This window comes from Amblyomma maculatum, chromosome 1, assembly GCF_055883805.1.
Source record: "Amblyomma maculatum isolate TAMU_Amacu chromosome 1, ASM5588380v1, whole genome shotgun sequence".
NCBI classification, from domain to species: domain Eukaryota; kingdom Metazoa; phylum Arthropoda; class Arachnida; order Ixodida; family Ixodidae; genus Amblyomma; species Amblyomma maculatum.
Window position 1 is genome coordinate 127,109,251 of NC_139344.1, and position 144,179 is coordinate 127,253,429.

The 144,179-nt window shown below is 46.2% G+C and overlaps 1 protein-coding gene and 1 long non-coding RNA gene across 7 annotated transcripts; one reads left to right on the top strand and one right to left on the bottom strand.

The window, feature by feature from the left end:
- The first annotated feature begins 6,561 nt into the window (after positions 1 to 6,561).
- LOC146203886 (uncharacterized) lies at positions 6,562 to 91,788 on the top strand. 5 transcript variants are annotated; one of them, XM_084588959.1, is made up of 9 exons: positions 6,562 to 6,990; positions 18,204 to 18,355; positions 74,918 to 74,945; positions 76,127 to 76,251; positions 81,125 to 81,207; positions 82,879 to 82,924; positions 86,000 to 87,086; positions 88,488 to 88,545; positions 89,950 to 91,788. In XM_084588959.1, exons 1-9 carry the CDS (start codon positions 6,877 to 6,879, stop codon positions 90,297 to 90,299), a joined length of 2,043 nt encoding a protein of 680 aa, XP_084445085.1. In that variant the 5' UTR covers positions 6,562 to 6,876; the 3' UTR covers positions 90,300 to 91,788. The 5 variants fall into 5 exon arrangements, with proteins under 5 accessions (XP_084445085.1, XP_084445086.1, XP_084445087.1 ...); XM_084588960.1 differs by having other exon boundaries at positions 76,196 to 76,251; XM_084588962.1 differs by lacking the exons at positions 6,562 to 6,990; positions 18,204 to 18,355 and adding exons at positions 70,674 to 70,785; positions 70,895 to 70,970.
- Positions 91,789 to 134,803: 43,015 nt separating this feature from the next.
- Positions 134,804 to 142,567, bottom strand: LOC146203887 (uncharacterized). Of its 2 annotated transcripts, none has more exons than XR_014702517.1 (3): positions 142,112 to 142,567; positions 140,119 to 140,265; positions 134,804 to 135,270 (listed from the first exon to the last, which is right to left on the bottom strand). It is a non-coding gene; the product is annotated as an uncharacterized LOC146203887 (long non-coding RNA). The 2 variants fall into 2 exon arrangements; XR_014702514.1 differs by lacking the exon at positions 142,112 to 142,567 and adding an exon at positions 141,881 to 141,996.
- Positions 142,568 to 144,179: the final 1,612 nt, after the last annotated feature.

Genomic DNA, 144,179 nt, shown 5'->3' on the forward strand with positions numbered 1-144,179 from the left:
GGCTCTTTAATGCACACTGACATAGCAGCCGTGGAACAGCACACGGGTGCATTGCGCTTCGCCTCCATCGAAGCGCGACCTCCGCGGCCGGTATTCGATCCCGCGTTTTTGGACTTAGTAGTCACGCGCTCTAACAACTAATCCGCCGCTTTTTTTTTTTTTTTTTTTTACTGCGATCAAAATATAGAATATTTACACAAGAAGCATCAGCCGTACCTGACTGAGGGAACGTGACTAAAATCATTTTTATGTCATTAATGTTTCAATGTGCTGGAGCCAGTCATGTGCTGGATCCCCAAGTTTGATCATTTGACAACATCTTGCCATGGCTCCCTTGAAGTATTCTCTTACTGGCCGTGCTTCAAGAACTGCGGGACGCACCGCCATCCTACCTCTCCATACACAATGTAGGCTGAACGCCATTACAAGATCATAGAGAATACCGTCCTAGTTTTCAATAGGCATATATCCCACACCAGGATGGGTAAGCACAAAATCTTTCTTCGAGGACGTCCAAGAAAAAAACCGCACCCAGCAGTCTAAGGAAATATGCTCAATTTTGTTACTGTATCTGTTTTGTTGATTTTTCTATTAGATATAATGCGTTTATCACAATCTCAGTATCTGTTAACTTGAACACACCTTCACATCCACATGCGTAGCGACAGTCTGCTAACCTGAGCGTTATAGCCCCGGTAAGGCCGAACAATTTCAATACATGGGTGCTGTTGCAAGTTCCCAAGTACAGGCACATCAAGGAATTTCTCTTCCTCCATTCTAATAAGGTGGTAGTTTTGGCTTGTTGGCAACACATGTCAACAAAAATAGCGCAGGGACAGAACAAGGACAAGCAACGACACACACAAGCGCTCGTGTGTGTCGTTGCTTGTCCTTGTTCTGTTCCTGAGCTTTTTTTGTTGCCACAGTTCTAATAATAGGCTTTTGATGACTGCACTGTTCAGATTTGATTTAGTCAGGGCTCATGGCTGCACTCATTCCCATAATATAGCCTTTGCTGAGTAGCAGAGCATCCTGGCATCCTGGACCACGTCCTGGCATGCAGCCACCACGACTGGGCTTGCCGCAAGCCTCGCGATTTCCTCTGTGAAGGCGGGCATGCTGGTGTTGCACGAAGCTCACTGCACACTTGGAGTTGCCTCTGAGCTGTTGTGCGATACCGAGCAGCAGAAGCGAGCATGCCAGTGCGAGATCATCGATTCCTATTAAACGACCTTAGCCGCCACCCGGAAGGCTGCTTCGGCTTTGTCCCGAAGAAATCGTGAAAATTCCGAGATGTCTTAGGTGGACATACTTTGTGAATCTAGCTCACACGTGCATCAGAGGCCGTTGCGGTGGTGCGGTTCCAGAAGTTCGAAAATTCCGTAAATCATGGCTGAGGGATGCAGTGCCAGACCCGTGGTCATTATGTAGAAAAACGCATACGACTTCCTGGCGGCTTTCATTACTACACATATGTTAAACCATCTATATAACATGGATTGGAGTCATCACTGGCGCGGACCTAAATTGGTGAAGCTAAATCAGCATCGAGGATTCCCTCTTGAAGCTCGAGCTTCTGGCTGAGAGGTTGACAGCTATGTCCTGCCTTTAATCTGAGATTAGTGCACAGAGTGGAAGACTATAATTTGTGTTCAACATCGCGGACTCAGTTTACTTATAAGATGCACTAACTAAACACGACTTTTGTATATTTCTTTATTTATTTGTGGTATGATCATGGCATGCTGCGGACATAAGTAAACGGAGCGGGCTATTCCGATGTAACTGAATTCTCGTTTTCCCTATCGAAAATAATGAAACTATGCATTTGAGAAAATGCACTACCATTGTCTGCCAGCCTCCACATACCACAGCTGCCAGTTTAAATTCGGCAAGGCGTGAAAAATGTCTGAGGGCAATGGCGTGCTCTGTTTACTTTTGTCCGCACTTGTACATACATTTTGTCTGTGTCGGAAAAAAACGCTTCTTAATGTCAGTGGGTTTGTCTGCGAAGTTTTAATTCGTTTTTCTGGTCGCTTTTGTGTCGGGTCGAATTGTCCAGCTTTTGATGGAGGCGAAATAAAAGAAATGCTCCTGGGCTCTGCCATGTCAGTGCGCGCTATGGAACTCCAGGAGGCCTAAATTAATCTCGACTCCTCTCCTACGGCGTGTCCCATTGTTCATGTGTCCGCTTCGAGATGTTACACTCCACAATTTACAGTTTTCTGCTGCAAATGGTTCAGTTGTGCAATACTAAGTCGCACAACTGAACCATTTGGTGTTTCTGCCAAGAAACACCTGATCATATCTTAAGATTATATCCTCGGTTAAACATGTCGGCGCCTTCAATTACAGTCATGGACAGCATTGTTCGGGATACGAATTCACTAGAATTCAGTAAGCCGGTATTCTTCCAGAAGATGTAGTATACGCTTCACTCACCGTATCAATGCATTTTCCTTGCGTGCTTTGCTCGACCGCACATAAAATTTGCTTTCCCTTTAAGCAGTACATTGCAAGCTTGTTCCTATCACTAGAGTGGCGATTACTGACATCGCCGTCAACACTCTTGCGCGCTCTTTTCGGCGTTGTCGAGGTACTGAACCGTGAGATCTCTCAAGAGACCTTCGCCAGTATCAAGCAAGCACACGTATTACACGCGACAGGTGATGCGGTACTGAAAAAGACGAGGCAGGGTTTCTCGGTTACGTGGTGCATGCGGCTGACAAGCATACTCATGCGACAGGTAACGATGATCGCTAGTTGGACACGGAGGAAATGGTTCAAAACAAGCTGGGTAAGTTGGCGCAATCCTGTCCACCCAGTTCCACTCGTCAAACCTCCATAGTGCGAGATTCTGTTTTTTGAGTACTACACAAGAACGCAGAAACTGATTCTAGAAGATTTTCGAGGCATTGTATAGTTAAAAGGAAAAAAAATATACGTCGGGAGGCACTATGATCAGGTACCGATGGCAAAATCCTGCTCCTGATTGCTGGGCTCATGGTTCCTGGGAAAGCACCGAATAGTTCGCGCGACGGTGAAGCTGTGGTTACAACTGCGCATCTCCGCGGATATGCGAAAAAAAAAAGAAAGAAAATGCGAAGACTACATGTGCACTAGAAGTCATCGACAATACAGCAGGAAAGAAGTGTGGTGTATTACAGTGCTGTTTGCATTGGCGGCGTCGGCTTTGACCAGACTTATCGATACTGCAGTTACGCCTTAGCGCCTTTATTAGGCGGGAGGCTTTCCCTGTGCTTCTCATCCTCCGCTCCTTTCATGCACGCCGATCGCCTGCACCGCGTTTTCACAAGCTTAGTCCGGAACCGTTCCCGATATGCCACAGTTATCGTTGCTCAAAAAACCTCAAACCGCCACCCTGTTTCCAATGTGCGTTATTGCATTACAGTACTGCCATTGGTAAGCGAAACGTGCTTATTTTAAATGCCATACCACTTACCTCGCAGAAACCAGGGAATATTCTACCTGCGCTAGAGATCACGCAAGTGGTTACTATCAGCTTGGCATAGCTTGCTTTTGTCATTGCGCCATATTTATCATCTCCATAGCCCTACAAACTTCTTATTACTGCCTTCTAATTTGGATCGGTGCAAGTTGACTTGGGAGCATATCCTAGCAGATGCGAACGGAAAGCAGCTATCATGTTGTGCATTATGTTGGAACGCAACATAAGGAATATGAGAGCACCACCATTAGACACTACAGCAGCTCAGTACATGTTTCGCTCGCCCTTCCCCAGGCAGGGGGCCTTTATTCTATACTCGCAATCGATGCATCTTCTCCGGGCGTTACTGGCGAAATGACAGTGGAATGAACTCTTTATGGCAGCGTTCATTTTGCTATGGTTTCTCCTTGGTAACAATTGTTCCCGAGTCAAATTCAGATGCGTGTTTCTAAATTTGTGGCACCTGCATGCCAGGCTTGAAAACTTAGCTTATCCTCTCTTCCCTAGCTCTCACGGGGCGGATGTGCCAACCAGAGGCCGACTAGAACCACAGGCGATCTCGCGCAACCGATTGCAGCATTTTATTTGGCACCGTCGCTCTTTCTGAGGCAGGCAGTGTAGATCAGATGTGGATATCGCACTGCATGCTGCGATCTCTGCAGCTAACGTTTGGCTTCCTTGTTTCGAAACTCAATAACTCAATTGTTGTGTGAAGCCGGGGAAAGGGGAGGAGGGGGGAGGGGGTGCTGCTCAGCGGATGGACCTAGCAAGTAAAGTCGAGGCTATATGGAGATGCCTGGCCAGATTCAGGAAACGCAACATATGGTTGATGTAGTATACAAGAGTGCACTGTGTAGGAAGCGCGACAACTGAAGGCGAAAGGCCAGCACAGCGATGCGTCGCAAAACTACGAAGGCTTCCGCGAGAATTATTCCGGCAGAAGTATTCAACCGGAAGAACACAAGTGTAATATCATGCGGAATTATATCTTGACGCAGATGACCGTATAGCAAGAACGATACGTTTGAAGCTCCACTTCATATCTACCAGGATACAACACATTTTGACCGACCAGACTTTTCTCGCGGATGTCCGTACGGCTGCTTGCGTACAGCTACTTGCCTCCTGATTTTCTTGCGGAACACTTCACTGCACAGGTCGTCAACTCGCCCGCGATGCCCACGGCTATTTCGGGACCGGCACCCCGCTCGAGACGCGATTAAAGAAAAGCGGCCCATCTCAAATTCGGCCTGGGCCACTGGTGAATCATTCGTGAAGCAATCTCTGTCCAAGTCTGGAGAGGGCGGAGGTGGGAGGAAGGGTGAATAGAAGCTTTGACGCAAAATATATTGGCTGCTCAGGCGATGACACATTGATTACTGTGTGTGCGTGAGTGTGAATTCGTTACACATAAATTCGTTAAGCTTAGTTAAGCCCACGCTAGATGCTTCTATAGATTTGGGCATTACATTAGTGCGGAAAAAAGCAGAAGTTGAGCGCTAGCAGTTTGATAATTTACCAATGAGCGCGAAAACAACGAATTTTATTATATATGATAGTATGACAGGCCCTTCAGTAAGAGTAGTTAAGTGCCGCAGATAAAGAGGTGCATATTTTAAAGAACGGACTAGGAGGTCAGCACTTCTAAACCGGAGTTAGTGGTTCTGATTTCACGCCTTTCTGTAGGAACATGTGCCTCTGATCCTCTGTATTGATGGTAACATCACTTTCTGCTTTGTAATCTCCAAAATAAGCAGAAAAAAAAACAAAGAATGGAAGGAACACAGCGCGAAAGTTGCGGAGCTTGATGCCAAAATATTTCTTTCTTCATCTCAGCTACGGCTACTTCCGTGCTCTGCCTCCCGTCTGTCTCCTCGTTGCATTGGCACATGACCCGTTCTTTTTTAGTGTAAACAGGATGCTGCTGAAAGGCATGACACACACCTTGGAGCTATTCTAAATTTTTACAGCCATGAGTTAAAGGTTTAAAACTATAGTGGAAGAAGTCGCAGTTCATATATGCAGTATTTAGAGTTGCAAAAAAAGAAAAAAAAGAAGAAGAAAGAAAACAGAACAATTGAGAAAGAAAAGATATTGAGGAACATAACAGTGATATGGCGAGCTAGGATTTCACAATTTACGTTATTAACAATACGCGCCAGAAAGGTTGCTTTCTAGCACAAGTCCAGAAGAACTGCATTGCACTGGTTGTCTTCATGGCCTGGTATTTGCAGTTTTCAACTTTCAATCAAAACCTCTGTTGCGCATTTTTATAGTTTATTGCCACCCTTTTTGCAAGGAGTCCGCTGCATCCCGAGAGGGCTTACTAGGGGAAGACTGCAGCAGAAGAGGGAACAGATGTTGTATTTTAACAAAACGCAAAGCCCTAGTAAAATGGTGTAACTCCCTGATTTTTTTTTTTCGTATTCGTGGAAGAATAAATATGTTTTAAGGAAAAAGAAGCACCTGTTGCAAACAGGCAGAAAGTGACGGACGGCGTGACGCCCACACCGCACGGGTCACGCTGGAGCTTCAACTGGGGCTCCTTGCTCGTTCCGCGCGCTGGTTGGCCAGCTGGCTTCCAGAGATGGCCAATTGGAAAGCCAGAATCTGAATAATACTGCGGTGAACGGCAAAAGCAGGACGAAAACACAGTCTAGTGGGGAGGCGTGTTGCGATATGAAGCAGCAATGTTTCTCCAGGGAACGCTGCAAGTGCCTTGAACACACACACGCCACAGCCCTAAGCCCCACGCGGCGGCTTGCGTTTTGTTTATAGGGCGTGCGTTCCAAGCTTGCCCTCCACAAATAAGACATCCGCGTGGCCGGCACCCAAGGCAACAACTCGGCGCCCGCACGCGTGCGCAGGGCCGCACGCGCTTGCGCACCGCCACCGAGGTGATCAGCGAGCCAAGGCTGTACAGGGAAGCTGGGGGAAGAAAAAAAAGAGAACAAGTAAAGCGGCGCGCACAAAACACCCGCCAACACCTTTTTGGCAGGCTCCCGACGTGGCCACAGGAGGGTGGGGGGAGGTAAAGAGGGGGAGGAAAAGCCAGCGCCGGGGCGTCATCCCTCTAAAAACGGACAGACGAACCCGAGGCCCAAGTCGAAAAACTCCAGCGCGCGCTGTGGCGAGCGCGCACGAACCCTTTCCGAACAGCCGTCGACCGACGAAGCAAAACGCACGCACCCCAAACTCCGACGATCACGTACGGCGGACGTTTCGGCACGACACGGTGGTCACTCCCCTGCGGCGAGCCCCGCAAGTGTCATCTTTCAGCTCAAGGACTCCCCGAGCTCTGAGAGAAGCCGCGACTCCCCCAACCCGAGAGTTTGCCGCGTCAGCAGCGAAGACGAGAAAAGAGCAGGCAGCGGAGACTTGCATCGCGTCCACTGCCGAGCGAGAACATGGCGTTCCAGCGGCCTTTCCTCATCATCCTGAAGCGCGAGGAGCCCGGCCAGCCCTGGGGATTCAGGGTCTCCGGCGGCGCCGACCTGGCTACGCCCCCCAGGGTGGACAAGGTAGGGCGGCGGCGACAGGCGGCTGCTCGCACGTAGGCTCTCTGATCCGGCACAGCGCGACTCCGTGTCCGGAACTCGCGCGCGCTGAGAAGGGCGTTAGGGGAAAAGCTTGCGCGGCTGACACTTCCGGCTCCGGCGGAGAGCAATGCGTGCTCCCTGTCGTCTGTTCACTGCACTGAGCAAACGAGCGAAATAATACTTCTTCCCAAGACCTCTTCGGGTTGTTTTCCGAAGTTTAGGAAATTTACGGAGTGTAGAAAATAGACACAAATTTAGTCATAAATTAGTGTCAAGAATCATCTTGAGACCCCGAGGCAACACCAGAAATAATTACTTTCCATGCGTCGAGCTTCTTCGCTTGTGGGGTGCCGCAGGCTCGTGAGATTGACAGCTTGGTACGCTTGCCGTCGAAACGCTGCGTGTTGCCGACCGGCAGTTTTCTTGCGCGCACAGAGCTGCGGCGCAAAAAAGTTGCCAAGCAACTACGCTGATCAGAGCTTCGGTGCCAGGAAATTTGCATGCATTCTGGCGCACACCCTTGGGACTGTGGCGGTGATATCGTGTCGGTTACTTTTTAGGACCGCGGCGGTATTGAATTCACATTTGGCGCAACTTCATCGCCGGAACCTCGGAATGAGGACAGTTCAAGCTAGGCGTGCGCCGCTCGAATATTTTCACTAGGTCAAGTTCAAATGTGCGGAATTCTCGAGTCGTATTCATGTGAACACATCCCACTATTTGTATGTGTTGTCCGTAGTTGTATTGAGGATTCCACTTGAACGGTTTTAGTCGCCTTGCTGGTGGCGCCCGAACTGACTCTTTTTTTTTTTTTTTTTTATCCTTTCGAACTCCTTTTCAACACTCAGACAGCGCGAGATTCGGGTTTTCGCCAGCTCGAATCCGCAGCATAGCGGTAAGCGACGCTCCTAAACACAAGGGCTAACACTGGCGGTCATCCTCATTTAAGCGTGCATTATTCGTGCTTAACGACCTCATTCGACCAAGTTTAGAGGGAAGCCGACCTTTATTTTATTTTCGCTGGAACCAACGACTTTGCTCCAAGCAGTTAACGGTTCTGAATTTACATCGCGTGTGCCGAAAGCCTTTGTTATTCTACTTGCCCAATTGTTTGCTCAGCAAGACGCGTTGAACTCGTTTACAGCCATTTCTCTCTGACGCGCATTTTATCCCTACCTGAAATGACGAGAACGTTACACTTTGTTTATGAAGGCAATATATACGTTCGAAAACTTTCGTGCTTCAAGATTATGCGCACGCTTGGGTGACTTACATTTCTATTTAGAACTGTTTTCGTTTGGTTTGTTGAAGGGGGGGGGGGGGGGGGGGGGGGGGTGGTTAACGTCCCAAAGCGACTATGGCTATCAGAAATGCCGTGGTGGAGGCTCCAGAAATTTCGACCACCTGGGATTCTTTAACATGCACTTGTATCGCACAGAACACAGGCGCCTATAGCTTTTCGCCTCCATCGAAAAGCGGTCGCCGAGGCCGGGATTCTATCCCGCATCCTTGGGCATAGTAGTCGAGCGCCCGACCACTGCACCATTCCGGCGGTATTTCGAAATGTGGCTCGTCCGGTTTTACAAGGCGACCTCAAAGCTTAAGCTAAATGAATGAAGGCTCAATGCTACGGCCGGACTGAAAGTGACTGCGCTTTTGCGGTGCGTGAAAAAAATAAAGAGAACGCAAAGAAAGAAAGAAAAGGAAGCGAACGACTATCACTTCAAACTTGAACGATGTCGTCATGGCGGCACTATAGTATTTTGATCATGAGCAGTGATGACCAACCTAAGATGAATTCGGTATTATCGGTCGCTAAAGATCCGGGTCCAAGGATAATGTGTCCTCACAGCGCCTGTGGACGCTGGCCGTGGAGGAATCGCTTTTAGAGCCTAGTTTTGATGTAAACAAATTTCAGGAGGAATTTCGCTACCACTCATGAGCTAGGGAGAACAAACTAACGAGAAAGTTTTCTCAACATCCGCTTTCTGACAAGGCTCTGCCCACTGGGCACTGGCCTGGAAACTTTCTTCAGCAGGTGACGCGCAACTGGTACAATGCACTAAAATACTTCTTTACAACAGCAAATATTTAGCCTCTTGTTTTATTGTTCTTTCTAAACACATTTTCGTCACTAAATTTTGTGACAAAGTGCGTATGTGAACAGCAGATGTCTTCTAGAAACGAGAGTGATGCTGACAACTATATACCTCCCCTGCCTAATCTCCCACCAAAAAAAAAAAAAAAAAAAAAATGTTTTTTGTTCTAATTTTTTTATACGGTTTAAAACAATACCACCGAACTGACGCATTTGAAGCCGTGTAAATTCGACTCGCTACGCAAAAGGATTATTTAATCACGACGTTTTATTTCGCACTTCCGCTCCCTGTTCATAAGTACAAATTAGGTATTAGGTAGGTTAGTCATTGAAGTTAAAGCAGCAGGCAGGGATGCCTGGGTCTTCAAATCTCCATACCTCGCCCCAAGGCTGGAAGAAAACTGCCGCGAATTCCTGCATCAGAAAAGCAACACGAAGAGAAAGCTGCCGCGGTTAAGTATTAGGTCTCCATGTACTGAGATGGGCCCTCATGCCCCAGTAAAGAGGAGCCTTAGAGAGAGCGTACAGCGCATAGGGCATCGAGGGGCCGTGTGTGTATATCTCCCAGCGTTGCACAAACCAGTGAAGGCTAGGCGTAAAGTAAGCCGCTGCTTTACTGACCGGCAGTGTTGTTATTTGTCATCGCAAAGATTCTGGCGCCGCTGTCTTCCAACAAAGCCAAAGCGGAAAGAGAGAGAGAGAGAGAGAGAGAGAGAGAGAGATAGATAGAGAGAGAGAGAGAGAGAGAGAGAGAGAGAGAGAGAGAGAGAGAGAAAGAAAGATAGCGAAGAAAGAATTGTTCTTTTTGTAGGGGCGGCGAGACACGAGCTGCGCCTTGTAGGCGACCCAAAAAAAGAAACCCCGGGTGTCGCTGCAGCGCGGGAATGACAGCGTACTGCATGGCTTCCTGTCGCTGCCCGCCTCCGCTGTCAGGTATCCCCACAGATGTCCACGTCAGTCGTGGGCCGCATTTCAACGCTTTGGCTGATTGCGACAGACGAGCAGGGGACACGAATAATGGAGATACCGCATGCGTCGGGTCGAGTCGGCTCGCTGCCCGCTTTTCTGCTTTAGTAGCCATATCCGGATGTTAATAAGGGCACAACTCGGCACATCTCTAAATCAGCGCACGCAGTTGCGAGCATCGCAGCTAATCTTATTCTTTAATAGAGGTTAGTAGGCTGCCTACTCGTGAGACGAAATAAATAAACGAAGAAACAGACGAAAATAGAACCTATCCTACGTTTTTTTCCCGTTAACTTTATAGGCTTCCGAAAAAAAAAAAAATGCCGACAATTACGCTACTTCCTAATGCGAAATTTGAGCGCAGCTCATCAGCTGTTTGAGCTTTTCGATAGGTATAGGTATGCGTTTCGGCTCGGGCGGTGCACATCTCGAGATCCGCCGCCACCGATCCGGCGCTTTGATTGCCGCCGCACAGGGGTGGCATTGGAGGAGGAGCGAAGAGAGCAATCAAGCTATCGGCTGGTCGCAGGATGCAGCGCATGGGCCCATAGGAACGTTGCTCGGTGAAGAGATAGCAGCGACTGACTGATGCCGCTGACGTCGCTAGCGAGTCAAGCCAACGTGGCTCTGCGTTTCGGGTCGGGGTGCACGCACCATGATCCGCTGATGCCGACCCGGCGCTTCGGCAACCTGAAAACACTGTCGCCGTCACGCAGGAAAAGGGAGGAGGGAGGGTACACGCAGCGGCAAACGGTGGTAGCAGGAACGCGCGCAGCAACTGGAAAACACGAGGGAGGGGGGGGGGGGGGGGGGGTGCACGCAGCGGCGACTGGTGACGGCAGGAGCGCGCGCTGCCCCGGCTGCGGAGCTGGTTATACGATTGACAACGGCGACGACGACGAGAAATACAGGAACGGACGCCAAAGAGCTACGCTCTAAAACCTTTTTGGTGCAATACAAAACCTGCCCCCCCCCCCTCCCCCTGTCCTGCCCTCTGCCTCTACTACATGCTGTTCCGACAACTGCGATGGGAAACCAGAAGTTTCACTGAGCAGTACAACATCGCAACTTGTTGCCTATCTTTGCTGGCTTACAGGTAGCAATGTTTCCAGAATAACTATACAAGATGACTTCCGAATAACTGAGAAGTAATCTGTTCCTTGACACAGCGAGCTGAGTCGTTACCAATAGGTACTGTAGCGACGTATCGTACCGACAGATGACCTGGCGCTGTTTGTGTAACCTTGAACTGTTCGAAGAGCAATGCCAAGAAAAGCGACAGGCCCCGCTCACACGGTTAAAAAAAAGCCTACAAAGGGCAAAGTACAAATTAGCCTGGAAAGTACAGTCTTTATAAGAAGTTTAAAGCCCAGAGGGTCTGCTTCTAGGCCATGCAGTTGCATTTCTTTAGCATTCTTAGAAGTATGCTCAGTTGGAGACGGTAGGACAAAAAAACCTTCTTACCTTCTAGATATTTTGAATACTGAGAATGCATTATGTACGGGTCACATGGTGTGGTTCCAAAGCAAGCCTCCTGGCCTCTAAACTTTTGACGAAGGCTGTACTTTAGATCGACTGAAGGGGAGAACAAAAAAAAAAAAAACGCGTTTTGGGTAATATGTACGCAACGGGCAGTAGGTGGAGAAAACGGCTAAAGCGTTAAGTACCCAGGTGTGGCTTGAGAGGCGGGAGAAAGTCGACAGATGGATGTAGGAATAAGATGAAATTCCATGGCAGAGCCCAGCATACCCCCTCTGTGGAACAGAAGAAACTGGTGATTACTATGGGCCCTGCTATGGGCCTAATATGACTTTAATGACGATGGTGAGGATGGCGACATTTTTTTTTCCCCAGGTGAATTCACACTGAAAAGAAGGGGAGGGGAATTAGGCAGTGGTGCATGTTGGCTAAGCACGGATATACACGGCGAAGCATTCTTCAGCGCACGTTTAGCTAAGCTTTGCCTTGTTTAGCTTTGGTTTGCCATGTCTTGCCAAGGTTAGCTTAGGCTTTTGTTACGAGGAATGCGGTGTAACTAAGGTGTATAGTGCAACTTTGTTAGAGTGAAGACAATAAAGGCGTCTCTCATAGCTTGAGTCGTTTTGGAACGTTAAACCCCATAAACCAAACGAAACCTGAAGACAATAAAAAGACGGCATTCGAAGGCACACGGAGAAGCCGGCTACCGAATAGCAAAGCTGATTTAGTTGCCTTGGCTTGGGTGTGAAGACCACTTGCGGCGAGCTCCCCCCCCCCCCCCCCCCCTTTTTTTTTTTTTTTTTTTTTTTCAAGCGGTTGTGTGCACAGGCTTCACATCCGTTCCGGACAATTCAAACTATGCGGGTATAGTAATGCTTCAGCAGTAAAATGTGGACGCGATGCATTACGTTTCGTATTATCTAATAAGCATTCAGATAGAAAAGAGCATATAAATTATGTTACGCCCTTCTCTTTGCCGCGCATAATACAAAATGTGGCGCCATGCACTAGGATCTCAACTTATGAGACCGTCCTAATATCAGCTAAATGAAGAATCCAAGACAGAACAACTCCTGGGTGCAGTGACTTTTTGAAGTGCATTAAACGACCGGCGAACTTTTCCGTGAGAGGGAATGACGTCAAGTGATAGACAGTTCATCGCTCACCTCGCGTTGACGTCCCGGCAGGCATGCATCCCTCCTTTATGAAGACCCTAGCTTTCTCGGTGGGTCGGTAGAGCAAGCACATCTGAAACCTTACCCAATTAAGTTGTCAGAGGATGCGCGAAGATATCCAAATTTCATCACATACACATAATCAATCTGCCAAATCATAAATTGTTTGCATGATCCTATCATTCGCGTTAACTATACACTGGCAATCTCAAAGTAAATTTGAAAGAATTGAAATACATGAATGATTGAAAGGTGTGATTGCGTTTTTTGGAAGGCACACAGAAGTAGACAGAGGATTCATCTCATTTCTAAGTGTTCATAACACGCACTCTACGTTCGAAATTCTGCATTTCGAGGTGTTTTTCCTATTCTCCCGAGCCATTATATATTGCCTTACATATCCGCCGCAGTGACTAGGCAACAATGACTTTCGGCTGCTGAGTTAAGGGTCGTGGGTGCACTTTCGGCTATGGCTGCTCATTTTGATACACACAAAGTACTGTCGTTAGCTCCACCACTGCAGCTAACGGCGCAAGCAAGTGGGATCACATGACACCTCTTGCTGCTAGCAAGATTTCGGGCCCTAATTATTCGGTGAGTATAGGCCACATGACTGACGTGTGCGCTTTCGTTCTTGCGATTGTCATTTGTGAAGCTAACGAAACCTGATGCAGAAAGGATTACATGATGGCTTCTTCACGGAGCAATACCTTTCAAGAGCAGGAGAGGTTCGTTCGAAAGCTGGAAGGTTTAAATTTCTTTCTCAATAAAGGCATCGAGTCTCGACAATCGGTTTCACTGAAACTAAGTAACAGATTCTGCCGCCACGCGTAGCAGTACAGAAGCAGTAGTTTTAAATAGCTGAAAACCAAATAAACATGAACAAGAACAACGCAGTTCGTGATCTGCTGAGGTAAGGGTCAACCAAACAACAATGCGAAAAGAAAACAACCATCTTCCCGAAGCCCGAGTGCCATCACTGCTCAAGAATTCTCGGCGTAGAACGCACCTCTGTGCAGTTGCGCCAAAAATTCCTCTGCGTCGTCCCTCTGTACAACTTGCACGTATACTCTACTATGTTAGAGAAGCAGTAAAACTGCCCCACTTCCGCAGCCACCGCCCGTAGGCGCTCCACATGTGTCATAAACCTGACAGTTCCATTCTTCTCGCAGATCTGTGACCGCTCACCTCTGGCTGGTTGTGTGGCAGATTCAGTTTTTTTTTTCTACAGAATCAACAATGCCGGCCAGTGCTCGTCAATGTCACGGTATAGTTACAACTTGCTGCGCTACGTTTCACCAAGTCAGCGAGCTGTCGATAGCTCTCTGCCTCGTTGTAGTACTTTCTTATTGAATGAGTGGGCGTAAATCTCAAATTAATTTCAAACAGGCCTAGCTAAAGTGGTTAGTAAATAAGTAAACGAATAAATTGAATATTAACCCGCACCTAAACCGCCCAGGAAAGCTTCGCATAGCAGCAGTTCAACGCGTGTTATCCCACTTAGCGCGTCACGCGTTTGCTGGCGAGATCGAGAGGTGCATGGCGTCGCAGTATGCCCTTTCACCCAATGCAACCAGTAAAAAAACCAGGATACTAAGGTTCAGCGTGCGGTCAAAGATGGGAAAAATAGATTTACAAACTCGCACTTGGGTGTGCTAAATCTTAAGGGCCGTCAATAGCTACTGTCTTGTCACATTTGCTTCGAAAAATAAAGAAAAAGAAAAAAAAAAGAACATCCGACGCGCTGTTTTGTGATTGTTTGCGAATTAGGAATTAGCCAGCCGTATTGTGTACGAAAACATTCACAAAGACTGAGGCTGCGCAAAACTTTCTTCGCTAAATTTCTTTATTTTCACCGCAACCGTCTCCGCTGGTTGAGCGGGAGCAGAAAGCCTGCCCTGCGAGCGTGTGGCGTCTGTCCGTATAGAATGCTCCCCAGTGATGTACCCGCTTGAAAAGCTCGGGATTGCGAGTTATGGGCTGGTGTTGTTGCCTTCGCTCAACCTGTGGACGTTGCTGCGCCTCTCAGCAGAGTGCGATGCTCGACAGTGGGCTCTAAGGCAGCGACCACGCCCCTGATCTCTCACCAACGGTCGAAGCCAAGCAGCACACAGTCTTGCATCTGGAGCACAAACAGACTTAAGAGTAGGAAAATAAATAAAGGGGAAAAAAGGTAAATTTTTGGTCCCGCCATCAGAATTTTCGGTGCGCATGCATTGTCTAAAGGGTCACCGAAGAAAACTTGAAGTTGACCGTCAGAAGCGGATCACAGTTATTCTAACGACAGAAACCCTAATTTCATCGAAGATGGAGCATTTATAAGCTAGAATAGCCCGAGTGATTAATGAAGGGGCTGCCATTACAGCGGCAGATTTCTCAACTCAGTTGCTGTGCATCGACGCGATTTTGCTGGCGGATGTTATAAGTTAAACCGCGCTCAATTCAATATTGTCTAGTCATGGAGATTTTGTTCGATGTACATGTTCAAAGCTTGAATCTGGTGGAAGAAAAAGAGATAAAGAGAGAGAGAGAGAGAGAGAGAAATTTAAAGAGCACTGCAGAATCTGCATTGGAGTAATGCGAAAGCCCGGATTCTGCTGTTGGTTGCTTCTGGTTGCTTCTGGTTGCTTCTGGTTGCTTCTAGTTGCTTAATTCGCTTCTTGTTTACCCATTTTAGTCTTTGGTACTTTCAAATTGTGCGCCAATCCCTTCCTATGCCCCTTTTTTGGCTCTACTTCCAGTTGCGTAACGTCACATCACTGAGGTCACCCTAACTGACGGACTTAATTAACTATTTTAGTCTCTGGTACTTTCAAATTGTGCGCCAACTCCTTCCTATGCCCTTTTCTGGCTCGACTTCAGGTTGCGTGACGTCATCCTTGATGTCGCCTTAATTGACTGAGTTAATTAACTATTTAGTATTTGATACATCTTGACGTTACACTAATTGACTGCCTTAATTAACTGTTTTAGTATTCGATACATTCAAATGTGGCGCCAAGCCATTCGCTAATGAGACCATTTTCGTCTTTTCCTTTACATTTTTTGCCTCTAATTAATTACCTAATTACGTTATTGTCCTAATTATCTTTTTGGACACAACATTACGTCACCCTCTATCGATTGACGCCACTTATTAACCTCTACCACTTCCCAATTACTTACAACTGCTGCGGACACGATTTTATTGGCGTGGTCCGAGGACAGAAATCTGTGAACACAGCGAAGTAATGCTTTCGCATTAGCAACTTTTGTTCCACCAGACAGACAATTCAACAGGGAGTCCTGCAACGCTAACTACCGATCATTCCCCCTAGCCGTCAGCTGGCATACATGGCAAAATTACTTTTGAAAAGGAATTAAATTACAGCACTGATTACTTTGCTGAAAATCGCCGCAGTGTAATTAAATTACAATACTCATTACTGCTTCCAAAAACTCATGAAATTTCATTACAATTACTTCTGCTGCGTACTTCAATTAGTTCTAAATTACTTTCTAGTTTCTAGTAAACAAAACAACGACTTGTTCTCCAGACGCGAGGCACACATATTCTTTCCTCTTCTCGCCCAATTCTGTCCGAAGAGTTATTCCTTCCCTCTTTTCTACAGCACTTGCCATTAAAAAAATAAGACAACAAAAGCAGAAACATGGTCGAACGGTTGTGAAAAAAGCGGCGAACCCAGCGTCTTGCTGGCCCGGAGCTGCTTCCGCCATTTGAAGGGCCCGGAAAAGCTAGGTATGCTTCCACAGTACCACAAATCGACGTCGGCACCTTTCAGTCAGTAATGTGCACGCCACGGTGGCTTACGTCATGAACCCTTCCGCCTGTATCCCCCACCGAAACCCTCCCTCTCCCTGTGGTGGCGAGTGTAACCACGCACTGTGTCCAAGCCGACGCAAGAGGAAGTGCCACTGCGCCGCGCTCCCTAGTTTTCAACTACGGCATTCTTGCACCACCTGTCCCTTCAGCATTCCTTGGCGCCTTGTATCATACTTGGAGAATGGTTGCCTTGGGATAGCCGCAATAAGGGACCCTGCTACACAGGAGATCTCAGACGCACTGTAGTGATTCATTCTGTCTCCTTTTGCCGATCCGTTTACGCTGACTTCGGCTTGCCGCAAGTCGTTCCTACTTTCGCGGCACTCTACTTTGTTGTCTATTGAGGAGTAGTGGCGCACTTTCAGTTCAGTTCAGTTCAGTCGTTCAGTCGTGTCCGACTCTTCGTGACCCTATGGACCATGTCACGCCACGCTTTACGGTCTGTCGCTATCTTCCTAACATCACATAACTTCATCTGCAGCGGCTCGAGGATGCCATCTAACCATCGCGTTCGCTGCCTACCCCTTTTCCGGTAACCCTCAACCTTTCCCAACATCAAAGCTTTCTCCAGCGACTCCTCTCTTCTCATCAGATGACCAGAGTAGCAAAGATTCAACATTAGAATTTGACCCTCCAATGAGCAGTCAGGGTTTATGGTCGACAGTATCGACTGATTTGATCTTCTGACAGTCCAGGGAACTCTCAAGAGTCTCCGCCAGCACCACAATTCAAACGCGTCAATTCTTCGGCGGTCAGCCTTTTTCACAGTCTAACTCTCGCATCCATACATCACAACTGGAAAGACCATAGCACGAGTTATACTGATCTTGGTTGGCAGTCTGATGTCTCTGCTCTTAACTAGGTGGTCAGTGCTAGCGATGGCTCTCTTTCCCAAAAGCGTCTCCTAATTTAGTAAAAGTAATTTCGAAAGAAATTAATTACTCTTGCTGCGGAATTACTGCCGAAAAGTAATTTATTACATTGCAAATTACCGGGAAAAGTAATTAAATTACTGTAATTTCATTATTGTAATTCAATTACTGCCATGTTTGTCAGCCGGGACCCTGGTGGGAGAAAATTTTTAAATGCATTTTTCTTCGCAAGAAATTCAATTCTTCTGCCAGACAAACGGAAGCATATCCAGAAGGTGTATGTAGTCTATTTTTACTGAGAACATAGACTGTATTGTAGTGTCGTCATTGTCCCGTTAAAGCTTCTAAAAGCGGCATGATGGTCACAAGGAATGCCGTAGTGGACGACTACATCCCACAACAATTTGCTTTTTGCTTCTATCGCAATTTAGCCACTGCGGTTGGGATTGGATTCCGAAAGTTTGGACTCTGCATGTTGAATGCCAGAGTCACAGAGCAACCCCGACTGGTCAAATACATTCTCAGAACTACGCGGCATCTCTGGCGATTAACTCCGAGGCTCCTGCCTCGCCCAGGAATGCACTGAAAAATAGCAAGCATCTAAGCTCACAGGTGTGAGCAGTAACAGCATGTAGATATTTGTCCTCTGAACAGGGTTGTACTCTCCAGCTTAAAACGAGTTCAAAAAGCAGATTTATTGCTTTTTAATACGGAAACGAACAAACAAACAAAGAACAAGTGCGCTCTCCTATAGAGCTCGGCGCTGCCGTGGTCTCGCGCAGGTGGTGGACAGAGGCCTGGCGGCGCTGCAGGGGATGCACGAGGGAGACCTCATCATACAGGTGGGCAAGCACAATGTCCAAGACCTGACCGAGGCCCGCATCAACGCTCTGCTCGCGCAGCCCGCTAAGAGACTCGAGATCTTCATCGTCAGGTGAGCGCACGCCTCACTCAGTAGGAGCACAGCTTAGCGACTTCGAAACAGCTATTTTTGGGTGTCAAGACGCATATTACGATAATCTCAAATGCGTCAGCGCGATTCTGAGAAAAATTTATAACTGCAAGGAAAACAGCGCAGAAGACAAGTTGGCAAGACAGAAAGACACTAACTTCCGTCAATGCTCTAGGTTTCCTTGGAATAATGAACGAACAAGCCCAAGCAGCTACTCTTTAGATATTATTGGCCCAAAAGAATGGAATAAGCCATGGCCTTCTGGCCCCCCACACCTATAAGGAAGAGGGAACTTGGGAAGGTAATGACGGGTGATGATGCCAGTAGAGAGGAGAGAGCGCAATGGGAGGACGAATATATACAACCCCAACGCGCAGTGCGCTTTCATTGAGCGATCGTGCCTTAGTTATGATCTTTTGCCAAAGGTGCGTGCCTTGTATGCATTAACGAATTGTTTTTTATCTATCCTCCGTGTGAATCAAATTTTCTGACTATTTTTTTGGGGGGGAGGAGTAAAATACTTGCAAAACGGCAAACTGTACACGAAAACTAGTGGAATGGACGGCCGCTCTTTCTGAAGAATATTCTTCATTCTTACAAGCGTACATAACTACATGGACGTCCAACGCTAACAAGCGGAAGCTTTTTTTTTTTCTATATTCGCGCCCTTATCAAAAGCCTGTTCACAGACCAGGAAAGCTCGGGTTTGGCGCATGGTAGCTTTAGTCTTATGTCTCATAAAACAGTACGTAACACTGACCAAGAGAGGCAGCACACCATTTTCTATAAATGTATGCACCTATTCTCTGAACACCCAAAAAGGAGTGGCCACCTTACGGGCCAGCCATTCGCAAGCATTGGCAGAATATATATATACGCTTGAAGGCGATTGCTAGTTTACTTTATTAATTTAATATTTATTTTCCGTGAACAAAAGGTTGCATCCTGGCGAGATTTAAAGGCTAAAAGCTGCTGCAAACAGCTTGCCAGGGAGCCAAGAACCTCTGAAACTGGCAGTAAGCGACAGAATGCATATGAATTATTAGCCTGCACCAAATTCATACTCCCTTAAAAATTGAGTAGGCCGCCGCTGTTTGGAATCGATATCAACTGTACCTTTCTGATAATATTGAAACTGTCCAAAAATTGCGCCGTTAGATTTGTCTGTTCCGATTCTTCATAGTTCACCAGTGTAACGTTACACTAGTGCAGGATGAAAAATCACGGCACGATTATTTAATTCAGTACCAAATTAAAGAACCGTTTAGCTTTTTTTCATCGATTATACTATTCACTCCCATCAAGCACCTACGTCAAGATACACTCCCCATTTTCAGTTCGTCACAGAAACACTCAACAGGTGTCGTATCTCTTGTCCAAAAACAGAAACATTTTCGCAGTTTTTCTTCATACGGAGAGCAATTGATTGGAACGGCCTTCCCAACATCGCTGTAACCATTGAAGGTTTTATTAAATTCAAAGACACGCTGAAGTCAATTTACATACCATAGCTCTCGGTATCTATCTGCTGAAACTTTCTTCTATTTTACTTTGTTTTTAGCTTCGAGTTTTCCCTTGTTTCCAATGCGTGACCCAGTTTTCCACCCACTGTTAGTCGCCTGTTCATCTTTTTTCTGTTACCGCTTTTAGAACTGTTGTAGCTGTTTGCCTATGTCAAATTTCTATTTAGTCCCTTTGTATAAGCATTGTTCAGAATATAGACCACTTTTTGTTGTTGTTTTAGTTGTAAATACCCCCCCCCCCCCCCTTTCATCTTGTAATGCCCCTTCCGGCGTCTTTGAGGTTACACCGGCGTCTTTGAGGTTACAAAAATAAATAAATAAATAAATGAACTGCATTAAACTTAAAGTACATAAAAGAGCAAAATAAAATTATCGACAGATATCAGGAGTACAATTACAGATCGAAAACAAGGGCGATACATCGAATTTCAAGAATAACAATTGAGAATAAGAAAACAAACAAACAAAGATTTAGGATTCTTATGTGGCTTTGACATTTATGCGGTGTTATTAATTTCTTTGGGCGTTATATGTGGAGTTTGGCGAATTATATGTGTCATGAACGAATCATGCACCTGTCTCAATTTCTTCTTTTATGAGAATTGCTTCAGTTTCTAGTTGCTATATTCTTCAAGTGTGGCCGTAATGGCACGTTACAGTGGAAGTGAATTAATCTGGATTGTCACGGCTGGGAACCTGTCGAGTGCACGGTGATGGGGTAACCAGAGCTCTTTAATAGTACCAATTGCGAAACTTTCCATAGGGCCCATGTATTAAAAGACGACGGTTTTGATTGGTCAAAATTCGGGTGTTTACGAAGAGTGGCGGCCCCCGCGGCCATTAAAGAAAACTATGCCTAAATTGTAAACTTTCAGATTGATGAAAAATGCACTATCACGGGGAAAATAAATATGTTCAAGAGTTGCAGTAGCAAAAATTCTTGGGCGTAACAGCTCTACTGGCAATTAAAGGGAAAAAATAAGAAAGAAAAAAGGATGATTTCCAGAAATTAATGACGGCAATAACAGAAAGCTTCTATTGACCGTTTCTAGAAGGCGCGAAAATTCATAGACACGATAAAAATTCGTTCTAAAATCGGTCACTTTTTGAAACGGAGTTTCCCAAATAGTATGATCCAAAAGCTCTGGTGGTAACGACTCCTCCCCTCACTTCGTCATCGTGACCTTTTTTGTCTAAGAGGTTTTACTCCAGAACCTTTTAGCGAAAGCACTCACAGCTTATCACCACCGACCAAGAATCTTGTCTGCTGGTTCTTCTGCTGTCGATGCGATTGGCTAAGTTGTTTCGTGAGGTCACAACTACGTGGCCTCGCGCCGGTAATTCAAACCCAGTCCGGTGTAGCGGAAATTTGGCGTCAGCCTATTTATGAACAAATTCGATGTTCACGCCAATTCGACTACGGCGAACACGATGGAGACCTTCAAATTTGACCATGGACATTTCTAAATTTGACGTACCCACCTCGAAATCAGACCTCGGCCAATCTGCACCAAAATTGGTGACCGGCCATAATTGATTGTGCCCGACATGATCGTCATCTCCAAGTGTGGCCATGGGTATTTCCGAAATTTGGCCCGGGGAATTGCTAAAAAGAAAAAAAAAAAAACCAGCGATTTCGCACTATAATATTTTTGACAAGGATAACCCATGCTGATTTTTCTTCTGTCTTTGCTAGTTTACATTCTCTCTGCACAGGAACATGCGACCATGCTCGGACACGTAATCCCCTTGTCCCTTCACTTTCAATTAGGCTGGCGAGTTACGCATGGCGTCGTGGAGCTACGATGATCGCACTCATTTTGTTACATTTTGCCCCCGCAGATTTTTATAAAGTGGGATCCCACTAAAAATCAGCCTTTAAAACCTATACTACACAATATGCGGCTTTACGCTGCCTTAGAACATTTCCTTTCTCTTACCTTACCAATGCTGCCAGCTTATGTGTATTATGAGTAAGTGAAAGAATAATTCCTAGATTTGCTACCACATTTCAACAAGCACACAGTAAAATCTGATTCAATTGAACGGCGCCACTACTACGACTGCTGTTATTTCAGTCTGAGTGCTTTATGCTTGGGTCTCCAGGTCGCCAGAAGTAAATTACGCGCGCCCACGTAGCACAAGCTTTAACTTTGGAGGAGAGAACACGTTGAGCAAAAAATAGAAGGGTTGACAGATGGCGGGCCGACGCATATTTCATGAGTAGAAACGGTTGCTCGAAGGCATAAACGCCCGCGAACTCTTGTGTAACGGATGACCAGGACCTTCTTGCCTGTTATTCGATTAATCGAACAAGACGCTTGTTTCAGTCATCTGAAATGAAACACCAACGAAGCAACTGTCAGGAAATTACTAAAACAGTTTTCGACACGGACTCTTTCTGCAATCCAGAGGGTTTAACTGTTCACTGATTTTTAGTTTGAAGCCTGTGATACACACGGCTGGGCGATTTGTCCAGATGGGTTGTACAGCATGGCGCACATTATATTCGTGGTAGATAATCGCACATAACACATTACAGTCAATTAACCAAATTTTAGTAATAAACTTTTTATTTCCTGATTTTTTATGTGAGGTGATATGTTATCGCGTAAACATCAGTGATGAGACAACTGTTTAAATTTTCTTAATCGGTAAAATAGTTCGAAATATCAAACAGCAATAACGCGCATATGAAAGCTCCTTGAGTATGCTTTACGCCATGCATAATACCAAATGGAGTCGTTCGCATTTATAGTACATCAAACACAGACGCTAATTGTGGAATTGAAATTGTGAAAGACGTTAACGTGAGTTTATCGTCATTATCATGCGCAGCGATGTCATTTCATAAACATGCACTATGGGAAAGCTAACTCAACGAAGAATGACTGTGGTGGCTCCGTGGTTGGGGCGCTCGACTGCTATGCCCAAGAATGCGGGATCGAGTATTGGCCACGGCGGCTTTTTTCGAAGGAGGCGAAAAGCAAGGCGCCCGTGTACTGCGCAATCTCAGTGCACGTAAAAATTGGGGATGGTCACAATTTCTGGAGTTCTTTACTACGACGCCCATCATAGACTGAGTCGCTTCGGGAAGTTACACACTACAACTGAACCAAGCAAAACAAACCAACTAAACAAGCTTGAAAATGCGCATCTTTAGTGCTCGCTACTTGAAGCCACATTCCCCACTAGACAAAATCAGAAACAGGCCTCCGCTTTGGTGTTGACAGCCTTCAGTTTTCTCAATGTTATACTGCCCCATAATATCAAAATAAGTTGTTAAGTTCATATTGGTTAATTAATAGTGTAATCAGTGTGCGCCTTACTGTATAATCCACTTTTTTTCACCACATCGTCACCCATCACTAGCCCCTTCCTTCTCCTCCCTTTCCCACTCGCAGAGTATAGCGGGCTAGGTATTGAACTTTCGAGCCGACCTCTCTGCCTTTCTATGAAATGAGCTCATCCACACAGGCTAAACCGACAGTGATATTTTAAATAAATATTTGTATGCGATTGAAAAACTTCGCATGATATATTGTAAGTATACATGGTACTATAGAAGTTAGTTTCGAAGTACTATAATCCCCCACCTCCCAAAGAGATTTCCTTCAGTAATTATATTGATTTATCGTTGTTTACCCGCGTGTCGATCCATCCTGCGGACCGACACGCGGTCCGCATGGTGGAAATGCGGTCCATCAATTTTCCCCTTGCAAGATCTTTAACATTAACCAATGCAGAGCAGCGGTATGCGAATAGCAGTTTTACAAAATCCATCTAATACGATTAGTCAATTCTTGCTGCCGAATCCAATATGAACAGTACAGGTAAACTCCGAACCAAATAAGAAATTCGGAGCTTTTGCGAATATTATCGTAAAATCATCGTTCCAAAATGCTGCGCTGCAACTTTTGGCGTTAGAGAAACAGCCCCCCACCCCCTACTCTCCGAACATGCAACATTTATTTACACTAGGCGCTATATAATACCTATATACACTACAAGAATTCAGTGTGTTAACTCTATGACTGCCATGTTGTACGTACAGGAACATCACCTTTTGCTACTGATGACGAAAAAATATAATCTGGCCTCACATCTCAGTCGTAGGCACGGAGCAAGAAACCTTTAGGCACGGCCGCTCAATGGAGGCGCCGTGCTTTAGAAGTGGAAACTACGCTGTTTGCGGCGACCAGAAAAGGTCACAAGCCCGCGGCGCCACTATCATGCTGGCGGCGCCTGTCGGCGTAGAAAAAAATTACAGCCGTTTTGGTTGCCAAGGCAACCAGTCCAGGTTTCTGTAAGACGCGCCGCATGCTGCCGCCGCTCCATACGGCCGCGTCATGCTCCGTGTCGTCGGCGCTACAATCCACCTTTTTCACAAGGCCCCTCTGCGCATGTGCGCCGATCCCCTAGTTGAAAAAAAAAAAAAAACAACCACCAAACCAAACTGCGCGTGCGCAGTTCTTTACCTCCGCGAATGGCGCAGCCGTAGCTTATCTTGGAGGCCATGTGTAGTTAATATTTGTGACAGGCGTATACGATAGATGGCAGTAGCTGTCAAGAACACATGTCGTCATTTCGCTGGCAGCTGCATCTCTCAGGGACGGTTTCAACCAGTAGCAGACGAATTTCCACTACTCCAAGAGGGCGCCACATTTTGTGAAAAAGGCGGATTGTGACCTTATCAGCTCGCCCGCGTTGACGGGAGTTTCACCTCCTAAATGGCTGCTTGCTCCGTGGTCGTAGGCGAGCACTACACCCGCGAGTCCGTTCTTGGACACCTTTTCATCGAGAGGCATGTGTGGGATATTTTAAGATACTGCAAATGGGCGGTTGATTATGATCAAAGTTTTCGATGGGTAGCCAACATTCGCTTTTCGAGGTTTCTGTGCGTTCATGATGCGTAATTGAGGCTTCCATAGAAAACAACTGGGCTGAGGTTTTTGACAATTGCGAGGCAACTGTGAAATGTTGTGAGATACTATTATAAATATTGATAGTAGTGGTCCAAGCTTCCGATGCGCAGCAAAATTGTGCTTGCGAAGTTTGTCCTGCACTCAAAACAAGTAATTAAGTTGAAGTTGAAATTAATTTGCTTACAAATGAGAGGGAGCATCGATCCCGTAATTAAGTATGTAATGGAAAACCAAAAGGATGAGTTTTCGAAAATAAATAGTAAGAAGCTACAATCCTGCCGAGCGAGGACCTGCGGAAATACTGGATATGCTGCAGCCTAACAATACGAAAAAGATACGTTCAAAAATGCTCTCCCAGATAACGCCCAAAATACCCGGTCATATAAGAACAATATGGCTGATGCATACCCAGAAATTTTCCAAGGCCACGTGGACCTTACGACCGCGCAAGGCAGGCTTTGCTGACGCTGAGATCTGCCCCATCCCCGAAATGTGGAGGTTGTTCACGAGCACTACGAACGCCACAACTACTCGAATAGGCAACAGGCTGAATCCTTCATCCTGCGGTAACTAATCGTAGCAAAGTACTGCGTGACATCGGAGTGGAGCCTGTTCTTGAAGCAGTCGTCGGAAGGAATAACGGCGGGCTTATGTTGTTAGAAAACTTTTGAAAATATTTGATTCGTTTCGATTACTTTGAACAAGCGATCTTTGACTCGTTGGGCGAATTGAATAGGAGGAGAAGAAAGTCAAGAAGGTTAAGCAGCAAAAAAAGAAAAACAACAAAAAAAGAAAACGTTTTTCTGCTCTGCACTAGGGAAAACAGGATGAAGGACTATAATGGTGGAGGAGAAAAGAGAATAAGAAGGCAAGATGTGGCAAGAGTGGGCGAAAAGTGTACTGGAAAGTCACAGCCTGTCATCTCAGGATTTTTTGTGGTAGATGACCTTTACCGTAGATGATCACCGCAGCCACTGTTCGAGGACCTTCATCTATGTCACAGCATGGAATCTGTCAATGCTCTCCAGTTCATGGCGTTTTTAGGCACTGTATTTGGGATGTTCACAAAAGTATATGAAATGGTTTCCTCACTGCCGCAGATGCCGCACGAGGGGCGATTAGCTATGCTAATAAAGAAAGGGGCACTGTTTTGTAACGGCAACACCCAGTCACAGGCGACGCAGCAATGTTCCTTCACGTATTGGCAGGCAGGATAAAGGTCGGAACTTTAGGTCAGTGTCCAGGGATTGTGAACATAGACGTTGGTTCAAAAACTGGCCGTAGTTCCATGCGGCAACCGTGATCTCCCGAACCAGTGTTCTAAGCCTACAAGCTGCGTCTGGTGTTTAAAAGGGGATGAACACACGAACGCCCTCTCGGTGGGAAGTCCCGTCCGCGCGGTAATTACTTCTGATGCCGCTGTGTCCAGTTAGCCATTGACAGATAATGTCCCGCCACTTATATCGGAATAATATATTTGATGAATTTCGCGATCACTTGCTTGTGGGAGGTGCAAAGAAGAGCATTTCGTAAGCCCTGGAGCGTACTTTTCACTCAGTGAAAATACACCATTGCTGGGGACTTTCATGATATCTGATTCGGTACCTATTCTAAAAACTTGAAAATTTGCGCATCCTTAGTATGCAGCGTCCCTCTTTTCATGCCCCTGTCTTCGTGTTCGTATTGACGGGGCATCGCTCTATAGGAAGCCAGTATTCGCAGGAACTACCTATCAGAGCGTATGCAAGAAAAGTATGCGGATTTAAGCTTTGTACGCTGCTAGGGTTATGCAGTCATTTCCATGCTGCCTGGAAGTTCCAGAGTATTCCGTTCCAGCTGACGTTCATCACAAGGCACATTACATCTGTTGAGCGCGCCTTCGAAGACTATTGCGGAATCTCTAACTATCGGAATTATGGAAATAAGCGAATTTGGATTACGCATCAGCGCCAGTGTTCACTGCCGACAGTTTTTTAAAGAAACAAGTCTGGAAAGTGCGTGACCCAACGGCAACTCCACTCTATCCCGAAAAAAAAAAAAAAAAAAAAAAAACGAAGAAGAAAGACGAAGACTCGCTTTTTCTTCTTTTTCTTTATCAGTGACATAGGTTTGTCGAGATGTGGCCGATGTTAAACTTTCGATTTCGTTCCCTGGGACGGAAAGCATCTGCCAGAGTGTGACGGCGGCAGTAAGTACCCGATCGAAAGAATCCGCTATTGGGCTAAGCCAGTTGCGAGTGAGCCATCTGGATGCAATCCAAAAGGCAACGCGACACACCAAGTTGAGGAACTAGGCCAGCTGGCGAAGAACTCATGATACGGTTTCGCACAGTGACGCAGGATATCAGCTGGCTCAGACTTCAATATCACTCCGCCTCAATTGTGTTGTTATATACTTCACCCCGCCCGTAATATTGTGGTTTAGAATTAAGTTTTTGGAGCTGTTTCAAAGTCGTTATAAAGCTGGTTTTTCGAAGCATCCGTTGCTTCCAAAAAGTAGGCGTGTGGGATATAGCCTTGAGGTAAAAAAACAAAAACAAAAACAGGATGGGCATTGTAATGCCGAAAACACCAATATATAGTAGGGAAACCATAGTTTACTCGTCCTGCATGCTTCGCTCGGGAACAGAAAGACTAGTGAGACGAAGTCACGCAACGCAGTGGAGCATTTCATTTGTCTTCCGCGTATCGACCTGACGTCTGTGTCGCCGCTGTCCCCGTTTTGGCGCTGTCTTTAGTCACGTTTCGACATGTAGTGATACTGTCCATACCCGAAAACCGCTATGCTAATAGATGCTACAACAGCCGGGCCACAATCCGTTTGAGACCTCCAATATCATTTTTAAGAATCAACATTCAAAGGTAGGCATGCATGAGTTTACAGGTGCCAGCAAACAAGACACCAAGAATAAAGTGGCTCGAATCCGCACACTGACTACATTTAGACTGTCGATGTGACAGGTCCCATCTTGAGCATGCACCACAGGCTCACTGAGCTTAAACGAATATAAAAGTGGTGTTACGTTTTCGTGATGCTGGTGCAAGGGAATGACACATGTGGCGTGGCCTTCTCTATGAAAGCAACTGGTGGCAGCGTACGTAAAAAGTATTACGCCGTTTTCGCCTGTATGTGGGGAGAATATGTGTACGTTGTAAACATTTACTGCAACACATGGCAATTTGTTTCGCTTAAGTAACAATTCGCGTTTCTAATTGAATAATCCGATTGCATATGTTTCACTCCGTTCTGTGTAACGCTAGCTCCATTGCGGTAATGCACCCTTGTTGAGTGCTCGTGTGGGTGTGTCGTTGGAGAACTGTGAGCGATGGTCTCACAACGACCTAAATGCGACGAAAGGTGGCATGCGGAAACCCCGCATCTCAATAAAAATCTTCTTTTCTCGACAATGAACACATCTATCATGTGAGCGTGTGATAAACAACTGACTGCATCAAAATGAATGCGACAAAATAATGGGCTTTAACGTTAATTCTCTCAAGACCTCGAGAGGTGTGTTTGTCTGGTAAAAATAGCTTCCAATGGAACATTGACGCACCGCGCATCCAGTCGGGCATCTACAGATGGCTTAATGATTCGGCGCGAAATATGACGCGTACGTTATCCATTCACTTTGCCCTTTTGCTAGCAAGTTGATTGGCCAAAGTGCGCCGCCGATTGGGCGAAACAGTTCACTTGGCCATCCTTTTCCAGGGGAATCAAATGCCATGACCGCTATTGACTTCCAACTAGAGCACTGCATGGGGCCGAGACATGAACTCTTTTACCGGGCCGGGTCCGGGCCTGGAGTTTGGGGGTCCGGGATGGGCTCGGGCTTAATTAAAGTAGCGGGCCCAAGTAGAGCTAGCGCCCGCACACTCGTGAGCAAAAGCGCGGTATACAACACGCGGCCAGTGGCGAAGCTCGAAAAAACTGCATTTCAACGCCATCTAGCTCGATACAATCGTGGTGGTGCTCTATTTATCGACATGCACGTGTTGCTGTCACTGTCCCTGTCGCGGTCTCTGGATGGAGTTTAGATGTAGTTTTCCCGAGCTCCGCCACCGGCAGCATACCATTTAGGCTCATAACTGTGCATCAGGGGTTTATGTCCGGCTTTTAATTCACTATTGCACGATGAAGCACCCTGGGGGCCTTATAGCAGCTAGACGGATCAAATAAAGGCAGGCTGTGCGCTATAAAAAAAAAGTTGAGGTTTGCTGCCTTATTTATTAAATTATTGCACTTGGTGGTTGAGTGGTTACAACGTTCGACTACTATAGGCCGCGGTACCCTGGTATGATCTTGGGCGCGTCGGTCCCATTGAGGAGGAGAGCCCCTGACACCCGTGTACTTTGCGGTGTCAGTGCACGTTAAAGCGATAACAGCACGAGGCGACAATCCCTGGCGATACATCACGCGACGACGGCGCCAACGCCTGCCGTTGCCTCTGGTGCACACCGCGCGAAACGACGCGACTCGGCGTCAGGGCGGTGCGTTTTCAGCTCCGTTCGTCTGTTACTTCCGTCTCGTCGTTCGGTCAAGGCGAGTACAGTTATGCTAGAGTTTCTAACACTAACCATCATTAAGTACGATACAACACTGATAAAAATTCTTGCAACGCATCTCGTTTCCAAGTGACACAGCGCAGTGGTGCCTATAGTACACTGCGATTCAGACTTGCATTGCAAGAAGTGACCTTCTCCCGCTCATTTCGAAAATTCAAAATATCTAACCCCACTAGCTTTTATTTTATTTTATTACCCTACCAAAGCTTTTACTGAACTGTCTCGATGCGCTAATATATATGCACCGATCAGACGAAGTGTGCGTTTGCAGGTTCTTCGCTCCAAACCGGATTATAGAAAAATTATCTTTGGTTTATAGCTTGTGGTTAAACCTGGACTTACACGAGAGCTATCCGCATGTCCACGCTTAGGTTCGGCTTGAGAGTAAAGACATGACGTTTGCACATAGTAGTTTTACTCTATGGCTTCAGCTTCATTTTTGTCATAAGGGGCACTTTTGACCGCTGAAGTGCGATGAGGCGAAAAACTCTATCGCGCTGTGGTCCGCAGCCTTCCATTACGGCACCTCTTTCAGTCTTCACTGCCACCTTCGCAATGATGCGATAGCGTGAGCTACCAGCCAATATATATAAAGCCCCACTTTAACCCAGCCGTATGAACGTACCTGCGTGGCCTAGGGATAACGTGAGTGAAAAGGCTGATCCTGATATCACCCTCCCATATGAAAGGAGAGGCACGAGTTGGCAGCTCCTGCCAAACGCAATGTCAGGAAGCCCTACGTCCAGTTACTGCTCGGCCATGTCAGTTGCCAGCTACCGCTTGCCACGACTTCTTTCTTCGCTCTTCGGACAGGCATGTCGAAATGGCAAGACTGTGGTCAATGTAGCCCTCGCTTCAAAAACAAACTTCACTCGCAAAAAAAGCCAGAACGGAAATTGAGTACCTTAAATCCTTCCGTGATTGGCTGCCTGGCGACAGCGAAATGCTCTAAAAACCCGGAACCTCAGCGATGAGATGAGCGGCAACGCTTTGGCAGCCCTCAGGTCCCTGCGCGACTGTGTCGCGCGGCACGCCGCCGCGAATTTGTCGCCTCGTGCTGTTAGCGCTAAAAGAAATCGAGGAGATCGAAATGTACCGCAGCCCTCCGCTGCGGCGTCCTTCATAATGAGTCGCCTTGGCATGTATGAAAGTTCTTTTCATTTTCGTCTGCACAGGAAGGCGACCAGTTCAGACATGAATTGAAATCGTGGAACAGCGTATATTAAAAAAATATGCTACTCAACTAGCTGCGAGGACTCTTTTACGTTTAGACAACGCAAGCCGTAAAATATGACAGACAAAATCTTGAGGTAATACGAATTAATTTATTACGCATGCATGGAATTCTTTTCGTTTGCTTCCTAGAACTTCGGAGTTCCTTTCTGTTATCTCTCTGCGTCTACATGATCACTGTTCAGAAAGCCAACCCAGCGATAGCGCCTCGTCACTTCCTTTTGAGTTAAAACACACACACACACACACACACACACACACACACACACACACACACACACACACACACACACACACACACACACACACACACACACACACACACACACACACACACACACACACACACACACACACACACACACACACACACACACACACACACACACACACACACACACACACACACACACACACACACACACACACACACACACACACACACACACACACACACACACACACACACACACACACACACGCACGCACGCACACACGCACGCACGCACGCACGCACGCACGCACACGCACACACACACACACACACACACACACACACACACACACACACACACACACACACACACACACACACACACAAACACACACACACACACACACACACACACACACACACACACACACACACACACACGCACACACACACACACACACACACACACACACACACACACACACACACACACACACACACACACACACGCATTGCGATTCGAGCTTCTTTGTCGGACAGTTCATTATTTGTGTAGCAGGAGGCTACTTGCCCACAGCGAGCAGTGTACCTCATGCGCTACTTGAGAATGGGCCGGGCCCGAGCTTTGCGGGCCGGCCCGTGCTCGTGCTTTCAATCTCGGGCCTCAAATTCAGGCCAGTGCAGTGATCTTCTCCCAGCATAGTCTATTCTGCGCATTACCATCATGCATCCCCGACTCGATGATCAACTTGACTATATCCCACACACGCTGTCAGTACAAGGACGCATATGACTATTTAGCCTAAGCGCAGGAGTGCGGGGAGGTGCACACTACGAAAGGCATCTGAACATGCCATAATACGTGCGCAGTGCGTGAGCGTGGCGCCATTAGCGTTACCAATTAAAAAATTTGCGTGCATGCCAGTCATGCGTAAATTCCAGCGCACCGAAACACTTTGCTTCCACAATATTTTGCCCCAGTACCTTGCTGTATACTGATCGCACTTTGCGTATGTTTTTTGTATCGAAAAAAAAATGATTATTTATTAGTTGAATGATTGATTAATTAATTGATCAATTTATTGATAGATTTCTACATGTTTCAATATACTCTAGGGCTTGTTGGATATGGCGTAGTGGAGGGCTTCGTATTAAGTTCAGCCACTTTTAAAGTAACGAAATCTTTGCATTCACCGAAAGCACCATTTTTGCTGCCGTGGTTGGTACCGAACTCGCAACCTTTTTGGTAAGCTATTGGACTCCTAGACAAGCTAGGCATCGAGGCAGGCAAAAGTAAAGGCGATATCGTTTTTTCTGCTCATTTCCTCGCCCCTCATTTCTTTCTGCTTCGGAGCCCGTCTCTTACAATATACCTCGTAAGCCACAGACATATCCTTATATTTTCGTAAGCGGTGCATGCACACCTTGCTAACCGACGCACAACGGCGCAAGGATAGCTAAAGGCGACGCGGACAATTACAAGGGTTATGTTTATTTTTATACCTAATAAGCGAGAAGAGGGCTGTGGGGTAATGGGCCTTTAGGCAGAACGACTGACAGGAAGAGTAGACAGGACCGCGCAGCACGTAGGCAAGTCGCGCGTTCCATTAGCAGTGCGCTGTAACTGGTGATGGAACGCGCCATGCTTTGCAGTGGTCGGAAGGCAAAACGCAGCAGGCGCAGAGAGTGTGCGGCCCTTTCCCCGCTTGATGCTTGCGTGCCGCCGTAGCCAGACGCGGATGCCCTGGCGGCAAACTCCAAAGAGCTGCATTGCGAACCAGAATAACATTGCTGGGCGACGCATCAATCTCGCGCGTCTGGGTCACCGACTCGGGTCGGAAAACGACCGCCGGCGCGATGGCTCACTTGGCCCTGCAGCCCGCACCTCGCACTGCTACACGGCGCTGAGGCATGCGGGGATGCATGCATTTTTTGTCTTCATTCGTTTTCGTATCTTTTCTTCGGAAAATTTTAACCAAATCGCGCAGCTTGATTGGTTTGAAACAGTAAGTACTGGTTAACCTCTGCATATTATTGTTTCCTAGTTATCGATAGTTTTCAAGATGGTATCGGTGATGCCACACAGCACATAATCAATGGCGACCGATAATTCGCAAGAAAAAAAAATAAAATAAAGCGCAGGAATCACGCGCATCTTGAGCCATTCGGAGGAAAGCTCACTTCCTCGTAAAAGAGCACGTAGCGGGCGTACAGCAGCGTAGTTCTTGCGCTTCTCGTTTTTCCGCTAGCAAATACTCTTTTGTTTATTTTCGTGAGATATCGGCCCTTGCTTTGTTCCACGATTTAATAGAAATCAACCTGACAGGCCTGCGTGAACACTCGTCTCGTTTCACTGCCAAATAATTAGGATAAAAGATGGGATATTAAAACACCTTATAAGTCCCGAAAAAGAAATGCAAGAGAGCACAAGTGGGCACGTTTCACCTTGCGATTAATTGTCACGCATGTTTTGCAAAATCACACTGTATTATGGGATGACTATTTTGCAATAAGATCAGCTGCTTGCGTTTTCTTTCCTTTTTTCCCTTTGGTCTCGGTATTCAGGCCAGCATTGGTCGGACTTTTCGATATAGAAATGAACATTGCAGATAGAGACGCGGAGCAATGGCTGCAACTCCTGCAAGAATACATTCTTACCGATGGCACATAGAGATCTGTGCATGCCATCTCCCTCACCCTCTCTCCGTCCCCTGTCCCGTGGACAATGTGGATAACCTATCTTTTCTGCTCAGACAGCCATATATGCTGTGAGGGCTTATAGCACGACCATGTACAGCAAATAGTGCACGTGTATGGAGATATTCGAGGTCTGTATTGTTAACCATCTTGCGCGTGGCCTGCTTCAAAGTATTATAATCCTAATCACGGCTGCGAAACCGTACAGCATTAGAGTCACCAATCTTGTTTATGGAAAGCAGCACACAGCTGAATCGGCCTTTGTTAGACCTCGGATGCATAACATGCACTGAGAGGTAAAGATGATGCGTTTCAAAATATTACCCTGTGTGCGAGGACCGAGGATAACTATGATGCTGCGCCACGACTCGCGGTATTCTCCTTCTTCCAAACCCTTCAAATCGAGGAGAAAATTCCACACATATATATACATTCTTGTGAAACCCTCGGTATGTTGCAATGAGCACTTAATCTCCAGCCTAAACCACAGCCTTTTGGCACGGCTGATTGGTAGTTACCCTTTCACGAGTCGTGCCGTACGATGGGCGCTCTGAGCGCTCTCCCAAGATGGCTGCTGTAGACAGCACGTACGAGCCAACATCGTTTTACCCACGATGACCTCTTTAAGTGGTTATCTCAAATTTTTATTTCAGCATCAATACTGTCGTATATGTATGTGAAGAGCGCGCGACATACGGCACAGAAAAAAAAAAAACCATATAAGCATCAATTATACCTACATCTCCGAATTCTGTGGTTAAGGGAATGCCGACTGCTGGAAATTCGTGTTTTGATTTATGCGCCGAAAACTTGTATACATCTGTCCAAGTCTGAAACTATACAGGAAATATAATGACGGTTATTTTGTTGGAATAGATGCTCATTCTTGCGCGCATGAAAATGTATCAGGAAGAGGTAACCGTACACCTCATTCAGGAGAAGAGGCCAAGAGAGCGCGTTTTACCCAACGTCATAGCTGAAGACTAAGTACTGATGCTTCTTTCTGCCTTCATTGCAGTGCATCGTTTGTTGGATTGTGCAGACTACAGCAATTACTCTTCTCTTCTTTAGGACGACCCGAACGCAATATCACTTGTTTCCCGTCTGAAAGCAGCCTTTTTTCCGGCGTCTTACACGGCTGCACTTAGTGTGAATTCTTCCGCATGTGGCGCAATAGCCACGTGCACTGCATGGTGTCAAACGGCTGCTTCGGGCCATGAAATCCAATTGTGACAACAGTAGTTTTATCTACTTCTGAATCGCTTTAGGGGCAGTTGATTATTCCCACTTTCAGAATCGGAACGAGTACATCGTATTTAATGCGCGTTCAGAAACCGTTCCAGATCCCCAAAATATAAAGGGTGAGGGTGCAATCATTTAACTTCATTGTCTTGCGCACTACCAGTGAAAACACCGCCAGTGACACGCAGGTATCAAAACAAGGAGTATCGATTATGTCACCAGCGCTTGTACAATGTACCGTGCCTCTCCGTTTGACGTCATAGTTATCTGCGGCAGGACCAAATATCCATCCGAAGAATAGGGACAGCGAATAACTAAAATGGAATAGGAAGAACTGGCTAAGTGCGCTTGAAAACACGACAGAGCGAGTGCGCCTGTAATCGAAGTTCTACAAGAATAACGGAATACCGACTTCGTAGCCACCCACACCGATAAACCAAGATGTGTCTGAAGGACATGGAGCGCTAATGTCGCAAAGCAATGAGTAGCCTTCGCAGTATTGGACGCCGGGACATTGGAACGCATTCATGGATGAAGTTTTAATTCAATATTCGAAGGCAGAACACAGCGGCGGCTTCCATTTGCCCGAAAGTTTGCAAGAATTGTCTCAGTGACCTTACATAAATGCGAGAAACAGTGGGAGCTCTACCAGTAAAATTGGCGCTGCTGATGGCGCTCGTTATAAATAGCAGTGATATAAAATACACCGGACTAGCGCTGTTGCAGCAGTAGCCCTGCTCCCAAGCGAGCCCGCCCACAGCGTGCGCTAAAGGTCGGCACTCATGGGGCAGCTGAACTCATTCGTCATCGATGCTCTCAATCAGCACTACCACAACTATCGGCTCGACGTGTGGCGACCTGCCAGTGCCGTCATCAGCCTGGTGCCTGTCCGTTTCTGGACGCCAGGCAGCGTCCATTGGAGCGGTGTACGCCGCGACACGTCACGCTTCCGTTCTCCTTCGCACAATTTCTCTTTTTCTCGTCGATGACCAAAACGACGCCGCATGACGAGTCCAGTCACAATTTTGGGGACCTAGGGAGAGCCAAGGGGGGCGTGGGGCGACTGAAAACTTGGCGGAATGCGCCCCAAGAGACGGCGCGGGGCATCCTGTGCCGGCCTCGCTGACTCACACGCGTGCGTCGCCTGCGAAGAGGAGGCAGAGACGGCGTAACCGGTGCGCGCAGCACGTGCCAAAATTAGCCGCGCTCGCGCGCACTGCTCAGTGGGGGGATCGCTGGCGTGTTCGGAGGAGAGGGGGGTGATCCACGAGCACCCGCCGCCAGGGGCCAGGTGTCGAGAGCGGAACACGGCGACGCGGGAACCCACTGGTACCGATCACCGCCTCTCGAGACCCACCAGCTCGCGCGCATGTGAGTACAACGCGGCGTGCCGCGACCACCCACTCCCATCCCCCTCTTCCTAACACTCTGCGACCGCGGGAGGAATCTTCGCCCTCGCGAGGCCTCCTCCGCCCGAACTTTGCGGCTCGAGGCAGTGCAGTGGACGCGCCGACGGGACCTGAACGTCCGCGCATGCAAGGCACGCGCCGCGTCTCCAGGTCCTGCGGCGGATCTGCTGTCAGTTGTCCACCCCCCTGGACAACTTTTGCACCGTCGTCGCTCGAGAGCGCGCGTGCGCATCGCAGGTTGATAGCGCTTGAATCTGGAATGCAGCCTGGCGACGGGTGTACTTTCGCGTCCGGATCTCGTGCCCTTTCACTGGGGCCCGAGCGCGGGATTTCGCTGGTAGCAGCGATAACTGATTTTTTTTTTTTTTTTGCCGCTCCGGCGATATATATCAGCACTAGAAAAAAAGTCGCTTGGTAAGTAACTATCGGCTGGCGCGACTCAACCTATTGTGCGCCCGGATTAGCGAGGTCACAGCTCCGTTTACAGAGTCTCTCTGGGTTGCAGTATGACGCAATTATTTTAGATGTTAACTTAGTGTGCGACCTGATTGCGTCGGTCATCCTTTAGCCGCCGCTAATATTCTGTTTTTATTGACTTGGCCAGGAGATCATGCGTGCGTAGTACTTAAAGTGGACACAGTTTTTCTTTCGCTAGGATGGTACCAGAATAAAATGCTTGAGCCATGTTCAGGGTCACCCAAGAAAAAAACGAAAAAGCTTCAGGTTACTGGGGCGTTAATTGCGGTTGCATTGTGTTTCGTGTAGTGCTCAATTTTCTGTGTGCTGTCAGCGACGACTCGCTCCTGCCTTCGTCATTTTTTCTTTGCTTAGTGAGGCGCTGTGTAGCGGTATCCTTGAAAGGTGTGCAAATATTAGAAAGCTTCCAACGGCGAATCGAATATGCTGCTGTTCGCATCGCTGAACGACTTAAATAGTGCAAGTTCAAAATCCTTCAAATATGACTTCAAATTTTTGAATAGGTCTTGAGTGAATGGCGGGACGTTCGTATAGCGCTCGATGCAATTTTCTTAACAGGCATGTGGTCGTGATCGGATTGCGCGTGAAGGATTGTTCAACGTCATGACGCCTTTCATTTGTATCTTTGGAGGCAGGCTTTCATAATGCTTGTAAAGGCTTTTATGGTTTGACGGTGCGTAAAGGATTAGACAAGCTGAGATTGATTGACTGAAAACTTTATTTAGTGCATGGGAGTTCTTGGAGTTGTGGGTGGTCCGCCTATTCCGGCAGCCCAGTGGCCTGCGCCGCAGCGTGGGCCCTGCGAACCAGTCCTCGTTGTTGGTCGGGGTCCTCGCTGTGAAGAATGGCCTCCCACTGCTCCAAATTGGGATAAGGAAGTGTATCGATAAAGGGATTTAATTGGCATGCCCACACCATGTGAAAAGCCGTAGCTATTTCTCCACAGTGTGGGCACTCTGGTGTGTAAAGTGAGGGGTACCATTGGTGAAGTTTAAATGGTGTAACGAGAGTGTCTGTCTGTAGCCGCCGGAGGGTGTGCTCTTCTGCTTTGTCTAGAGCTTTGTGGGGTGTGGGGTATGTCTGTCTGGCTTGTCTGTAGGCCTGTAGGAGTTCAGCAAAGGTGATTATAGGCTGTGTGATATGTTCCTCATCGGCTAAGGGGGGATCCCGGTGTAAGAGAGCTCGGGCGTGCCGGTGGGCGGCGTCATTCCCTCCTGTGTGTTCCGCGTGTCCCGGAAACCATATGATTGAGGCCGGATTAGGGGGGTGTTTTGCTAATGGTGTCAGACATGATTGATGGATGAGTCCACTGGTAATATTCCTGCACGAATTTTGGGAGTCGGCCTTCATGCCCGAGTTTGGAATACAGTGCTCATACGTAGCTCTTGTCCATCATCTGCCAAGATTTGAGGGCAGTTTGGCCATTGTCGTCACCAGGTGCAAAATGCTATTTCCTTTAACGTGGTAAAGGACGGTCATACAGTTGATGCACCTAGTAGAGATCAGTGTCGCGTACCGAATATGTCGGGTGCGAATATGCTCAAAATATTCTGTTCGGTTTCTGGCTAAATGCTTCTTCATCTATTACGTAGTAACGCTGCCACATTCGTATTCGATTAGGCTTCGCAACAGTACTATTTGCGTCTCTTTAGTATCTGTGGTACTCACCTACGGGGATGAAACGGGGAGACTAACGAAAAGGGTTCTACCTAAGTTGAGGACAACGCAGAGAGATATAGTAGGGGAAATAGTAGGCATAACGTAAAGAGATAGAAAGTGTGCGCAGTGGGCCAGAGAAAAAAGTCGAGTTAATGACATTCCAGTCGAAATCAAGAAGAAATGAGTATGGGCAGGACATATAAGGCGAAGAGAGGGCAACCAATGATCGCTAAGAGTAAGAAATTGAATCGCAAGGGAAGGAAAGTGTAGCAGGGGGCGGCAGAAAATTAGGTGGGCGAATGAATTCAATTAGTTTGCAGGAGCCAAGTGGCTGCAGCTAGCTCAGGACCAGGTTAATTGGAGGAATACGGGAGATGCTTTGTCCTGCAGATGTATAGTTCGGCAGATGATGAGTATCTGTGCATAAGCGGCGTCATTTTTATCAGGGCCTTACACTCCTTCCGCACTAGTGAAACATTTTTTTGTTATGAGCCGAAGTTTTTAGCATTGTTCGTTTACAGTCTAGTTGTCTCCATGATATAAAACGAAATATTTCATAGTGCAACTATACCATACATTACATTTACGCTTGTCCCACCTACCTTTCTACGATGCGTGCTGTGCGTTGCGATATAAAATATTCGTTTTAAAGGCAACATTTCGTGCGGCTGTCAAGTTATTCGTTATAAAGTTTTCACGACATTGATGTCAAAATGTGAAGGTCAACAACAGGACTGGTCCACATGAACGAAGAAAAAGAACTTGCATGTATTCCTCGGCTTTAAGGCTTCCCGCATGTAGCACAACACGTAGCACAACACGTAACACAACCTTCCACACTCCGCTGATACTTTTTGTATTTGTTTTTACGTCGAACACATTCCGTGGCAGTTTGGGGGCGCGAAGTTGTGGAATTTTAGCCTAAAAGAAAACGAAGAGTGATGGTTTGTAAATGACTTACCTTCGAAACTGCAACCGACACCTGCTTTCTGCCTAGTTATTTTTGTCGAAGCTTGCGAGTTCAGACAAACTATGTCATACAGTGTGTCGTGCGAGAAGGAATAGGCTCATTCTACATGATGTTTCTATGTCGAAATAATTATACTAATATTCTGTATAGAGGATAACACGCCTCTTGGTGCTTAGGATGCACGGATCAACAGCGGTATTTAGAAATGGGGGCACAGATACAAAGAAAGATTACTCTAGCGTAACAGTATTAGCAGTTTTTTTGCTTGGATTTGATTCTGCTGTAGGGTTTTATTTCGACGCTTGTAAATTTTAAAGCTCTACGAAGTTTCAGGTAAGCGTGATAGTCCATTTTTAAACAGCTAGTGAGCATATTGAATTTTAGACAAGCATTTCGGCAATAGCACAGAGGACGCCTTTTTGTGTAATATGACAGCATTAAAATGTTCGTGCTGCCCCCGCCTCTTCACCGGCGATAAGCATAGAAGTATTTTAACGGTAAATGTGACGAAAACACTATTTTACATTTCCTCGCAAAGCAATGTTCAATAAAAAGTATGTGACTTTGTAAGACAGGTACAGCGAAGAAAACCATAGAAATCCTTGACTTTGCATATATGTAGTCAAAACAAAACAGTCTTGAACCAGAGGCTATGCCGCTTTCACTGAAAGCCAACAGCTTCAAGCTAAAGTTATGATTTCCGGGCCAAAATGCAGTTTAGTACGTAGGTTCAGAGAAATTCCAAATACAGGCAATTTAACGTAAGCGTTGGTGATGTGCATAAAACATAGAAAAAGAACAAGTTTTAGGCTAGTTGGTGCTTTTGAGGAAATGGCTGCGGCATTGTAATCTGATTGGTTAAGAGAAAATGGACAAAGCAAGAAAGGGGGAACTGCCGTTCAGAACGTTAGACATGCACTATCTTTTTACCGCGCTTGTTACGATATCACATCCAAAAGTGTGCTGTTCTTTCTCCCAAAATGTATTGGAACCTTCAAAGGGGGAGAAGTCTATTTTATTTTTTAAAAACTAAGGCTCACTCATCCACCGCTTTCATTGTGGCATTCATAAGCTACTAATTCCTATTGCTTTTAAAATATTGACATGGACGGCACTGAAGGAAGAAATTCGCACTTAGAAGAATTCTAAGGGCTCCAAAATTACCGCACATGTCTAGTGACGTAAGCAGAAGAGTCAGATGTGAATAGAACTAAAAAAAAAAAAAGTAGGATGTGAAAAGAAAACCTCTGCTATCAGATCTGCTCCGGTGAGTAACCGCTCTTCATTATTCCTGAACCAATGAAGCTGAAATCAGATGCAAACATAAAAAACAAAAACAAACAAACATAACTTTCAGTATGTTGCAGACTGAGCATTGCTTGTCTCTATCAGTTGAATTTATGACATGATTGACATGATATATATATATAACGTAATGCAGTTCAGCATTTTCAGCTTGGAGCTATCACGCAATGCGCAAATAGATTCCAGTGCCACCGCCTGTAACGCTGTATAAAGGAGCTCTTTGTGTCCGCGCCTCCACAGATAAATTGCGTCACTGTCGAGATGGAGATGTACTTTTAAATCGTTACTTTATATTACCGCCCATGAGTTTTCTCGCCCTTTGAGCGTTGAGACGAATGTTGAAGGCCCATAGCACATGGTTCACGTGTAAAATAGTGCCTGTGCTGTGGTGTCATGCCTAGAAGAAGGCATGACACCACGGCCTGCGTGGACCCCGCTAGTGATCGAATACACATACGGCAACAACGTAATCACTAAAATGAGATTTCATGAAGCAAGCAGGATTCAGTGTGGCAGGCTTGCCGTCTAGAAAAGCCTGACTAGAACGACGAGAATGGCCACGTGAATAATCCTGACCTCTGGGGATCTCAGTAGTCAGTAAACATACTGACGACACAACCAGTAGGACTATGATTTGGCCCGTTCAGCTCTGACTCGCGTGGGCGTGTGACCTCTACGTCAACCAGACAACACCAATGAGCCAAAATATAGGACAATGGTTTCCAACATATACGACAATGGTTTCCAACGTGAAGGATCATTCGAGCTTCCCACCATTCCGTCTATAACGTTTGCGAATGAGTCAATAGACGAAAAAGTCCACCAAGACCGCGGCTGACGCATATCGACGAGGTTCGTCATACGCTCGAAGGACACCATCATGACATGCAGCCACGTGGCACGAATAAAAAAAATAAATTATAGTAGCATATCTAAGACCGCTACGCTATAATTTTCTCTTCAGATCAGGAGTGCAATTTAATTCCGAGGACGTGGGGACCATTTCCTTGCTGTAAAGCGCTAGCGTGCATGCCTTTCTTTATTTCGCCACGGTGAAAATGTAACCGCCACTGCCTTTGTGGTCGCAAATGGAACTTTCTCGATGAGGCGTCGTTACAGGTATCTTAATAGCTGCATATGGCGGCCTATTAACACTGTGTGTACAAACATTCAAGCTTTTCTGCCACATTCTTCCGCGAAGTATTGTGCACGGACTACGGCGATTATCTTCTTTTGATGCTCATAGCTATATATCTGAAAAAAAAAAAAAAGAGAAACCAACAAAGCGCGGAAAGAAAGTGTCGTGTCACCCGCAGGCCCCATTTTCCTGCCTTATCAGTTACGTTATTATTAAGCATCCATTTTCATTTAGCTACCTTTCATTGCACTCCAGAATATTTGTTTTGTTTTGTTTTGCTTCGTAACTTCAAGAAAGGAAGAAAATGTTTTGCCTGGAATGCAATCGCATATATGTTTGTGAGTATTTACGCACGTCAGCATAGGCGGTAAAAGGGGGGAAAAGGCCGAAAACGTACGGGTGGTTGTTCGTTAATTCGCAAGCCATAAATTCCCTTCTACATGCAAATGTTGCCCCACGCTAAGATGCACATATGAAACGTTCTGTCGATGGGGAGGCGGCGCTGAACTTGATACCAAGGCCATTCCTCATTTGTTTGCCCTTTTTATTTACACGTCAACAGATGCGACCGGCGCGGAAGCGTCCCTCTTCTTGGCGACGCTTGGCAGCACGCTTGAAAACATGCTCGCCGTCGTCTTTGTGCAGTGTTGATGATACTGGAGACAGGAGAACCTGGCCCAGAGCCGCCTAATGAACCCAAAATAGCAGGCGCCGGTGTGCTGCGCGGTTATTTTTGCTGGAATGTGGCCATCACTTTCGCGAAAAGCAGCGAATGCGCTGCCAAATGTGCTCGCGAAGTAAACTGTTGATCGTGAGTTTAAGATGCACAGCGTGATAATACGACGAGTTAAATAAAATTGGTTCCATAACGCTCCGCTTCAATACTGACGTTAACATCCCTTGTTTGCAAGGTTAAAAAGGGACCGGACTGGTGATGCGCAAATTTTTCAAATTAACCCCGGTGGGCGTAGCTATTCTTCCACTGCGCTGTGGTTGCAGTGTTTTAATTGGAATATTTCACAGAGGCAGCAGCACACCACTCTCCACAGCCCTGTGCACAGGTGCGCCCCAATACAGTAAGGTTGTAAACAGAGCTTAGGTGAACGTGTAGTCGTAGTATTCACGATAATTAATTCTCATAGAAGCAAAAACAAAATATCGTAACTTGAGTGAACATTGTATTGACGCTACTTGCCGTCATGCGTATTTGGCAGAGTGCCATTTCATCCGAGGTTTTTAAACCTGCGATTATAGCGAGGAACTAACGTCCTTCCAGTCGTACAGTCGTTCATTTCGTATCTTGGGGAAAGCCGAACACTGAAAATGCAGAAAAATTTCAGAAGGAGGCTAGATTTAGTCCCCGGCGGGAAGTGGGAGTTTACTGTTCGGATGAGCAGATGGCGTTACGGACACTCAGTTTTGCTTCCTTCAACGAAGTACTCGGCGTATGAATACACCTATTGTGCTCTCTAGCATTTCTATACGGGAAAGTTACAGCGAACGGTTGTGACTAACTACTTTAAAGTAATGCCAGCGGCAGCATCTATGTTCATTTAGTTTAGCAAATCTCTTTGGGCATTCTTGCCAGATTCAGAGTGCATATAAACGCCAAAACTGCGGTCTAAATTTTGCCATTTTTCTGGTCCCTTTTTAAGAATGCAGCGGATGCATCAAATGAAAATAAAAAAAAAATAGAAAGAAGAAAAGTATTTCAAGGTGTAGAACGCTGATAAGCAACGTAAAGTAGTTCTAGAGCAATCCCTCCCCTTAAGTTTGGGTGGCTGCGTTTCACTGAACTCCGGCTGCTTTGTTTATTTTGGAATGGGCAGCATAGCAACAGGCGGCCGTGCGGACGCGTGCGCGCGCTCGATAGAGAGAAATTGCACTTTTTCAACTTCGTGTTGCAAGCTTCACTCTAGAGATTGAGGTTAAACAACAAAATATGTTGCAAGTGGCTGCGCTTAGCCGTAGAACGGATAGATGTGTTTATTGAATGGAAAGACAGAGAAGGCGGCCGGAAAATTGAGCACATGGCCTGCTGCTCTGCACCAGGTAAGGGAAAAATGAGAAGAAAGAGGGGTCGTGATGGGTATAAGCATGAAACAAATACACATAGGCAAAGTAATTTGTCTCACAAGCGCAAGTCCAGTCCCGTGTCGCTCAAGAAACGGCAAAAAGCCCGCATTAACCGCAAAGCTTTCTACTTGTCCTGTCAAGCGCCTAGTGGTAAATCCTCCGTGAGTGGCCTACTGTCCAAACGCTTCAAGTAATCGGTTAGTACTAGCCTTTCGCGCGAATACGCTGGACACACCACGAATATCAAGCTCCACGGTCGCCGTAATGTCTCAAGATTCCGGGGAGTCCCTCTGTCCAATTAAATGCAAATATTTGTGCATGAAAACTAGGTTTAAACGCAATATTTGTATCAAACATGCATGATTGCGCGGAATTCCACGCAGAACAGGAAATGGCTGTATCCGATCTAGTCTTCTGAGATGGATGTTTCAGGCGTCTGGCTAGGCCCCGTAAGCTGCCGTCGCTCTCCTCATGCCGCTCGAAAGAAGACACGTGGTATCCACTCTTGAGAAAGGCACAACTGTTTAGAGGCCACTGCTGAGGGCGCTCTTTGCTTCAGTATCTGTCTGCTCATTTGTATTGAGCGCGTAGTGTGCAGGGATCCATGGAAACATTGTCCTGCGGCCTTGGGAATGGGCAGGTGTAAGGAGCTCCGTGATGTTTAGTGCAAGAGACTGGTAGGTGATGTCGCGCAGGATTCAATGCAAACGGTGACTAGCGCTAAAGACAAGGACAGAAGAGAGACGGACACCGCGAACGCTAGTGGTGCAGCATAGTAGCGTAGGAAACTCTCCGAAATTTTCAATGCCGGCTTTCAGTCTGTGAATACACACCACTTGTGAGGAGTTTCCCCACAAATGTGGCAAATCGGTTCCCGATGGGCTACAAGCTCAGCAGCGGTTGATGTAGAGTTACGGCATAAAAGGAACCGGAGCGTCGTCTTCTGCCTCGGTACCACCACGGGTGCAATTGATGCTTGTTTTGATACAGATCCGTCAGCATATACGCGAGTATAGTTTTGATATTCTGAATAGATGTATAGCAGAGTAAGTTGCTTCAGCCCACTAACAGGCACCACCGATTTCTTCGGTATACCGGGGACATGCAGACGCAGCGAAGGTTTATCTATCTCCCATGGTGGTTCGGCGGCATAAGGGGGAGCTTAACCTGGTGGCAGCTGTGATTGACGGCAGCGGAGTGCACTCGAAAAACTGCTGTCATGCCGCTCATTCAGAATATTCATCAGTGAGTGGGTGTCGTGTAAGTACTCGTAAATACACAAGAAGTAGTTCATGTGACAAATATATCGATATTGAGCGAACACGTGGCTTTTTCATCGTGCCATTGTTGGAGGTGCATCTTGGCAAGCCAAGGCATATTTTAAGCGCCTGCGCTTGTACGCTCTCTAAAGTTCGAAAGCAAGAATTGCTCATATTAAAAAGTATCGGGATGCTGTACTGTATGTATAGCTTACGAACATTCTCGTAAAGTCCGAGTAGAGAGTGCTCCGTTGGGACCCATTTGATGCCTGCTATAAGCGAAGAACATGTCAAACATTGGTAAGCTATTTCTTCAGCATGCTGATACGCTTCGTCCACGAAAGCCTGCGGTCAATAATAATTCCCAAGCTTAACTGTTACGTGTTACATGTACGTACAGGCGCGGACAAAAGTAAACGGAGCTTGTTTTTCCGCTCTACATGCACCTCGCCTTCTGTATCAAATGCAAGAAAACATTATTTCTCCAAATGAAGGCACATTGGCATCTATTAGCAGCCGGAACATGCATTACTAAGGCTGCCAGTTTCCAACAGGCAATACGCTAAACATGTTGGAAGGAAATAACGTGCTCCGTTTGCCTTTGTCCGCACGTGTACGTATACGTACGCGGACACGCACACATGCGTCTACTGCCAGATTTAAAAAAAAATTGCGCTGACAATAAGGTGTATTTATAGTCCAAGAAGGGAGTTCATAGTGTGCGTACCATGTTTAGGCGGTGCAGGCTGCGTAATATTATTTTCCTTTTCTTTTCTGCCTACACTAATTTATGTATGTACAACATCGCTTCACATTTTGGGGAAACATTGTGCAGTAATAGTTCACTACGTGAGGCACAATTCTCGGAGCCTGCGAACCTCCTAATAAGTTAAGCACTGCTCTAGAAGAGGAAAAAAAAAAAAAACAGTGTTGTCTGCTCTTCTATACGGCGACTATGTGTATCCTGTGAATAGCTGTCAGTTGTAGCGTACGCTTAAAGTTCGCAAAGCGGAAAGCTCTATATATAGCACTGGAGTCCTTGCTCTGGAAACTGGAGCACTACAAAATATCTGTGCCCTATCTATGACTGGCTGCTTCTTGCAAGAGTGAAAGGAAGCGGCAGAGTAATATGGATCAGGGATGCTGAACGTTGGGATGGAGAGTGCGCTTGTGCGCGCGCGTGGTTTATGAACGTGTGGCCGATCCGAAGCTGTTCGATGGTCATTGCTGTGTTAGAAGCCGAACGACGGCTCTTTTCTGCCCGAGTGCTAGACGGTTCTATGTCGTTTCTGTGCTGCAGATAAGGTCGAAAAGAGCCAGTACAAAATTCTCACAATATCCATCTTTAGCGTACACTCCAAGAACAGGGGCGAAATGGTGGCATCTTGAGAAGCCAGCCGGTTTCGTCTCAGCCATTTAACTCCAACCTGAGAAGCGAAGCTTCCATTAACTGCGGCTACTGGAACACGGAATGTATTATTTCCAGCCTCAAAGAAGCTCATAGCGGTTAGGCGGGACGGATTACCGCGGTCATAGAGTGCTTCGCGTTAGTTAGGAACGTGGGCGAGGAACCTATTAATGGTGCTCAGCCGAAAGCACATTGCAGGAGCCCGTGGGCATTCCGAGCTGCCTCACAAAACCTGATTCGACGCCTGCTACCAGCTAGGGTTTGAGCCCAGGACCTCAGGGACCACCGGAGCAAGGCCGCGCTGCCAGTGCTCCGCTACCGACGAACGCCTCGAAGCTATATCAGGCCTTCTGCGCTCTTTGCCCCTGCTTGCGAGCGAACGCGGAAAGCTTTGTTTTGATGCGAGGCAAGCACGCGAAGCCGCGTTAGTTCCACGGAAGATCAGCGACGTGCGTTTCAGCCGTCAGGGCGGGAAATGAAAGAGACATCTTGTTCATCCGCGACAAAAGGAGTGCCGGAAAAACTGGACCAGAGCCAGTCGCGAATAAGAAGACGAGCGCTCTGCACGCACCGACAGGGAGGTCCGCGGCAGCGGCCCGGGCGCTCATGGTCCCAGGGCGGCGTGCGGAGGATGAGGCTCCCTTGCGGGGAGCGCCGGGGATAGCGTGCCTCTGCGCGGCCGGCCGGAACTGATTCGCGCGGCCTTCATTAGTCGCCTCTGCTTGGGAGCGCAGGAGAGGCGCTAATTGTTCCTGCGACGGGCCGCCTCGTCTCCCTTACTCTTCTAATTCTCTTCTCTCTCGCCCTATAATTTGTGATTGAACAAGAGCGCCGGCTTACCTACTATCACTCGAGCGCTGCACGCACTACCAAACAGCGACCGTCTCGTCCGCGCGACTACTGCGTTTCACCTGGCTGGATAAATAAATGTCGTTGAACGCGTGTGCACCCCTCGAAGGGGTCCTGCTATTTTACACGCGTGGCTTCGAATGAAAGGTATACCCTGCTCTGTGTTTCCATTTCTTATAATGTTCTCACGTAGAAAAACAAAATGGACATACGCTCAAGCTTCGCCTTCAAGGGTACGACGTAACAATAGCGGCTCAAGACGGTTTGATAGCTTTTCTTCCGGACCCTCTTTCATTTATATGCAATTTGCTATTCTCTTAAACTGTAATCCCTTAACCAATGCCTCTATTATCTCATACATAATCGCTAGCACAGAGTCGCAAGCTACCATATTATAAAAAAAAATAAAAATAAACCTGAAGATAGGTACAAAGCCCTACTTTAAACAAGCCGTACGAACGTGTCTGCGTGGCCTATAAGGACAGAGTGTCTGACTCTGGATCCAAGCGAGGGCTACACTTCGATCTGACTCTCCCAACTCAAAGGCGAAGCCCCAGCTGGCAGCGCCTGCCAAACACATGATAGTTATTGTCTGCAAAATTGATTTAAAAATAAGGGCCTTTCCGCAGGCATATGTAGTACCGTCCGTTTTCAGTTAAGTCTGAATTGTCTCCGCAACGACAGTGCATACGTGACTATTCGAAGCAAATAGCTTCTGCGGCGTAGTGCGCCGTTAACTAAAACTTTCGCGCTCACGGTGATGCGGCTTCTTGTTCAGTGTTTCGGTTTGCGAACAAACTTTATGGACACCTATAGTTAAAGATGATTTCTGATTGGAGATATGTTTACCTGAAAATGCAGCTTTTCTGTAGAGAGCCGAATATTATCAGCAACTAGCATATCGTCTAGTTAGTCTTGGTATTTTGAAGGCGTAACTTTTATTGTGGCTGAGTTACAAAATTGTTGGTAGCAGCCAGGCTCTCGATACAGCTGCCAGCCTCCTGTCTTATACCTTTGTGAGACGAGCAAGTTTAATGACATTCGAATCTAATATCATTCGATGCATCGAATACCATCCGGTTTCTTACGGTGCTACATAGTAAAATTTAATGTCATTCGCAAAATGTGGCAATTACAATCAGCGATAAAGAAATACTGCACTTAAGGAACATCAGTGCGCATAAAAGGCGTTTAAAATCATTGTGTAGTATTTTAAAGCTGATTAAGACATTTCTGTACGATAATTTAAACGAACTTACATTCTTTCTGGCTGTGCTGTAACACTTTTCCCATCAAAATTCAAGTCAAGTATTGTGTCAGCCACAAATCCGATAAATGTAATCAAATAATATGGCTGACACAGCGAAGCGTGGATATACACTATGCGGAGACGCACGGAGACACGTAGATCATGCACTTTACGTCTGAACCGTTAGGCGCTCAATTACAACTTTAAATAGTTTCGAGATAAACGCACGGGGAGAAGCTTTCACCAAGGAACACAGGGCCCAAAATAATCGTGAGTCGCTGGCATGACCATCTGCTGCTACCGAGAGTAATGGCGTTCCACGATAGCCTGCAATGCGATTAATTTTACACCTAAATTAAAAGTTTTTTTAAACAAAGCTCCAGATATATCACTTTTATCTTTCACTGTGCGCAGAATATTTTATCGCGCTGCCTGTTTCTGCTGCGTATCTGGCGTCGAGTGTGCACATTCGGTTTGCGATGGAATGTGAATGAGTTCTCCAAACTCATTCGATGGTGAATGCCATTCGAACCTAATGACATTAAACTTTCTCGTATAGCAGGCGAATAATGTCATTACATGCTAATGTCAATCGCATCGAATGACATTAAATTTGCACGTATGACAGGAGTATTACTGACATCGTTTTATCAAGCGGTACCTCCCCCCCCCCCCCCCCCCCTTTCTTTGTAAACAAATTATTGCTCTGACACTGTTGTGGAACCGGACTGCCAGATGCGACGTCTGAACATTGTTTTCCGAGTGTTTGCGCTAGAATGGGCACGCCTATCATAAACGCGAAAATGACACGGCTGCTGAGGTTGGCTTATATGCGAAGACAAAATTAGAAGACAGCGAGCAGCAAAACGCGATTGTACAGAAATTTGCCTGTGGCAACTAACTACGCTTATTTTCTTTGGAAGGCTGAGAGTTTCGCTTTCCTATGCGAAATGAGCACTCATGGTTAACTAATTTGGAGACACTACAATTATCCCACACAGTCTGAATCATACAATGTTTTATCGAAAGAACTCAATTTGGTACACAGCTGTAACTGAAAAAAAAAAAAAAAAGCGAAGACTATTATGCGCCAACTGAAAGGGAATAAAATAAAAATAAAATCATAATAAAACACAAAACCAAAAAAAAATTATTCACCAACTGTCCAGCTTGCATTTATGGTAGCAGGTTTGTTTTTCCTTTTTAAGGGGTGCTAAAAGAAAAATGGGGGTAACGAAGGTGAGACTTTGAAGTAGGGAAACTTTGACGCTGAAATCGAGTGATATCTGCTCAGAAGTGGTCAACAGCTAACTGGTGAACAGAAGCGTCTATTTCATCCGAGAAACGAGAGAGTGAAATTTTCGTCTCGCGTTGTGCATAGCAACCGCGTATATCATCTGTAGAAAGGAATGGACATCCACGCGTTTCCTTTGCTCTGTGAGCGCTATAGTTTTCTTTTTTTTTTCCAAGATCGAAGGCGCGCATTGGTTCACAGGTGTCTAAGCGCGTGAGTATGCAGCCAAATTTTCGAACCTTCGCACGCGCGCGGAAAATTCCGCTAAAACTTACGAAGGGAGTCACGTAGCGAGCCGCGAGACCGACTTACTTTGGTAAGAACATATTCGCTTCTCCTTACAGCGTCAAGATAACGCTGATTTGGTTTGGGTTTAGTGAAACGTTCGTGGCATCAGCTTGCATACCTTACGCAAGTTCTGCTCCTGTTAGTCAGGATATACAGATATATCTTGTTTCGCGAGGCAGGAAAGTCTTGTTCGGATTTCACAGCAAAAAACAACAACAACAAACAAACAAACAAACAAACAATATATATATATATATATATATATATATATATATATATATATATATATATATATATATATATATATGGCTCGGGTCACATCATCAGGTGCTGTCTCCTGGTCGAAGTTTTACTTACGTATAAAATGCGTTATTAATGTCATATCTGCTTTATCGCGCTTAAATGAGTCGCACAAAAAATTTGAGCCATAATATAACTGATTGTCCCTTTATTATACGCATTTGTAAAAAAAAAAAAGATAACAAAATCAGTTACTGCAGGTAACGTATACCGGAAAAGGGTGCATGACAGGATGATAAAAAAAAAAAAAAAAAACGCCGAAAAATGCCGCCGCTATCAATGCGCGACTGAAGTTGTGCGCTTAACATTAAAACCTTACTTGATTATAATTATTTCCCTTTTGCCGCAAATAGCTGTTTTATGCACATAAAAAAAAAAAAAAATGTCTGACGGTTTTTCTGACGAATGTCTTATTAACCCGGAGCGCAAGGTTTACTTTCGTGCTTTTTTTCTCTTTCCTGGCGGTTGTCTTAAAAGGCGTCGCATAAAATGGGCGACAGTCCAGTTCACTATGCACTTGAGCTGATTGTTACACACATCGGATGCCTGGCTCGCGATTTGGTGACGTAATATTGCGATAAAATTGGTAGGACGATGTCATAAACGAGATGGAAAGTAGCTGAAATAATCGGGTGATCTGGTAGATAGGATATGGACGTGTCCAGAAACCAAAAATATAGGAAAAAAACAGAAATATAGATCAAGAGACAGCCCCGCCGGGGTGGTGCAGTGATAAGACGCCCGACTATACTGTCCGGAGTGCCCAGGTTCGAACCCGACCACGGCGGCTGCGTTTCGATGGAGGCGAAACGAAGTGGCGTCCGTGTGCTGTGCGATGTCAGCGCACGTTAAAGATCCCCAGGTAGTCGAAATTACTCCGTAGCCCTCCACTACGGCTCCCCTTTCTCTCTGTCCACTTTCACTCCCACCTTCTTCCCTACCCTTACGGCGCGGTTCAGGTGTCCACAGAAACAAGTGTGACAGATATTACGCCTTTCCCTTCCCGTGAACCAACCAACCAACCAACCAGATCAAGAACAGAAGAATAGGGAGGCTCTACTGTTAAGCTCACACCCTGAGACTCGGCTAAATGTAACCAGACTGGCCGAACATGCCCTCCGGGTCCAAGGACAGGCCACCGTCTAGGCGAATAGGCTGACGCCTACGCTGTTTTTTTTTTTTTTTTTCGATATTAAAGTTTTACCACCACTCCTAGTAGCCATAACTAAACGTTATTCGGGAACCAGGATACGGATGGGAATATAAACATTTTATTCGCAACTCGCTAAATTTACTATGCTAGAGGTCTGCGTAAATAAAAAACACTTTGCATCTGCTCATTAGATAATGACTAGGGATGCGATGGCACTATAAAATCGCCCGTTTACGTTGAGGTCGTTGATCTGTAAAGTATTCCCTCACTCAAGCTGCTATGAAGCGAGCTCGAACTGCTGCGCATCTGTTCTGTGTGCCTTTTGGAATAACCTTTTCGTAGGAAACGGGATGGGAATGCGACGGTGGCATGGTAGTTTCCGTTTGGGTGTCGCTGGGAAATACCACCTTCGAAACGCATTGGAAAGAGGAATTGCGAGTACTATCGTATAAGACCAAATGGATAAAATACGCAGCAAAGAACCGTGAGATGGGACAGCACCCATCTTTACCGCACCTTTCGCAGTTTTTCCGAGTAGAAGGATAGGTACCTGTCATTTCAAATAAACGCCGCTCAATCTCTTCCTCTGCAGAGAGGATTCGTTGCCAACTATCCCAAACTGTTGGTTTGTTGCCCAACGAAGCATGGCATCGCCTATCTCCAAAGGCGTTCGCGTGAAGCGCTGACGGCGTCCAAGTGCAGTGGAAGGGGGCGCCCAGCGAGTTACCAGTCACCAGCCAGGGCCGCTTTTCCGAGTTTTCTAAAATTTACTTTTCCACTGCATTGACTCCCGCTGGAATTCTTTCGAAAACACAAATTCAGCGACCGAACACATTGAGAGATAAAAGTCTTACCCTCATCCGTCTATCTCTTTTTTCCGAATGCATGCGCCTTCTTGTGAGAGCTTTTCGCAAAGACTCTCTGACAGCTTCGAAGAGCTGTCGACGAGACTGAGTGACGCGGCGCCTTAACAGAATATTCATCATCTTCGGAAACGTGCACTCGCCGCGCTAGGGAAGTTCACTTGTTTATCTCGCCGGCACTCGGAGACGGGCCATCTTCTCGGAAGGCGGCCGAATTACGCAAGCCACGCACGGCGGTGGCACTGCATGGGCTACGCGAACACGGACGTGTCTTTAGCGAGGTCCAGACAGCGCGGCCCGTAAATCCACCGACGCTGCGGCAACAAACAGGGCGACCCCCTTTCTGACCAGGGAAAAACCACTCGTGACGCGCTCTGGCAGTAGCACAAGAAAAGCACTCTTACCCGCAGCGCACCGTCGAGACGGACGGCGTAAACCCGAGGAAAGAGATGGGCTTATATGCGCTACAGCACCTGGTTACGCGATGCAAACCAGAGGGGTAAAAGAAAAGAAAAATAGATGAGAAGGGAAACATTCTCCGCGGCAAGAAAAGCGGACACGGAACTCTGCGACAAGCGATGAGAACGGTGAACGCGAGTCATATGTTCTGTGACAACATTTCCGCGGTTCGCAGAGCGCATCTTGAGAACTCCGGTGGAGTGCACTCCGCCGCCGTGTTTTCCCAGCCAATGTGTGGTCCGATGAAAAGAGGCTTTCAGCCATGAGATCGCGGAGAACCTGATTACCCACACCAGTGAGACTACCGCCGCCCCCCCTCCTTCTGTGCTGGTGCATTCTGCGGAGAGAGTTGAAATTGCTTCACGCCGCTGCTGCTACTTTTTCAGGGCGTGCCCGAGCTTAGACGGATGGGACGTTCTTCGGGGATGTAATAAATATCACTGCACGATTCATCAGCCTGTGGAGATCACGTTATAGCAGCAGGTCAATGTCAACGCTTCACCTCTAAAATCAGATGGCACATTATCCATTTGAGCCAGAAGTCGGCTATTGAGATTCGGCGTTTTTTCTCTTTCTGTCCCTATTCCTTCGATTTTTTTTTTTTTTTTTTGCGCGAAGGGCACCCGGCGGTTAGAACTCGGTCATATCGAGGCAGACCTTTGCGATGATCGCAGAACAACTCTGTCTTACAGGATCAGTTCGCAAGGCGAACGCACGTGGCTGAAGAGAGAGGAAAGGAGTACTGCGAGTTAGTTTGTAGCGGAGACGATGCTGTACGAGAAAGCCCACCATGGTAACACTGTTTGTAGAGCTCCTCAGAGGACGATGTGGACAGCAAACTTTCCCGTTCTCGCCACTGATCATTTCCGGGTCGATATCTGTAAATAAACAGAACGTCGGCAATTGTAGTGGTTTCGATGACAATAAGATGGAGGCGATTTCTCTTCCTCGTGCAGCGCGTCCCAGGGATGAATGAAACGCACAAGATAAATGGTGATATCGTTCGTTAGCTGTTACACTAACAGTGCGGTTAGGTACCGCAACTGAGGTGTGTCAACAAGAGATCCGAATCATAATTTCGCAACTTTACTGAGGTACGATAAAGGGCGTCAGCACGCAAACAAGATATTACATTTTTTTTTTTTACGCAAGCTTGCCATAAGGCATATTATAGAAACTCATGTAAATTATTTTCCATAAGGAACCGGAGCAGGCTCCCGCTCTTAGCGTTTTCGGTGAGCAATTTAGAAAAGTCCTCTTCCCTTGTTGTGGTCAGTCCCACTTCGCGCAGAATCTGTGTCCTTGATGCCCTTGTCCCTGCACAAGTCCACAACAGGTGGCGAACATCCGCTTCTTCAGCTGGTGTGGAACACTTCGGGCATGTCGTTGGTCCGATGTCTGCTTGAGATTCCCATCGGCATGTTACCGACGGGGCAAGGGCCGCCCCAACTCTTATCCTTCTAAGGGAAACCTCCTCCAATCTCGTTAAGGTATGAGGGAGGGGGAATGTACACGGGGGAATGAGGGCACGTGTACTTTTCCTTAAAGAGGATGCTAAGATGGGAACAGCGGAGCGGGCATCGAAAGGGAGCCTGGTGGGGGGCGCATTAGTGTATGGAACTTCGTGTGTGAGGTGGTCAACTTTTCTCTGCTCAGCGTTCACAGCATCGTCTTGTGTCCAATGTATCTGGATGCGTATCTTTGTTTTTCTATTGAATGCGTGGATTTCCTGGGTAACACATAGCGTCTTCGTCACTTTCTTCAGTTGCAAAGGCGCTTTTATTTAGAGTTAGCAGATTTGCAGTTGAGCTCTGGAAGAAGGACTTACTATATCTGTAGAATAAAAAGTTGTCCCTAGAAAATAAGAGGAAAAGTACCTCACTAAACAGGCTTCGCTCAGGCTTCGCTCAGGCTTGAAACACTCGCAATAATCGCTTGGAATGAGGATGTACTTACGTGGGAGCAAAAGAAGTAGATTTATACTTCATAAATATGCTTTTGCCCCGCCGTGGTGGTGCAGTGGTGGTGCAGTGGTTAAGGCGCCCAACAGCTGCGCTGAAGGATGAGGGATCGAATCCCTGCCGTGGTAGCCGCTTTTTGATGGATGTGAAAAGCAAGGCGCCCGTGTGCTATGCGATGTCAGTGCACGTTAACGATCCCCAGGTGGTGGAAATTTCTGGAGTCCTCCACTACGGCGTCTCTCATAGCCTGAGTCGCTTTGGGATTTAAACCCTATAAACCAAATCAAACTTTAAAAATGTTTTTGGGCATGACAAAATGAGCGTCACTTTGCTTTGCGAGAATATCATTTGTTTTGAAGTTACTGTTTGTTATTCACTGCGCTAAAACATTTAGTTTAAAGGCGCGCGATGAATAACAGCTTATTGTGATGCGTACGAAGAAGAAAGCGGCAAGGAATAAAATCAACTGCTAAAGGTAAAACCTTTTCTCTCATTTTATTATGTATACATATATGGGAACGATAAAGTAGCGCTTAGCACTACCGGCACTTGATCAGAAGAAAATATTCGCTTTCAAGGTTGTCGCCCACAGATGCATGATGTAGATATAGCCTTGCCAAGTTCGTGCGGAGAGCTATCCCCAACCTTCCAGCTCTACTCTTAATTGGCTGGGCGGTTGATCAGTCCTGTTCTCGTCGTAGTGACACCGTTAAATTACGATTAATTATACCAGCGAAGACGTCGCAAGGGAAATCCTTCACGCCTCGCTTGAGGGGCTGTGCCGCCGACGCAGTAGCCGCGCGTGGGCCGCCCGCATTACCGTGAAGGGTAGTCAATTCATGCTCAGAGCCCATAATGGGTACCGTGCGAAGGAGGACACAGCGTCTCGTGTCTGCGGGAATTAGCGTTGCTCGTGGGAGCCTCAAGGTGTAAGGTACTATAACTTGTGTTTTACAGCTTCTTGTCATTAGTGCATCCCGTTTCAGAGAGGGGGCCGTTCCAACATCGGCGCCTTATTTACACGAGGAAGCTCACGGATCTATACCCTGATGGTACTTAATGCTCTAAACTCGCCATCGCATGCATATGGCTTAGCGCTTGCTCCGCTTATATAACCACGCTCTTTATACTCGTTGACCGCTTATTAAAGCACGGCTCACGAGGCGGCCGAGAAGGCGAGAGATAGTAACCGCGTTGCGACAGAATGACTTAACAATGTGCACTCGCTTCTTATCTTTTTATCCAAGTTAGGGCGTTCGGCGTTGATTGAACGGCTTTGGAGCTTGGTCGGTGTCTAGAGCCGTAATTGACTCCGTACTCGCTCTTCGATTAAGAACGATTTCTAAAGCTTAAGTAGGACGCGCCTACGCCTTTTCCATCTTTTTTTTTTTCGTTCCTGTTTCTTTTATGTTAACAGTGTTCGTTTGACAGGCGTCTTCTCTTCGAGACATACGAATTTAGGACAAAATTTTAACAGAGTTTTTTAATGTAGTTTTTCGCGTATTATATAACCGCACCATTACCAGAGTTGTACGTAACGTGTTAAAGTAGTTAGTTACCCGTAACCAATTACATTTTGTCGTAATTTTGTGACTAATTGTATAGTAATTGAATCACCTGAAACTATAACGTTTAAGGATATTCAATTACTCTTTTCTGAAATCGATTACTAGTGATAAGTTAGTTTTGTTTTGCAAAAACAAATTACAACCATTGGTGCGGCTTTGAGAACGTAAATTTGATGGCAGACATGTACTGGTGCTGGGGCGGATGTTTCCTTGGCGGCAGAGGAAACAACGAAACAACTGCGGAGAACCACTGAGCGCGGCCATACACGCCTCGGACACGACCTGGTCCCCGCCATCCTCGCCTTGAGCAGTTCCCGTCCCGTGAAACGTCTGCATGCGCTCTGCCGAGACCATGGAGGAAGGAAAGAACTTAGGAGAGGCCCTGACGTCATTTTTTTGAAGCCGGCGCGGCCGTGCCGCGACCGGACGCTGCAATGTCTCTCCTCTTTCTTTACCCCCTGCATTTTCTTTCTCCGCGACGCTCACGTACCTAGGGCCCTTAGCAACGCTGTTGCTAGTGGCCCGAGTTTTCATAGCAACAGCGTCGCTGTTGCTATGAAAAGTCGACTTGGCTAACCCGACTTGGATAACCCTAAATTTTGACGTCACTTCCGCCACATTTTCTCCAATGCATTGGGAATGGCAAGGGCCTCTCCTAAGTTGTTTCCTTCCTCCATGGCCGAGACACTTCATCCTGTCAGATAGCGCCGCAGCTTAGCTCCCCTTACACCCAGCTTGACAGCTTCTACATAGAGCTTCTGCTTCTGCTTCTTCTTCTTCTTCTAGCGGTTGCTAGGCAACGGCTCAAGGTCACTTCGACCACTGCCAAGGTTCGACCACGACAAAAATGCGATCACGGCAAATAGGCTAAGCGGTTGGCGTAGTGTAGCTTTCGCTAAAAAAGGACAGCAAAGGCGAGTACAAAAGAAGCACACAAGACAAAGACATGATGATCTGCGCATGTCTCCTTTAATGGCTTATGCTCGCGGATCGTGTCCGTCCGTTCGTAACGCTTTCGTAACGTGGCAGGGGGTAGCTGGCAGCTGACATGGCCGAGCATCTGGCGATATGTTTGGCAGGAGCTGCCAATTCGGGACTCTCCTTTCATATGGGAGGGTGGTATGAGGATCAGCCTTTTCATTCACGTTATCCCTTGGCCACGCAAGCGCGTTCCTACGGCTCGGTTAAAGCGGGGCTTTATATGCTGGCTGGTAGCTCACGCTATCGCATCATCGCGAAGGTGGCAGTGAAAACTGAAAGAGGTGCCGTAATGGAAGGCTGCGGACCACAGCGCGATAGAGTTTTTCGCCTCATCGCAATTTAGTGGTCAAAAGTGCCCTCTAGAATTATTATTTTTTTTTTGCCGCATATGAAATTAACTGGATTGAAATTGCAACTCAACCTGTGCAGTGTTATATTGTAGAAGCACGTCATCCACCAAACAAGGATATGTCTACAGGCAATAAACACGCCCTGCAATATCAAGTTGCAAGGAATTTTTATTTGCTTCTGCGCTGCATCTACTTGACGTTGGCACCGCAGATATGCGGAACCAACATTAGTGATAGTAGTTCGATAATGGCTTTTAAATCTAATGAAAAATAGGATACACACGTTCGCACTTCCTTTCTACGCAGACAAGTAACGTTGTTCGATTTTTTTTTTTCATTGAGTGTGGGTAAGCGAAATGCCCCAGAAAAGCAAGCACCACGTCCGTGGAAATTTGTTACCTATTAAAAAGCAGGTGGGCGCCCGGCGACTCTGACGATCGAGCCCAGCACCCTTCGAATGGGGGGCTGAAACTCAGACCACTCCATGCTGCGGCACTCCAGTGATCTGAGTACTCACCGTTGTTTTTTTTTTTTTTTTTTTTTTTTTTTTTTTTTTTTTTTTTTTTGATTGGTACAGTCCCAGGATCGGCCTGGGGTCTAGGCTTCCCTGTGTGCTTGGCTTAGGAAGGAGCGGTGCCTCCAAGTCCCACCTACGCTGACCACCATTGAGCGATCCTCGTGACTCATGACCGACCCTGTCAGTGGTTCAGTCTGCTTTTCAAGATGTCCTGTTAAGCCGCCCGTTTTGCTCGCCGGTAAAATGAAACACGTCGAACAAAAAAGTTCGCATTACTCTGTAGGCGCTCATAGAAAAGTGTTAAAAGCAAAAAATCGCCTTCGATGTGACTATTTCAAGAATATTGCGATCTCCTTCAGGAGTTGAGAGTAATTAGAACACGTGGAGCACTAGCATCGAAACACTGAGCGCTGGTGCGCAATTCCATATGTTATAATACTGATGCTACTCCTTCTAGCGCGTATATTGAGGGAGGGTTCAGTGTAGCTTGTCATCTATTCGCGAAAGAACGTGGGAAAGTTAGCGACAGCATCGAAATCCTATAAGCTTGAAAGATAAGAATGCGTAAACAAATATTAAGCAAACCGCCGGAGTTCGTTACAGTCCGCAAAAACTTCTATTATCACAAAAAGTTCAAAAGGAACGGAAAGCAATAGTAATCGATTGCTTTTCGAGTCTTTCAGTTACTTTCCAGGGGACGCAATTTACTATTCTAATCAGTTACATTTCATTTTGAGCAATTGTAGTTGTAAGCGATTATTTATTTTCTGTAATGCGTAAAAAACTGTCCATAAGAACCAATATATCCGCAGTTATCTCTAGGGAGGTTAGCAGATTTTTTGTTATTCATTCTCAAAAAACACACCACAATATGGCCTTTTTTTTTTTTTTATGGCAGTCTTAATTATTCCTGAGTGCGGGAGAAGCTTTTTCAGTTAAATTTTGCCACGAATTGCAAACTTATGCCACTTCTATCAATATGTTCGTAAAAAGGCAACCTACAATACTTCATAGCTGTCCCACAATTCTTTCCAAGAACGCAGCCCATTCGTTTTCTATGGGAGTCTTAACTACTCAGTGCTAGCGTAGGAAAAGCTTTTAAAAACGGTTTTACTACGCTTCATAGCCTTAGAAACGTGCGTAACAGTGTCTTACGATAACGCGCAACCGCATTAAAATTCAGATGTGTCTCAGAATCCGATTTCCGAATTTGAGGGCTCTCACTGTCTGACTCGCTGGTACATTAAAGAGGAAGGAAAGGACACGGTTACTTTAGATTGAACCTCAGGTATATTCTCCTGAAAAAAAAAAAAACAAAAAAAAAACACAATGTTGGCGTCGGATGCAAGGCAAGGGAGCCGCCACACGTCTGCGTGAGCTGGAATTTGTTGTTAGAGACAGGTCCCCCCTCGTGCGGCTCTATTTACGGGCCGGCTCGCAGTCGCCATCTAGCTGACTCTCAAGCACTCAGTCGTTTCGGGCTGTTCTTGCTGCTTCTCGTCTTCTTCATTTTTTTTTTTCGGCTAGCGAAGGTATGCGATTGATTTCTGTACCCACGTCTATTTCCAAACTTTGCGTAAGACTCAACTTGACCAATTATGGTTGGTTGGATGATTTTGAACAGGAGTAAACAGGAATAAAGGCGAAATTAATTTCTCCTTATGTTATTCTGCGAGTGGCTATGGCACAGGTTGGGAACAACCGATCAAAAACGCGAGGGTCTTTCTGGAATGCTGGCACGAACGAGCGGTGTCTTATAAATATTACCCTCTCAGTAACACTTTAGTGTATAGCTTTCATTGCGTTTAGGCACTTCGATGAAAAAGCATATGTTTTAACCTTCAAATTTACACGTTTTTTTAATATTGCCGTTAAACTCGAATAACTATATCTGCGTTAATAGGACACTGCCGAGAGAAGCTTTAAATGGAAACTGCTGCTGACCCGTGGCGCCCCTAGTTTCGTTTTGACCATCTGTTCCAAGAGCGCCAAAGAGGTCTTCGGAAAGGGGTAATCCGTTTACGAGCGACGATTAGCTTCATCCGGCTTGATTGGCCGAGGAAAAATTAAATTTTAGTAGCTGCGATAGGTCGCAGGCTGTCCCCTAAAAAATCTCCTAAGTATGCGTAGCTCAAAAGTACTACTTCCATGACACTTTGAGGAAAGAACAAGAGTTCGAACCCAAAACCCGGAATTCATATCAGGAAGGGGAGTGCTAAAGTTCCACAACCATGATTTCAAGGAAGCCATTTTTATATCACACATCTTTTCGTTATTCTTATTTTCCTGAAGTATCAACCAATAAGGTCAGCAACATCTACTATTATCAGTTCTACATGAAACTTCCTTGTATACTTGTAAATCGACTCGCAGCGGAGTTGGAGCCTCCAAACACGGTTTTGAATCTTTATTCCATCTTGAATGCGCACCAAAAATCCTAAGACCCAGATGACTTTGCACTGTCGCTGGTCTTGCGGTAGAGAGAGAGAAAGAGGAGAACAATACAACGCAAAGGCGGGGAAGTTACTTGATAAATTATGTGAATGGCGGGAAGGTTCAGGCAATGCCCAGTTTCCTACCCTACACGTTGGTAGCATGGTAGTGGGAGCGAATTTTAAGATATAAGAGGAATGGAAGATCAGAGCACAACAGCGAACGTGTCCGCGGAGGTATCGCTATCTTAGTGAGAAAACAGGTTTATAGCCTGAAAATCAAGCCTGCGCCCTTGGGGTGTTTGAACAGTTCCTTGATGGCATTCTTCTGAGATATTTTGGCTTCCGACAGGGGCCAAAAAACCTAGCCATTGGAGCATTGCATCCAGTGGTACTCTGTCACGAAAAAAAAAAAAAGAAAAGCGGAATTCCCAAACTAGGTGCGGAATTGTCTGTTTTTATTCGCAATGCTCACATGCCTAATAATCTACCATTTCTCTGAGGTGGGAGTGAGAATATGTAAACGCAAATTCTTGTTAAGCGACACAACAGCGTTGCGTCACAACGGGCGAGGTCGGGTGATAGCTCCAGATGAAGAAATGGGTCGACGCTATGCAAACGGCGTCCCGGGCCGGTGGGCCAAAATCATTTTGCGCGCAAGCACTCGTAGATGCCATGTCGCGTCGGCATCTTCCCAGTAGGATTGAGGCAATGTGCACGAAACGCTGGGAGCTGCTCGAGCAGCACTGTCAGCTATGCCGTTGCCAACAATATCACTGTTTTGGTCGTCACTGCAAAAAGGTATCGTGATCGTCTTTGTATTAACGGGACAATGTTAAGGGAAAGCCAGCGTTGCAGTGGCCATAGGCATGCGGATAAAATTCAGATTGGCCGACAGGGTCATGACATCACATGGACCAAGCGATTAAAGCAGGTGATAGAGTGGGATTCAATTATCATAACATCACTGAAACGCCATAACGACATGTAAGAGTATAAAGTAAGATAAAATTCCGCTGGAAAGAAAACTAATCTGAGGAGGATCGTCCCCTGTACCCTTGGGTCGAGAGTCAGAAACGCTGCACTTAAGCATCTAAGCATGTTCGTACGATTTGCCTATTGAAAGGGGCGTTGTTTGTCATGTGGTAATAGAAAAATAAAAATGAAAATGTGTTGGAGTTTTGTGAAGTGGTATGCCAAGAGGACGTCTAACAAGCGCGCGAAGTTAAACAAGGATGGGGACAGAAACGGACACGGTCACGCTGTGTCCGTGTCCGTCACTGTTGCTGTTCTTGTTTCGATTCTTGCTCATCAATCAATCGATCGATCAATCAATCAATCAATCAATCAATCAATCAATCAATCAATCAATCAATCAATCAATCAATCAATCAATCAATCAATCAATCAATCAATCAATCATATAGTTTATTTTGGACGAGCAAAAAAGGAGCCGGGAGAAAGCTGCTTTGTTCGCAGCTTGACGAGGCTCCAGCCACTCGTGCAGCACACACTCAAACAAGGTAGACAGTTGCATGAAAGTAGGTAAACAGCCCTTAGGAAAATTTTCATTACACAATGCTATTTCTTTGGGAACACTTAAAGTAACAAGTTTTGTAACGCGGTTTTAAAACGCATGCACAGTCTTATTTACAAGAATATAGCTCTTGTATATCACTTACAGGATGCCTATTTATTTTACGTTAAGAGATTTGAGTGTATATGGTAGCATATATGCTTGATTCTTAGCTTTCCCCACATTGCATGGGAGAAGGGAACAAGGCATGTTGTCTGATATTTAAATAGTTATGTATGCGCAGTTTTACTCGGATCTGACAACTTCATAAACGTGTCTGATTTTCCGTCTACTGCACTCTTGTGTGCCCTTAAAAGGTTATAATTGTAGACGTTCTCTACTTTGAGTACATTATGTTTATTGGAAAGTGGCCCTGTGTATTCAAGAAATACATTTTCCGCAATGCGGATAGCCCTGTTTTAGATCATGGTATATTCTGTTTATGTTTGACTTGGTTGCATCCCCCCAGACCAGCGATCAGTACAGTATATGGGAGTTGAAAAGGACACCGTATAAAAGTTTTCTCATCATTACTGAGACCTTGTGCCGTTTAATATTCAGCAGACTTACAATCTCGCTTAATTTTCGTGACAAGAATTAACATGTTTATTCCACGACATGTGCTCGGAGAATAAAATGCGAAGGATGTTCCCGCATTTTTCTAGTTCAAATGTGTACGGCCCGAAATGACCTTAGATGATATTAAAGGCAAGATTCCAGGAACCCGAAAGATAATATATTTAGTTTTGGGTACAGTTAGTGTAAGTGTGTTTCTCCGACGCCATTCATGTAGTCTGAAACTTGCAACTGCTTTTACTTTTTTTCTTCGACATTTGCTCTTGCTTTAAAAAGACTGTACAGTGATGATATAAATAAAAAAAACTACAACCTTGGTAAATTTCTACAATGTCATTGAACTAGAAAAGAAAAAGAATGGGCCCTAAAATGCTCTCCTGTGGAACACCGGATTGAATTTTCTTTGACAATAATTTATTTTGGTGTATTTCAACATACTAACTCCGACCTCTTAGATAGGGCCGAATAAGTTGTGCGCAATTAATGCCGCGAAAATCGTAGTTCTCCAATTTTTCTAAAAATATTAAATGATTAACGTGGTCAAAATGCATTGCTGAAATCAATGCATGTTCTTAAAGTTATGTTTTTGCTCAAAGCTGTCTCACCCCGCCGTGGTAGCGCTGTGGTTAGGGTTGTCGACTACTGTGACCAAGGATGTGGGATCGAATCCCAGCCGCGGCGGCCGCTTTTGGGTGGAGGCGGAAAGCAATGCGTCCGAGTGCTATGCGAGCTCAGTGCATATTAAAGATCCCTAGGTAGTCGAAATTTCCGGAGCTTTCCACTACGGCGTCTCTTATAGCCTGAGTCGCTTTGGGACGTTAAACCACACAAACCAAACTAATGTAAGACCAACATTTTCTAATTTGTCTCTTTTTGTACTAAAAGCGCATTTTCTGTTCAGCGATATTTGCGGAAACCAAAGTGACAATCCGTTATCAGATTGTGCTTTCTTGAAAATCTTTCGATGCGGGTGTTCATAATCATTTTAAACCCTTTGGAAAAAAACGGAAAGGATGGCCACTGCTCGATAATTGCTTAAGTTGTCCTTTTGCCTTCCTTTGTGTATAACTGTGACCCAGGCAACTTGCATATTAGTAGGGAAAACGCCAGTTGATAGGGCCAAGTTAAATATATGCGCTGATACATGTGCAATAATATCGAGCGCGTATTTTATGGGCCTTATTCATGGCAACGACTTTTTTTTTTTTCTCCCTCTTTTTAATGCTTGAACAATGAGCATTGCCTCTGACACATTTGTGGGCATAAGAAATAGGTTGTCTGGTAGTGTTTGCTCAGAAGACGAGGCTTCTGGATTATTTAGTAGTTTTTTCGGTGACTGCAGAAAAATTGTTAAAATGGTCCGCAAGTTGTATTCTACTTGCATCTACTCGTCAATAATCAGATTCTGAATTACAGTTTCCTGCGTATTATTGTTTAGAGACTTATACAGATTTTTCCAAACCAAGTCAGGAATTTTTAGTCAATGGATATCAAATAAAGGCGCGTAATACTCATGCTGCGATTTTTTGATAGCTTTATTTAGTTTACTTCGAAATGCTTTGTATTCGCAGAGTCGGTGGCGTCACGGAGAATCCGCAAAGTGTTCATACAGCTTGTGCTTTTCTTTAACAAGTCTGTCTAGGTTGCGAGTGATCCATGGTTTTCGCGACCGCTTGGACCTACTATGTGTTTTTAGTGGGAAATATTGAAAATAATGTTGTTTGAATATTTCTAAAAACTTGTATTATGCATTGGGTTCTGAAATTGTTAAAGGTTCGCTCCAGTCAGTAGGAATAATTGTCTGTGGGAAGTGTTCTAAGGATTGCTGTGTTAGTTCACGGTACCTAACATGTTTCAGTGTCTTTTTAGTCATTGTGTCGTTTCATCATTAGAAAAATGGGCCCGTAGTCACTGATATTTCAACTTATGACATCTGATTTAAAAATGGCACCGCGTGAATTTGTAATGAGCAAGTCTAATGATGACGATGTTATAAGTGTTACACTTGTCGGGGGGTAGCAATGGCATTGTGAAAACCATTGCACTCTAAAAGAAGTAAAAAGTCTAGGGTAGGATGCGTGTTTTTCAAGACATCAACGTTGATATCACCACCTAAGCAAGTAGGTATCCTCTATAGATTGCATAGGAGAGGAAAGAGTCGAAGAAATTCAGGAACGCGGCAGTATTTACATCCGGGGGTCAGTAGATAACAGAAAAAAATTTTTATACCCTTCTTAATATCCAGGACTTCGAAGTCGGTGGTAATGGTGCTGAAATCATGTGCAATTTAAAAAGCAAGTACACTAGTTTGAATAGACACGTCGTCGCCTCTAGTTTTTTTTTATTTATTTATTTAGAAGGTAATAATTATACCCTCTAAGCACAAAGTAATCACATTTGCCAGTGTACCATGTTTCGGTTAGCATCAATACGCCAAATGATATCGCACATGCCTTAAGCAGCAAATGTAAATCATCATGCTTCCTTTTAACAGATCTCGCATTCGAATGAAATAATTTTACCCATTTGTTCCCGTTTCTCGCATTCAAAAGCCTACGAATAGCATCAGCCGGCGGCCGTTTTTCGTTGGAGGCGAAAACAGAGAGGCGTCCGTGTGCTGTGCGATGTCACCCCAGGTGGTCGAAATTTCCAGAGTTCTCCGCTACGGCACCTGCCATAGCCTGAGTCGCTTTGGGACTTGGAACCCTACAAACCAACCAATAGCATCAAGGCTTTCTGAAGCCATCATTCATAATGAAACTATGTAGCTGCGCGCACATTCTTCTCTACTGATTTAACTGGTCTTTAGCAAGTGATTTTCATTTCTAATAATAATAAAAAAAAAACCCTTGGCAATGCAGTGATTTAAACTATGAAGTCACTTCTAGCGAGACCGGTGCACGGGCTAGGGGCCTGGCATTGTAGGCTTCGGAGAGCCAGGAAGTACAATGTAGGAAAATAATGTAAAAGAAAGCGATTTTTATAGCCTCCGCACTAATTGCATTGACGGCCCCCATCATTTTCCAGAGATAAAAGATTAGAGGGTCTCTTAGATGTCTCTTAAAAGGAGAATGACGAAAGCCTGCTCTTCCTCTCCTATCATTTGCCTCTCATTGTTTGCCTTTTATCGGTGTTCGTTGCAGTGCTACATATAATTATAATTGGTTTACAGGAAAGGAAAGGCGCAGTATTTGTCACACTTTGTCCGAGAAGTGTGCGTTCGGACGGTACACCATCGCTCCTGTCGCGTGGCGTTCCTTGGCGCGCGTTCAAGTGTGGGATCGCAGATGGCAATAACTCTAGACAAGATGAGACTTCTGGTTGGTCGCTTCGAATTTGGCGGCTGGTGCGTCACTTCTCTGTCGACCAATCAGATGCGCCGCTCGTGCGGACAGCTTTTGTCGACGACGGTATGAGCCATTAGCCGATGGGAAGAGAACGCGCTGTCTTGACGTCGTGGGTAAACGCCACTAACAGACACATTTCGGCTGCAATACTCAGGATCTGTTCTAGAGAAATTAATTTAGAGATGCTACCGGCTGTAATTTTGCAGGTTTGTGAAGACGCGTAAAGTGGAGGCCAAAATGCTGATCTTTTCAGACAATATAGAGAGGTTAAACAATGTAGGCCTGAAAATTCCACCCTGTATAAGGCCTAGGTAGGTATAAAGCTCAGTAAGTGAACCATTCTCATACCGGACAAAAAAAAAAAAAAAAAAAAAAAAAAAAAAAACCTGTTGATCGAATAACTTTGCGCGCACATAAACTTCCGGCCATCGATTTCAACAGCTTCCACAACATCAAGGATGACTTCATGAATACTGTTGTACGTACCCTTGAAATCGATGGAAAGTGCCACGGAAATATGCTTCAGGCGTTCTTGCTGCTGAACGGTGGTGGAACAGTTAGGGACGTTGTTTATAAATGAGCGGCTCCCCGAAGGCCTGCTATGGCATTGGGATGCGCATTGTGGGTAAGATGAGCGGATAACACATTTCTTTCAAGTAATCTGCCTCGCCTCTAGCCGCGGCAGAGTATTTGAACGAAATTAATTACCGCGCCTACATCGGCAGCATGTGGCGCGCAGATGTACAGGTAGCGCAGCGATAAGTAGTCTGGTCTCCTACCTACCAAGCGATAAGTAGTTTGGTCTCGAACTTGCTTGGCGTAAGAAGGTGTTTTCGTTGAGGTGATAGCAAAAACGCGGCTCCCCCACGCTTTTGCCCACCAGACGGTAAAGTAACCTTCATGGCGCATTCACTTTCTTAATTGTGTCGCAGCAGACTTAAGATTCGAGCGTCCGCTTGTGAGGCTGCATCGATATGCTATCCAAATGAATGAAAAGTGGCAAAATTCCTGGCCTTCTAGATAAAGTGATATTCGTATACAGGACATATCTCCTAGCTTCGTAACGCCCTCAGCGCGAAGGGCAAGATTGATCTGGATATGCAGCCTGCAGGTCAATATATATATATAATTATGACGGTCGAAAACTCGAAACATAATGACAATCGGCAAACGAAAGAGTACCAATACACAACAGCAAATCCTTCTCGTCGCCACTAACGCTGTCAAGCGTATGACTTCAGACGAAAATAATCCGCGCCTAATACCTGTGCGCGTTATTGGCAAAATGGCAATTTAAATCAATTCGCGCTCGTAGTTTCGCCTACGCATGCTTACTTTTCTGAAAAGGTGCTGACAAAGGAAACAGTGGCCGCCGCCTCAATCCCATTCGCCTTCTTCCGTTTACGGGCCATGACCTCCTTCGGTCGCACGACTACTCGGGGAAAATTGTAAAAGCAACCACCATTCTTATTAGCCAAAATAGGAATTCGGGACTTTGCTTTTACGGCGTGTTTCAACACAGACATCCTTCACCATCACATCATCACATCACATCATTTTCTTTAAAAAACTTCTTTTGGGTGTGTTACATAAGGGCTAGGGCTCACAAAATAGAGGTATCTACAGGACTTGGAAATCTTGCGGAAGAAGCAGCCCCATCTCCCTCCCCCCCCCCTCCCCCCCGCATGCGCACACATACCATTAAGCCATTACTTAAAGAACTAGGAAACAGGGCGCTGGGAACTTCCATCAAAGCCACCACCAATTTGAATATTCATCCGCGCCGAGAGGATCGTGTTCCAAAAGGCAACACAGGTGTAAACACGAAGATACACAACCACGACGACGCTGTTCGGAGGTAACGTTTGGAGCAGCCCGGCGTCGAAGTTGCGCAAGCGCTATGCGGGTTAACTCCCTTCCACCGAACACGTCGGTACGCAATTCATCTTTCACGAAAGTGCCAGCGGCATTCGCCGTCTCGTGAAGAGCGCGTTGCTCGGGCCGGGCAAACGGCTATAGGCAGGCGGCCCCCAAGGGGAGCGTTCCGGTCGCTGCGGCTATTTTGGACGCGCCGGAAAGATGCCTGCTGAGCATCGGGTTTCATAAGCAGTGACTCAGGCGTGGGCTTTTTTTCGACACAAGGGGGCCGCCTCGTAGCGGAAGTGAATTCACCTGCCGCGTCACTCCCCGTGCCCCCCGGCAGTGCACGACGCCTCCTGAATCGAAGGCAATACAGCGGTGGAGTCGCGCAAAAGGGAGAATTTTAACCCACAACAGTGTGCAGCAGGTTTACGACACGAGGGGAAACGCACAACCGTGGCTGCGAGGGTGGTCGCGTGTGAGCGCGGTTCACTGTAATCTCGTCGCGTATTCGCACGTTGCGGTTCGGTACGCGCTGGCTTTTTACTCTTAGGGCGTTCCTTGCAGCTCGGCTATGGCAGTGCCGGAGTTTTGACCGAGAACGCTTTATTTACTACGGCATCGTGGCCAGCAAAGAAGGATTTCCCGCGTGTGTACGGGACTTCAGAAAGGCGGTAAAGAAGGAATAAATCCAAGAAGAACGGCAGTCCTCGGCGACGTACAAAGTATTCCCGTTTACGAAGCTCATGTTGACGGCGACGGGTGTCTTTTGTAGACAACGATAGCAGGAGCCAAAAGATACTGTTACGCTTTGTCAGTATAGCTGGACTGGACATTCGCAACTTGCTCCTGTTCGTAGGCTTTCCTTATATGCACCAGGACTGCCGTAAATTCGTTTTTAGTCGCCCCATGGGGAGAATGGACAAAGCCTTGAGGCGCAACGTTGTCAACTGATGACGAAGTGATACGTTGACCTGCCTCATAGCCAACTTTAAGACTCGAGAATAAATTTGTCATCCAGAATAAATTAGTGTCGCTGCTGCACTGTGTACTGTATTGCAAAGTTTTCATCAGCTGCTCTCATATTGCTTCATCATTGGATTGTCGCGCACGTTGGTATTTGTGTTTTCTCTGCAGCGCGTACAAGACGATAGTCTATTTCAATCCCTTTGAAGTCTGCCCTGCTAGAGTGACAGAAAAATGGAGACTAACGTCGTCGCGCCCTGTCAATGAGGAAGTTCAAGAAGTAAGAGACGCTGAACAGTCACCAGCAAGCTGTGTACACCATGTTTACGTAAAGTCCACCATACGTATGCAGGGCGCACTGCCAATGTGCAGCTATATCTCAAAATTATCATGTCATCTGCGGAAACAGACACCGCCCTTTACTTTTATTTCCAGCATGGCAGGCGTTTCAAGCGTACTTGGTAGCGAATAATCAATTTTGAGCCTCCGTTTTACCACCACAATTGGCTAATACTTCATGGTTTATCAGTTTTGTTTGCTAACTTCTTGCGCGTCTCATTAGCTTGAGAACATCGGCGCCTCCGGTTAAGTACAGCGGCGAAAAACTGCCGCGTTCTACTGCGGTGATAACTGTCCATGGCTTCGGGTTACACCTTTCTCGCCGGACAAGGACACTGCAGGAGAAGTAGCTCAAAATAGCTCGCACTGTGAGCGCCTTTGCACTGAAGAAGAATCGAGAAACGAAAGGGTAAAAGAGGACAAACCCAACCCCCTCACTCCTCCACACTTCCCCTCTTCACAACGTCTTTGAGCGAGGACTTGCAGTAAGGCATTTTCATTGCCGAAAAATGCGTATGAAAACTAAGCAAGCAGCCACGAAAAGAAACGCTCAAGCTACGTTGCCGGAATATGTGTTGGAGCGTAGCTCCGTCACAACGCGGGCGAGCATGCTTTTTAGTCACTTCTAGGAATGGGCAAGCATATATCACGGCCGCCGGCCCTTTTCGGAAAAGCATGCAGCACGTCTTCCACGTAGCCTTCCGGACGAGAGGCTTGCGGCAAGAGAACATCACACTCTTTAGTTACACTTGTGCAAGGTAGAGCGGATTTTGTCCCTGCCGTCTCATCCACCTCCCCGGGATTTCGTATCAACGAAGAAATGCGGCTTGCCTAAGGTCGCTGATTCCTGGCAACCTGCGAAACATAACTGCACCAGTTGGGAGCACTCAGTCTGGCGAGGGCAGACCTGTCCCCCAACAACGTACTACGTGGCTCTTTTTCCGTCACCTCTCCTCCGGGGCCTTGGCTCGGGCTCTGGGGGCCCTGGCGGAAAAGAAGCGAGAGATGAATTTGCCCCGGGCAACCCTGGTGGGGCTCGGAAAATATATTTTAGGACGCCGTTGTGAAGGCCTCTCCGATCTCCCCTCTTTCCCGCGCCACTTCACGACCGTGCGGCTCTTTTCGCCTTCCCACCGTTCTTTTTCGTTCCCTCACCTTCTGCCAATGCAGTTTTTGTGGGGGTAAAAAAGTGAAAGAGGGAAAGAGAGGGAGGGATTTCCTTCGCCCTCGACTCGGCGCTGGAACCACGCGCGGGCCTCGGGCTCAGATTCGAAGAAGGCCACCAGGCAGGAGGAAAGCAGCGAGCGCTCTTGGAAGGCAGCTCCACGCAGAAGGGTTGAAACGCGATTCCCCGTCCGTGCCATAACAGTTCCTGACTCATCAGGTGACCATATCACTCTGCTTGATGGCTGTCAGCAGCCTCCTCCCGTCGACGGTAGTTAAGCCGCTGCCGCGGCGACTCAACATGCATGTCTCTTGTCTTGCGCTTTTAGGTTTGTCGCCACCTTTCCTTTGACGTATCGGTTTTCTGGGCTCCGCAACGCACGTCAGGATGTTCGAGCTCCCGCCGTAAGTGTGGCCTTTTGTGTCATCTAGAGTGGCAGTGCTTTTGTTTTCGTGGGCCGAAGGACGCGTTGACGCTCTCTCTCTTACGCCGATTGTTTTGGCTCTGAGGCCAGGCGCAGACTCGCGGCTGAAGTGTGTCACAGCCGCTGCGGTGAGGAAGAGCGCATTAGCGTCACATTGTGCTCGACAGCAGTGTTCTCCGGAGATGTCCAAGCCATAGCGACAGAATCGTCGCCTTGAATTAGCGAACTTGCGACCGCCTACCTACGCGGTGTGCACAAGGCAGACGACTTTTACTTGATTCATTGCGAAGACACGAGGGTCAGAGTTGAAAGATGTAGGGCACTGTGGAGATCAAAGAAAAACATTATTCTTATTTGATCCGGACTGTAAAGCAATAGTGCGAGCGTAGTCACGATTATGAATTTTGGTACTTTTGGTCACAATTCTGTTCTGAATGGCCGAGCCGCAATTCGCTCATAACGGTCACGAGTTTATGCAATCGTGTTTCGTTGTATAGAACTATGGAGTGGTGTCCTTGTGATTTTTAAAACCAAAACTTTTGCGATGCGTGTTTTGTTGAAAATGTGCAGGTGGCTTGTTGGCGGAAGGCCTGGCTATTACTGGCAAATTCCATCAGTAATAGCCAAGCTTCACACAGCGTTACTACGGCAGAATGCTAAAAGATGCAGAGATAATTAGATAGTTAGTTAGGATTTCTAGATGACCACCTGTACACCTGTTTAGGTACGTCTTATTTTGCACGTGCTATTTCGCAGCATTTTCTGGGGCGCTGAATACTTTATTTTTAATGTTGACACCACGCGGTACGGGAAAATTTCTACCAAAAGCAACGTGGCTATTACGACTATCCACAGTAATTTTGTTCCATTTATCATTCGGAAGGAATATGTGCTTGATCCCTCTAGCAGCACACGAATTTTGGAGTACCACAACGACTAAGCTGACAGGAACGGAGAAGCGAATTCATCGTGTGCGACTACGAGCACACACCATTTGGCGCAAAACTTTGGCGGTTTCGAGGCCTAACATGCGTGTTGCGTATTGCAGGCTCATGCGTTCTGAGATAGCGATATAATAAAGGAAACGTTCGAACATGGTATTAAGCTATTGCAGTATCGATATGCATATTTTCACTTTGGCACCTTTTAAATCTTCTGTACGTAAAGCGAGTCGCAAGTGAAGAAAATGAAGAACCAAGATCGTTTACTTGAGCTTGCTGCACAAAGAGAACAAATACTCACTACAGTCGCAATAATGAATTCTTAAAGGTGTGACTGTATGCAATGACGTGCGCATCTAAACGATGAATACTGAACTTTTTAGTCTTTGTTATGCTGGCCAAGTTTGTGTTATTTGTGTCGTGCGCGAAATCAAGTTTAACTCAAATGCATTCTTAAATGCAATGGTAAAAACGAGAAATTTACCGTCGATAAGGGAAACCACGGAACGCTACAGGAGTGAAAAGAAAAAAAAGAGACTTTCGTTGCTTTGGCGTTTATCCTGGAATCGAAAAATCAGATGTGCATGGGCAGCACGGCGTAGTTACAGATTTCATCATTAAATTCCAGGATATATGTCGGGGCAAGATATCTATGCTCTTGAACCTTCTCTCATTCCATAAAATTTTGCAGCCGTATGTACTTAAACGAGAGCACTAATTTACATCATTTAGAAAGCAATTTGCACGATGAAAAAAAAAATTCCACATTTTCAGTAACGTGGCTCACAGTGACCGCTCATAAGCAAATACATTGGGCAATTCTCTTCGAAAAGCACCACCGCCTCAATGAGGAAGCGCCAAATGAATTAAATTGACTCCCACCCTGAAGAAGGTGGCAGCGATTACCGCTTGAACGAGAACTGCCGTGTTATAGTTCTAAAGCGGCATCATGCAACTATAGATAAACAGCAAATTTCCTGCGTAATAGAGAGAAATTGGGCTGAAGAGAATACATTTACTCATACCTCATCACTTACCCCGCGTCGAGCACAACCTGATTGTATATCGCTGTTAAACTGAAAATTCACGAGCCGCACCATTGCGATGAAAATATTTTAAAGGCGTTACAAGCAGCTTTCAACAACTGTTGGCCGCGCTGCATATGCCACCGCAGCGGAAAGTGTATAGCAGACCTCCGAAATCTCGAGGTTAGCAGTGGAGGTACTTATTTCGGGCCGTTTCACTTTAAAAGCCACCTTTAGCACGCGGCTCATGTACCCCTCGGTTCTTGGCATACTCAACCCCTCAGCTTAGATCACGCTGGAGGACTCCATAGAGGCAGCTTCATGCGAGCGCCTGGAAAAAGCCTCCCGGTCTCGCTAAATGCTCCTGGACGACCGCCACATTTAATCAAGGACACAGTGAAAAAAGTCGCACCGTCGTCGGCCTTACAGCTCAGAGCATTTGCTGTCAGGACGGCGAAAGGAATGAGGGCCCAAACAGGGAGCCACTATAAATTTTGTGTGATAAAGACAGAAATGATGCCTGAAAATGTATGTCCCGAAAACCCCCGCCGAGGTTATGGAGCGATTGAAGAAGCCGTGTGTTAGTGTTTGTTGCGTTAGGAATGTTGACTCTAACGACTTGGAAATGCTTTCTTTTTAGCTAAAGCAAGCTTTCATTGGCGAAAGCCCCAGAAATGTTTTTCTTTTTGCTACCGTACCAGCGCTATCACTCTATTTTTCACTTTAGTGTGGTCACCTCCGAACGCAATAACGTAAATTACTGATGCAGTATTAAATCGACTAGTGACGTCGCAGCTTTTCTATGTCGGCTTTTCTATAATACGCACACTCACGGTGAACAAAAAAAAAAAAGTGTGTGCTGAGACGCTTTCTTTTCCTCACGAGCCAGCCCCTAATAATTTTACTTCATCGCATTTTGTTTTTGCCATGTTAAAAGTTGCGCGAACGTTGAACTGATAACATGAACTGCGAGTCACTAACGGAAACTAAGTTTCAGGTTCGGTGTGGATCTCAGTGTGTACGGAACCGTCCTACTATTTCTCTTGCTGGATTTCCTCGTCGAAATATGTGATTTACGCTGCAAGAACGCTGGTGTGGCGTAAGAGTCGCTTTTGTCGCACGCTCAAAAAAAAAAAAAATAAATAAAAAAACAGTAGCACCACCCTCCTTCCAGGCATGCCTCGGGCACAGTAGCGGATTGGAAGAAGTAGAGAGAGGAGGAATTGCGATCCAAATAAACGGAGCTGTCGGGTTATTCGCACGGGGTAGATACCACGCGTTGCCTGTTATTTGCTAAAAGCAAATGAAGCTGTGCAATTTATTTTCCCTTGTCGATCCCTAGTGACGAAATAATTCTCGTGCTCAGACGGGCGACATAGATGGCAACAAGCACGACATCTTCCACTCTCTCGTTCGATCAGTGCTTGCCAAAAATGTAACATTCCACGCACTGCTCGCCCCCAATGACACTAACCGATCCTCCAACCCTTTGACATCAATGCTGGTTAATTGTTTTCCTGCGCGGTGAATTGACAATACTATAATTTTTTTTTTGAGGCAGCGCCTTTTATGCAGGTGCTAAATGCAACCGTAAAATATCGCTTTTATCAGGCTGAGAGATTTCGCATCGACATCAACCTGATGCACAACGCAGTGCCCAGGGCTGACTCTTGTAGCTGTTGTAACCAGAATGAAAAAAATACCAGCACGGAGACCACACATCACTGATTGAGAATGCATGAATTTTGCATTGTGGGTGAACGGTGCATGAATGCAAGTGACTTTTGAAGAATGCAGAACGGCTCTACTAGTGTCATGTCGTTATTCATTGAAAACATCGTTGTAAATCATCATGAATTTGTGGCGCTACTTCAGATATTTTATCGCACTAGCAAAATTAGTTGTTATCTGCGTACGCAATGAAAGCTTTTTAAACGAAGATTCTGTCTCTTTGCTTACAGAGAAGATTTTCTTCAGAAGCCGAGAAAGGTAAGCAGCCATTAGTCGTTTTTGCACGTTACGAAGACTTACTGCGCTAAAAACATGATCAGCCCCAGAGTACGCGCTGAAATCTCAGCTTCCTTCTTGTATAGCGACGTTCTGCACTTCACACTTTTAATGATTCTCTGATTATCGCCTTACGGTACATGATGCTTTAATTGCATCATTGATATTGGTTTACTATTCGAATAAGATATGACTACGTTCACAGGTTACCATGGGCACAGTGCAGTATCGCAACTGTATTCTTATTAGTAACAATGGGAACAACGCGGCTAGTTTAAGTGGCATTCGCTCTGGCTTCACAATGTTGCATTTAGGAAGATCCCTTCGCCGAAGCAAATACTATGCATACTTTGAAATTCGCACGAATAGGAAGCAGAGTGAAAAATTAGTTGGGTGATAGCAATTTTCATTGATGTAGGCTCATGAAACATGGATTAAATTTAACCGGAACTATGCCGGGGGAACCTGCACGTTTGCAGATGGCCCATGTCTTTTTTTTTTCTTTTTTTCAGTAAGCCTAGCGTACGCTCAAGAGCGAAGGATTCTCCCCAATAATACTGGAATAGAGCATGATATTCATGCACTCTCATCTTACTCCTCCTGTCTTTTGCCTCAGCAACAACCAATAATATTAAAGTGCATTATTCAGCTATCAGGAGGTATAGTTTTGTCATCGGCTCAAAACGACGTCACTGTAGCGCTTACACGTTCTACAGCTATCATGTTGAAGTGTCTTTGTGGAGAGTAAAGTAACTGCCTTTAGCGGATTTCGTAATCGTACATTACTTGATTATATCTCATAGCTCATTGGTTATAGGCGTGCAGGCTAGTTACGGAATATCGCCCCATTCAATCACCCAAGCTCGTGCTGTTTTGTTTTCTGACTTTTCAGTTCCAGGGGTGTTTCTGGTAGGCTGCTTTACAAAAGGAAAATTATCGACAGCAAAATTTCCGTTTAATCAGCTTTTATATAGAAGCTCTTCTATTCGCGCCCTAACACATCTCAGCGTAAGAGCTCCTAAGTATGTCGAATCAAACGCTGGTGGTGGCGTCAAAGCTAGAATCAATATCACAATCCGTACATTCATCGCGGTGTGCAAGATAATCTGTAGACGCTCTCAAGTCTCACGCATGCGTGCACACTCCACCCCGATTGCACGCAGGGCGAGCCCGCGACAGTGAAGGCAGTTGTGCACAACCAGTACAACTCGCCCCTGCAGCTCTACTCGCAGGAAAAAGTCGCTGAGACTTTGGCATACCACGCCCAGGCCATCACCGCCGAGGACGGGTGAGCACGTCGCACAGTACTGGGAAGCTGGTTTCTGTGAGACAGGCAGGAATGCAAGAAAATAAGAGCCTACTTCTATAATATAAGTGTGGGAGGGAATAGTGACTGCATGCGCAACCAGATTGTGGGGCGCGAAAAGACAAATGCGTGAAGCCCGCATTTTAGTGACGAAATTATGGCGAAATAAAAAAAAAATAATATTCGACCTGCTTCAAGGAAAGAATTGAAGCAATCGCTATAACTGAATTCCGGCGAGGTTCATGAGAGAAGAGAGGAAGTAGTGTGGCCTCCACCATCCTCGTCATCTCCCATGTCCTCCTTTATGTTACGGGATAACTTATATGCGCGCTGGCTGCTTTTTGCTGTAGCTATAATTAAGGTTCATGAACATAAAAGTGCAGTCAAAATGTCATTGTACACTTTGGACCCTGAACTGCGCGTTTTAATATGTGTCCTGCAAAGGAGTGACACAAAAATACTTCCATGAAAGTTACGAAAGACGCTAACACCGCTAGAACTGCCCCGTCCTTGCATGTTCGTCATTAGGTAGTTGTGCCAGGCGTTAATGTGATGTGAATGGTGCCAGCAGGCATATCGCGCGCTCTCTCACTTTAGTAGTACCCTCACCTTGTCAACCCAGAAAAAAAAAAAAAAGAATATATATATATATATATATATATATATATATATATATATATATATATATATATATATATATATATATATATATATATATATATATATACATGGTAGGAAGGGTACATTTTCAGAAATTACCTTCGGTACCCTCGAAAATAACAAGAATATAAAAACGAAAAGAAGATAGCGAGCAAAAGCACTGCACAAGCGTCTGCAACGATACGTGATGTGAGTGGTTCGTCGCCGTGTAAGGTAGCTTTCTAGGTCCTCTTCAGAAAGCTTTCTTGTTCAGTCGCAGCGCACAGAAATAACAACAAAGAAAACGAAGAATAGGGCGAGAAAACGGGGCGTCTTGAGTAGCAAGTAACTCGCTTGCGGCGAGGTGAGTTAGTCACCGCCGGAAGCTAGTCAAGCGAGATGAGTCAGTGACAAATGAGGGCACTGCTTTTTGAGTCGCAAGTGGGACACCCAAGGATGAAATAGACGCGAAGCTCTCGTTTGAAAATACATTAAAAAGCGCACGGCGAGGGCAAGGCGAGAGAAGATGGAGAGCGATCTCCGTGCTTGTGTTTGTCTACGGCTGTAGGCGGATGTCTAACGAGCACGACGACACGAATGGCGGTCGTGCAAACGAAACAAAGAACAAAAGCCCCGCAAATAGATCGGTGTGTCACGTCGAAAAGGGAGTGAGCATGAAGCGCAAAGACTTTGACGTTCTGCCAGATGTCGGGAGCGCTGCTACTACAGCGGAACGCCCGATGCCTTCGCCTCTTATCGCACTACTGAAGAACGTGGCACATTTACGCGTGCAAACATTATTCGGCGTTTTTGTTTTGTTGGAGCAAGTTGGGGAGGCTTGTTTGTTGACGCTGGAACGGTGACATACTCACTGTCTTCGTCAAATTCAGAAGATGGCTCAGTAAAGCGTATATAAAGTGTTTCATATAAAAGGGAGCGTTATTTGGAAAGAACCGTCTGCAACGCTTGCATGACGAAATAAAGTTTGATTTCCCGGGACGAAGCCAAACGGAGGCTGTGTTGGTAGCTTTCTGCTTGTCATCTTGTGTGCGCGAGTTCGATCTGAAGAAGGAGTTACCGGCGGATCAGTAAAGCTTACGTTGGGAGCTCAAGTCAAGGTCTAGGCTTTGATATCTCGTGTGATCCTATTCTATCCCACTTGGTTTCCGTGACGAACTCCGACAAAAGCAAAGTGAAAGAAATCACAACGAAAGTTTTATGTTAAGCTGCTGAAATAGGCGAGAACTGAAAGGAAGAGCGTTCAGGCTTTCGTTACCCTTACGGGCAGTGTATATCCTTGCAAATGTGAGTAGAACACACAATAACACACAAATGTTCTGTTCCTGGGCACAATGGAGGCCTGTAACTCGTATAAATTCACTGACGGTAGTTCTTTTCAATGTTTTTTTTTTTTTTTTTTCTGAACTGCTACGACGACTCACAGGATCCAAGCATAGACAGTACATTTTTGTGTGCTCTTTGAAATACCTTACGATAGAAAGTCTGCAGAGAGTGTTTTTCTTCAAAGTGAAGTAGCTTTTGCATTTAGTAACCTGGCTGAAGACACGTCTTTTTAAGCGAGGGCGTTGCTTGACTAGCAGATGCCAGAGATGCCAACAATCCCATTTACGAACAGCGCTTCCACATTGTCCCAGTACTGGCAGGCACGAAAAGAGAATTTAGTTCATACCAGCCTGGAGTATCCGCTCAGTCGCGCACATTCTAACGCGTCCTCTGGTTCGTTGATGCCAGCTGTAGGTTCCATTTCACTGCTGCCAAACTGTTTAGAGAGAGCATGGAGGAAGGAAACAACTTAGGAGAGGCCCTTGCCATTCCCAATGCATTGGAGAAAGTAGGGAGTTTTAGAATAGGGGAACCCAAGGATTGGGGCCCCCAAGAAACTACCGTGCCGTGGCGTAACGTTCGAGCCGACCGGAGAGTTTTAGAATAGGGGTTTGCCGACGCAGCGGAGCGGGGCTTGCGTTCGTCGATCGCAGCGCCCTGACGGTAAACCGTGAAAGCATTTATATATATAAAAGCCAAAACAACGCTATTTTATTAAACAGAAAATGCTGTCATTGTACAAAAATATCCTAAAAATACCAGTTATATAATCTGTTTTCTTCAGACAAGACGAAATCGACCAATCTTAATCAATCCAGGCTGAGCCGGGAAACCTCATTTGAACCTTCCGCGCTTTACGACGCCTGGTCCCCATGGCAACCACACGATGCGAACTTGCTAAGCCTAGCAGCTCGGTAAATCCGGAAGCAATCAGGCAATATGGGGCGTTTTATCGCTTAAATTTGGTGGTGCGGGCATCATGAGACATAGCACAAGCTTCGTTGGCCTTTCGTTTGCCGTGAACGCGTGACACCATGCAGCGGTAACGACAAATGTGTGCCGAGGCGAGCGGCGGCCGCTTCACCGGACGCCGCCATATTGCCCGACCCTATCCGGCAATAGGGTCCACGCTATTTCGCCGAGATAGGGTCGCCGTCGTCCGCTGACCCAAAAACCCAAGGCCCGCTTGGTTTCTGCGCATGCGCACTCGCGCCCCGCTATTACCCTATCCCCCTAACCGATAGGGTCCCCCTATTCTAAAACTCCCTAGTGTGGCGGAAGTGACGTCAAAATTTAGGGTTAGCCAAGTCGGGCCATTAGCAACGGCGACGCTGTTGCTATAAAAACTCGGGCCACTAGCAGCAGCGTTGCTAAGGGCCCTGCGTACGTCAGCGTCGCGGAGAAAGAAAATGCGGAGGGTAAAGTAGGAGGAGAGACATTGCAGCGTCCGGTCGCGGCGCGGCCGCGCCAGCGCGCGGCTTCAAAACGAAAAAAAATAAAAAAATTATGTCAGGGCCTCTCCTAAGTTCTTTCCTTCCTCCATGAGAAAGAGCAAAGAGCGCCATTTCATAAAACACCTTTTCGCAACCCGTCAGTTTACCTCTTTTTTTTTTTTTTTTTTTTTTTGTAATTCTTCTTACGGATGCAGCTACTTGGTGGCTATCAAACGTGACGTCAGAAGCATCAAGAATACTGATAAAAGGATAAAATAATGAATTCGGTTATCCATCTTAACAAAACTCATCCACAGTTACTTAAATGTTGGGCTTAAATTGTTTGCAAATGTTTTTGTTTTCGAAGTACCTTCCCAAAAAAATCAGGGTGGTGTCAGCTAATTTCTGTCATTGTTTTCCTATTTTTTTAATGTGTGATAAGAAGTGATGTGAGTTAATGTGCTACTCCCGTGTCCCTACTAAAGTTTGTTCTTTGCATGAAAACAATATTCTTCATTCGAAGTCGCATTGACATCAGCACGTAATCTAAATGATATAAAATTTCAAATAGTTAAGTGCAATTTAGAGTGGCGTGTTAACGGTGGTTAAATTTAGTTGCTCCTATTAGAGCAACTAAATAAACTTAATAAAAAATATTAGAGCAAGTAAATAAACGAATACTTTACGCATCTTCCAGTGTTATAAATTCAGTATACGTTATTGCTCCGAAATATATGACACTTCCATTACATGACGGCTTAAGTGCCTTCGTCTGCTGAAAACTCGGTGCTAAAACCGAACCCATTAAATTGAAGAAAATGTTTAGATGCTTAATAAGTTCTCAGAATAATGCGCAGGTAGCTGACCCCTGTGGCTTCAAAAGTATACCGATGTGACCGTCCCCATCAGCCTTCACAAATGGCAGCTAGGGAAGGGAGGTGCAAAGGGAGCGTTCATAATACATGATCCGCTGGATGAAGCATTGCGCCTCGGTCAATTCTCGTACCTCTAATAAAATTTTTCGCCTGGAACTGTTTATTTTTTTCAGTGTTTGAAAAAAGAAAGAAGAGCACCATATTGTGCCTCTTTATGTCGCGTGGGCATATTGAGTATATCCTCGTCCTTTTTCTTTTTTATCTCTCTCTCTCTTTTTTTTTTTTTTACTTCGTTTCACCGTCTAAGAAGTAAGTGGTTTCAAATTTGGTGGGAACGCTTTTGTGGATTCCGCATTGTGGTCCCACATTTTGTGAATTGGCGTTATTCTTCTACTTGGCATCGATACGTTCGATGAGGCCACGGCGGCGTAGTGCAGTCGACGCTATGTAGTGCCCGTATACCTAGAAAAAAGGTCTACTACAAACACAAGGGACCAGAATTGGTATGTGCATTGTAAATCTTCACTCGTAGTACGCGCTTGAAAAGTGTGCATCTGCCTGCAGGGTCAACGACATCCAACCCGTGGGGCTGCCCAAGACTCTCGTTCGCTCCGCTGTCCTACAGGCTCTGACCGAAGACGAAACAGGTGTGTCTCGGATTCTCATTGCATTGCCAACGACACACAACCTCAGCATCGTTTTCGTATACCGTTTTGCCTTTGAACGTGCCACCACGTTTGCGCTGCGTTATATACACAGTGAGCTTCGAATACATGCAATATTTAGCGCGAAAACATTGCAGCTGCGATATTCCTCTTTGCTGTCGAGCAAAGCAACAGCCGCGAGTTATAGGGGGCATGACGCGGTGAGCCGGGCATGGTCAAATTTAAATGAATTTATGACCACGATGGAAAATAGCGCGAAAGTACACGAAGGACGGAAGGAAGTAAGACACGGACAAGCGTTAACTCGCAACTGCAGGGTTTATTGCTGAATTCTTCAGCAATAAACCCTGAAGTTGCGAGTTTGCGCTTGTCCGTGTCTTACTTCCTTCCGTCCTTCGTGTACTTTCGCGCTATTTTCCATCATGAATGTTAACCAACTCGCCCAACTTTCGTCATTACTGAGTTGATGATCATGAATGCAGGCCTGCGTCAGTAACATCGCTCCATTCAGATTAAAACACCGAATAACTTTCCTTCACAGTTTTCAGCATATCCTTTAATTTGCTAGTTAAAAACGTACGTGAAATAGAAACGCAAAGAATGGGAATGTGACAAAAAAAAAAAATCACACGTAATGCAGAACTTAAACGCATTCTGTATAGTCAGTGCAGAGTCTAAACTGCGCATATCCCTATTCTGGGCTGTAAGGCGACAAGCTTCTCAATGGTCCCTTAATCCACCCGCGTTGCAGACGGCGCAACAGCGCGAAACCTTTCGTTAATATCCAGCGCATTGAACGGTATTTAGATATATTGAATCCCTCTGCGTGCCACCGAGTTACTTAGGTCCACTTCCTTTTTAAAGCAGTAGGATCTCGACTGCGCGTCGCGCGATGCAGTAACCGGTTTCAGGGCCAGAAAGGTTCCTCGGCGCAGCTGCGAACGGTGTACACGAACTGCGAAATAAGAAAGCCTTGCCTCCCGCACCGCTGCGCCGCTGAGCAGCAGCCGTCGCTGGCCCGGAATGTCTCTGCGCCAAAATAAACCCGCTGTTGGGCCGAGCCCAAGGAGAGACGCCGGCGGGACGCGACGCACTGCGCTAAAACCAGCCCCGGAATGCGAGCTCGCCCGTCGACGCCACCGCTGGGCTCTGCTCTAGGCCCAGTGTTTTCAAAGCCCTCCTGTTGGGATCGCTTTTCCCAATCGTCCGTTTACATTCGCCGTCCGTTTACCTTTCTTATACGACCCCGTTCGCGCTTGCGGTTCGATGAACGCACCGCCGAAAAGTTTGCCGCTAGTTCTGAGTGGTAACGGTTTTATGGAGCACGGAGAAGTTGCGTTTGGCACTGTTCCTTTATCGGAAACTGGGCGTGGTTGTGTGCGCGAAGCGACCCGGTTGCGCAGCTGGGGAAAGAAAAAAGTATGCTTTTGAGGGAAACAAAACCTTCAGGTCACCACCACAACACATGTTGTCCGACCGGAAAACGCGAGTGAAAGGCAGACAAAATAGCGCTGATCCTACATATGCTCGCGAGCGTGTAAGCAAAAGCTGAGTGTGTCTGCGACCATGGTTACGATGCCTCCTCATCCTCGATTTCTCAATTGACACCCATAGATCGGTTTCTAACAGACTCAAAACGATGGTATTTTGCAGGTGCAAACCCATATCGAACTGCGAACGGGACGACTGTGGTGCAGAGGTAAGCTGTCATACGACTTGCACACGCTAACACGGCTTTTAAGACAGTGACAGAAGCTGCTTTCGGCGCTCCGAACGCGGTACATGAATCTCGCAGCAAATGAAACACCTTTTCCTATTAAGCACTTGTTTTTTAATGCAAAATAGGTCACGTTTGAATAAAACCTTTTCTCATTTAATAGAACAATATCATTTCACCCGAAAAGCAGCTAATTAATTACAGGTCTGTTTTTTTTTTTTTCGGTAGTGGAGGAAATACAGGAAACAGCGTAGCGAGATGGGAGCCTGTTGCAGTCTATGCCCGTCTAGTCTAGCTCTCGATATATTCTGCAGTGAAGGAGCACTTTTATAAAATAGTGGCAAATTCTATGATAAATAGAAGTGACAGTAGCGAAAAAAAAAAAAAAAGAATAGAGGCAAACATGTAGCGAAAAAAAATTCTGGGGGGTAGTTTGGATCCCTAAACTGCGATGAGGCGAAAGCCTCTATTGCGCGGCGGCCCGAAGCCCTCCACTACGGCACCTCTTTCTCTGTTTTCACTCCCACCTTCGCAATGAAGCGATAGCGTGAGCTTATACTACTTGCAAGGGTGGAAGAACGGGCTAGTTGGTAAATCATCTAGGAAAGCAAACTAGCGCACTTCAAAACACAGACCCAGACCTGTGTCCCAGCGCTGTGTTGTCGTTCCCTTCCTGTGTCTGTGTTTTGAAGTGCGCTAGTTTGCTTTCCAAGAGCTTATACTAGTCAACATATAAAGCCCCGCTTTAACCGAGCAGTATGAACGTACCATGCGTAGCCTAGGGATAACGTGAATGCAAGGGTGTTGGCAGGGTGATTGTGATATCTCCCTCCCATATGAAAGGAGAGGCCCAAGTTGGCAGCTTCTGCCAAAAGTAATGTCAGGAAGCCCTACGTCCAGTTAGTGCTCGGCCATGTCATCTGCCAGCTACCGCCTCTCACGTAACGAAAGCGTTACGAACTGATGGACGGACGGACGGACGGACGGACGGACGGACGGACGGACGGACGGACAGACGGACGGACGGACGGACGGACGGACGGACGGACACTATCGTTATTTGGTAGTGTCTTCGTGTTCAGCTTTCCTGTCCAGCGGTAGCATATGATTAAGATACGCTACTCTCGAGCCGAGACCTGATAGTGCGTACTCTCAAACCCAGGCATCATATGTCATCTCTCCGGCCTCCAAAATGCTTTGAAATGCAGTTGCAATGTGCACAACAGTCTGACTTTGTAACCTCTGGGAGCCCATGAACATGTCCATGTCATCCTTCTGCAAGTACAAGAAGTCACGTGGGCACCATCGTGTTGTCTACGGATGCAGCAACAACCAGAGAAAAAGCAGTGGCCAGATTTTTAATGCTGTGTGCAATGTGCTCGACGTGTATCGAGAGCACTGTCATTGCAGTGTGTTCAACCTGCATCGTTCCAATCAAGCGTTAAAAATTGACCTGCGTCAAAAGAAGAGCTCTGCGATACACTGAAAAACTTTTGAGGGGAGTATGATGCGTTGGAACGGTCTGCCTAACACTGTGGCTGGTGTGATGTGTTCATAATTCAGTGCTATGGGACGTGTAGGCATGCTTGGACTTCTCAACCAAACACCGACGGAAGGAAACGTTTTAACAATTTTCCCTCTCGGCTACACACGACAAATTAGTGCAACCGCAGCTATAGCGTTGTCTCGCTGTTTATATATGTTAGCGGCATCGATCTGTTTGGCAGCACTGAAATGGCGCGATGGATAGAGTAGTATGACCGATAGAAACTAACGGGTGTGGTCAGGAGGGGTGATCCGCCATGGGCACATATTGTTCATTGGAACCACCTCACTTGCATTCAAGCTAGCGCTTCGTCAGTGCTTCCCGATTTACTGTATACCTCGCATTACGTAACCTCTCGACCACGCGCGTTCGTAGTTTATTACTCTCAATATTTCCGACACTGGAGGCTCGAGATATTACCTGGACAAGACGAAATCAGACCTTCTTTCAGTACAGTTACTCCCGCGTTATCGCGCAAAGGACATACTTTCAGATGAACGGTTTCTAGCAATGCTGGCTGCGTAACTGAAGCCTGCCTGCATCGTTTCTGGACTTAAACTATTAATAAAGTCGTTCACTATAAAGTATGCCACGTATAAATTGAAGCGTCGTGCAGCGTTTACGAAGTGCCGACCGGTCGTTTCTCTCGTATGCGCTCTGGATCCTGTCACCTCTCGTAGCAGTGCGCAAGTTTTGTTTTTCTCGCGATCAGCAGATGGCGCTGAGGACCTTTCAATTTGTCGAATTTCACGCGAGAACGGGCTGGGCTCGTTGTGCCAAAAAATCCGTCACCGTCGCCGTACCCTCTTTTAAGAGGGAACTTTCAAGGACGAGTCAAAAACGTGGCTGCGAAAACATGTAGCGCCGGCATGCGGCGGCCACTAGAACATCGAGACCTGATACGTCGTTGCGGTCTAGTGGAAAGTGCGCGTCTAAGTCGATTTCTCAATGCCACCAGCCGCTGTCGCGTCATACCCTTAAAGCAGAGCTTAAGAGCCTCCCTATTTTTTTTTTTTTCCTGTGTTTTGGTCTATACAGGAAAGCTACCGGACACCAGTAGCTATAGCGTCATCTGTCGGCTGCCGCCAGTAGCGATGAGGACATTTTAAAACCGCAATTTTGAGAAAGCCATCGTGAACCGAGCGATTTTGCGCGAATGCAGTAATTACCACGGTCGACTGTTCCCTCTCACTACACATTTTGGCTTAAAATTTCTGTTGAGCTCACATCAGCTATTTCTAACGGCCATCGAAAGCCAAAGTGATGCGCCGAAAATTCGAAACTATCGCGGTGATCATGAGTGTTCGGCGCCACGTGGTGAGGACCATGCAGATTTGAAAATGTGTTTATCCAATTTTCTAACCCTGCATTAGGTTAGTACCTTTTAACAACTCTGAAAAATAAATATTGAACTGTCGGTCGATTTGTCTGCTGAAATTGTGTCTTGATGCAGCAGGTATTCGAAATTCCAGACAGGTGCCGACTGCCGATTTGCATTCTGCGGCGTGCAGGGCTACTGCGCCTCCAACTCCTCCACCTAAACCGCGGCCTCCATCCTATAGCGGTGGTTCACCACAGCCAGAGCGGCCACACTCTTCGTCCGGGCACCACGTGACCTTCTCCAACCCGGGAACTCCTGGTACGCCCCCGGTACAGCAGCACCACACCTACATACCGCCACCACCACCGCTGCACAGCTACGAACAACCCAGCTATCAGCAACCGAGCTACCAGCAACCCAGCTACCAGCAGCCGAGCTATCAACAGCCGAGCTACCAGCAGCCGAGTTACCAGCAGCCGAGTTACCAGCAGCCGAGCTACCAGCAGCAGAGCTACCCGGCGCAGCACGCGCGCCAGAGCAGCTACGAGGAGGCCGATCGGAGGCAGCAGCAGATCCGGGAAGCCGAGCTGAGGCAGCGGCAGTACGAGGAAGAACGACTGCAGCAGGCTCAGTACGAGGAAGGTCGCTTCCGGCAGCCGCCACAGGACTTCCGGCGCGCCGAGTACGAAGCTGAGCAAAGGAGGCTTCGTGAAGAAGAGGAGCGTCGTCAGCGAGTGCTCTGTGAGGAGGAGAAGCGGCGTCACCAGGAGGAGCAGGAGCGCAAACGACGCCAGGAGCAGCAGGAATACGAGCAGTACCAGCAGCACCAGCAGCAGTATCAGCGATACCTAGAGGAGCAGAAGCGTAGGGACGACGAGCTGCGGCGGAGGAACGCTGGGCAGCAGCAGCAGCAACAACAACAGCAGGAACAGCAGCACCAATACCAGCAATACCAGCAACAGCAGCAACAGGAGGCCGCCAGACGTAGGCAGCTCGAAGAGCAACAGCGAAGGGCCCAGCAACAGCAGCAACAGCAGCGCTACCAGAACGCCCAGCGTGAGCCGCTGAACGTGCAGAGAGCCCAACAGGAAGCCCAGAGGCGCTACCAGTCGAGCACAACAGTAGCGAGTTCGCCCCAGCACCAGGAGCAGGTGGGCTCGCAAGCGCAGCGCTGGGAGAGTAGGATCTGGGAGGAGCAGCAGGCCAGGATGCCCGGCACGCCCCTAGGATCGCCCTCGGTCATGCGCCGGGCGCGCGACAACGTGTGGCCGCCGAAGGTGGGTGGGGCGGCCTCTGCGCTATGGTGGCTCACGCAGATGACGTAGACACTTGCTCGATGACAAAATTGCCTGATTATCGGCAAAAGTAGGCTACGTGTTGAGCCTTTCAGCGAATTGCATGCAGGGCATGGAATCTGTACGAAATAGTAGCGAAGTGACCCAGATGCTGGGAGCCGGTGCAGATAACACGAGGAAGCCCTTTAAACCAGTCCGATTAGGCATACTCAAATATAGGGAGGACCTTTTGAGACCTCAGGGGAGTTTCTGGGCCGCAGTGATGAAAACAAGAACTGTTGCTTATTTATCGGGTGACTTGTTTAAGCGTTTACAAACTTGTTTTTTAAGAACTACGAGAGAGACGTTGCGCGGTTTGTGCAGGTGGGTTTTACAGCAAAGCGGGCATATTGATGACTAGGCGATCAATTAACTAGAAATAACTAATCGAATTCATACGTATTGATTTTAAGAAGCAATGCCATTTTCCGAAATTGAAGGCTGTCACAATCAAAGGTGGCCCCTGTTTATATCTTTAATCGTTAGTGTGATTAGAAATATGCAATGTCTAAAAAGCAGCTTTGAAAGATCGTCGAGTTGAATCTCCTGGACTGTATAAATATGTAATTATGCCGCTACGCCTGGCAACGTCGCCAAAATCATGCTACCTTCTTCTAAGTAATCAAATGCACCGGTGGCAGGTCTATTTAATGCATAAGAACGCTATTTTTTTTTTAATATGCACTGCTAAAAAGCCAACTCAACGACCTTTCAAATACTTACTTTTTATAACGTTCGACATTTTGAGCCACAGTGCCTATCAAGAAAACTTATATAAGGACGGGGCCTACGTTTAATGTTGACTGCCTTCGATATCGACCCTTATAACAAGAACAGTTAATCAATTGATTTTAATCCCTTTATTGACAATCTCTGTTGTGGAGCCCACCTGCAACGATCGCACAAATGTATATCTCGTAGTTTTTGAAGTGCATGTTTGAAATTAGTTTTTAAAAAATCACTGTGTATATGCGAAGAATATGATGTATTGATTTCACCACTTCACAGCATAATGCCTGGCTAGACGAATATTCACCGAACTTTAAGCTAGCAGGATTCGGGAAGGTTTGTGTGCGAGGGTCAGTTCGTATTTGGCGCTTTTGTGCCTTATATTTCATTGGCTGAAACGATTTTATATCGTTTTCGAGTGGGTACCTCGACACATTTTGGCGATTCACTAGCAATAGCAGGAGCGATGACCCCCCCATCCCCCAATGCTTCTCTTGATTATTCTCTCGCGGACGTTTTCATCCTGGCACACCACTTGTATAGACGTGTGTTCACCGGTTAGAAGCTTTGAGTGTGGTCTTGATTCTCAAGCACATTTTCTTTTCTCATTTGCAGGAGTCGAGCGTGCGATGGACGCCTAAGACGGGATTTTCTCCGCAACTGACACGCCAAAGTTAGTGCACAATTGGTTACCTTACACGCAGCTCACCTGGAAACAAATATATAGGGATGGGTAACGCGCCTAATATTTTTGTCTTGGTTGATTTCAAATATTCCTTATTTTATTGTAGCTTATACTATGTTTACACGCATAGCAAGTACGGAAATGGGAGCGCGCTTGCCTCAATATTTGATGCTTGTCTTGCAGGAAATGCGTTCATTTATTTGGGAAAGTGGTCCTTCAGTAGGTACGCTTTTCTCAACAGTTTGAGGCTTCACGGACACTTTCTTCACTAAACGAAAAACGGAAATAAATTTGTGTATGCAGTCCAACGCAAAACGCCATTGCGCTGGTGGCGGAGCTGAAAAGCCTGAGTAATTTCCTCAGTAGATGGAAAACCTGGAAAACTTGGAACAATAAGCTTCCTATGTTTTTGTGTTTTCGTGCACGGAACACTAACAGTAGCTTTTAAAATTTAGCGCTCATTTCTCCTCCTTTCTTTTGCGCGGCGCCTTTTATTTTTATTAAAATTGGGCTCTTTCTTTTGTTCAAAATTACGTTTGCATTTGCTAATTAGTGCCATCACAGAAACCAGCTACACCACGCTACGTCTGGTGGCCAGCGTGCTCTACTGGGGAGATGTCCTATTCACTATACTCTCCTATCTTGGCAACTACAAAGTCCTGCGAGAAATGTCCATTTAATTTGCATTCCATAAATTTGGGGATATAGTTTCCATGCAAGCGTGATGGTTCTCTTTGTAAAGAATGTGATAATGATGTGTTCGTTGTCGCATAAATCGTCTAGAAGCTAATGAAGAGCAAGATTATCCGGCACAGATATGTCATGAACAGCCTAATTATGGTTCCCATTTTAATACAGCCGTATAAATGTCACATACTGCTTCATGAAATAGGTAGATTTCTACAGGACTATATACTGCACGTTTGTTCTTTATTACGGCAGCTGACATTTCGATGTACGCCATCTGACTCAAGTGTAATACACGCGCGAGATGTACGTACCGTTAGGTTTCACGCAGTTATGTATGGAATGCGTCCAAGATTTCAAGTGAAGTGACTAGTTTTTGTTTCTTGAGCTTTTTCTTACCTATATTTTAGTTCTACTGGCTAGGACTGGAGATAGGCAGCGGTGGTTGGTGTCCGTAAGGCGCTCTCACGGTAATTTCGTTGGCGCGTGAATTGGTGCTTTCATTCAAAGCTTTCATTTATCCTGTTGTAATATTTTCCATTTCTTCTTCTTGACGCAATTTTTATTATTATTTCTAATTCCTTGCGATAACATCATAAGTGAAAACAAGAATGAAACAAACGGTCATCTTGCCTCAGAACAATATATACATTTACATTGAAGCATGCGTCGTTTTCGGCACGCGTCTCTCTTTCCTTTGCCTAGGTTCGCAGGGCGCCAAGCAATTCGTATGGCCTCCACCGAAAGCCGGAGTGACCAACGGAGATGATGGCTTCCCGTCGCGTCCACCCAGCCGCTCGGCACTGAACGCGTGGCACCCGGCGTCGCCGACGTCTGGCTCGCGGACGCCACCCTTCGCGCGGTCGCCCTCCTTGGGGCGTCGCACGCGTGACATCGCCTGGCCTCCGCCGCAGCCCGAGGCGTCGCCCAAATTCGTGCCGCGGCCCGTGAGCCGCACCGGCCTGCATCGGCCCGACGAGTTCATTCACCAGAACGCCAGCTGTGGCGTGCCACCAACCTACAGGCCGCCGCCAAACTCCTCCCAGTACCTGTAGACGTCGCTACCGACCACCCTTCCCTCTATTCCGGGCCGTAGGGTTCCTCTACATCCCCCACTGTAGGAGATGTGCGGGAACGCTACAACTCCTCCGTGATCTAACACTGCGTGCGCGTATCCCCTGCGCCTTTCCTCCCTTCGCACCGCGCACTCACCTCAACATACCACGGCCTCTTTGCCACGCTCGATGCTATAGGAAAGCGTACTGCTTGGGAAATTCCTGCGGTGCTGGCACAACTAGGGTGTTCTGCTTTCTGTTCAGCGTGCTACCACGCATGCACTACCTATAACAGCCACTCCTTCTAGCGTCGCCTCTTGAAATTCCGTATTTCGTTGAAAGTAATTTATTGCTAGTCGAATCCCCTTGACGAGATTCCCTGTGGTACTTTACGGGCGATTTTGTTTTCCATTTAAACGTTACTAAAAGTCTGTTACGCTTGACAGCCAATGAGTGCGCAGAATTGGTAAAGTGATGGTTGGCCGCCCGTAAACTCCAATCAATCGAACCGTCTTCGAGTAGTCCATTTTGTCGTGGAAACCCTTTACTGCCGTAAATATAGCCATCAGAGTTCCTATGGGCACCGTGCAAATAGGCCGTGGTCTGTGGAGTCGTCTTACAACCAGCGTGTTGGACTAGCAAGATATGGGAAGTGCCTACAGACGCGACGCCGGTGGTGCATTTTCTCCGCGAGGTGGCTTGTGTCTGGATATTATACGACTCGATATTCTTATAAAAGAAACGGATTCATTTATGAGCTACAACGTGCCTTTCGAAACTTTGAAAACTTTGTATGGAAAAAATATTTTTGCCCTGGGAATTCCAGATATGTTCAGGACCTGTTTTGGTCGCTTGAGACGGGACTACTCAGGACTAAAGCCCAGACCGTGTAGCGTGAGAACATACACCACGGACGTCGCTTTTTCGCGCTGCATACACACTTCAGTTTTTACACATTGCGAAGAGTTCATGCCATGTCAGCTGGGGAACGAATAATGTTGTTTCCCGTGTCTCCAGCAATGCAGAAAGTGTGCTACTGCACCGCGAAAACTGTTAATTTGTGTTCTGACGCCTTATAGAGAAGCGTTTATGAGATGACGGAGTTTTCGCTGCTTATTTAAGTTTGTCTGTGTTATAGGCCCGCTAACCGCGGATTGTACACGAGTTTTCCGGAGCTACTCGTGTTTTATTTTGTTCTGAAATGAAGCCAGTTTACAAAGTACAGCCTACACACGGTTATGTCCGGCGAACTTGCACTAGAATAGAAGTCAAATATCGCAAACCATACATGCAGACGTTAAAAAAAACTGAAAAGCTGTGATATAATAAAAAAATGCGATGTGTTTCTACATTTTGGTTGTTGACACCGATAACACTTCGCAAAGCGGCACGATAGCTTAACATCCTGCGCCCTCATGCAGCATCGCGTTAAAATACCTAGAGGGAATCTTTAGTGTATATATACAGCGACATAACCGTATTTTTTTTTCATTTGCACCATAATTTGCCTCAATCTTACTAAAATGTACTAACTCTGACTCAGGACCAGCGGGGCCACAGCTCACGACTTTACTACGCGGTGTGCTGTCCTTGTTAAAGGTAAATATCATTCGTGGCCCTTTGTAGAATTGATGACGCAAAATCACGAGCGGAAATAACTCTGATTCTTGAGAAATTTAAGCGACCCTCCTGCACCGTACCAAAGCAGTGCACTTGCAATGCGCCAGTCCTCACGGAACGGAACAGTTAATTAACTGGGCATACATTCTCCAAACGTTGTGAAAGTGGGTGCCCGGTCTTATGTGACTTGCACATATCCAGAACTAGTAGCACTTATTCTGCAGAAATAATTATTCCATGCATTCTAGAAGATTGCGAGCCCTATTTGAAAACTTACTTTAAAGTGTCCGCATGTATCAGATATTATCTGAAGTGGAATGCTAGGCGGTGTGCAGTCTTTGTCAAATATCTAGAGCCAAGTCGGTCTGCTTCTGAGCTGTGTAGTGGCCCTGATTTAGCCTTAGTGGAGGTCCTTCCCATTGTAGAGGGTAGGACAAAATATATTCTTACCATCATAGGATTCGGAACACTGGAACTGCATTACTAGCAGCACGAAATGGCACAGAAGAAGTCTCCCTGGGCTCTACAATTTTGACAAAGACTGTACCTGTTTGATTATCCTTAATAAAGAAGGAAAGCCAGCGCAACGATTTCAATGAAGAAAACGAAAAAAGAAGTGGCTTTTGAAACAATGCGAAGGGTCATGTGATCTGAGAGAACGTTGTCTTAACATATTTTACTAACAAAGTATGATTATATCGAGATATTATGTTATACATGCTCTTGGTCGAACGAAATATATGCTATAGTACTACTGTTTTTTTTTGTGTGTGTTTGTGTGTGAGGGTGTTGATTAATACTTAATATAATGTTTTTAATGATGTGATTAGATATATACTGTGTGTTTTTCAACTAACCGGTGGATGGTATTTCTAGTCAGTGAACATAGAAAAATAAACACTCTCGATGCAGTTTCAGTGTACGTATAGCTTGTGCCTTATTTTTGCAAGAGCTACAGGGGCAGATTTCTGCTTTTTTATTACCTTAGATTCTTCTTTCTCTTTCCCCGCTTTCTTACTATCTCTCTCCTTCTTTTCTCTCTCTTTCTCTCTTCCACAGTCGGGACGCCGCATTCGTTCGTGATGTGCGACCTGCGACCTCTGTCAGAGAAAGAAAACGAAAATTAATCAATGCTCTTGCAAAAACGCGTTAAAAATGTCAAAGCTTAGACGAGCACGCATTTTTTTTTTTGTTATACGCCTGACTTTTTGTTTGGGTGCTGTTTTTTATGTTGATGTTTGAATAAATGATTAAAAAGACTTTCGGTTGTTCAGCTTTCTGCCTCGTGTGATTTCTTAAGTGAAGCACGCATGAAGAAAATAGATACCATGTGTTATAGGTTTCCAAACGGCAGAGAAGATGATTGGTTTGGTTTGATTTGGTTTGATTTCTAGGGTTTAACGTTTCAAAGCGACTCAGGCTATGACAGACGCCGTAGTGGAGGACTCCATAAATTTCGACCCCCTGGGGATTTTTAACGGGCATTGACATCGCACAGCACACGGGCGCCTTGCCTTTCGCCTCCATCGAAAAGCTGCCGCCGAGGTCGGGATTTGACCCCGCCTCCATTGGGCACAGTAGTCGAGCGCCCTAATCACTGCGCCACCCAGGCGGGGTGGCAGGGCAGATGAGAAACGTACCTGGCGTTCCTTGTAATTAATTGTGAAATGCGACCCCCACAATGCAAACCATCTCGCTGTCTATTCTACTTCTGCAACGGTCACCTAAGAAACGCAGCAGCTTAGACAACTGCACGAAAGGCAAATGAATCATAGCTCTGATGTTAATGCATTCTTTTTATGCCTAGTCTACATTGCAGTGCAAGTCTTTTTATGACTCATAACAATATGGCCAGTTTTTACGTGTGGACTGTAAAGACCTTAGTGTCTGTGCTTCTATGCGATTTATGTTAGTGTCTAGCCCTCGAAGCCAAGCTTGCATTGTTTAGCGGGATGATGAAGGGGTATTATTTTCTGCATGGGTGAACAGATTATGTGAACATCCAAGTGAAGTTACACATAGGGCATGCCATTTTGGGGTTGAGTCCGATAAGTGTTGTAATCGTTCTCAGGTTGTAAAATTATTTGAGTCGATGGGACTATCTGTGCGATAATTGTAAACCTGGCTTGGTGTGCTCCGTAATCTCAGTGATTGGCGCTGAGGTCAGATGGGGCTGTGCTAGCCATGAGTCATCCAAACTACAAAAGCTGAATGAATGAAAAGCAGGCATGCAGTGCCTGGCAGCAGAAAATGAGTAGTTCGCCGGGGTATATTACTTGACTGCAGCCTCGTATATGAATATATTAACCAATGCTCGACCATACAGCCACAGCGGCGCAACCGTATATGGTAGCAGTCAGGCCAGCGACGCAGCGGAGGCTGCTATAAATTCGGAAGTGAACATGGAATTATTTAATGCAACGTCTTTATCGAGTGACATCAGCCTGTCTTTGCTCCCTGAAACTCTACCAGGCATTAGGCAGGATGTCGGCATTTGTAGTACTATGAGAGCTGACAATATGTATTACTTATCAACATCATCGTCACTCTATTCCCACTGTATGACGAAAGCCTCTCATATCTCTTACATTATTGGTCTCCTGGGTCCTCCAGCTCACTTTGCGCCGCACCTTGATAAATGTGTTTTCTGTTGAAATTCACTCTGTTATCCTTACGGTCCATTGGTTATATTCCGCCTTAGATGCCCCAGAAAAGCCAATTTTATTGTATTTATGGAAATGAAATCATTAGGCCTCGACCAGTGCGGGTTAGTAGTAAACACCACGCCAAAATATAAATACTCCATAACCCTCGGCACTGCTGACTCATCGAAACCATAATTATTAAGGAAGAAACTTAAAGCCCAACAACGTGAGAAGAGAAAAACGGCCCAATATTAGTAAATGCACATTGGAAGTTGCAAGGAAATACATCCATTCTGCCCAAGGGATGGCCGCGAAGCCTAATCACCAGAAATATACGGAAGAAAAACAGTGTGAGAGCGTGTTTCGTAAGCATTGCAAGTTATGAACACTCACTTCTCGAAATAACTTGAGAGAAGTGTAGTGTTTGCGTACAGGCAGCACATACATGCGCACCAACAGGGGAACGAAATATGAAGGCTTAACAAAAGGGGCGGAAAACTGAATCGATAGACAGCGTATATCAAGCGACTACAGAATCACTGACAGGGGTAACATCAGGAGACAGAAAAGGAAGCCTAAAAGAATTACAAACTCTGGTTGATGATATTCTAGTCGAAATAAAGAAGAAATAATGTGCGCGATGCACTCCATGCGCGCACAAATGACTGGTCAGCAACACAATGGATTCCGAGAAGAGGCGGACGTTGCCGGGACCACGTCCAGAGGTCAGATGGAAAGATGACATTGCAGAATTTTCTTGGACAGCCTGGCAGTGGATGATGCAAGCAGGCCTCTTTAGAGAACCCCGAGGGAGGGCATTTCTCCTGCAGTGCACATAAGCAGGTACACGTTGATTATGAAGATAAGATGGTGACAAGAGATGTAAAGACATGCCATAAGAGCTATTTTTGCTGCGTGCATACTGTATTGTTCCAAACACGCCGCTTGAAATCGCGGCTTATCGTTAGAAGCTCAGCTTTTGCTGGCACGTGGTGGGGTACGCTTTAAGAATATTGTAGAGAGGTAGGAACAAAATCTAAGAGCAATCGTTTGGATACATGAGAAGAAAATCGGAGAGCGTTTTGTTTCACTCGCTGATCCATTTCAATTCAGATTGTATTTTTTGTCCATTTCTATTCGCAATCGCCTGTTTCACTGATTTTTGTCGATGAAGCAAAATAAAATCGTACATGCAGAAGATTTTACAATTCCTCTTGACAATACATGACAATAGTGCACACGTTTTACCTCAATATTGCGGCACACAGGACAGCTAAGCTTTAAGACACTGCTTAAAATAAATAACCAGAAAGGGGACTATAAAGCAAATAAAACCTTAAGCGTTCAGCGCTAAAAAGAAATCGACATTACATAAAATAGAAGCCACAGAAACTGGCAAATTATTCCCTCCTCCACCGTTCTGGGAAAGAAAGAATGTTAAAATAGTCAGTTTTGCATTGAAATGGTCGGATCGTTTTCGTTTGGTCTCTGCTTTGCGCTACATAGCTTAGGGGCTGAAGATAATTTAATTTGCTGATACAAGTGCAATCGTGAAATATATTATGTAATAACTTAAGGCGGAGACATTTTCTCCTATGACTCAACTCTTGCCATCACAAGCTTTGCTTAGCACTTGTAATGCTTAGATTTCTATTATATTTACCCAAAACAAAACGGGCAGTTCGGTTCTGGACAAGTTCAAGTTTAGTTCCTAATGTTGCGGTGCCAGGATCCCACACCGCGCACGCGTACTCTAAAATGGAGCGAACATTAGAGAAATAAAGTCTTTCTTTCAGAGAACAGGGAACGGTTTTGAAGTTGCGATACAGAAACCCAAGCATTTTTGCACTTTTCAATATTGCGTAGTCAACGTGTTTGTTCCGAGATAAATCTGATGCAAGAATTACACCCAGGTATTTAAATTCATGCACAGTTTTCATTACTTCAGACGGCATACTTAGGGAAAAAAAAAACAAAAAAAAAAACACGCACACGAGACGAAAGGCGGGACACGGGACAAGCGCTTTTCCTCTCGTGTGCGTGTGTGTTTCTTTTGCGCTAAGTATGCCGTCTGAAGCTGAAAACCATCTAGCCCGTCTAAAAAAAGTTCTTTTAAACCAGCTTTAATTACCACACCGTCAATGGAGTAAGGAAAGTCGAGCATTTCAACACGTCTTGAAAAAGGCATGTGCACGGTTTTCTCCAAGTTGATGTCCATTTTCCACATCCGGCACCAATCGACAATTCAATCAGCATCTTTTTGTAGAATCCTGGAATCATCGCTGTTTCGCGCTGTTCTATACAAGACACAATCGTCCGCAAAAAGACGCACAGTGCAGGCCACTTCGTCAATAATATTAATCACGTAAAGTAAAAACAACAACGGACCAAGCAGGGAGCCCTGACGGACTCCGGACGTGACATCAGCACATACGGATTGGTAGCCGTTGAGGACAACGTACTGTTTTCGAAAGGAGCATATAACCTTGTTATCCAGTTTGTAACCATGCAGTTTTTCTGTTAACAAATCGTGCGACAACATCAAACGCCTTACTAAAATCAAGAAAAACACAATCAATGCTGTTTCGGTCATCAAGAGCTGCCGCTATCTCATGAACAAACTCGGTTAATTGAATGACGCATGAAAAACCATGACGGAACCCAAGTTGAGAGTTATCCGAAAGGTTGCATCTGTTTACATGAGCTATGATGTTAGTATATAATATCTGTTCAAGTGTTTTACATGCAACACTTGTCACTGAGATCGGCCTATAATTAGAAACAACATTCCTGGGGCCGCTTTTATGTATTGGAACGACGCAGGCAATTTTCCAGTCCGCAGGCAAAGAAGAGGTACTTAATGATTTTTCAAACAGTACATGAAAGTACAGGCAGATTATACTGGCACATGACTTCAGTATAAAGGAAGGGATATAATTGGGACCGATTGACTTATTAACATTAAGTTCAGACAATAACTTTAACATACCTAGAACTTCAAAACTTATGGGGGGCATTACCTCGTTAACAGATGGTCTGGCGAAAGAGATATGACAGTGGGATGGTGGATGGAAAAGAAATGAAGCTGCAAAAAAACAACAAAAAAACATAAACATCAGAACACAAAGTAGCTTCTTAAAGAGAAAAGAAAGACAGATGATAATCATATATGGTATATCACAAGCAGTGAATATAGAAACGACTGTGACAATGGGGTGTAGATACGGAGCAGCAATGCCTGAAGAAGAACAGCCTAATCTTTGTATGCACTCACTTTCTTTAGGTCTTCAATCAGCAGATCGAGAGGAAAATAAAGGTTTGCTAATAAGAGATTAATAATGACAAGCTTCCCACCTCCAGCTACCAGGGCGCCTGGAAGTTCCATTCGGCAATGCCCCTTAATGAATCAGAAGCAGTTAGCGTTTGCTGTATCCGTTTGCTTAATACATCAAAAGCAAACCAGTTGACACTAAAGGCTTGATTGGAGCAAAGCAAGGAAAAGAGGCAGGACGTAGGAGGATCGTAGCCGGGAAGCTGGTCTCAGGAATGAGGAATAATGAAACCCCGGAAGGAAACACGGGAGGACAGAGAGATTCGGGAGAGTATGCGAAATTACATTTGTCATTCGAGGCGACCGCAGGAGACAGCAGAAATATGATAGCGGAAAAGGGCGTCGTCTCTTCTTATTCTGACGATACATAGCAGCCAGGAGCCTTGACCGAACATTTAGCGATTGAATGTGGTGCATCTTTAACCCAAGGCTGGGCTTGCATTCAAGCGAACTCTGTTTGGCACAGGCGCCTGACAGAAAAATAGGAAAACCCCCGCACTAATATTACGAACGATCTCCTCTTTCGAGCTGAACCTTCGTGGAACGGCACTGGTGAATATTTTTTCCTCTACCACAAGCGACTGCTTTCGTAAACCTGACTCCTACTTGAAGCTGCACCGCTGTATAGACAAGCGTCATGTTTGTAAACAAAGGTGGCGTTGCGATCGGCAGCGACATGGGGTGTAGGCAAAACGCAGCGTGCCTACACTGCGCCAAGCGACGCTGCCTTCGAAACTAGTTCTCGCGTGCGAATATTTTGAAGCGCAAGCTTCACTTCAGCGTAGAAATAGCTTGGTTTATGCCCGGAGAGTAGTTCAGCACTTTATCAGCCGATTACTGCTGAAATTACTTGGCGAAGAGCGCTGCATGCATTGGCTTCCTTCTCCGGCCTCTACAGCGCGCGGCTACGGTACGTAGGCGACTGCAGTGAGTGATTAAGTTAAACAAAAACGAGAAAGCGCAATGCATAAGAAAGATTAATAGTCAACACTGTTCTACTCCCGGGCCTATTCCTAGCGCACGCAAGGAGGACAACGATATATGAATGACTGGAAGTGTGTTTTTCATATGACGTACGGCTCTTTTGACTGGCTTTCTGCTGCTTTAAGTACTTTCACTCTAAACAACAATATTATCGGCAACTATAGTGAACTGAAAATCAAATATCTAGCTTACTTTGCCGGAAACTTAAGTCATAAAATTTTATATTTAATAAGAACTCAATCTTAGTTCTTTGTAACATATTCGCCTAGTGCGCTGCGAACTTGTTTTAGCCTAACGTCTAATGTCTGTCTCATCTTACACACGTAGCCAAGGTCATTCACAGGTCAATATACACATGAAGGCCCGTGACAATGCTCTCATTTTGTTCTCTTCTATAGGAGACATGCATGAGTGCAGATGCAACGTTCTTCACGATTGCTTGGAACGAAATTTGCGCAATCTCCTGACCTTATTTAAATATACTTGGAAAATTTTATTCAAATGTGCGTCATCTTATTCTGCTTATTTGCACCCCTCGTAGCCGATTCCACTTTGGGACATTAAACTCCACGTATCATATATACTTAAATATCCTGCTCGATCAGAGAGCTAGGTTGTACGTGGATATTTAATTCGTTCGTCAGGAATTTAATCGATGACCTTCAGCAAGAAAATTTAAGAATATGAGAAATAACACTGCGTGGCTGCCCGGATCCTAACGATGTTTACTTACTTTCTAAACCGGTGATAAAGAGTCACTCGTTGAAACTGGCGAAAGCAAAAAAAAAAAAAAAAAAAAAGTAGCCGATAAGCTACCTTCACAAGTCCGAGTTTGTAATTTCGGCAATATCGCGCTGGAATGACTGCTCAAGGTAATTGCAGTTACCTCCGCAGCAGCTTTTGTGTCCTTTTCTGTGTGAACGTATGCACGGGCAGTAGTGCAGGTGAATGGAACTCGCAGTGCAGCTTCCCTGCGGGATCATACGCACATGGAATATCGCGTCTAAACAATTGTTATGGCTTGATAGTATATACAACAAAACGGGCACGAGCTTCAAGTGTTTGTTCTTGCGCTATTCGTCATGCCGCCGAAAAGCTATGACGATAATTAAGGGTTGCAAAAGAACTGACCTAGTCTCAGTGCAGAACTGCAACGCTCGTTAGCCGCGAAGGCAATCCGTCACTGAAGAGTCTACTTGTCGCGCTCAACGCCGCTGCCCTTCGCTCTCATCCTTATCCGACCGCAAGAAACATGTTGAAACAAGTGCCATTTTGTTTTTTTGTGCCTCGTGGCGCAATCAACTGCACCACAGCTTGCAGAAATATTGGGAATTATGCCTGAAAACACGGCAAGCGCCGCGCATCCAATGCAGACGGCCCGCGCTTTTGCCTACACCACGAAAGTCACTGCTGTCACCAGCGCCGCCGCATCTCCACTGACGTCACGGGCTGACGCCTGTCTATAGCGCTATTGTCAGCTAAAGTTATTACGCATATAGAGGAAACATCTAAATGAGCAGCAACATGAGTCTGAATAAGGCGGGCTTGATAAAGTGGGACCGATACAACCAGAAATTCAGACAACATATAGCTCAAGGTTTAAGTGTCGGCTCACATTCATATTCTATAGCACTGCGCAGCACAACTACGAAATTACGTGCGAAGTTATATGACAGAAATAAACAGGCAGCGCTTTCGAAGTGGAACACACATTGATCAAAACGCGAGAAAAGAGAAGAGCCCTTTTCCGATGAGGGTAAAAAAAAAAAAAAAATCTTAGGTTGCACTCCCATTTACAACGCTTCGCCCCAAGATTTAATGCATCAAATTATCGCCGGTAGAAGATTGTGAACACCACCCATTTGGCAGTGCATATCGCCGTTATATTCTACTGGTATAGGTATACTGGAGAATATGGTTATTGGTCAGCGAAAGAAACGGCGAGTTGAGCGAGTTGGTACATATAATTAAACAAAACACAGCTCAAGAACGGACAAGAACAAAGCTCTGGTCCCATCTTCTTTATTCTCTCTTGTCTCCATTGTTGCGCTGTATTTTGTTAGCGGAAGAACGCTACGGCTTTAGGTTGACATTCAGAAAAACAAAACTTCGGGTGTCACAGAAAGCTCTTTGTGCAATTACCGTTGTTAAAATGAAATCTTAGAGGTGAAATCTTTTTTAATGGACTATCATTTATGCTGACATGTAAAAGTACGGGCCCGAATGGAGGCCCATGTTTTGCTGAACGCGAGGTGCACGCATTTTAATTACTTTAAAAAGAAGAACAACACGGGACACATTCGAAGTGGCCTTGGCCAAGTGACCTTGGCTTCACATGGCGTAGTGGACGTTTCCCTTCAAGATAAGCGGAGCATTACACCATTCGTCGAGGGCTGGTCCCTCTCTGTGTGCGTGTGCGTGTGTGTGTGTGTGTCTGTGTGTGTGTGTGTGTGTGTGTGTGCGTGCGTGCGTGCGTGCGTGCGCGTGTGTTTCATGCCTTTTAGAAAGCGGAATGTAATAGCGAATGGGGTACCCGAGACAGAGCGTGTGCATGTGAAGTAGTGTTATGAGTGTTCAGCCCTTTATCCTAGTTTCGATGGTGGCTTGAGATGCCTTTATTAGGGAAACGTGCAGTGTAAGAAAGCGAAGTTAACTGATTTAGGAAGCAACATATTAAGTTGTTTGTGATGAACCTGACAAGGGCCACTTATGCAGGTGCAGCATCGATTGGACGGTTGCTATGCCCGCCTTTATAGCCCTGAATGAATGCAGTCGAGGAAGCTGTCGTGAGCGCTTTCGAGACTGGTGGCGCCACGGAAGACCACGATCGATGGGGGCCAACGTGTGTGCCTGTACAAAGAGTGCACAGTGCTGCTATGGGACATACATAGATGGGGGTTTTGTCCCGGAACACACATTTATTATTTTTTTTATTTATTTATCAAATAATGCAGGCCCTAATCTGGGCCCTAGCAGGAGGGACGAAAAGAATACAACGCAGTGAAATATGAATTCATCAAAAGTAACATACTAAACATAAGTGACAAGCAAATTACAATGAGACATGTTCAACACTAACAAGAAAATATACACCAATATAAAACACGACTATGGTTAAAACGCCAGCTATTTATCAATAGATTCAATGGACATTATTACATCAGAAGGCAGTTTGTTTCATTCTTCAACAGTACGAAGGAAAAAAGAATATTTAAATGCATTGATTTTGGCTGGATACGGAGTTACAGATTGTGCATGATGATGTCTTGCTGGACGTGTTGTAACGGGCGTAAGGTAAGGTTCAGGGCTCATAGCAAGTTTGCCATACTCATAGCAAGTATTCAACAAAAATAGATATTTTAGTCTCTAAATTTTTCTTCGTATTTATTTGTACATATTTATTTACAAGGCCTGACGGCCATGTGTGCTGAGGTAAATTCATATTACTCGACGTACACGCTTCGGTCACACATATGCAGACTAAACACTGGGCGGAGTAGGGAAGTAAATTAATGTTTTTTTTTTTTGTTTTTTTTTTTTTTTAGAAGCATACTGCCAGCCTGAGTGTCAGGATTTAGGCAGGAGCAGGCATACAATGCATACATAGTATCGGAGAAGAGAGTAAAAAAAAAAAAAAAATACATGGAACCGTAACTAATCAACATAAATACAAGTCAACGCTAGACCGGAAAATTGAAAAATAGAAAAAAGAATGTAAAGCGAAACATGTTGCAACAAAAAAGCTCCAATGCTATCCAACCCGACAACACGATTTGAGTACAATGCAGCAAATGCGTTCAAATATTCAGTACAGCGCTTGACAGAATGAAGATAAACTAGTGCGCTGGACAACATCACCAGGTAGGGTATTTCACTAGCAAGTCGCTCTAGGAAAGAATGATTCTTTGCTAGAATGATGTTGCCCGCACTGGAAAATTAAAAGGTATTTCATGTACACGCCTCCTGAGGCAACCTAGCGACACGTGCAACGGTGGCACTTTATTACATTCTCGACCAGTGTCATGAAATATCTGCTACACTGATTGCCTGAAGGCTAATCACAAGATAGGATCCCTAAAATATTGTTTCAGCGAGCATTGTCCGTTCACGTCAACGTTATGCGGCAAGATCAAACTTCACGTTAGGCTAGTTGGTAATGGCGTGATGGAATCAATTTCTTGGCGGTATAAAAAACACAGAAACAAAGGAACACGACACCCAAGGGACACGGATATACAGAGATTGATTCCAGTAAATTGTAGAAGGAAGGCACACCAGCTGATCTTTACTGACGTCCCAACATGGCGCTCACACTGCCGCTCGAGCCCCACGTTCTCGCGCTTCTCCCTTTTCGTCTTTCTCAAACGTCAGGCGCAAATATTAGATACACTTTGGGTGACGACCGTTAATGGATTGGGAAGTTAAATAGGCCTGACTACCTCCCATCTTTGCTGTAACTAATCCGGCACGAGCGGACTATCTCATCCTTACTCATTATACATTCCACGATAAAACAAAGTCCGCCAAAAAGCTTTCGCGCATTGACCGCTGTGCCAGATTTATAACATCTGTTTGTTTCCGTTCATCTCTACTTTCTGGCGTAGACAAGTGACAATGTCCCAACAAGAAATGTGACCGACACCTGGCTCATTAGGACTGGAGTAAATTAATGTTATTTGTGTTGAATTAACAACAACCTCAGTTTCAGATATTATTGTGCCCAGCTGCTGCGTATAAATACATCCTTTTCCAAGCGTTTTCTGCAAGCATATCTTTACGATTCTGATCAATCTTCTCCAAAACCCTTTCCACCAGACAGCTTTCACAGCAATACACTTCCACGTTATACTGCCACTAGCACGGTAGTCTTTCACATGTTGCTATCTAATAGGAATGTAAAGTTTTACTACGTCCCTACATGGTTTTTCGACCGTCCAGGAAAATAAACATCTGTGATTTAGAAAGGTCGAGCGTTCTGCAGCCTTTCACATGGAAGAGGTGCTGTCAGAGCAGCAGCTGCTTTCAGCCGAATATAGAAATAGAAGAAGGAGGGCAGACACCAGGCTGCTTTTAATCCCAGCTACCCAGCTATCCCCACGGCGGTCAATGCGGCAACATAATGCCTAGTTCTTCGGCTTAAGAAAATCTGCCCACAAAGATTAGTTGCTGCCAATAACATGTCAAATCGAAGGGTTAAAACGGACACAGCATTTAGACGAAAAACAAACTTATTATTGTTTGCATTATTGCCAAGCTTCTCCTATCTAAAGATGAGCAAGGTAGCTGTGCATAGCTCGTACGCTATTTACTACTAAAAAATGGGGAGGGGGGAGGCAATTAAGCTTCGTTTTTAGGTGTGTGATGTGGTAGCGTAATTAGCACTCGTTTGTCGGCTCCTTTGTGAATCCTTGCTCGAGACCATTCACTTTACTACTTGCTTAATTACTATTCTTTTATATTTGTGCATCTATCATCCCACACTAGTTCGCATACAGTGTATGAACAGTTAAACAGGTCCCTTCAGGGCAGCAATGTGAAGCAAATCTTTAGATTCGTGGATGATTACCTTGTGATATTAGAATGTGAGCAGGACGTCCTCCCTTCCGAAGCTTCCAAGGCTCTTAGTCATTTTTCAAACATTCTGAGACCATTGGTTGTCACTCACGAACTGCCAACTAAGGGCTTCATAGGGATTTTAGAAGTAGGAGTATATTTTAACCACAATCACGTGTGCTGGGCTCTTGAGCCTCGAGCCAACAAGCTTCTTCTTCCTTTTGATTCAGCACACCCTAAGCTATAGTTAAGGGCAGTACCATCAGTTCATGCTTTAATAATGCATTCAAATAATCCTGCAACCACACGCTGTAAGATAGTTTTTTAACCCAGACGCGCCGATTACTGCAGGCTGGTTACCCCCTGACCCAACGTTACTAGAACCAGCTTCAGTTTAAAAACTCCGGAGCACCGCGCGGCGCCGCCGCTGCCTCGCGCGGCGAGTGGCGCTACAGTCGAACCAGGCTTCATCGCGCACGGCCGGTCTCGAGGGGGAGCGCGCTTCTCTCTCGAGACCGGCCGTGCATCGCTCCGGCTCGCTTGCCGGCGGCTGCAGGCGTTTCTGCAGCGCACGCGCGAGTTCAAAGCGCTAGCTTGACGCCGTGGAACCCTAGCGGCTACAGAAATGATGAATTTAGTAATCCTATTTCCTTGACTTTTTTTTTTTCATAATTTGTTGAGTTAGGAAATTCCTAAGGCCTCTCCCATATTCCTCCGGTTGACTCGGTCCTGTGCTAGCAGCATCCAATTGAACCCTACGAACTTCTTAATCTCATTCGCCCAAATCACTTTCTGCCCCCCCCCCCCCCCCCCCCCCCCGCTACGCTTTCCTCCCCTTGGAATTCCATTTGTTACCGTAAGCGACATCGGTTATTCTTTCTTCAAACTACATGCCCTGACCATTCCCATTTCTTCTTCTTAGTTTACACTAAAATGTTATTAACTCAAGTTAATTTTCTGGCCCTCTCTGTACACTTCCTATCTCTTTATGTTACACCTACCATTTTTCGTTACATAGACCTCTGCGTTGTCCTGAACTTAAGTCGAACCCTTTTTCCTGGGGCTTAACCTATACGTTTCAGCCCCAGGTAGTTTCCAGGAAGCGTATTTATGGTAAACATTTGCGTACAGCTTATGAAGAAGGCACATATCTATACTTGGTCTGTGTTCACGCAGTCAATCCTCATTCGCTACCGAATTAGCAAGTAAATACCATCTAGAGAAAAGTTTTACAAATGCCCGTCTGATTTCTGAGGGAGACGTTCTGTGTACTGTCATTCCCGAGTATAGCTAAGTCTTGATACCAGTCCGTCCGGGTGCTCTGCGAGAAAGTATATTCTCAGGCGATGTTCTTAAAGAGTCCGCAAATTTTTCGAGTAAATATGGGTTCTCAGCAGGCCATTCTAAACCGCGCAATCTCAAACGTGACAACAAGCAGCTGGGTAGGATAGTTCGGGCTTATAGGGGCCCTCTTAATACATATTTTTTTAACGGGGCCCTCACTGTTATTCCGGCCCTGGCAACCACGCGCAAGCAAGACAGATACCTCAGGAACATCCCGGTACATACCGTATAGGTTGGCTCTGGTTAATGACTAAACTGACTCCAGCCACTGTTGCGGAGCAAAATCTACCCCGGCTGCTCTAGATTATACTTCAGATTCCGTGAGACTAACCCCTGCAGCGAGCCCATGGCAGCACTAAATGCCTGCCTGGCAAACGATAAGCTGGTCGAGTTGCGTCAAACTCGCCTTGGTGAACCACCGGATTTAAAGCATTGAGAACATTTAAACAATGCCAAACCTTTAGAAAGGTGTCTAACCCGATCAAAAAATTTACTCATGTTCATATTTCAGGCCACACGGTTGCAAACGTTATCACTGTGTCTACTTTTTCCAGCGCATCCTTTCGACTTCCAGGTGTATGCGGGTTATGCACGGCCTGGAAACATGCTTTTTCTGTAAGAGTGGAGCGCTCTGCGACAAAGCCCTTTCATGCTTCCCCCTGACGCACGCTATTTCTACCTCCTTGACGTCGTAACAATATTTGAGTCTGAATGCATTAAAAACGGTAAAACACTTTGCACCGAGCCTGTGCATACCATGAGCGTGAATTTTAAATCGACTCTTTGTGGAGAAGCCAATTGCAGGCCCGCAAAGCCAGCTTACATTGCGGCCACAATGAACAAGGGATGTTGGCTGTTTGGAGACTTTTTAGAAGTTAACGATCGGGTCAGACAGGGAACAATATGCGTGGCGAAAAACATCATTGATGCGGGCTGTGATTGATACGAATGATTAAATTGCGAATAAAGGAAATATGGTGAAATGGAGAAAGTGATACCTTGGCTATAGAATTATGTTATCAAGCTGACCAAAACTTTATAAATATTGAGAAAGCGTGTAGCATTAAAAATAGTGCCAGCCTCAAATGCACCACACAGAAACAAAATTCAAACCCTTAATTAATTAATAAATAATTAATATATATGTCATACGCCAATAACGTACGACATGACTAAAGAAGATTTAGAAAAAAAAATACTGCGAACACCACTGCAGTAGACATCTTTTCATTGTCAACAAGCAATGTGCTTAAGTGGCGTAATATGCCTTATAAAATTTTTGTTCATATATTTATAATGTGTTGCGGTATATTTTCGCTTTTGGTTGTTTCTTCGTTCAACGTAGCATTTAATTCCATTAAAATTTCGCTGAAAACCTGCCTATCAAACAAGTGAAGGATTATCAAGATTTGGAAGAGGGGCGGAGGGGGATGCACGCACGCACGCACGCACGCACACACACACACACACACACACACACACACACACACACACACACACACACACACACACACACACACACACACACACACACACACACACACACACACACACACACACACACACACACACACACACACACACACACACACACACACACACACACACACACACACACACACACACACACACACACACACACACACGCGCACGCACGCACACACGCACGCACGCACGCACGCACGCACGCACGCACGCACACACACACACACACACACACACACACACACACACACACACACACACACACACACACACACACACACACACACACACACACACACACACACACACACACACACACACACACACACACACACACACACACACACACCTAAGCTCTGCCTTTAAGGTTGTGACCCGACCGCGTTCATAACACCCGTTTTCCGGCTCCCTTTGTAAATCCCCGTTGGTATACATGCACTTGAGCAGTCTCATATTTGTGCATCAATCCACGTTCATTACCATTAGCATACTCATTAGCATTCAGTCGTAAAAGTGTGTGCAAGACCACCCGACATGGATGTAAATCTCCTGCTTTAATCAAGCTGCGGGATCATGCCTGCGTTGCCTAAGGACAGCGTGTCAGACTCATGTTCCAAAGGTCCTGGAAATGGAAGGCTGGTCTCCGTTCTCACCTTCCCGTCTCAGAGGTGAAGCCAGAACTAACAGCGGCTGCCAATTAGACGATATGTCATGTGGTCTGACGACGTCACACAAATCGATGAGCAATCAGCGCCCGGCCATGTCACCTGCCAACTATTACCTGCCAGAGCCATGAGTTGTCACTCTAACGCCGACCGACAATGCCGACGCTGTTTTTTTTTCTTTTTTTTTTGGAAAACGGAACGTTTAACGCTATTCCTTTAAAATTGCAGGCCCACTTGCAAACCATGCAGTGACGTGAGAGGAGACAAACATTCATTAAAAAAATGTAGCACGACTCATAACATTTATGTATGTTCTAGCTCGCTTAAACAAATCCGCAAGAAGTTCAGGCACGCTAAAGCGCCCTTCTTTTTTTTTTTTTTCTTTATGCGCTGTTCGTCGGGTTGGCAGCTTTGAATTTATTGGCCCGCTTGTAAAAAGCTCGACATTTTCATGACATTACAGTGTTTAGATGCTCGCACACTGGAGTGAAGGACCCAGTCACCATTTGTTTGAAGCCCCTGTCCGGTCAGTATATTGTATACTTGAATAAACGCACGAGGCATCCCATCCAAAGTTTCATGATACGAAGGTGAACGCCACAGGAAGTGCATGAACGGCGATGCTCTTCAGGGGAAATTCTAGATGCTAGTAACGAAAAGACAGATCTAACACAAGTCGCTGCGTCCTTAAGTGCAGGATGCATGCAACGAAATAGCAACCACGCCACATATTTCAATGACAGAACCAAATCGTTTGTTTTCAGCTGGCTGTAAGGTTCGCGAGTTAAATAATAAATAGGCTCAATGCCTTTCCTTCATAACAAAAAAAAAAAAATATATATATATATATATATATATATATATATATATATATATATATATATATATATATATATATATATATAAATATATATATATATATATATATATAAGCCTGTGTGTTAACTGGGTTTTCCTCATGCACTTTATAAAATCGACAGCCTCTTCTGCAATTTTCGATTAAAAGGGAACATTCAGCGATACCAACTGTGGGGTGGGCGATTCCTCTGCCCGAGATAGACGCAAGACACACACACAGCGGGCCGTATAACAAACATCTTTAATCTCACGTCAGCGCGGGAGTCGTCCAAGGCTGTGCGGGGTTGTCGTCCGGGGGGCTGCGGGTCGTCTCCGTGGAGAAGCGCCAAGAGCGAAGAAGCAGGAACGAAGAGCCGAGACGGCGGCCCGTGCCTTCCTTTATAGCCCCCTCGCGTGGGACCGGTTGTCCCCGAACGAGCGGGGAGAGGGAAACAGGCAGCGTGCAGGGAGTATTGGGAAGTGGCGCGGCCTTCAAATGCGCGGCGCGCCACGGGCCCTACAGATATGTGGCGCAGGGCCCAAATCTCCCCCCCCCCCCTCAGCGTCCGACCCGGGCTCTAGCAACAGCCAGGTCATGTCCATGTCCGAGCCTGGGTCGGAGTGCAATATGGAGGTGTTTTGTCTGGCTCTGGTGGGATGCCATCTCGGCTGGTCCGTGCGGCGGGAGAGAAGCAGCAGGCATGGCGGGACTGTTCCGGCTGGTCCCTCTCCAGCAGCGGCCACATTCTCGGGGTCCCAGCGCAGCTGGGTTCGGCCGCGGATACGCCTGGCAGCGGCCCTGAGCTGCTACTTCACATCGCTGTCGACCCCTTTCCACATGGCGCCGCGCTGGATGCACCGGGACCCCTTTGCAGCAGGCTTTTACGCCCCAGGCACACCTTGCTTCCTGAGGCCCGTACTCCAGGCCTGGGCAGCGGGCTCCAATCCAGAATCGTTGAAGACGGCCAGCATGGCCGCGCTGGTCACAATGATGGGCCACAAACCACTACAAACTAGGGGGGTACCCCTGTTCAAGTGGCCCCTCCTTGAACCATGCGCTGGGTGCGGTTTCCCGCCCCAGCGACGGTGGTTCATCTGGCTGCTGCAAAATCTTATCAGAATGCATTCTGAAAGAAGCAAAGAAGTTAGACAAAGTAGTGCACTACCTTGGCCTTAAGTTATAGCGTCGGTTGCGAACCGGGTTGCTACCTGTACGCCTTACTTTGGGGGAGATCGCTGCATCGCTTTGAGCTTCCCCCGCTTCGCAGTTATCGTCCTTGCGAAGGTGGTAAGCTTTCAAGTCTGCAATGTGCACCGGACCAGAGGTTTCACCGCTCGCCAACAACCGCAGCTGGTAGGTGATTGGCGTAGTCTGTGCCGTAACCTCGAACCGGCCAACCCACTTGTGCGCTAGCGACGCGGCGAAACCACGCTCTGCATTACTAAGCGGGTGCGTTCTTTTAAGTACCAAGTCGCCCGTGCTGAAAACGACGTGACGACGACCTTTGTTGTACTGATTCGCTTGCTCCATGTGCGCGACATCGAGGTTTTCACTAGCTGCGCGCTGCGCTGCCTCAAGGCGCTCGCGGAGCTTTGCTGCGTACTGCGTAAGCGGAGGGGGCGCGGGTCCCGCCGCGTCAAGTAGGCCGTTATCTAGTGGAAAAGCGATCTCTTTCTCAAAATTCAAGCAAGCAGGTGTCATACCCACCGACCTGTTCACGGTTGTTCTAGTGGCGAACGCCAGTTCGGACAGCCGTGCGTCCCAATCTCTGTGCTGCTCGGTCGTCGCGACCAGCATACTCTTAACATTCCGGTTCACTCTCTCGGTTATGTTGCTCTGAGCATGGTAGGGACTGGTTTTCCTGTGGCGGATTTGAAGCGCCCGACAGGAATCAACAAAGACTTTGCTTGTGAAATACGAAGCATTGTCTGTAATCAGGTCAGAAGGGAAACCGAAACGAGTGAATGTCTTCAACAGTTTCTCCCAAATCCGTTCTGACACAAGCTTCCTAAGGGGGAAACCTCAACCCACTTGGAATAGTGGTCCGTTATTACCAGGATATATTGGTTTTCGCGCGCGGAGCGAGGGAGGGGTCCCATGATATCGCACGCGACCACTTGCCACGGATAGTTGCTAACTACCGGCTTCATCATGCCAGCGGGTTTCCCCGCCCGAGGCTTGGCTACCTGGCAAACAGGACATGTACGGGCGTGACCCAGCACATCCTTTCTCATACCTGGCCAGGTCGCTACACGGCATAACTTGTCGTAAGTCGTACTGCCGCTGCCATGGCCTGCCAGGGCGGAGTCATGAAAGTACCGGAGAAATCGTTTCCGCAACTTTCTCGGGACCACGACTCGGAAAGAGGATGCAATCGCCTCTTCCTCGTCAAGTTGGGGGATGTAGCGGAGCAGTAAGTCATCATCGCCCAGCAGATACGCGTCGTACTTGCCCTCAGCGTTCCCGGTGCAAGCTGCACTACTCGCAAGCTCTGTCAGCACCCGCTGGCATAGACCGTCTGCTTTCTGGGCCTCAATTAGCTCTTCCCTACTGACCGCTACTCCCCATGACAGATTTCTCTCTGCCTCGCTTCTTAGCAGGCGAGTAGTCGCCGCCACCAGCTGCTGCGCCTTCTCTCTCTCGCAGCACAGCGCGGCAACTCTGTCCGCCTCCTTTTTCTCTTTAACTACACAGGGCGCGACTCTCGCGTCCGCCCTCTCCTCCTCTCCAGTAGCGTCGACGCCGCTTTCAGCAGTGCTCGTCTGCGCCTCTGATACGCTTCTGCCAGCCTTCCACGGTGCGCGCGATAACGCATCAGCCACCCATGCATCCGCGGCGGTACTCAATGGTGTACGCGTAACATTGCAACGTCAGCGCTCATCTCGCGAGTCTGCCTGCGGGGCTTTTCAGCCTCTTTAACCACGAAAGTGCCTGGTGATCTGTCTGCACGGTGAAAACAGCTCCGTCTAGGTACATGTTGAACTTTGACAATGCGAACATTATCGCCAGGCATTCCTTTTCGGTCACGGAGTAATTGCGCTCCGCCGATGTGAGCGTGCGGCTAGCGAACGCGACAGGGCGCAGCTTGCCCTCGTGTTTCTGCAACAAAACAGCTCCTACACCGGCATCACTAGCATATGTCTGCAAGACAAACTGCTTGTTCAGGTCGGGGAGGCGCAAACTAGCGGTATTCGCTATCGCGCGAGCCAAGGCAACAAAAGCGTCGTTCTGTTCCTTGCCCCAGACCCACTTCGAGCCTTTACGCAACATCTGGTTCAACGGCCTAGCGAGCTCCGAACAACTAGGGATGAATTGTCTGTAGAAGGCAACCATTCCCAAAAACCTCTGCAAGCTTTTCACGTCCGTCGGGCAGGGGTAGTTCAGAATTGCCTGCAGTTTGTCATCGTTCGGTCTCAAAGTGCCATCATCAACCACAAATCCCAAGAGGTTCACTCTCTTTGATGCCAACTGCACTTTCTTTGGGTTGATCGTTACACCCGCACGTCTCATTCTTTCAAGAACGGAATTCAGGTGAATGAGATGCTCTTCGAACGACTGTGAGAATATCACGACGTCGTCGAGGTACGCCATCGCGTAGTTGAACCTTGCATCGCCCAGCACGATGTCCATCAATCGCATGAACGTGCTCGGTGCATTAGACAAACCAAACGGGAGTCGAGTAAATTCGAAGAGCCCGCGGTGACAGGTGAATGCAGTTTTCTGAATGTCACATTCCGCCACCTCAATCTGCAGGTACCCTCTGCTTGCATCCAGGACTGTGGAGAACCTTGCGTTCCCTAACGCGTACATCACAGCCTCGATCGACTGGAAAGGGTACGCAACCGTAGGCGTCAGTGAGTTGAGCTTGCGATAATCAACACACAGCCTGACCGAACCATCTTTCTTTGGCGCTAGAACCACTGGGGACGCCCAGGGACTTTGTGAGGGTCTCACTGCGCCGGTATCTATCATCTCGTCAAGGGCGCTGTCGAGAAGCTGGCGCGCTTAACAGCCGCGGGTTACATCTGAAAGGGCGCGCATCACCCGTTTCAATCTCGTTAGTTAGTTATATGGAGTTTTATGGCGCATATGCAACTGTGGCTATCATGCGCCAACCGCAAGGTTAGACGATCAAGTGGCTACAGTAATGATGCTCAGATTTGGTTTAAAACATTGGCTTCCTTTAAAAATCCGTAAACAAGTGAAAAATCAACAAGTGCTTCTTGGCCTAAAAGCAATGCGGGATGAAATGGGATGTGTTCTTTGTAAAATACAGTAAAATATTTTTTCATGTGCTCCTCGAGTTGTGAGCATGAGATTAAAATATGGTTTACTGTTAGCTCATGTCCACACATTTCACATACAGGTTTGCCTTTTTTCGTTAGTAGGAAGTTATGTGTTATGTGTGTATGGCCTATGCGCAGACGACATAAAATTACCTCAATGAAACGTTTCTGATGTTCACATGATTGCCATTCTCCTAATATGGGCTTTATGGAGTGAAGCTTGTTCTCTGCTTCGCTTTCCCAATCAGCCTGCCATTTAGCTCGTAATTTCGTACGCACTAACTTCATTCCGTCTCTGTGTGGCATGTTGATTTGCTTTATTTGTAAATTTTTCGCACTTGCTGCGCATATATCTGCTCGTTCATTACCCTTTATCCCAACATGACTGGGTACCCAGCAGAATTTGATAGTATGTTTTCTTATTGTGATATTTACTATGTTGTGTATAATGTTTCCTATCAGTGGTTGAACAGCATTTTTGGAGTTTATTGCACTGATGACGCTTAATGAATCTGTGTAGATGGTGCTGTTTTTGATGTTCTTATCCAATATTTTCTCCACAGCAACACAGATAGCGTAGCATTCGGCTGTAAAAACTGATGCACACTGGGGTAGTCGTATTATTTTCTCTGTGTTATTTTGTACTATTGCACTGCCAACATAGTCTTTAGTTTTTGAGCCGTCTGTAAAAAATGCAATGCAATTTTTATATTTTCCTTTTAATGCAAGGTATTCTTGTGATATATGCTCATGTGGTGTGCGTGTTTTTTGAAACTGCGTTAGTGTGAGGTCGAAAACTGCTGGGAGGGTGTACCATGGTGGGAGTGGTTTATTTCTTGGGGCAATACTTGGCAATTCACTAATGTCTAAATCTTGGCACATTTGTTCGAAGCGCATGAGAAGCGGCTTAATCAACCGGGGCTTGTTGTTGAAGACTGTCCTATAGGGACATTCGGTGACTACTGAATGACATAGATGTTTTGGTTGAGAACGAAGTTTCAGGATGTATGCACATGTTAGGGCGCATCGTCTGTCCTTTAATGCAGGTTCATCTGTTTCTACATAGAGGCTGGTTATTGGGGATGTTCTGTACGCGCCAACTGCTAACCGTAATCCAAGATTGTGTATCGGGTCTAGTCGTTTTAAATAGGATGTCCTAGCTGAACCATATACTATACAACCGTAATCTAACTTAGAGCGCACCACGTAGTGGTAGATTTGCAGAAGGCATGCTCGGTCGGACCCCCACCGTTTTCGCGACAGCACCTTTAGGACGTTAAGTGATTGGGCGGCTTTCTTTTTCAGATTGTTTATATGGGGAAGAAATGAAAGTTTCTTGTCGAATGTGATACCCAAAAATTTATGTTCATGTTTCACTGGTAGTATGGTTTGGTTGAGGTATAACGTGGGATAATTTTGTAAGCCTCGTCTCAATGAAAACACAACGGCCACTGTCCTTTGAGGAGAGAACTTAAATCCATTGCTGTCTGCCCAGGTAGCGAGTTTATTTAGTGTCAGTTGTAGTTGTCTCTCACAGGTGGATATGTTGGAGGAAGTGCATGCTACTTGCAGGTCATCTACGTAGACGGAGTACATTATGGACTTTGGGATTATTGCAGATAACGAGTTCATTTTCACTATAAAGAGAGTTGTGCTTAGAATACACCCCTGCGGCACGCCGTTTTCTTGTGCAAAAGTCGTGGAGAATACTGTGCCTAAACGGACTTGAAATGTACGGTTCGTCAGGAAGTCATTCAGGCAGCTCAGCATCCTGCCCCGGATACCTAGATCTGCTAGGTCGCGGAGGATACCGAACCTCCACGTGGTGTCGTAGGCTTTCTCCAGGTCGAAGAAGACCCCGACACAGTGCTGCCTGTGGCTGAACGCCTCCCGGATTGTGTTCTCGAGGCGGACAAGGTGATCGGTTGTTGATGATGCCTTTTTGAAGCCGCATTGATGTATATCGAGAAGATGCCTGGATTCAAGAAAAAAGGTTAGTCTGATGTTTACGATGCTTTCAAAAGATTTCGCAATGCAGCTGGTTAGGGCTATTGGTCTGTAACTGCTAGGACATGTGGGGGGTTTGCCTGATTTCAAAAAGGGTACTATTATGGCTTTTTCCAAGCTTCTGGTATCTTTCCAGTCGTCCATATTTTATAAAAAAAATTCAGCAATGCTTCTACAGCGGCTTGTGAGAGATGGGCGAGCATTTGATAGTGTACATTGTCAAGTCCCGGGGCTGTTTTTTTGCCAGAAGACTGTTTAATTCATGTATTGTTATAAGTGCATTACAGTCGTCATTTACACCTGTCCGAAGGGGAAGCTTTTGCTTTTCTGCTGTTGTTTTATGCTTTTGAAATGTGCGAGTGTAGTTAGATGAGCTTGACACATTGGCAAAGTGTTCGGCTAAAATGTTCGCTTGTTCTTCTAATGTTGTTTGTGTTCCGGGTGGTGCCAGCATAGGATATGTATAAGGGGTGAAATCTCCTGTAAATTTTCGGACCTGTTCCCACATTTTTTTGGAGGGCAACGAGCTGTTTATCGAGGACACATATTTTTGCCACGAAGTTTTCTCCGCGTTTCTCCGGACATACCGCGCTCTGGCTTTGGCTTTCTTGTAGTTAATCAGGTTCTCATGTGTCGGATATCTGCGGAGGATGCCCCATGCTTTGTTTTGTTCTTTTTTGGCTAATTTGAATGCCTCCGTCCACCATACTTTGTGTTTTTTTCTTGTGTGTTGTGACGTTTGTGAAATGGATAATAGTGCTGCTGAAATTATGCACGCGATAAACCTTTCATTTATTTGTTCTACGCTCAAATCTTCAGAATATACTTTTTTAGCGCAGCGTTCGTTCTAAAAACTGACCAATTGGCGAGGTGGAGTTTCCAGCGCCGTGGCCTCGATGGGATGATGGGTGTGGATGATGATAACTTTAAAACTGTCAGTAAGTGATCGCTTCCCAGAGGGTCATTTAAAACATCCCAATTAAAATCATTAAAAAGTGATGGAGATGTGAGGGCTAAATCAATGCAGCTCATTTTTCCAGAGCTGGGGCACCTCCGTCGGCTTCCCGGTGTTTAAAAGGCATATATTATTTGAAAGTATAAAGTCTTCTAAGATCTGTCCTCTGGTATCAGTATGGTCACTCCCCCAGAAGTGGGAGTGCCCATTTAAATCCCCAACAATCAAGAATGGTTCTGTCAATCATGTAGTGTAATTGAGAGTTGTGGTGGTATGTAGAGGGAACATATTGTTATCGTTTTGTGGCTTATGATGGTTACGGCCACTGCTTCAAGGTTTGTTTTGAGTGGTATTTGTCTGGAAGGGACATCAGGTTGTATTATTATGGCGACACCTCCTGACAGTCTACCAGCATGCGTTCGATCTTTTCGGAAAGTTTTGAACTTTTTAAAGATATTTGTGTGCTGAGGCCCAAGGTTTGTTTCTTGAAGACACACAGCTGTGGGTGTCATGGTTGTGAGGATATCTGTAATGTCTGCGTAATTTCTCAATAAACCTCTACAATTCCACTGTACAATGTAAGCCATTATGATATGTTGGGGATTAAGAAAAGTTACTTTACTTCAGGAGGGGTTATACGTGGTTTTCCCTTTTTTTCAAGTGAGTGCCTCCTCCCCTGCAACCCAGAAGTGCTGGGGGAGAGGTCCATCGCCTCACCCGAGGCGCTGGAGGTCCGTGGTGAAGGCACGGACGACCGATTCTTAGGTCTCCCCCTGGTAGGGGAAACCTTGCGGGCTCCCGACTCCGTGGTCGGCAAGCCCTCTTTTGAAACTGGCAGAGCAAGTCGGTTCTGCCTGGTTTCTCCGTGAAGCAGTCCGAAAACGGGAGTAAAGTTTCCACGAGCCTTCGGCGCTGACTACCGGTTCCTGAGAAGGACGCGATAATTGCTTCTAATGGGCTACCATTCAGTGTCGCGGGGGAGCCGTCTGCCACAAAAGCGTGGACGCTCGCTCTCTGGGCGACGCATTCCTGTTTGGGTGCGCTAACAAAGGGAATGAGGGGGGTGAAGGGGCTGTAGCGATAGCCGTTCTCCCCCATGTCAAGCACAATGCCTTCGCTCGAAAGAAAATCTGTTTCCAGAATAACTGGTATGGCTAAGTCGGGCAGACAGACGAAGCGATGCCTCCGCTTCCTGCCGTCAAAACGCAGGACCAGAGTACCGCTCCCTCCGCTTTTGCCGTCCCTGCTGCTAAGCTCAAAGGGGTTTCGGCTGGCCTGACACGGATGTTACATCTACGGCAGGCCTCGAACACATCATCACCGACCAGTGACAGAGTTGAGCTCGCGTCAACGAGTGCCGAGTAGCTTTGACCAGCTAACCGCACTAGCACAAAAGGGCTCGAGCGCGACAACATTCCTTGCGCTCTACAGGTGAGGGGGACAAAAACCTCTGCGCCCCCGGGGCGGTCGCCCGGTGACGCGGCGTTGGAGTACATTTCCCATTTTCCGCCGTGGCTACCACGAAATTCTCCCGCCGACGGCGACAGGCTGGTGTTACCAATTATGGCCGCCGGCGGTCCGCGTTTCCCTGCATACGCCTTGCTTGACACTCTCATGCCACGTGGCCCGGCTGGTTGCAATTCCAGCAAAGCCGATCGTTCACCTGCCGCGCAGTCGAGGGATGCCGCGTTCCACGAAGCGGTTGGGGACGTCTTTCCCCTCTCTCCGCGCCTATACGGACGTCGCTGGCGAGCCCAGCTCGACGCCGCTGATCGAACGCGTACGGGTCAAGAGCGCGAGGAATAGCGGAGCCTACCGCTGGCCTTTCCTGCCAAACCGTCATTACGTCAGCGCCTCTCGCGCGCGGCGCGGAGTCTTGGCCTCCGGCCCAGGCGGATCGCGGCTCTAGCGATTCGGCTGGCCTGGGGGGTGGCTGGTAGCGCAATTCAACGAGTAAATCCGCCTGTACTACCTTCGCTTCCTGTGCTAGGGCCTCGAGGTTTGCAAAACCACGTCCCCGCAAATACGGATTGAAGCGCGGATGGCATTGCCTGATCACGCGCGCGACCTGTTCAAGATCGGTTGCCGTGGGATCTGCCCTTTTGTAGAGCTCCTGCATTGCGCGTACATACTCGAGGAGGCTTTCCTCTGGGTGCTGTGTGCGCAGCGCTAGCTCCTCAAGCATCCGGCGCTCGTAATCGGGCGGCAAGAACTCGGCTCGGAAGCGATCTCTGAAGTCTGCCATTGACTGGAAGGCCGGCTGGCAGCGTCTCCATCGCGTCGCGCTCTCAACAAGTGCCACGGGGATTACCTGCGCTAGCACCACGTCGTCTGGGGAACCCAGTGCCGTCTGATAATCCTCGAGTTCTTGCAAGAACTCGTGGACTGACTTCACGTCCGTGTAGCCGGAAAAGGAGGGAACCTCTACATTTATCCGCCAACGCGTGACTGTCGCCACAGCTGTGGCTTGGTTGGCGCTAGCCACCGAACCGAGCTGATGGGTGAACACCGACAACATTTCGTTCATCTGCCTCATCAGGGCGGCCGCATCGGTAACCTGTGTAGACTTTACCGCGTCCCTCACCTCACGTCCGGACGCACTGGCGTCCGAAGCGGCGGCCCTATCTGGCACGTCTTTTCTCGGAGGCATTGCACTCAACAACTAAGGCCGGCCGGGAGCCGCAGAACTGCTGCACGCGCACGACTACCACCTTGCCCGCGTCAGGAGGCTATTCACAAAGGCTAAACACTTCATAAAACTAAGATATGCACAAAAAATTAAAACAGAAACCGCCCGACACTAAAAAACACACACATAACCCAAAACAAAATTAAAACGCTGTACAAGTACCATTATACTACACTCCGCCTCATATGCACACACGCTAGCCCTAAACTCAAAATGGCGTCGCGCCTATCATACAAAGGACCGGCCCGTCGTGTTGCCGTGCGCTGCCACGTCGGCAGAGAAATCGTCCGCATGGGTGCTAATTCAGCCCCAGTTGGATGCCATTTTGTGGGCGATTCCTCTGCCCGAGGTAGACGCAAGACACAGACACAGCGGGCCGTATAACAAACATCTTTAATCTCACGTCAGCGCGAGAGTCGTCCGGGGGGCTGCGGGTCGTCTCCGTGGAGAAGCGTCAGGAGCGAAGAATCAGGAACGAAGAGCCGAGACGGCGGCCCGTGCCTTCCTTTATAGCCCCCTCGCGCGGGACCGGTTATCCCCGAACGAGCGGGGAGAGAGAAACAGGCAGCGCGCAGGGCCTTCGAATGCGCGGCGCGCAACGGGCCCTACAGATATGTGGCGCAGGGGCCCACACAACTCAACTGAGGGTGAGGTCGCTGATATTTTCTCAGATAATTTTGTGGTGTATCGGTCTAGGAGGCTAATAAACGTTTTGCACAACTACATCTTCTTACGTTCAATTCGGAGAATTTTGAGTTAGCAGAAAGAAACGTCGCTCACTGGTTTTGTGCGAACACTCACAGAAAATCATATCGACTGAAGGTTGAAGCAGTTTCTTTGTACACATGTTTTGATTTGGCTACGCATGCTACCCAGCCTGCTTACCTTCTTTGCAGCAACAATACTGAAGAAAGGAAACCAAGAACTTGCCAGTATTCTTATGGTAGTAGAAAAACACGAGCGGAGAGTTGGGGCTGTGCCGCATGTGCATCAAATTTCGAACAACTAGCCTTCACTTTATACAAACAATTAGTTGTGTGCACCTGTTTTGTACGGCAATGTGATCCGGCAAGTAGAATAATAACTTTTTTTATTTCACATCATGCGCCATTGGTCTCGAAAAGAGGCCGATGTTCTAATAGTGATATTGACGAAAATTCCCTTTCAAGAATACGACGGCGCACATTGCGAACACTCGTTAGAACGAGTGCATAAGAGCAGCACGCTTTTTGAGTAGTAATGCAGGACATCAGTTTGTGCGTATAAGATTAGGAGGACGCTTAAGCTTCGCTTTAAAAGGCGGAATATTACCGTTACCACTGTCTTTCATTCTGTGAGTTAAAAAAATGTTTCTTAATGCAATTATTATTTATTTTACAATTATTATTACTGCAACATCAACATATATCTCAAACCCAAGTAAGTAACTCATACGCCTCGCAACGGGTTCACTACAGGCGCCCCTCTTACATGCTTTGTGCCAACGACCCTTCGGGGTGTATTCCTTTGTAACAAGACTGAAACAATGCAACAAGCTCTTATAAATGTTTGGAAGCTATTGTACACTGGGATGTTCCTCAGAGAATGGTACAAAAAGGGTACAGTCACACCTCATGGCATTTTCTATCTAGCAGTCGAAAATGATCCTTAGCTATCATACGACATGACAATCGTTGTGAGCTTTGCCAGCCTTTGGAGGGCAAGAATGAAACAAAATACGCTGATGAAAATCTTCGTCCTACGCTTGTAAACTCCACTGACAGTGAGCCATATGCGGGACGTTTTCAGAGCTCAACCTGGGCTGCCGGAATGGTTGAACATGTTCGATAGTTTAGCTGCATTGAGGAATCTTAGTGTGGTGAGTCGACGGAGGTTTGACACGCCCCTTCGTTCTTTTCTAGTTGCAACGTATTTGTGTAAAATAATGTAATAAAAAGAAATAGAAACCTTTCGTGACGTATGCGTTGCGTGTCCGCCTGGCATGCAGAAGTCTTTGTTCGAATCCCGACAGCGACAAACCTATATTATTGAATCACTTCAGTTTTCACAAAGAGGAGCTTCGTCGCCAGTTTTGGTTTTCTTTCGATCGTTAGCACTATTTGAAAGGGGGGCGTTTCAAATTCTTATGCGGGGTTATGAGGTTGTGACGTAATAACCATGTCGTCGCCAGCTTTTAGGCGAAACGAGCAGTATTGCGTAATATGCTCTTTAAAGCAGAGCGGTGGCGAGTGTTGACAGGGGGAATGATTGCACAGCATTTGTGCTGGAGTACACTGAACCGTAGCTTTTGCAGTGACGGCCGCTTGTCATATGCCAGTAGCATCTCCTAATATAATTCATCTGGTCGGCGGCAATGGTCGCCCTAGCGCTGCTGGATTGATAAGCGAGCCAGCGACCATGTGAGCGAGGAGTTCATTGGGTTCTTGCTCGGGAAGGGGTAATTCCACGCTAACGGAGCATAGAGAAAGCGTGCTGTCATTTTCATTTTTCTCCTAATCTTAAAAACTCCCGCACATTTACATTCTGCTGAATGCTGTGGTTTCTAGTCTAGATGGGATCTTGAGGCACTCAGTGACACAAGCAAATAAAATAATAATTCGAATTTGAAAGACTGCCCGAGCTTAGGAAAGAAGGATATATACGACGAAATGGTGCGAAACGGTTCGTCGCAAGCTACCTGTCAATAATAGGGTCGCAAGTGCCTTGATAACAATTTCGGCGAAGCAAACAGCACTTGCCGGTTTGATTTACCACCCAGACAGAGCTACAAACATCGCCCGTCGCCTAGAGCAAAAGCACGCTAGCGTACGAGATTAAAGCCGACGATTGCGCGGTAGTTATGAAACACACTATTTACTTAATTTCTGTTCGCAGGCTGTATGCCCGTTTACGACGCCTAACTGAAAAGTATACAAGAGCCGATTCCTTTAGTGGTTGGGCAAATACACCGTGAGTATACATACAGATATGAAAGTGGACGAACGCAACATTCCGAATAGCTCCGGGGCAGCTTGATGGGAGAAGATAGTCTTCGCGTTCGTTCACGTACACTATTTGCGGGCAAACTCTGAAAACACTTCGGTGTCCTCCGCCTACACATGAAGACACGCACCCGCCACTCGACAAACGAGAAGAGGCATGTTGTGGCCGTTGCCATGTTGTGACGGCTCGTCTTTGCTAACAAGCAACTTAACCGCAGGCTGCAGAACAAGTAATTGCGAAACTATAGAAGCTCTGTGGTAGGACATTGACCTTTTTGATGCGGGCATACTTCATCGTAATGCCCACGAGCTGTCGCAGAGACATGCTTATCTTGATTTAGCCTATGATGACCAAACGACGATAAAACAGCTGGCTAAAGTTTTATCAATTCGGTTCAACTATGCATACAATTAAGGAATTTATAGGGAATTGCATGTATTAAACTTCCTATTATTTTACACCGAACTTTTTTTAATCACTAAGCTCCTCGTGCAGTATTTCGACAAATGAACCGATTAATTGCGCTAGGAGATAATACAGCTTTAAATGCGCTGCCAACAATTTCTAAATTAAATTATTGTTGACAGAGTCGGTGCGCTCTTTCGTGTTGAAGCGCGATAGCATTAAGGGGAAAACCGCATGGCTTACCGTGAGAACTGAGAGATTCACATAACGAACATCACAGTTAGTGGAGAACGCATGTGGCGTTCCCCATTCTGATGTTTTTGTTACCCAAACAGTAGCCAAGAGCCATCCCTTCATTCAAATAAAGGCTTTGAAGACCCAGCGCCTCAAGAGCGAAGGAACAAGACTGCGGTTGATTGGCACCAGAACAAGACTGCCTGCCGAGGCTGCACGAGCCACGACCAGGCGCCGTCTTCATTTTCTTCGGCGGGCGGTGCGCGATATCCGGGTTCCCGGCGCCACCCAAGAGGGCGCTAGAGGGCCCCCGGCCTAGACTGGAAGTCGAAACGAATGAAGGGCCGGCGATGGCTCTGGAGCAGGAGGTCAGGCGGCGATGCGAAACTGTTCAGTACGGTCTCCATGTAAGCTGGCTTAAGGCAGTCTAGGCTGACGGTCTCTGCTCGGCCGTTCTGTAGGAGGGTAGTGGTTTTCGGAGTGCGGTGAAGAACGCAGAAAGGTCCGTCGTAGGCCGGTGTTAGTGGAGCTCGGACAGCATCGCGGCGCACAAAAACGTGGATCAAAGTGGTTAGGTCGGGGTGCACAAAAATGGTATGGTGGCGGGACGGACTCGGTGGAGTAGGCCGGGGTCTTTATTGCAGTCCACCAGGCGTTGAAGTAATTCTTTGGTCTGGGCTGGGAGCTGCTGTGATGTAAAGTAGTTCCTGGAAGACGCAGATCACTACCATACACCAGCTCTGCAGCTGAGCACTGTAAGTCTTCCTAGATGACGGTCCGTAGACCAAGGAGCACAACGGGTAAGGAGTCGACCCAAGTGACGCAATTGAGGCGAGCAGCTAGACGGCCTTCAATTGGCGATGAAGGTGTTGGCACACGGGTGATACGCAGCGGTACAGCAATGCTTGGAGCCGAGAATATGATTAAGGGAAGCAAACAGGGAGGACTCAAACTTGCGGCCATGGTCGGTTGTCATGGTGCCAGGACAACCAAATGGAGATACTCACGCAGATATGAAGGCGCGGGAAACAGTCTCCGCAGTGATGTCAGGAATGAGGACATGCCTCCGGCCAGCGAGTGAAGTGGTCGACCATGGTCAGCATATATTGGTAGCCTCGAGACACGGGTAGAGGGCCCAGAATGTCCATGTGTACATGGTCGAAACGACGGCCAATTGGTAGGAAGGCGTGGGTAGGCGTCCTGGTATGACGGCAGACCTTGGTCGTCTGGCAGGGCAGACACAGGCGCATTCAAGTGCGCCCATCAGCGTTGATTCCGGGCCAAACATAGCGCTGGGTGAGAAGTCGTTGAGTAGCCCGAATGCCTGGGTGGTATATGTTATGTAGATAATGGAAGATGGGGTGACGTAGCGAAGCCGGATCAAAAGGGCGGGGAAAGTCGTTGACACATCGCATCACAATGGCTCAGGCGAGCAGGGATGGGGCCCAAGCCGTAGTCGGAGGGAACGGGGGTTCTCCCGAAAAGCGGCGAGCTCACGGTCATTCTGCTGGGCGGAAGAGAATGCGGCCAAGTAAACGGTGGGAGATGGAGTATCTACCGCGGCAATACGAGAGAGGGCATTAGAGGCAGCGTTGGTGGCACCTTGCACATAGCGAACGCAGTAGTAAGCAGTGAGATATCAGCGAGTTGGCGGAGTTTGCGCGAGACGTACTTCGAGGAGTTGGTGCGAAATACACACCCCAGAGGCTTATGATCGGTCAGCACATGAAACTGGCATCCTTCTACAATATGCGGAAAGTGCTGTATCGCGGAGCTGATGCCAGAAGCTCTCGGCAAAACCGGGTCTCATTAGGAAGTAGCTTCTGAGAGTAAAAAATAGTTGTGGTTTAACTCTGGTTAACCCTAGTTCAATTGCGATAGCAACGGCGGAAGCTTATTTTGCCTGCTACGTTATTCCCATATCACGCCCTATCAGTGTAAGGTGTTGTATTAGTGGGGACACTTAGCTCATCCTTTAAGAGTATAACGCGAGAGCGTAAGCTACCAGCTAACATATAAATGAGAAGGGTTCAGTGCTGCTGAACCGAATGTGGAGTGAAAGCATTAGCTGCGGGTGACCGAGCGTTCTTTGTCTTCTTCTTCTTCGTCTTCTTCTTCTACGTCTTCATCTTTTTCGTCTTCGTTTTCTCCGTTGTCTTCTTCTTCGTCGTCTGCTTCTTCTTCGCCTCCCTCTTAGTCTTGTTTTTCTTCTTTATCTTCGTCTTCGCGGCTGTTTAAGCTCAGGCGTGGCCCTTCCCGGGACTACGTGACGGGCCAAAACCTAGCGTAGTATTGCAATCGGAATTAAGAAACTACGGTCTCCACTTGAAGTTAATGTACTTCTTAAGACGGCCCCGGCGACCACGCTGGAGGCACCCAACATCAATCTCTTAGGGGCGTTGCTGCGCAGATGGACCAAGAGCACGGCGTTCGCGACTGCTTGTTTTGCGGCAGTAAAGGCGGCCCGGGTGCCTGATGACCATGAAATGGCAAGGGGCGCGCCAGCGGTTGACCGGAAGAGTTCAGTAAGCGGGCAAAGCAGTTTTGGAATGTGTAGGATGAAGCGCCTGGAAAAATTTACCAGCTCCAGGAATTGCCGTAAGTGGCGCAGTGTTGTAGGCTGGGGATAATTCTTGATGGCCAGGACGGTGGACGCGAGAGGGCGGATACCATCCGAGGATAGGGAATGACCCAAGAACTCGAGCTCAGAGGCACCAAAAATTCACTTGGAGGGGTTCACAACCAGGCCGTACTTCTGCAGATGCTTGAACAGAGCACATAAGTATTGCTCGTGATCTTCAGGCGTAGGGCTGGCGATGAGGGCATCATCCAGGTACGCGAAGACCGGCGGCAGGCCCCGCTTGATCTTAGCCATGAATTGCTGGAAAGGTAGAGCCGAATTGTGTAGTTCAAACGCCATCCGCACATTCTCAAACAAACCAAAGGGCGTCGTAATAGCGGCCTTGTGTATGTCTGCGGGTTCAATGAGAATTTTGTGATATGCCTTCACCAGGTCAACTTTGCTAAAAATGGTGCAGCCGACGAGGCGCGACGTAAAGTCCTGAATGTGGGGCAACGGATAGCTGTCGTGGACAGTCTTGGCATTCAACGCCCGATACTCGCCATAGGGGCGCCAGTCACCGGGATCCAGCTTGGACACTAGATGCAGCGGAGACGCTCACGCGCTGTACGACGGGCGTATAATGCCGAGCTGTAGCATGTAGTCGAACTCGCGTTTAGCGATAACGAGACTGTCTCCAAACAAGCGGCGTGGTCGAGCAGCTGTGGGTGGACCCCGGGTGACGATGTGGTGTGTCACCGTATGTTTAAGCGCCTGAGTGAGGTTACATGGCTTGGTCAGCTGCGGGAAATCCGCCAGCACTTTTTCGAACTTGGAGGAAGGTATCAGCATGGATGCCCATGGGAGCAAGGTTGGTTAAGACTGTCAGACCGTCACTAAGGCGACGACGCCGCACGCTGACATCCAAATCTAAGTATGAGAAGAAGTCTGAGCCGATGATCGGGGGAACCACGTCTCCAAAGACGAATACCCATCGAAAAGTGCGGCGAAGCCCGAAGTCGATGGTGAGAGATATTAATCCGTACGTGGCTATAGACGAGGCTTTTGCAGCACGAAAAGACTACCCTGATGACTTGGAACGATCAGCCTTAGTCGGTGAAACTACGCTGATTTTCAATAAGTACTTTCTTCTGGGCGAGTTGGTTCATATTAGCAAAAGGTAACAGACTTGCGCAAAAAGTAGATGAAGAAAGAGACGTGACAAGACAGAGCGCCCGGGTCTATAAAAAACCGGGTGCTGGAGAATGTGCCAGTTACCATAAATAGGCGGCTGGGACAACTTTCGGGACCACACGCCGCCGTTAGTGATCCCGGTGGGCGTTTCCCGACCACGGCCAGGTGTCGAAAACGCCGGTGGTACCAGCAGAGAGCCGGAGGGCTGGGAATCCGAGCTTGGCGTGCGCGCGAAAGAGCGCGCTGATCGAGGCGAGGCGGCCGGGTCTCCTGGGCTAGGCTGTAGAGTGCGGCGGCTGAGGCGGCGAGCTCATCGAGACGGGCCTCCAGGTGCGAAATCACCGGATCTGTAGGCGGCAAAACAGCAGTGACAGATGGGAAGGTCGCCTCATGAATGTTATCGGCGAGCTCAGCCAGGCGGTCGAGGGTGACGTCACCGGCCGCCACAAGGGCGAGGCGGATGTGCTGGGGAAGGCGTTGGAGGAAAAGCTGTCGAAGCAATACTGAGTGGTTGGAGGTATCGCTCACACTGAGAAGCTATCGAATCCGGCGCAGAAGCTGGAAAGGGCGGTGATCGTCAAGGTCTTCCGCGGTAAGGAGCTACTAGAGGCGGGAGCACTTCAATGGCATAAATCTCTCCAGCACCTTGGTTTTCAGGTGCTGATATGATGTATCACCCATGGGGACAGAAAGGACGTCGAAGAGCTCGAAGAGCTCGCCGGTAACGTTTGGAGGAAGGCTCGAGGCGACATAGTAGTATCGCGTCGTCTTCGAGCTAATGCGGGCAGCAAAATTGCGCCTCGATCTGGTGGAACCGAACTTGCAGGTTCTGGGGCCAGAAAGGGGAGATCAACCTGCAGTGCCGAGACACCCTGCGGATGTGAGTCCTGTTCCGTGGATGCCGCGGGATCGGTCATTTCTCGTTCTATGTCACCAGATGAAGGCCTAACGCCTCAGGAGCGAAGGAACAAGACTGCTGTTAATTGGCACCAGAACAAGACTGCCTGCACAAGCCACGACCAGGCGCCGTCTTTATTTTCTTCGCCGGGCGGCGCGCGATATCCGGGTTCCCGGCGCCACCCAAGGTGGCGCTACAGCTTCATTCATTCATTCATTCATTCATTCATTCATTCATTCATTCATTCATTCATTCATTCATTCATTCATTCATTCATTCATTCATTCATTCATTCATTCATTCATTCATTCAGGTGTCGATATGGACTGTGGAATAAGCGCGAGTGGCGTCCAGTGCTTCGTTGCAGCCGACACACCTGCGCTTCGTCCGTGCCTCAAGCCTCCTTGCTAGATAAGCATCCAGATACATTGGACACAAGACAATGCTGAGAACGCTGAGCAGAGAAAAGTTGACCACCTCACACACGAAGTTCCACACACTAATCCGCCCCCCACCAGGCTCCCTTTCGATGCCTGCTCCGCTGTTTCCATTTTAGCATCCTCTTTAAGGAAAAGTACACGTGCCCTCATTCCCCCGTGTATACATTCCCACTCCCTCGTAACTTAACGAGATTGGAGGAGGTTTACCTTAGAAGGATAAGAGCTGGGGCGGCCCTTACCTCGTCGGTAAATGCCGATGGGAATCGCAAGCTGATATCGGACCAACCACATGCCCAAAGTGTTCCACACCAGCTGCAGAAGTGGATGTTCGCCACCTGCTATGGACTTGTGCAGGGACAAGGGAATCAAGGACACAGATTCTGCGCGAAGTGGGTCTAACCACAACAAGGGAAGAGGACTTTTCTAAATGGCTCACCGAAAACGCTAAGAGCGGGAGCCTGCTCCGGTTCCTCACGGAAAACCATTTACATGAGTGTATATAATATGCTTTATGGCAAGTTTGCGTACAAAAAAAAAAAAAATACACCTCGCTGCGCTCCAATGAACGTGTCCTCTAGCGCCACCCACGCCCGGCGCTTCTTCCCTCTCTTCGGTTATTCTAGTAGCTCTGGCAGACTTCAATGTCGTCTAATGCTATGGCTGCTGCTGTCTACAGCGTGCAATCTTCCTACCACTGGTTTTGCATTGTTCCCAAGTGCTCGTGCTGCCTTATGTCATTCAACTTTTTTTTAACAGGAAAATGAGCGTGAAAATGAACTGTACCAGCAAATGAGAGCAAAATATAAGCTCTACAGACAGTTCTTAAACACCCGCCATCCTGATGATTTGACCGTTTTTAAACAATATAGGAACCAACTAACGAAAAAACTACGTAATGCACGTAAAGAGTACTTCTCACGTTTTTTGGACGACAAAAATGTGCCGAGTAAGTTGCTCTGGAACAAATTAAACACGCTACTGTGTCGCAATAACCAACGTAGCTGCATTTCTAAACTAACGATTAATGGCAAAGTTTTGCACGAGGCGGAACTGGCTGATGCTTTCAATAATTTCTTTACAAGCATGAGTACGCCAGGCAGCTCCTCAAATGCGTATCGGTATATCAGCACGCGGAATGAAAAATCAATATTTCTACAGCCAGTGAGTGTACGGGAAGTAATTTCAACAATAAAAAATTTAAAGAACAGCAGCAGTAGGGATATCGACGAAATTCAAATAAAACCAGTAAAGTATGTCGCAGATGTCATAGCACCAGTTCTAATGCATATCTTTAATAAATGTCTGACGACATCGACATTTCCGGTGAAAATGCAAACTGCAAAAGTAGTCGTGCTTTTTAAAAAGAGAAGCAGAAATGAATTGGGCAATTACCGTCGGTGTCTATCTTACCTATATTTTCTAAGCCTCTCGAAAAAATAATACACTGCAGGCTTGTAAATTTTGCTGATCACTGCGAATTAATAACGAAACACCAGTTTGGGTTTAGGAAGAATATGTCTACAGAGTTAGCCCTGCTTCACCAGAAAGAGTATATTTTAACGCAGTTCGAAAGCAAGGAAATAGTAGTCGGCCTATTTGTAGATTTTTCCAAGACATTCGACCTGGTGAATCATGAGATTCTGCTGCAGAAGTTGGACTTTTACGGTATACGTGGGTGTGGACTACAGTTATTACAATCGTATTTATCCCATCGATGTCAAGTAGTCCAAATCAACAACTCGCGGTCACGAGTCCTGCCACTGCTTTGTGGTGTTCCACAAAGCAGCATATTGGGCCCCTTGCTATTTAACCTGTATATTAATGACATTGCTAACATTAATCAGAACGCCAAATTTATGATATACGCAGATGATACTAGCATATTTTTTTTCTGGCAATAATATCGATAAACTCATCTCTGATTGTAATGACACCATAGTCCAACTGCAGCAATGGTCCTCATCCAATTGCATGAAGATTAACGAAAATAAAACAAAAGCTGTTGTCTTCCGGCCGAAAAATAAACCTTTTCCTCCTCATGCCGATATTGTTTTAAACTCCCATCCTGTTGACATTGTTGATCATTTCAAATGTCTAGGTGTGATACTCACTGCCAATCTGTCCTGGGAAACTCATGTGAATTTTGTATTAGCCAAACTTGCTCGGATAACCGGTGTAGTCGGTCGTCTCCGATACATGCTCTCTACTAAAACAAAACTATTGGTCTATAATTCTCTTTTCTATTCGCACGTCAACTACTGCCAACTTGTCTGGGGCACAACTACATTCTCTAACAGACAAAAAATATTCCGTATGCAAAAACGGTATCTGCGCCACGTGTACAATGCTGGTTATAATGTAACCACTGCAGAATTTTTTCACAGTGCTCATGTTATTACAGCTCACAAGCTATACCGCTACCGTTTGAGTGCTCGGTATAAATATGAAGTAAAAAAAAATATTCATAGCCTGGACGCCTTGGCACATTTAGAAACAAATGAGAAGTGTTATAATACTAGACGTGGAGAAAAATGGAAGGTTGCTGCACCACGCTTGAATTCTGGTATGGAGCGTTTGTGTTATTCTCTGCCATCGCTTTTAAACTATTATCAATCACTGAATTTTGAATTATTTAGCTGTTCCACTGTTAAACTCAGAGACATGTTTGCTGATTGACTAAGCTGATCATCTTTTCTGGTGTTTGTTTTATCTAGCATTTCTTTTCTTCTGCATAGAACAAGTGTCTTGCTATGCTTATCGCTTGTTTACTTTTTGTGCTGACGGTGTTTGTTTTACCTGGCTCAGGAACTTTTCTTTTATTCCGCATTGATTAAGTGTTTATTTGTTTATCGCGTGTTGATTCTCTGGTGTTGCCTAGACGCTGCCTTATATATGGGGCTGCGGACTCGTCAAGCCGCCAAGTGGCAGCTTTTTTTCCGTAGCCCTCCATCTGTATAGCACCTGATGCAAATAAAGATTTATTTATTTATTATTATTATTATTAACTGTCCCGTGTATTTCTTTCTATTTTTTCTCCACCGCTGCAGTCAGCCTTCTCCCTGGCAGGAGTGGCTGTCCCCACCTTCCAAATGTTCCGTTGGAATAAATATCCTTTAAAGTCCCGTCTCCCAGAATAGGTTCAATTGGAAGTCAACAGCCTTCCGTCCCCAAATGATATCAGCAAATATTGTAACGTAACGTTACACAGAAGGCACTCTGGCACTCTGGCACCGAAGAACACCAACAGCCAGTCAAGGCAGCACAAAAGCGGAGCACCGTTTTGCTTCGTCGTCTTTTCCGAATCACCCGTTCAAATGTTTTTTTTTTTTTTTTTTTTTTTTTTTGCGAAGTTTATTGCCTCAGGGCATAAAAGGAATGTTATGATGGATGAAGGGTGTGGTCAAATAAATGAAAAAAGGTTCGCTGATGCAATGAAATCAAGGAGTGAACGATGATGCGGTCCCAGTGTTCAAACAGCATATGACTGCGGATTATGGGGGGAGAGGCCAGCTGCCACCAGGTGCCGAATCCGCGTTGGCTTCAACGGTGGACAATCCCACAGTAGGTGATGGATGTCAGCTTCTATATTTCTAGACTTGCAGATGGGGCACCCAAGGTGTGGATATAAATACCGAAATTGTGGCCACTTTCGGATCACTGCTGGTGTTAGGGCCACCCCAACTCTAATCCTCCGAAGCGCCACCTCCTCTGCACGTGTTAGACCGCAGGGGAGGCTTACCGTACACGGAGGTATAAGAGCACGTGTACGGCGCCGGAGGTGCTCCTTTCTTGTTAAAAGCAGGGTGGCATTGTCCAGTGTTATCTTCGTCGTCTATGAATGGCATGTGTCAATCATCATCATCATCATCAGCCTGACTATACCCACTACAGGGCGAAGGCCTCTCCCATATTTCTCCACTTAACCCGGTTCTGTGCTAGCTGCATCCACTTGACCCCTGCGAACTTCTTAATCTCATCCGCCCTTCTAACTTTCTGCCGCCCCCTGCTACGCTTTCCTTCCCTTGGAATCCAGTTTGTTACCCTAAGCGACCATCGGTTATCCTCTCTTCGCACTACATGTCCTGACCATGTCCATTTCTTCTTCTTAATGTCCACTAGAATGTCGGTAACTTGAGTTATTTCTCTGAACCACTCTGCACGCTTCCTATCTCTTAATGTTAACCCTACCATTTTTCGTTCCATAGCCCTCTGGGTTGTCCTTAACTTAAGTAGAACTCTGTTGGTTAGCCTCCACGTTTCAGCCCCATAGGTGAGTACAGGTAACATGCAACTGTTGTATACTTTCCTCTTGAGCGATACCGGTAAGCTGCTAGACATAATCTGCGAGTGCTTGCCAAATGCGCTCCATCCCAATCTTATTCTTCTTGTTATTTCCTTTTCGTGGTCCGGATCTGCGGTTACTACCTGTCCTAAGTAGACATATTCGCCTACTGCTTCCAGTACTTCGCTACCTAATGTAAACTGCTGTTCCTTCCCGAGGCTAAAGGTAAAAGACTTGCGCAAAAAGTAGATGAAGAAAGAGACGTGACAACAAGACAGAGTTGTCACGTCTCTTTCTTCATCTACTTTTTGCGCAAGTCTTTTACCTTTTGCTAATATGGACCAACTCGCCCAGAAGAAAGTACTTATTCCCGAGGCTGTTGAACATTACCTTAGTCTTCTGCATATTGATTTTCAAGCCTACCTTTCTACTTTTCCTGTCTAGGTCATCAATCATTATTTGTAGTTTATCTCCCGAGTTGCTTAGCAAGGCAATGTCATCAGCAAATCGCAGATTACTGAGGTATTATCCATCTACCCTTATCCCTAACTGCTCCCATTCCAAGTCTCTGAATACTTCCTCTAAGCAAGCTGTGAATAGTACTGGGTAGATTGTGTTTGCTTGCCTAACACCTTTCTTTATGGGAATTTTGTTACTTTCTTTATGCAGAACTATGGTTGCTGTGCAGCCGCTATATATATATATATATATATATATATCTTCCAGCACTTTCACGTACGGCTCGTCTACCCCCTGATTTCGCAATGCCTGCATCACCGCCGAGGTTTCAACTGAGTCAAATGCTTTTTCGTAATCAATGAATGCTATGTATAAGGGCTGGTTATATTCCGAGCATTTTTCTATCACCTGATTGATTGTATGGATATGATCGATAGTAGAGTACTGTTTCCGAAACCCTGCTTGATCCTTTGCTTGATTGAAGTCTAAGGTTGTCCTGATTCTATTACCGATACCTTATACGTAACAGACAGTAAGCTGATTGGTCTGTAATTTTAAGGTCCTTAGAGTCCCCTTTCTTATGAATGAGGATAATGTTTGCATTCTTCCATGGTTCCGGTACCGTCGATGACACCAGGCACTGCGTATACAAGGTGGACAGTTTTTCTAACACGATATCCCCCCCCCGTCCTTCAGAAAATCTGTAGTTATCTGATCCTCTCCAGCTGATTTCCCCCTTTTCATAGTTTCTAATGCTTTCTTGACCTCGTCCTTAATTCGTCACTGGTGGAACATCTGAATGTTTGTCCCTACCGCCAATATCATTACGGTCCTGACTACTTTGGATACTGTAGAGATTTGTATAGAACTCCTCAGATACTTTGACTATCTTATCCATATTCGTGATGACGTTGCCCGCCTTGTCCCTTATCGCATACATCTGGTTTTTGCCTATGCCCAATTTCTTCTTTGCCACTTTAAGACTTCCCCCGTTCTTTACAGCATGCTCAATTTTCTCCATGTTATACTTCCTTATATCGGCCACCTTGCGCTTATTGATTAGCTTTGATATCCCGGCCAATTTCGATCCGGTCTGTTGGATTGGAAGCTTTCATTCTCTGGCGTTTCTTAATCAAATCTTTCGTCTCCTTAGACAGCTTACCGGTATCCTCTCTAACTGTCCTACCGCCTACTTCTACCGCACACTCAGTAATGATATCTCTGAAATTATTGTTCCTTGCTTCTAGAGTAATGTCGCCATCCTCGGTTAGAGCTGTATACCTATTCTGTAGCGAGATCCTGAACTCTTCTGCCCTCCCCCTCACCGCTAATTCGTTGATGGGTTTCTTTCTTACTAATCTGTTGTGTTCCTTCTTCAGATTTAGGCTAATTCCGGACCTCACCATCCTGTGGTCACTGCATCGCACTTTCCCGATCATCTCTACATCTCGCATAATGGCGGGGGTTGAACACATTATGAAGTCGATTTCATTTTTAGTCTCCCCGTTCGGACTTTTCCATGTCCATTTCCGGTTCTTCCGTTTGCTTAAGAAGGTATTCATGATTCGTAAGTTATTGCGCTCTGCAAAATCAACTAACTCCCCCCTGCTATTCCTAAAACCAATGCCATAGTCACCTATTGCCTTGTCTCCTGCCTGCTTTTTCCCTACCTTGGCATTGAAGTCGCCCATTAGTACAGTATACTGCGTCTTTACTTTTCGCATTGCCGATTCTACATCTTCGTAGCAGCTTTCAACTGCCTGGTCATCATAACTACATGTAGGTGCATAGGCCTGTACAACCTTCAGTTTATACCGCTTATTAAGCCTAATTACGATGCCTGTCACCCTCTCATTAATACTACAGAATTCATCGATATTACCCGCTATATACTTATTGACAAGGAAACCTACTCCTAGTTCTCGCTTCTCCGGTAAACCTCGATAACACAGTACATGCCCATTCTTCAGTACAGTATAGGCCTCCTAACCTCACTAAGCCCTATGACATCCCATTTCACACCTTCTAGTTCCTGCAAGAGCACTGCTAAACTAGCTTCACTAGCTAGGGTTCTAGCATTAAACGTTGCCAGGGTCAGTTTCCAATGGCGGCCTGTCCAGCGGAGCCAGGCTTTCTTAGCACCCCCTGCTGCGCGTCAAGTAGCACACCAGCATTGGTCCAACAATGGTTCATCACTGGAAAAGAATGGCGTCAATATTGGACTGATATTGGCATTTGGGCATTTTACTACATTCTCCATTCTTGGCCCATCTTTCGTTCCAAGATTGGTCCAGTGTTCAACCAAGCTGGAGCCACCAATGTAGGCACAATATTAGACTTCCCATTCATGCACCATGATTCTTGCCAATACTGTCCAGCATTATACCATCATTGTATTACCAATATTTGTTTAATACCAGCTATTCCATTAATGGCCCATTGTCAATGCCAATATCATACCAATGGTTAGCCATTGCAGGTGCACTAGCTACTCCATTCATGCCGCATATTGTCGATACCAATATTAATCCAATGGTTTATGGGTACACCGGCTACTCCATTCATGTACCATTGATGATGTCAAGATTACACATTTTGTGGCACTGCCTGTGCAGGCCATAAAATGCAGCCTTTTCATTCTAGCCATATTCGTGACAGCACATCGAACTTGCTGGGACAATAATGGCCTTTCAAATAGGAGTGGCCATAATAATTCAAATTGTCGCTCATGAGCAACCAGTAGATATTCACAAAACAAGGGCATGGTTCACAAAAAGATAATATTTATTGCAATTGTTACTATAGACGGCAGTTGTTGCTAGCCAGCGCTGAGGGCACACACAGCCGCAGTTAGCGGGGTAGTGGCAGGGTTGGTCAGGGCAGGGCGGGCTCTCGGGAAGTGGAAGGGGCCAGGGAGCTGAAGGGCACACTCATAGGCGTAGTGAGGGGGCTGATCCTGCAATTGCATTCACAGGTGGCATGCCTGGTTCGCCAGGGGAGGTTTCAGCATAACGCCTTTTTCTTCCACCCCCCCTGTCACAGGAACCAGGCAGCTACCTGCGAATAAATGCGTGTGCCTCCAAGTCGTCCACCCCAACTTTTTCGCAAATGGCACCTGCACAAAAACAATGAGGAAACAAAATTTACAACACTATTACGAGGCATATAAAATCGCGCGCATTATTTTAGGAAGATGTAGAAAATTCCAGGATTCATGTACCGAAATTCATGGTCAATGAGAAGCACTATACTGATGAGTTCCAGATTAGTTTCAGCTGCCTTGGGTTTATTAGGATGAAAGACGCACATACATTGCATAGCATGTGACCTGTTGCATTTTGATCGCCTCCACAGCAATACGGCTGAGACAGCCAGTGTTTCATCCCACACTAGGAATTATAGTGCTTGATTGTCGGCTGTCTCCGCATATGAGTGGCACGCTAGTTTTTTGCCGCTCCTACGCTTTCTGCGATGTGCAAACACTTTATACTAAATATCGTTACCAAGAGAATGTTCAGCGACCATTTGCATTTTTTTAAATGGCTAGATATAATATACACAAGCGATCTAAGCCCACGACTGCTGCACTGGCCGCTGGTTAGCTGATATACGCTTTTGACTGGTTTTGTGGGTAGTTCACTTAAACGGGAGCTCACTTAAACGGGTAGCTCACAGGTGCATCATTTTTACACATATACTGCTTGTCCAAGCAAATTTGATCCAAGGGATAAAAAAAAAAAAAAAACATTTCGGAGGCAGGCAAAGGAAACCAGATACATAATGCTGGAAGCTACCTTGAGCACCACAGAAAAGGTTGTTTGGAATCCTTAATTGACATTATTTACCTAAATTACTAATTATTGACTTACACAATAAATGGTGTTGCTACTTTGAAGAGTACCCGCACAAACCACGTTTGAATATTTGCGATAAAGAACCCTCACGTCTGCATTTTGAACGCGAGATACAGTAGGAAACCACGAAAATACAAAAATCAGATTCCTGGACAATACAACTGAGGACTTGGCTTGGCTCGACAGCCCTGTGTAGCGTTAGACCTACAAGTTGCCTATGGTTTCTTCATCTGCGCCAGCACATTCGTCCAACAACACTGTATTTGTATTTTACAGCTGAAAAATACTGTTCCACTCATTTGTATCCTTACCGCTTTGTAGTCATTATCCGCATTGCAAAGTTTGGCGCGCTCATTGTAACTCGAGCCTTCATGTGCGCCAAAGGGTCGACGCGAAGCAACCATCGCCAGCATATCACCCTTACTCATGCATGGGGCTAGCCATCATAGCGGCAGGTTGTTTTGTCCGCTCAAAATCATGTTGTGAGCAGCACAATCGAGGTGCGCGAATGGGCTGGTAACGGTTTCGGTATCTACATAACCCGGAATTTATCTGCAGCTGGAAAAAAAGGTACACATGAGGTTTCTAACCGCAAATATTGAAACAGGGGTTTCCGAACGTGCTCACCGACTCTAAGTCCTACTTATTGTCTAAAGTGAATATTTAGTACTTGTAGCGAATAACCTCACTTCCCTACGTACAAAATAAAAATTTTCTGCGCTGTCCTAAGTGGCTGCCAGCAATGCGCCACCGGTTTCCATCGTCTGTTTCTAATGGTTTATTTATAACCCTTGGCTCAAGCTATGGGGCGCAGCAGGTGTAATGTAGCTTGAATAAAACCTGCAAGAGATCATATATATGGGTAGATTTGTAAGGTTTACAGATTTCACTTACAAATTCTACAGGAATCGCGTCACTGCGGCCTTTCTTTAAAATTGACACGTAATAGCGCTATATTCGTGGCTAAAATAAAGTACTCAACGCATTAATTTAGCTTAGCAAATGCAGCTGTAACAGAAAGTGAGGGCTGGCGAAACCTAAGGTGTGCCTAGCTTTCAAATTTTCTTAGATGGCACAACCGTTCGAAATATGGAATATTAAAAAAATGCCCTTGATATTGCCTTTCTCACAGCGTATTATGGGTGCCTTAGATAAGAAACATAATTGAGGTCCCATGGCCATCTTTCGTTTCCAATGAAATTCTTATATGTAGTGGGCAAATATCTAGACATAAAAGAATTAACCTTAGGTTTTCAAGATACGCGTAGTTTCCTCGAAAAAAATAATTGTATGGTATATCTCTAGAGGTAGAAAACGCTGTTTTTGCCATTTCAAAATGTTGCAAGTTTGGATACCATGATTTTATCATCTACTCTTTTTACTCACTAAATATATGCAGGTTTTATATTTACAAACACTATTAGAAACCTATTTTGTTTTTGCAGTTGAGTTATTAAAAAATCGCAAACTTTTCTTCAGGAGCGATACGCTGCAAAAATATTCATTTTTAACCTTATGTACTGGCATATGATGCATTAGGTTGGTTGCACTAAATATGTTTTCACTTCCTGACGCATGTTCTTAATTCCAGGCAGTATCTGGAGCTCCAGACCACTAGGTGTGTTCTCCACAACGCATCAAAATTGCTCAGAATTCGAAAACAGCAGTAAAGGGCAAATTTGCTGCAATTAAAAAAAGATCATCTTCGATTTTAATTCAAATCCCTCTCAAAAATCTTCAGTACCTCAAAAATATCACGGACTAAAAAGTGTTGCGTTATACTGTTTAAAAATATAACATTAAATATTAAACTGAGTGCTTGTGCTGATAATGGCCAAACTCAGCCTGCATTCTTGCAAATCCAATACTATCTTGGCACAGAAACTATTTCTCTACATTATCTAGGCTCCATTCTTTATTTCTGAAAAAAATTGAAGCTCTAGATTTGTGTGTGTATCTGCATATTATTTTGAAATTGGACAAAAGTAAGAAAATAGTAAAATAAGGAAAACTGATTAGAATTGAAGAAACGGCCGCAACATCAAGTTTTATCAAAATCTGTGGAAACAATGCAAAGTAATTTGCTAATTTGAGTCAGTAAATATATTGAATTCTGCAAAATGTAATATTAGAAATATAAAAATGCTTGTTTTTGTTCTATAGACGTGCATATGGCTCCCCCTTATGGAGTAGGCATCAAAACTTCAATTTAGTATTTGCTGAATTTAGTTACATTTTACCTTAAGTAAAATTTAAAACCTTGTCAGCGCTTAAACACCCTTTTTCTGCTTCTGGGACAAATACTTAATATAGCTCAAAATGGTATTAATTCACTATTTCTGTCAATTTCGAGGCAGAACGCAAGTGAAGGCTGAACTTTTTCTCTGTCCTGCATTCTTTTTTATTGCTAGGTGCAATAGTATTCAATCTAGGTTATTAATATATTATTCCATTTCTCAGCTTTGACCACCACTAACAATACTATATTTTTGAAGATGATTTTTCAATGTGTAATTTTTATAATTACAATCATAAGCAAATCGATTTCCAGCATAATACTTTTGGTGGCGTTACAGACACACACATAGCAGCTTAGAGCTCCAAATTCTGCCTTAAATTAACAATATGACCTGCGTAATAAACACAGAATATTTTAGTGCAAACAACGCAACGCGTCACGCCAGTATGTAAGGTTGAACATTAACATTTTTGTAGCGCGTTGTTCTTCAAGCAAATTTGCGATTTTTTACTAAATCAACTGCATCAATGAAACACACTTTTAATACTTCTTATACAAGTAAACGTTACCCAAATGCGGTGAGTAAAAAACAGTTGATGACAAAATTTTACGCAACCAGCCGGCCTCCAAACGTGCAACTTTTTGAAACGACAAAAACGGCGTTTTCCAGCTTTAGTGATAGGTGTTTTTTTTTTTTTTTCGAGAATACTACGCCGCATCTGGCAAACCTAAGGGTCATTCCTTTGTGTCGAGACATTAGCCCACGACATATGAAAATTTAATTTAAAAAAATGGTCATGGCACCACGATTACTGTTCCTGTCCGAAGACATCCATATTTGTTTTCATTTCGTCTCTTCAAACCGCTGGTTTAGCCAATGCGGTGAATAAAAATATCATCGCATATATTAAAGATTTTCGCGCTATATGTTATACCTAAAGCTACCTATATTGTCACAACTGTCATACATTATTTGTGGCTGAAACAACATCACAAAAGGGATTCGATTGCAAATTGTTCGCTAGTTAAATAGACGTACGAGATGACACACGTATACTTTGTAGAATGCAATTTAGGAAAGAGCAGATACAAACTACAGGCGAATAATGCTATGATATGGAGCATATGTATTACTCCAATTAACAGTAAAAAAATCAACTTTTAACATATTCGACAAACTATTGCATGCTCACATAGGAACACAATTAATGAGCTCATCCACGCATCTAATGTCTATGGGCATTAGATGTGTGGATGACTTCGTTTTATTCCAATTCGTGCGTCACTCAAAATAATTGAACGAGAAAAAAGTTAATGTCTACACAATTTTCAGTGAGTATACCACAAATTATACTAAGGTGCTTCATATATGTCACATCACCTAGCAAGTGAAATGAGATAAGAGAAGTAATCAGATTCTAACCCTGATCAGCATTTCGCTTTTGCGCCATTTTTGTAAGTTTTTAGGCAGGCTTTTCCACTGATTATCCTCTTCTTTATACCCCTGCCACCCACAGGACACAAATCTTCTGGGGGTACCCAACTGTTGGTCTTCGCACCAGTGATACAACTTAATCGATCCATTTATACGTAGAAAACACTCTCGATGCGCACCTAAAAAAAAAAATGAAAGCATGTATGTGTAGGCGAAATCATTCACCGGCGATTTAATAATATGATTTGAACAATAAAATCAAAGTATCACACTCGAAGTAACAAAAAAGTGATGGAGAGATAGGAATTGAAGCAATGAAAGGCGGTTGCTTTCTGCAAAAAGCCAATAGCAAGAGGTCCACCGTCTATAAGAATAGGCAATAAAAATAAGGCATATTTAAAGGTGCATGCAGCAGTTACAGTGATGCAGTGCTACCTTTTTTTAGGCAGGCTTTTCCGCTGATTTTCTTCTTCTTTATTGCCCTTCCAACCACAGGACACATATCTTCTGGGGGTTGTCGGTTTTCGCACCAGTGATACAACTCAATCGATCCATTTCTACGTAGAAACTCCCGATGCGCATCTAAAAAAATGAAAGCATGTATGTGCAGGCTAAATAATTCACACATGATAAAACAATGTGATTTGAACAATGAAATCAAATGATCACACCCAGAGGAACAAGAAAGTGGTGGAGATATAGAAATTGAAGCAATGAAAGACGGTTGCTTACTGAACAAAGTCTATAGCAAGAGGTCCTGCGTCTATAAGAATAGGCAATAAATTAAGGCACGTTTATAGGTGCATGCAGCAGTTAAAGCGATGCTGGTATAAATATTACAGCAATTGCTAGGCATCTCAGGTAACCCCATTGAAAACTTCATCTAAGGTACCGAGGAGCAGTGGCGTGTTATTTGCAGCTGTTAACGGAAAGACAGGCTATCCTATGAGTGCATGTGCATTTCCTCCTTTTTGTACCTTGAATACAAGCGACTGAACAGTGAGTGTTGTAAGAGGTGCAGCGTCCCTAGGAATGGGGAACAAAATTAAGTTTTAGTAAACAGAGGTACAAAAAGAAGCAAATATGCCTGCAATAATAGCATGATGGCTATACCTTTTGATCAACAGCTGTAAACAACCCGTCACTGCCAGTCGGTTCTTTAGATAGGCTTATCAATGCCAGAGCTTAAAGCTAAGATCAATATGAGTAATATTTATTGCGGTCACGGCCGTAAACAATTCTAGCGGAACACTCCATTACTGTAACTATTCAACCGTCCATTTATACATATCGTTCATTAAAGAACTATGCACATCATATTAAGTTGCTCGTTTCTGCTCCCAAATGATTTCCTATAGAATTAGAATACGTGGATCGCTGCTTCGGTTTCAACATTCTTGCACGATGGCTATGGCGTGCACTTCATGCATACGGTACGCTACGTGAGGTACAAAGAGCTGTAATTGCCGAACAGGCGGACCTGACGGCCTGTCCCATTTCGCCTGAAAGTGCGCGCCGTGATCGAGCGCTTCGCGAGCAATATATTTCGGACGATATGGTTGCCTCATATCGGGCGTCAATGTTTTGTACAATGTGTCCCGCGTGCACGTTGTTTACTTTGCAGTGACAGGGACGCAGTGCACACACGGCTTATGTGCCTTTTTGCTTGTATTGTTATTTTCCCCCGCCTTCGAAGCGCGTCTGCGAAATCGCTCTCCTATTGTCGCCGCTTTCTGATAACGCCCTCACCTGAAGGCGCGTGCTCAGAAGGGGGGCGTCGATTAAGAAAATTTTGCAAAGGCGCTCACTTGCGCTGTTCACGGCTTTCAATTCCTCAATATGATAATAACCATTATAAAAGTGGAGGTTCATTATGATTTAATTATAGCCTAATCATCAAGCGGCATCACGCACATAATGTCCGCCCCACTGTAAAATTCGCTTGCACAGACGGCACGAACAGTTTTCAAAACTTCGTCTGTACATCTGAAAACAAAAAACTGTCCTTAACTCTTAACAAAATCCAAAAACTGTGTGAACATGGCTTCCTGCGCGCAGAAGAGAGGCTGTCCAAAATATATGTACAAAGCCGGGCGCATAGTATCTGGTTACTAATTGATTGCGGCGCGCTGCACAGTAAAAAAACTGCGCAAATGGCTGCCTGCAGTGTTCTGTCACGTGTTGGTGGCATACACACCTGTTACGCACGGCTCCTCTATTTTCGGCGCAAATGCTATTCATATCGCAGCCAGCAAATAAGTCCACGCACTTGCTTGCATGTAACCCGGACGAAAATTCGCTTAGTTCTTGAAGTCATGCTTCGCGCAGTTGTTTCGAGGACAATACGGAAAGAGAACATTTGGGACTGGTAGGAGATTATATAGAACCAATTATGAAGCAATGGCATGCTGCAAAGATATATACTCACGGTCTAAGCTGACGGCGTTCACTGAGTCCGATAATGCCGATGGTATCCCGCCGTTGCTGTAATCCGTACTCCGGCGACATTTCACAGCTCAGCTATTCACTGATATGTAGCAAGCACAAACCGGAGCACATGGACATGTATAGGCGCCAAAGAAAATTATGCACAGCACAATGAAAAAGAAAATTATTGAGGGAAGAAATTAAAGAAAGGTTTAAGAAGCTGTCACAAGTCTTGTAGCGTCTCCAACAAGCTCTGAAATGAACGCTTCGGGAGGAGGCCGCACAGCAGCGCAGCTGGGGATGCTGTCTGTTGTGTCTTGCACGTAGACGCGTAGGCGAGGGGGAACAACGAACCGCTCAACTAGTGGGCGATTCCCGCCGCGGTGTTGTGTTCGCAAGGGCTGCGCGTGGGAACGAAGGACCAACGACCCTCTCAACATTCCATTCCTCCTTTACCCAGCCCTCTTCTGCTTGCACCGGCCAGCCGTGACTTCGGACCGTGCCGATGAGCGGCCGCCAGCGCGCACCGCTCGAGTCGAGTTCTAATAAATAGTTTTGTATTGTGTGTTCGCAAACGCATTGTTTCTTCAAGCCAACCACGGACATAACATTTTCTAAAAAAATAGAACGCCTCCCCATCTACCATCCACATTCTTGCGTAAATCCATACAGTTGGTGTATCGACAAATGCGCGCGTCCCCTCCCTTTTGCCACCTATGATCGAACAAAGGATGGTCATTCGACCTTTTATATTTACTTCAAAATATTATATATTGTTGCGTGATGACTGATTAATAATGTCAAAGAGGCGGAGTTCCGAGCTTCTCTTCTATTCTGGCCAACTTTGGTTATAGATTATACAAATTATGCTCAAGTTAGCTAGCTGAAAATTATCCGACTAAATATATACATGTTTTTATTTGTATTCAGTTAATGTTCGCTTTTCGGGTATGAGTAGATGTTTTTATAAAAATTCTCAACATCGGCCCAGGAAACGAAAATTTTCCTAATTTGCAGGCTGCGATGTGGATTTAATAGTTCGTTTGAACGTCTAGCGCTGCCAGTAATTCGGGCAGAGCAGGGTCGAATTGCCAGCCGCAGGGCACAGCTTCAGCACGAGAGATGGGCGCCGGAGCCAAGCGATGGTGATGGCGATGCCGCAGCATTTTCCGTTCTTTGTCTTCTTTACATTTCCCCCACGTGAAGAAGTCGCCATCCTGGCGACTCAGGGAGAAGAGACGACCAGAGGGTTGTAATATGGCTTGAGGCGGCTAACGTGGACAATCTCGCGGCCGCGACGGCGGTGGTCGGAAGAAGGGGTGACTGGCTCGATGACGTAGTTCACAGGGGATGTGCGTTCCAAGACGCGATAAGGTCCGTGGTATTTGGTGTCTAGTTTGTTGGTGGCAGGAACGCATAGCCAAACGAAGCTGTCGGCCTGGAACGTGGGAGCAGGAGTATCGGTATCATGCTGATCTTTGCGATAGCCTTGAGTGTTGGAGGTAAACGTGCGAGCTAGCTGACGGCATTCCTCGGCCTTCTGTACAATGTCTGACAAAGCACTGTACTCAGAGGCATCTGGATGGTATGGCAAAATTGTGTCCAGAGTACATGATGGTTCACGGCCGTATAAGAGGAAGAAGGGCGAAAAACCAGTTGTTGCTTGGGTGGCAGTGTTGTACGCGAACGTTACGAATGGCAGTACTTGGTCCCAGTTCGAGCTTCCAGATTCAGATGTAACATACATTGCGAGCATGTCCCCAAGCGTACGGTTGAAGCGCTCCGTGAGGCCATTTGTTTGCGGGTGGTACGCAGTTGTAGCTCGATGTATCGATTTACAAGACGACAGGAGCTCTTGGACTACTTCGGAAAGAAAGAAAGACACGACCTCTATCACTCAGTAGCTCGCGGGGGGCGCCGTGTCGAAGAATGAAGTGGTGCAGAAGAAAATGGGCTACCTCTCGAGCTGTCGCCGCGGGAAGTGCAGCAGTCTCGGCGTAACGGGTCAGGTGGTCGACGGCGACGATGACCCATCGATTACCAGCGGCACTGCATGGTAGCGGACCATA

Bases quoted from the DNA above. Each gene is read 5' to 3' on its own strand.
- LOC146203886 (XM_084588959.1), top strand. From the start codon at position 6,877: ATGGCGTTCCAGCGGCCTTTCCTCATCATCCTGAAGCGCGAGGAGCCC. The intron at 76,252-81,124 runs GTGAGCACGTCG...ATCTGCCTGCAG, and splicing joins GCCATCACCGCCGAGGACGG to GGTCAACGACATCCAACCCG. The intron at 81,208-82,878 runs GTGTGTCTCGGA...GGTATTTTGCAG, and splicing joins TCTGACCGAAGACGAAACAG to GTGCAAACCCATATCGAACT.